Source organism: Acanthochromis polyacanthus, chromosome 12 (genome assembly GCF_021347895.1).
Source record: "Acanthochromis polyacanthus isolate Apoly-LR-REF ecotype Palm Island chromosome 12, KAUST_Apoly_ChrSc, whole genome shotgun sequence".
In the NCBI taxonomy this organism is placed as follows: Eukaryota; Metazoa; Chordata; class Actinopteri; family Pomacentridae; genus Acanthochromis; species Acanthochromis polyacanthus.
The window spans coordinates 31544730-31683833 of record NC_067124.1 but is presented as its reverse complement, the minus strand read 5'-3'; the positions used below and the strand labels follow the sequence as shown (position 1 = coordinate 31683833).

At 40.8% G+C, this 139104-nt stretch overlaps 5 protein-coding genes across 7 annotated transcripts; 3 read left to right on the top strand and 2 right to left on the bottom strand.

Moving 5' to 3' along the window:
* Positions 1–19937: 19937 nt before the first annotated feature.
* On the bottom strand, positions 19938–30467 carry paqr7b (progestin and adipoQ receptor family member VII, b). The gene is made up of 2 exons (XM_022193437.2): positions 30293–30467; positions 19938–24548 (listed from the first exon to the last, which is right to left on the bottom strand). The coding sequence occupies exon 2, from the start codon at positions 24540–24542 to the stop codon at positions 23484–23486; it is 1059 nt and encodes a 352-aa protein (XP_022049129.1). The 5' UTR covers positions 24543–24548; positions 30293–30467; the 3' UTR covers positions 19938–23483.
* A 4327-nt stretch (positions 30468–34794) lies between these two features.
* stmn1b (stathmin 1b) lies at positions 34795–38494 on the bottom strand. The gene is made up of 5 exons (XM_022193436.2): positions 38372–38494; positions 36647–36697; positions 35611–35783; positions 35302–35493; positions 34795–35210 (listed from the first exon to the last, which is right to left on the bottom strand). The coding sequence occupies exons 2-5, from the start codon at positions 36660–36662 to the stop codon at positions 35151–35153; spliced, it is 441 nt and encodes a 146-aa protein (XP_022049128.1). The 5' UTR covers positions 36663–36697; positions 38372–38494; the 3' UTR covers positions 34795–35150.
* Positions 38495–45736: 7242 nt separating this feature from the next.
* serinc2l (serine incorporator 2, like) lies at positions 45737–54468 on the top strand. Its single transcript, XM_022193435.2, has 10 exons — positions 45737–45889; positions 47218–47379; positions 47685–47872; positions 47951–48030; positions 48145–48282; positions 48580–48749; positions 49532–49622; positions 50923–51073; positions 52176–52385; positions 52750–54468. Exons 1-10 carry the CDS (start codon positions 45851–45853, stop codon positions 52886–52888), a joined length of 1368 nt encoding a protein of 455 aa, XP_022049127.1. The 5' UTR covers positions 45737–45850; the 3' UTR covers positions 52889–54468.
* A 5767-nt stretch (positions 54469–60235) lies between these two features.
* Positions 60236–114864, top strand: LOC110950691 (transcription factor HIVEP3). Of its 3 annotated transcripts, none has more exons than XM_051956533.1 (10): positions 60236–60543; positions 89085–89130; positions 97099–99445; positions 100244–100530; positions 100697–102724; positions 104511–104656; positions 108902–109077; positions 110924–111025; positions 111764–112410; positions 113221–114864. In XM_051956533.1, exons 3-10 carry the CDS (start codon positions 97450–97452, stop codon positions 113869–113871), a joined length of 6033 nt encoding a protein of 2010 aa, XP_051812493.1. In that variant the 5' UTR covers positions 60236–60543; positions 89085–89130; positions 97099–97449; the 3' UTR covers positions 113872–114864. The 3 variants fall into 3 exon arrangements, with proteins under 3 accessions (XP_051812493.1, XP_051812494.1, XP_022049126.2); XM_051956534.1 differs by lacking the exon at positions 89085–89130 and adding an exon at positions 83609–83782; XM_022193434.2 differs by lacking the exon at positions 89085–89130.
* A 6851-nt stretch (positions 114865–121715) lies between these two features.
* Positions 121716–123672, top strand: LOC110950670 (endothelin-2). The gene is made up of 4 exons (XM_022193403.2): positions 121716–121987; positions 122642–122798; positions 123021–123134; positions 123666–123672. Exons 1-4 carry the CDS (start codon positions 121900–121902, stop codon positions 123670–123672), a joined length of 366 nt encoding a protein of 121 aa, XP_022049095.2. The 5' UTR covers positions 121716–121899.
* The last annotated feature ends 15432 nt before the right edge of the window (positions 123673–139104 follow it).

Below are 139104 nucleotides of genomic sequence, written 5' to 3'. Positions count from 1 at the left end.
GGGCTTGTTATCTGAATTATGTATTGATTCTTGCTGTACGTTCGCACCTCAGCTTTGTGTTTTCTGTCGCACCTTGTGACGACTGAAAAATGATTATCGTTCGTAAAATGAAAACGGTGCCGACATGGCATTGAACAATGATTCCCATGTTAAGCATTGCAGAAGCAGATGGATTAATAATATAGACAACAGCAGTTTCCAAATCACTGTGACTATTTTTAATCATGCTTTTGCACACAGCGGCTGAGGGTTAAAGTCAAAAACAGAAAAAGAAAACGGTTGTTTTGAAGGAATGAGGAAGCGGCCATTTAGGAGGAAAACATAATACAGTCCTGTCAGTGATAAATCCCTATCAGAATATGCAGCTGCAAGTTTAGCTTTTATTTGGCATGTTGTGTGCGTTGAGATAGCTTTTTATGTTCAGCTGGCAGCCCACTGTGCCCTGTATTCTGAGACAAATGTGCCGTGTTTTTGTCTGTGATTACTGCAACCTTGTGAAAGCAGCCACTAAATAGCATTCTGCTCCAGGGTGAATAAAAGTTTTGCAGAAATCCTCCTTGACCTTTGCCATAACGCTCTAAGGTAGGCCTTTAAAAGCTTTGAAATGTTATTGTCCCAGAGATACAAACTAGTGCTTGATTAAATATTCTGTTTAAATTCCTCTGTGTTATCATGAATGAAGCCCTACTCCTTATCACCTCATGCCAGTCCCCTCTATAAATATTTACCCCAGAAAGTTGTGCCTGCAGAAGAATACCAATTCTATGTCAGCAGACCTTCATGCTGTGGGGAAGAAGTGTGTGGCATGCAGCTGAGTATTGGATTAACAGCAAGTAAATTAATACAGCAGCTGTTCTTCCACTCGTTCGCTTGGTCTAATATGTTTATATTCACTCTGTTTATGTGTTCCCACTGCATTGCCATCTGGGTCTGTATATGCTATCGTTTGAGCGTTTAGATGGAGGCCATCGGTGTGGTAGACACAAACTAAACTACACCACAATCTGAAATATTTTACAACATCCAGATTCCAGCCATAAAAATTATTATTGACCAAAGCTGTTGTTCTCATGGCTGTAGACTCCTGCGATTTGGGTTCTTTAATGAAAGCAAGCCAAAAAAAAAACAAAGCAGACTGCCAGATAGTGACTCCGAATATCTTTGAATCTGTGATTTTATTTGCTTACACGGGTTTCAGCAACAGTGTAGGGGTATTCTAACTGTTTAGTATTGCTTTTCTATACAGTTGAAGTTGTGAGGTGGTTGACAAATAAGTCTAAAATCAAAGACAAACCAGCAGTGGCTGAGAAGTCCAGCTGTTGAGTTCGTGGATGAGGTCACTTTCTCAAAACACAGGATCCTACTGAGCCCGTAATACACCTTGATAGCATGTTATGTTGGACACTCCCTACCAGATAAACACTATAAACTGTAAATAAGGATGGACAAACCCTCTGTGATGTCACCCATAGATTCCAGAACAACAGTTCCAATATCTATGGTATGGCAGAAAATGATTTACTACATCCAAGTGTATAATATATCACATGTATGATGGCAAAAATGTCAGGATGTCCTGCTACAACTGGTCACATTTTGCAGTACGTAAGCCATTCTGACCTTAGCAGAACATACACCGTAGGCTATGTCACAGTGTCAGCAGCTCATTTAAACACAACAGACTGTGATGGATATATCAGCAAGACAATCAAAGCTTAAAATGCAATATTTAGTTGTATGCATGCTGCATGTAGCGATAACTATTTTGTAAGGCTGCTTTGGTATGTACTTAGAAGAAAAAGAAAAAGTGTGTGATTTACAGTGCAAGCTCAGTGTGGTGGCTCTGGTTGCTGCTTTCTTGGCCTACCTGACTCCACTTAAATTTTGGCTAATCCACAAATGATCGTAAAGTTGAGCTGAAGGTGACCACGCAATTGTCTCTGGGGCATTAACTCTCCTTTGACAATCCGTTTGTCACTCAAAATGGCCATTTCCTTTAAATGTGGAAAAATTTCAGCTTTAATACAATTTCAACAACTGAGTTACACAGAAATTTGCCACTTGCACAGTTTTCATGAATGGGGAAATTAGCTATTGAGACCAAAACCGTTATTTTTTTCCAGGCTATAAACAGGTTTATTCCTGCTGTGAATTTTGAACATTTTAACACAGGGGTCTACTGGAATCGACTCACTTTTGAACTGAGCCTCTAGTGGCCATTTAAGGAACTGCACCAGACCATTGTTTTGTCAGTTTAGTGAGGAAACAAAATAATTGCAACTTGCTTTGTTTGATCCTCATTAAGGTGAATTTCAAACAATCGAGCCAATATAACTAATGGAGTAGTCAACATTTTATCACCCTTTAGGGTGAATTGATTGATTCATGATGTCAAGCCATGCACTGAATAACACACATTCCATCTTAAAAGCTTCCAATAGTGACACAGTGCATTAAATTGTTTTGTGTACTTACCTAACATTAACGAATAAAGAAGAAGAATCTGCACAGCAGCCTTTCATCCATTATTAACTTCCCTGATGCTTTTTTCATTTATTTGTACTGAATTTGCAAAGAGCCCATTAAACTTGGACGACGACAGAAAATGAAAGCTTGTTTGGTTGCAATTTTGTAGTTTAGCCTGTTAGATGAGGTTGACCTCTGCCTGCACTGGAATTTTACCTCAAAATGTTTCAAATACAGCTTCATTTGCTTTACAAAAGTGAGAAAATCAAACAATTCACGACACAGACTACTTGTGTTCTCTCACTGCTTCAAGCCACGCTGAATACAACCTACTGCATCCAAGGTATCCTCTAATGCCATTGGACTCGATGTTTGGCTGATAATATTCTCAGCATGACGAAACACTTCATAAAGTCAGACTAAAATCTTATCTAGTGATCAGTTAAGGAGCCACCACTTCACTGTACATGTGCGCTGCTTAAACAAATAGCACTCCACCTCAACTCACGCCTTTCAAACTCCACACCTCCAGTTTCTAATGCAGACTTTCTTTTAAAAATTGAAGTCCAAGCTGAGATAACCCTGATGCCACTGTGCCATCATCTGGGGTGTGTTTTCAAACTTTGAAGAAAAAAAAAAGCTCCCCTCAGAATCACAGCAGAGATATGACAGCTGGGACTGGGACTAACCAAGATGAGCGAGCTAATCATCATGTGCAATATCTGCGGTTTGACTCTTGAAGTTGTTGTTGGAAAACTGCTTGAAGGAGCCCCGCCACTTAACACATACTTTACACAGTGACGGTACAAGGACACCGCAGATATAACCAGGGCGTTTCATATTTCACCGCAGTTCTGCAAGATTGAGCTCACAGTGGAGCTGATATGAATGTTGAGCCGTGCCGGCATCTTTTCTTGCTACATTTCTTGTGTGTTTGCTTCACAGGACGACACAAGAATAGAAAACGAAATGTGTGATGTATAATATATGTCTCCATTTGGGAGCAATGACAGCAAACTTTTGAGGAAATATGAAGACGTTCCCTGTTTTAAACTAACATTAACTCAAACTGGTTGTTGCCAAGTTCCGATTCACAACAGTGAGTTTACTTATTTGATGCTCCATATAAGTTGTAGAGCCAGCTGTCAACAGTAGCGGAGGGAGATGACTCACGAATGCATGTGGGTGTGCGCTTTATTAAACCACAAAGAGACGCTCTTCACATAGCTTGAAATATGTTGTGGTCCTTTTCAAGGGCACATCCGTATAGAGGACTTTTAAGTTTTCCACCAAAACGCAAACCACAGTTATCCTCAGAGAGTCGATCGTTTGCCTTTCACAAAATCCGCAGCTCATTTAGTTGGACTTGAAAGTGCAGCGTTCTGTTTTTCACATCCCCTGAGAGCTATTTTGATGATTGTTTGGTACATTTTTAACTCATCTAATTAGTAATTAGAACTTTAGCAATAGGAGCTCCAGAATTTATTTGGACATGCCTATATATTAGCAAAATTCAAATGTATTGGACGTAATGTAGCCTCAAAATCCAGATTCAAACAGACCACATGAAACTACAGAACTAGTGCTCAGGTTAATAAGGATGAGAAGGAGGTTCTTCACCTCTCCACAGCATCTCTGAAAAACTCTCTCACACCAAGAGTAAAAGTATTGCACTCACACAATGGAGAGCCTGAAAGAAAACCTTAATCAGAAGCAGTGTGACAGTCCCAGAGTTTTTATCAGCTCCTGCCCCTCCTCTCCTTGATTTAGTTACTGTGCCAACGCTGTCAGGCCCAGCGCCATCTATCAGCTCGGTGTCGATTCACAGAGCTAGGTAGCACCAAACCGCTGCGATTGCCTCCAACCATCCCTTGTTTTCTCTTAGACACTTCTATTTAGATTTTGTCAAGATACACTCATCACATTATATGTATTGTTTTAGAGTGATGGGCACGGGAGTTCTCTTCTTTATATATATATATATATATATATATATATATATATATATATATATATATATATAGTCACAGTCCTTTTGTTAATACTCCCAACTCACTTCCTCACCAGATAAAGAAATGGATGTGTTACATGCACACAGGGATTTGGAGGTTTAAGGGCCAGTTAACTTAGGCAGGTCTTTCTTTTACAAGGCTTGAATTAAGATACCGAGATGGATCTGTGCACTACACCACCTGTGGCTCCCGAGTTTCCCCAGCGACCGACTGCCACAATCCTGCGTTTATCTGTTCTGCCGTGATACGAGACGTGTGGAGTTTATCACAGTGAAATACAGAAAATAGAAGGAAATAAATATGCACAAAACTCTAAACTAAATCTTTGCAATTTGCTATTTACAGGCCCTGAATTGCAGTATTGTTGACACTTAACCAGGCTGGATCACCAGGTGACCACAACAACCAATCAGAACACTGGAAATTCAGACTCATCATTCCTGCGGGAACTCTGAATTGTTTTCACTGTTCCCAGATTTTTATGTGTCATAAAAAAAAAGAAAACAGTTACATCTTAATTGCACAAAGATTCTTTCATTCCCAACAGGATTTCTGACAGAATAAAATTACGAGTCTTTGTGATGATAATTGGAATGAAAAGAAATTAAACCCTCTCATGTCTTTTACAAGTTAAAAAAAATCAACAGTTAGATATCTCCCATGACTATAAAAATAACATAACTTGATCAAGCATTAACAGCTTCTAATGTCTGATATTATTTGTAACTTGCATGTATATCTCATACTGTAATTGTTTATCATCAGACAAAATAGCACCTTCTATTTCGATGCTTAGCCTTGTTTTACAATTTGAATTCTTTTGGTTTTTTTAGTTAACCTTAACATCTCATTATGTTCAAGTTATGTGTTAACTCTTTGGAATTTCAGTTATTGCTCTTTCTAAAACAGAATGTACCAGTAGATACTATATACACTGATCAAAAAAAATTAAAGGAGCACTTTTTAATCTAAGTATTGCATCAAATCAGTGAAACATGTGGGATACCGATCTGGTCAAGTAAGTAACTGAGGGGCTTTTTAGTCAGTTTCAGCTGCTTTGGTGTTCATAAAATTAATAACAGATGCACTGGAGGGGTAACAATGAGACAACCCCCAAAACAGGAATGAGTTTACAGGTGAAGGCCACTGACATTTTTTTCCTTCCTAATGTTTACTGACTGTTTTTCACTAGTTTTGCATTTGGCTTGGGTCAGAGTCACTTCTGGTAGCATGAGGCGATACCTGGACCCTACAGAGGTTCCACAGACAGTCCAACTCCTCCAGGATGGCACATCAATGCGTGCCATTGCCAGAAGGTTTACTGTGTCTCCCAGCACATTCTCAAGCGCATGAAGGAGATTCCAGGAGACAGGCAGTTAGTCTGGGAGAGCTTGACAAGGCTGTCAAAGGTCCTCAACCCATCAGCAGGACAGGTATCTGCTCCTTTATGCAAGGAGGAACAGGATGAGCACTGCAATAGCTCTACAAAATGACCTCCAGCAGACCACTGGTGTGAATGTCTCTGAACAAACAATCAGAAAGAGATGTAATGAGTGGTCTGAGGGCCCAGCGTCCTCTAGTGCCCGCTGTGCTCGCTGACTGGCACCATGGAGCTCGGCTGGCATTTGCCATAGAACACAGGAATTTGCAAGTCCACCACTGGTGCCCTGTGCTTTTCACAGATGAGAGCAGGTTCACCCTGAGCGCATGTGACAGGCATGAAAGGGTCTGGAGAAGCCGTGGAGAATGTTATGCTGCCTGTAATATTGTTCAGCATGACCGGTTTGGTGGTGGGTCAGTGATGGTGTGGGGAGGCATATCCATGGAGGGACGCACAGACCTCTACAGGCTGGACAATGGCATTCTGACTGCCATTAGGTATCAGGATGAAATCCTTTGACCCATTGTCAGACCCTACATTGGTGCAGTGGTCCTGGATTCCTTCTGGTGCATGACAATGCCCAGCCTTATGTGGTAAGAGAACTCATGCAGTTCCTGGAGGATGAAGGAACTGATACCATTAGCTGGCCCCAATACTCACCTGACCTGAATCCAATAGAGCACCTTTGGAACATTATGTTTTGTTCCATCCGACACCATCAGGTTGCTCCTCAGACTGTCCAGGAGCTCAGAGATACCCTGGTCCAGTTCTGGGAGGAGATACCCCAGGACACCATCTGTCGTCTCATTCAGAGCTTGTCCCGACATCGTCAGTCATGCATACAAGCACATGGAGGCCATACAAACTAATTTATCAGACCGTTAAAATGATGGCATTCTGACATTCAAACCAAAAGATCTTTTCCAGTAATATTCCTCACAGCATGATTCAGACATATCCCTCCACAGTGAAGGACAGAGTTGCATGGGATATTTGTCGTTCATGTGTTTTGAGATGAAACACCAAGTAATGCATATTGTATGATAATTCACTTATAGAAGACTAAATCTGAACTAATAGCCACTTATCAAACTGCCTGGTTTACAGATGATAAAACAGAGAAACTGTAAGCTCTGGACTCAGCCTGAGGACTGACACCGATTTAACTGTCACATGTCTGAGATGAAGAAAAGTTCAGTCTGACCTGCTGTTCGATCCTGATCCATCCTGCCTCCATGCCAGGCATAAATTATAATTCTAACTAATTAATGAAATGACTCCTGTTGTTCCACGTGCACAAATGCATGCAACTCACTCTACTTACAGACTCTCGTCTGGATCCTGCTGCAGTTTGATGCTCAGAGGAAATAGTCCTAAAAACAGCTGGAAGCAACAAACTAAACTGTGATTCGGTGTGTGATAGCTCACCTGACTTGACCCTGATCCTGACCCAGAGTGTTTTGCCGTCTGTGTCGGGACCAATTTATAGTTACAAGAATTTAATGAAGTTATCAGCGCTGTTGTTCGACAGCTCTCTTGTTTTGGAGACGCTCATGTGGATCCTGATGCTATTTGATGCTGCAGGTGTTTAATAAACTCAGAAAAAAGGGTCCTAAAAACAGCTGGAAGCAACAAATTAAAATGGGTGATAGCTCACCTGACTTGCCGTCGGATTTGCTGTCCGTGTCAGGAATAATTTATAGCTGTAAGAATTTAATGAAGTTCAACCATTCTCTCGCTTTGGAGACCCTCATATGGATCCTGCTGCTGTCTGATGCTGCAGGTATTTTTAAAAACTGAGATGAAAAACCCCTTCAAGCAACTTGAGCTTCATTCATTATTGGTGAGTGTTATTAATCGGAGCTGTTAGTGTCTGGTTTTATTGCAGTAAAGTTTTATTATTATGTACTTCTGATTTTGTAGCCTGATGGATTTGTAGTTGTAGAGGTGAGTGAGTGAGAAAGGGTGTTGTGATGTTGACAGGCGAAGTGTGTCTCTTGCTCTCTGATGTTTTGGACCAGTTTTGGTGCTGAAATGTGCAAAAAAAAAAAAAAAAAAAACACTTCACACAGCTCAAAGCACCCTTGTCTTGTCTGTCCGTTAATGTGACTGAATGCAGGTCAGATTTGTGCTGTGCTGAAAGTATTATGGAAATTGTGCTGCGGTTCAACCTCCAGAGGGTTGTCTAAACTTACTCTGTGACTGTCCCACCCCGAGGCTTGACAACACGAAATGAGCCAAACTACGTTGAGTCGTCAGTGTTGATTAACTTTCAAGCTCTGCATCCTTGTTGCTCCCATTTGTCAATATAGCATCGTTTGGAGTTGGGTTTCTGGTCGCCTGATTGATGGAAGTTGAAAAATAATTCTTTTTTGGCTCACAGGGGGAAAAAAATCCTCTGTTTCCAAATGCATCAACTTCAGCCTTGGTGCTGTAATGTAGAGAGGCTTTATGAAAACTCCTCAAATCACGATCATTTTGGTGAATTTAGTTTGCAAATAATGGACCGACAAAACTGCTTTTATGTATTTTACCTTTGATAGAGCATTCCTGACTTGACAGCAGTGAGTTCTCTTTCTAAAAGAACACAGGAAAGCTGCTTAGCTTTGTTGTGCATCTGGAAATGGTTTGATTAAAGAAAAAAAGAAAGATTGTGCTGAAAGTGAGCCAAAAGTGTAAAGCTGAATGGCACAAAACCAAAACAACAGTTTAAAAAATTCAAAAACACTCCATAGCATTGCAAGCACTTTTAACATTTAACAGCTAGATTAGATGTGCATTGCAGATGTCCATAGTATGACTGTCCGAAGTAAATAAACAAACAAACAAAATAACATCTGAGATATCTACAATGTCATGCTCCCAGGACAAACAATGCCACTTTTACCATTGATGTATATGGGGTCTCTCATTACAGACATCTACAATTCTAATTTTGGAAATGTATATTGCAGATATATGCAACTGAATATGACTAGTTGTAATATCCATTTCAGATATCCACAGTTTAATTAGAACTAGTCATTATTCTATTTCAAGATGTCTTACATTCTCATCAGCTCAAGTTATCTACATTGTCCTCATTAGATTCTTAAATTAAGGTTAAACTAGTTTGAATTTAATTGTTTTTGCCTCAAACTGGAATTTTGTCCTGTCAAAATGTAATAACAGATATCTTGAATCACAGTTTTTGACGAGGTGAAATGATGCTGAACAAAAGGCAGAGGTCACATATGACACATGTAATTTTACATCTGTGTAAGGGCAGCCACAGGGACAACCAACCTACTCAGTGAAGATCTTGGTCTCCACAACCAGGCTCTTTCTATTGATCACCAATTATTATTTTGAGTCTAAACTGACTTATTGATGATATCTGTTTTTAAATCCAGTTCATCAGTCTTGCTTTCCATACCATACACCAGATGGCTACTGCATTCTGTACTAAAACTTAAAACACAAAACTACTGAAGAATCCTCCTTTAAAAGTGTTATATCTCCCTACTACTACTAAAGCAATCTGATTGTCCTATAAAGTGATATGCCCTTGAAAATAAATAGAATACAAGGGACTAGCATTGGAAAACAGTCCTTTTGCTTGAATTTAAGACTAAAACCTTAACCTGAGGATGGATGTGTGTTGCCTTACAGAGGTAAAATACAATGACTTTGCAGTTTTTCTGATGTTGGAGTTAGCCTTGAGTGCTTTTATTTCACTCTTTATAGTTTGGTGATTAGTTTCCCTATTATTCTCATACCTTTTGTGTCATTATTGCAGCCACTACACACAAGTACCAATCCTCTACTTTATAATGCTGTGACCGTTTTTCTTCTACATTTAGTACACAACCATACACAGAAAATCGGCCTTCTTTAGGATGCTCAACTGTTGCTGAATAAGCCGGTTTAGAGTGTAGAAAAAGGGATCAGAGGGGGCTGCCACTTTCAAGCGCCTCTCAGGTCTTCTGCTCTTTGAAGACGAAGAGCAAGTCTATTCAGCAACACTGAAGCAATACACCATACAGCCACATTTCTCTTTATCATCTCTGTACCTCCCCAAAATTCAATTTAGCAATTTCTCTACTAATCCGCAGTGTGGATGTAATCCCTGAAAAAAGTCACAACAATAACCGAGCCCATCCAATTGCATAATCCGAGAATTACATTCGGAGTTATAACGGAAAAACCGATAACTGCAAACATCTCAAGTATTGTTCTGTGTTGCTCGAGACTGTCATCATTCACTGCAGGAAGAAAAGGGAAAGCTTTTTTAACCAGACCGTCATGAAACTACTCCTCAACATTGATTTCCAATATAGGAGGCAGTAAAGATATTAACAGTAGGGACACTTTGAAATGGCTTCTCATTTTCTTTAGCAACAAGCGTGAAAAGCTTGTTCAAACACTTTCGTCTGAAAATTGAAACCAGCGCTGCAGGTGCATGGGTAATTGAATAGTGTGTATCAAGGAACAGAGATCAGCGGAGGAAGCATGCAGATGGGCCTCGACAAAAGGAGCCCGAGCCATCTGGAGCCTTTTGAGAAAAACTCATACTGTGGCAGGAAAAGGAGGAAGAGACTCCTCTCCAGGTGATGCACTTTCAAAATTGGAACATATAGAGTCTTTGGCGAGAGAAGGGGGGGGTGTTGGACAGGAGCTGGAATTTGGTTAGGGATTTAGCAAGCAATGCTATATTTTATTCAATGTATATATAGGCAGCAAAAAAGGGGAATCAGCTACTCAGATTCTCTTCAAAGTTAATCAATAATTAGGATACAGCAGAGGGATTGCAAAGATTACAGATGACAGAAATCCAACAGGTTTAGGTTACAGTGTAGACCCAATGCAGCAGAGGCATAAAGTATTGGCTGCCATGTCTCCACTCCACTCCGGGCAAAAGGTTATTCAAACAATAACACCCACAAAACAAGTCCATCTGCCCCCTAAGCCGCACCAGCACGAGCCTGCTGTGAGAAAAACACAATGTCCAGCCATCCTAAAGTTTCCCCACTTTCTGGTTATCTGGGTAATGTGTTGAGAGTCTGTAACCCTGCTGTATTCAGAGAGGTTAAGGGGCACGGAGATGGAATTCATTATCCTTGAGCGGCTGCAGGATTTGGCGAGAGAGAGAGAGAGAGAGAGAGAGAGAGAGAGAGAGAGAGAGAGAGAGAGAGAGAGAGACCTTCAGATAGGACATACGTGATTCTCCCCCTCCTCAACCTCTGCCAGCTCCAGTATCTCCTCAACCAGCTCATGATGAATAGGCCCGATCAGTAGGCGAGCTGATTGGTGAGGCAAGTAGCATCAAGGCAAGTGCAAAGATGAAGAGGAGGTAAGAAGTGTCTGTTTTGCAACAGACTGAATCTATTAGGTAAGTATTAAATTCTGAAGAAGCTGCACAATGAGCACTACAGCGTATGCCAAGGCCAGCAGGGACAATCCAGCTTCTTGTGAGATTGCAAAAACAGATCCTGATTTCCTCGTGCTTTTGCATATTAGCATTACACTATACAATGAGCCCGCTCCTCATTATTGTCTTTACAAAGCCAGTGACATGCCGGCTATGTAAATTTACAAGGATCATCAGCCGCACAATTGCCGCCACAGTTTGCTTCAACTACCCTGTTATCTTTATTTTATGCTTTTAAGTCTCCCAGCCTTTGTCTGTCTGCTGCAGTCTGCTTAACAATATGCAGTGTGATGACTGATGACAAACACTGCGGGGATTTGTGCAGATACCAGAATAAACACAGTACAGCATTATAGTCATTTGAGTTGCTAAATGCTACTGTGGGAAACAATGTAATTCATAAGAGTTCAGAAAGCTCAGTAATAGAGAAAAGCTAAGTGACAAGTGGGGTTTGTTCCCATTTACAGTGATATCTGGATGTTATCTGAACAAAGGGTTCATAATGCTAAAAGGCCACCATGATCAGAATGGCTTGCTTTGTGACTTAAAGTTGTAAATCTGTAAAATAACAATGGGTTTGGGGAATTTGGTGATCTATCAGTTAATGCACTTTCCACATAAATGCAATGTTCAGGGTTTGATTCTCAGTATTTTCGCTTTATGTTGCATGCCATGTTTCTCTCTCTCTCTCTCTAGACATTTTATGTTATTCAAATTTCAACTAAAACCACATAATTTCAGTACCGCTCACGTAAAACTAACTCTCCAGTTTTATTCCTATCTTTATTCTGAAAGTTTCGTCTGAGGTGTTTGTACATCATTTACAGCCTGATTTACTCCATATTTTATTCCTAAAAACATGTAGAAAATCTATATATTTTCCTCCCATCCCTCAGCTGTTGACAACATTTTCTCATTTATGGAGTGATCAAAAGAAAAACCCCTCTGTAAAAATCTTTGGCTTTAACATGTCATTGAAGTATTAAAAAAACTATTTTGGGTAAGATTTTATCAGACATTCAGATTTCTGTTCTGAAAACATATGTAAAAATCGGCATTTGAATGAACCAATACCTCATTTGCATATGTAAACATAAAATTTATGAAAAAATGTAATACTAAAAATCATTTTCTTAATGTAAGTTATCAACTGGGGAAGTTTTATGATGATATTTGTTAGTCACCTGCATTATTTTTGCATTAAAGTGCATTTCACGTTGTTGATGTATTGCATCTACTGCAGTGAACGGTTGTGCATTTTGCTCGAAACAAACAAAAAAAAATCCAATTTGACTAACATAAACCAGCTCTCCTTATGGTTTTTAATAATTTACGCATGAAAGAGCTCGAACAGTTCACACATCATTAACAATGATAAGAAAAGCAACTAATAAAAAAAGAGCCAAACTGAATTACAGTAAAAAATAAAAAGCCAGCTTTATATCACCAGCAAACTCTGTTCATTTATTTCCTCTGCATACATTATATTCATTGAATTGGTCATCCACAGTCCTGCATTGACTCCATGGTCGCTCAGTTTGACTGCCACAGCTCTGCACTGTCAGTTGTCAAATGACGGCAAAAGACATTTTAGAAAATCATTTTCTCTCTTGGTTTCTTGCTGAGCATTCAGAAGGGAGGATCAATAATGCTCTCATGTCTCCCCATTACATGCAAAGCTGCAGCCAAGAGACAGTTAGCTTATCTTGGTTTAGCACAAAGGCTGTGAACAGTCTCACTCTGTCAGACTGTAAACTAAAAATCCACCTACCAGAACCTCATATTATATCTGGATTGTTTAAAAGGTGTAAAAATGACAAGTTTCAGTCGCAGGAGGTTCCTGTGCTTCCCTTCTAGCTCCCTATAAAACCTGCCAGACTGTGAGTTTACGCTTCAGTTTTCCCCCAGATTAAATTAATAAACTATAACGCTTTAGTTGGGAGTTTTAGAGGCAGCAGTATGTGAATTATGTGATGTTCAGATGAACCAGGTTAGTTGTTTCTTTCTGGTTTATTCTAAGCTAAGCTGCCTCTTGCTGCCTCGGTTTTATATTCAGCAGACAGGCATGACAATAGCATTCATCTTTCACAGCTCACCAAACTATTAATTTAAACCTCAAAAAGAAGAATAACAGACTTTTAAAAATCCTGTTTAATATTACAAAAGTTTGGATATATAGACATGAGGGCACTAAATGTCATCTCTCCTTTGTTCACCGTGCTAATTGAACATTTTAAACCAAATAAACATTTCAAGTCTCTTTCAGAGTCATTTAAATGTACGTTTCTTACTTCAGATAGACATTATTTAGACTGCAAATGATGAAATCTCCACTAAAATGAGGTTTCAGAGTGGAAATATTTGACAGACCCGCTGTGACGCGGTGCCATTATTAGCTATGAGTACATTAGAGGGACTGGAGGACAGGTATTACATTTTCCATTCTGACTCATTTCTAATTTACACTCTGATAATGCATTCTTCCCTTCTTCATGTGATTACATCCCCTCGTAACACAGTGATTTTCCCAAAGCTTTTCTTTGAGCAACAACAAAAAGCGAGAGACTGATATGAAAATGCCACAATAACAAAAGGATGTGGGGAACAAAATACCTGGAAGCACAGAAGCGGTTCATCAAAAAAAAGAAAAAGAAAAAGAAAAAGAGAGAGATGGAAAAAGAAGTTGGCTGTCTGTCACCTGGCAGAAAGAGAAGGCGATTTAATAACTTTGAACAAAGCCGTTCCCTCTAGCAAGTCAAACCTTTAATTACAAAACACGATATGAGACCAAGGCCACCCGATATTACCTCGGTAACCTTGATACAAATCATACAAAGCAAATGAAGCGTTTTAAAAAAAAGGGAATGGAGAGCAGCGACGGCTTTGTAGCACAACTTGCAGACAAAGGGGACCAAAAGAGAGAAGTGAGAGGAGACTAGTGACGCTGCTCCAGAAGCAGCCGTATGAAAATTGATGGAGTCTGGGGAAGCAATTGATAGTTAGAGGACAGGAAGCAGGCTGTAAGGCAATTATCACTATCTCTGCCATTTGATTTAGGACCGTCTGAGTGTGTAATACTGTGAATTAATCACATCCGAGGTAGATACATCAAGGGCCCATTTCTGCCTTAAATTTCAATGATTCTTCTCCATCACCGGGAAAATGCACTTTAGTGATGTTCTAATTAGCACAGAAGATGAGTTTCCACTCAGTCAGGGTGTAAATGTGACGTATGCGTGTGCATATGCAGGCAGCTGAGAGACGGAAGGATAAGCCTGATGACACATTTACTGAACGCACGGTTTACAAGGCAGTTTAATCATCATAAAGCAAAGCTCCTGACAAATATCAACGAAAGGCGTGATGCTGCGTAAAACCCACAAAAAACTTCCAGAACGCAGAGAGGGGAAGAAAAACACAAATGCAGACATATGTAAACAAAAAACAACACCCGAGAAACCCCATCCTGACACGTATGCCACATGCATACATGTGCATATACATAAACCATATGTGCCACCCACAAATGTGCAGTGAGAGCGAAGACGGTGCTCCAACTATCGTTCCCAGATGCAAATTTGCATGGAAAAACATTAGATTTAATCATGTAACATTATTCTTAAGTTTATTTGGCTAATGTTTGCGTTGAGTAAGTTTTATTCGCTGTCACTGAATGTTTAATTCGACAAAGGAGGCAGCATAGAGCATGTTATTTAGTAATCCAGGCTGCAGATTGCCTGTAATGAATATTGTGATTTGTTACAACCGCAGGGCATCACTATCAATAAAAATGAATTTTAAAAAATTGTCTTGATTGGCCTGCAAGTTCATTTTAAACTGCTGGGATTTATCAGTGATACAGGTTTGGTTATGGGAGGGGATATATGGCTCGTTTCTGCCCCCTAATGGAAAGATTTAGTCTTGTAAATGTCGGTTTTGTGTGATAAAATAAATCTTGTGGGATTTATTGAGCTTCTCTGTCCAGGTGGATTTCAAACAATGGAATTTTTCTTCCTAGCTAGATGCTATTTAGATGGAAATAATTGTGCATATCTATAATTTGCTCATGTATCTCAACACTGCAGAGATAAAAACATGCCACAGGGGTACCAAAACAATCAAAATAATTAAAATTCAACAGGGAAAAGCAGATTATAATGTCATAATGGTTTTTTAAATCACAATTTTCATAAATAATTAAAAAACAGCTATCAATTTGAAAATTAACATCTCTTTTACCTACTGCTATTCAACAACTGATTTATTATCATTATTGAATTGTTGAACTCATTAAGCCTTTTTTCAATTGTCACCAGCTCTTCCTGTCATATCTTCTCTGTGCAGCTTCTGTATTATTAAAGGTTCTTGTAATAAACAGCATCCCTATCATCGCAAAACCACTCTGAAAACATGACATACACAACTTTTTTTCAGTTTTCACAGGATACCTTTTTACCTCAAAATACCTCCTCCAAGTCACTTTTATCCAACATGAAACAGTCTTTGCAGAGAGCTGTGCTTTTACCTTTGCTGTCACACTGCTTGTGTTACAGAACAACAAGGCTGCCCTCTGCTGGTGCTGAAATAACCACTAATAATACAACTGAGGTACAGTACGTCTGAGAGAGGACTAGATTTCAGAGCACACACGTCCATTTTTATATTCACCACCTCATAACCTGAGGGCCACGTTCATTATTCTACCAGTGCTGCAGGCTGAGAATAAAATATAACTGCCTGCTGTGCATTTTAGTGACCATATAACATTACTGATGAGGTTATGGGTTAAAACCAATCTGTACTCAGGAGAGTTATATTATCTGCAGGTTTTAGTTTCCAGTAAGACATAGATCAGTCTTGTACCTTGGCTTCTTTTGTGTGAAAAGTTAAATTAGCGATGACATGTGCTGAAAATGACTTCCTTCAGTGCACTTTTTAATGCTGCATATGCTCAATAAAAACAAAATCGAACTTACAGATGTTAACGTTCTAATCTGAGAAGCAGAGAAAAGTCTGAATGATTTTAACCTTACAAAAATGAAGCAGACACTAAACACTGCACATCATCACAAATACACCATCCCCACTGTTAAGCATGGTGGTGGCAGCATCATGACATGAAGTAAAGTACAGGGAAATCCCAAAGGACAACCTGAGGCATTCTGATTTTAGCCTGAAGTACCACTGAATTAATGGCACTGAAATGTTTTACTTTTGTCACAAGTGACACACGCAACACTTGGAAATCACTCGACTTAGCTTTTATTTGTTATTAATCCTGTTAATGACGTGAAATGAGGAATATGAATATGTAAGTAAGAATATGAATAAGTAAACAGATGAAAAGCTGCTGCTGCTGGCTTTTGTTTTACAGAGGTTGACGTCTGATCTTGGAGTTAAAGTGGGTGAAGTTTATAATGTTGTGCTGCTATGCTTCAGTGGTGTTGGCGAGAACAGCATGCATGCTGGTATCTTTATTAAAAGGAATTAGTGATGAATCACCCTCATGCATGAATCAAACATTATTAATTGCTTAATTATACGCATGATCGATGATGATGAAGAAACCGAAAGACAGAAATGCAAAAAATGGCAAAGACAGCAAAAAAGCGCATTTTCAGTATTTTAGAGTTCCCCCAACCCACAAAATGATTTTAAAAAAAACTTCATAAATCATGTTTTCATGGGAGCTTATGTATTATTAGCCCTATGAGCCAGAGGCCATTCTCAGAGTAATTTCACTGCCTTTGGTTTCAAGCTCTTATCTTGGTCATTATGAGGCTGAGCCATACAGAGTGCATCTTACTCTTTACAGGGCAATCGAGGCTATCCAGATCTTCCACCACTTCATATGATAATATCTACAGTTTTTTGTTTCATACTAGCCTCTATATCAAAGGAAAAAAACATGTTTTTACATGTACAGCCCCTGTCGAAAGTTTTGAGACACTTTCTCATTCAAATAAATTACAACCCGTCTCAAAACTTTTGACAGGCGGTGTATCTCACCATAAAATGCTGGCAGTAGATCTTTCCATATATTTATAGGGGAGACTATGATAGTGGGACGCTGTAGAACCTAGAAATATGCGATAATGTGCGACTAGTGCCTACCAGAAACAAATGTGATTATTTTATTCAATGAAGTATTCCCATACTTCAGTATTGGTAAAGGGTGTGGCGGTGGTTGAGGAGCTGTATCCACATTGGACCTACCTTTAATTTAATATAAATTCCAAACTATTTTTCTTCACCAACACTGCGTTCCACAGATGCACAACCAGGCTCAATAGAAATTGTGTGATTTCATTTTATATGTGCTATTCCTCACTAAAATGAATACTTGAAGAGCAAGTCTATCAAGAAAAAGGGATGTGAATTTGGAGTCTCTGTCATCTCTAAGGGCTAAGAGGAGCCAAGCTCTTCCTGCCTCCCCTGCAGTTGGCACATTGCATCTTTCTGAATTTATACGGTTTGAATTTCCCTCTCTGAAACTCAAATCTTGCAATATAAATAACATTCTTCCTCCTCAGTTCATAAGTTTAGGTGTGTCGAAACTCAAGTCAATCATTGGAATTTTTTGTACTAAAAGACAGAAAGTAAGCTAGTGGGCTTTAAAGGGTTTCACTGGGGCCAGTTGACTATTTTTGGTTGCCTGAGTGTGTGGATTTGTATTACTTATGTTGTGGAGAAAGAAATCGGCTTATATGGACACACTGGAAACTCACCTGCCTTATGAGGAACTCAAAGTAAGTCTACCTCACATGAATTCAGCGAATTTTAGGCAAATTCAAGGGTAATTTTAGGCTTGCGTTAACGACACGGATGGAAAAGTGGTGGATGTGGTTTATGTATGTCAGCGTGATGTCACCAGAAACTATGGAAGCATATTTGGGGGCAAACTAGTACTAAATTCAAGTTAAAATCAAATGTAAGCTTTGTCTACAGTACTAATATGGATTTTTTTGAGATAGATATGTTCACCCTCTGATTGAAATAAAAATTATGTCTAAAAATATCATTTTCAAAAAAAAAAAACTCCACACACGAGAATGCACAAACAGTCAAACACTCCAACAAGCATGCCATGCCAGTCTACATCAGCAACACATCAAATACTAGAGAAGACTGCCATTACCTTGTTTCTTCAAGCTTCCAGCTGCAGATGCTGTAGATCAAGAAATATCAGGCACCACAGAGTTCTTTCGTGCAACAATGGCAAGTTAATTTGAAAACTTGTAACTGCTAGTGCTAAACAAATGGAAAGAAACTGGTCTATACAGTGCCTATTAACAGTATTTACTCCCCTTGATTTTCAGCATTGAACGGTTGTCAGTTTAACTCGGCTTTTTGCGCAAGAAATGTACACACACAAAAAGGACACTTCAATGTGAACATAAAAATGGATTTCTATAAAGTAATATCAATTAAAACTTTAAAATAAGTGATTGGATAAGTATTTAGACTGATTAGATCAAAATGTAGCTTTTTGTCCAGTTGACTAGATGCTGTTTGACTGACACCAAACACTGCACATCATCCCCACTGAAGCATGGTGGTGGCGGCATCATGATGTGCAGCAAGGTATAGGGAAATTAAACTTGGTACACCCTGGTAGAGAACTGTGCCTTGGGAAAAGATTTGTTTTCCAAGAGGACAATGGCCTGAAGCCACAGCTTCACAGAAATGGTTTAAAGACAACAAGATGAATGTTCTGGAGTGGATGAGTCAGACTCAGACTTTAATCCAATTGAGAATTTATGGCGGGACTTGAAAAGAGCTTTTCGCTCGTTTTTCCTGCGTAACCTGACAGAGCTTGAACAGTTTTACAAAGAAGAATGGGGTTAAATTGCAATGTCCAGATGTACAAGGCTGATTGAGACTTTTCCACACAGACTCAAAGCCGTAAATGTGCCCAAAGTTGGATCCACTAAATACTGCCTTGAAGTGAGTGAGCGCTTAAGCGATCGAATTAAATCAAATTAAATTGAGCAGGGTTCTTTCAACTTTCAAGGGGTGTTAATACTAATTCTATAGGCACTGCATCTGTATATTTTTACCACACACAGCAACAATGAGGTGTGACTTTTTCCCTCAAACTCTCTGTTCTACATTTTCACACAAATACAGACAAATCAGAGTTTAAACATTTTTTTTACTTTAGGCGTTATAAAGATCTAAAATGTTTGTTTTGCAAAAATATTCATATTAATGTGGCTTTTAGCAGTTTGATTTTTAACTTTAGTTCCATCCCTTTATTCACAAATTACCACATGAATTAGACAAACTTTAAGGCAGTTTTTTTTTTAAATTTAGACATTTCAAAGATGGAATTTCAAAAACATAAATTCAAAAAGATTATTTAAAAAGCAAAATATTTCAAAGTTAACAGTTTTATTTCAGCGTCAACAAAGTTTCCAAAAAGTTGTTAAATAATCTGAACTAATACAGCTTTTCTTTGCTTCCATGCAACTCCTAACCTGTAAAAACCACAGGAGATTTTTTTCAAGTTACTGTAACACTTTATTTTCTTAAATACCACAGAATATTAGTACAGTCAATTACACATATTTTTAGAGGCAGAAAACATTCTGGTCCCTCTCACCCTGCTTTTATGAAAGGGATAAAGGGAAGCCTTGGGTGGTATCTGAGGCTACATTTGTTCACACACACGCAAACACAAACTTACACTCATTATCCAGCAACACGTAGAAGATGGCCATCATTATCCATGCTGGATTCTCCATCTTAGGTTTCACAGAGGCCCACATGACAATTCGCAGCACCAACTCAAAGAAGATGACCATCATTATCCATGTGGTGACAAACAATCTACTTAGCAAAAAAAAATACTGGTTGCATTCCAACTGCTCCCTCCCCTTTTCAACGATGCCGATTTCTCAGTAGTAATTGTTTTGGTCCTTTTGATGCTCAGGACAATAGCCTTATCTTACAAGCAGGGCTGATGAGAGGTTTAGAGACACCAATGGCCAATTGGAAATCGTTAGCCTATAATGAAGCCTTTCAGCAAAGCATTAGACCGCATGAGAGCTTCAATCTTGTCGCCCACCGATCGATAACAAAAGGGAGGTCCAGGTTTCTCTGAACTGGAGTAAAAGTTTACTCAGTTTATTCTAAATGGTTGTATTTATATAGCGCTTTTTATCCAAAGCACTTTACATGATACATCACATTCACCCATTCACACACTGATGGCAGAAGCTGCCACGCAAGGCGCTAACCACGACCCATCAGGAGCAATTAGGGGTTCGGTGTCTTGCTCAGGGACACCTTGACATGAGCACGACAGGCCGAGGATCAAACCGGCAACCTTCCAGTTACAAGACAGCCACTCTACCCACTGATCCATGTCGCCCCAGGTTATTCTGAATTATGACATTTCCAAGGATCAACACGAAACCGGAATAACCACATTAACAGCCTCCATGCATGTAAACATAGCCAGTGTTGTCAGGTACAGTATATACAGTGTTGATTCAGGCAGTGCATGATGAGACCAGGTCAGAAATGCCAAAGTCTGGAGTTAAAAGGTTCATATTTTGGGGACGTTATGGTTCATTCTCACTCGTCTGACATTCTGTCTGGCCCGGGACTTCATCTTTCAGTAGTACCGTCACTGAAGCAATAACAGTTTCATTGGCACATTAAACACCGTCATGAAAAGAGAGTGCAATCGTTGTTACTTCTGACATTTTGTGAGATAAAAATCTAAGCGGCATTATCAGTGAAGCCATGTCTTTGTGGTATTCTTTGTTTATATAAGAAAAGTCATCGACTGAAGGAAAGAGAATAAAAGATGACTCTTCAGAGTAACAGTGCAGCAGTATGAAACGATGTATTCAGTCTGATAGGCAGGAGGACACTAAACACTCTCTGAAAAGATGTAGCAAAACAGGAATGTGCTGTATTCCACCAGAAAGAAAACATGCATTCAGTTCTGAATGCTTTTAGGTGGAGACGAAATGGGATGCAAACAACTTCCCCAAAGAAACACAGCTTATTTACAGGGTAAGAAAGAAGTGCAAGGCTAAGCTTTCATAGACATTCACACACGTAATATCCACAGTATATACCAAAAAGACATGCGTAGAGGCACATACATATTCATCATACAATAACAAAAAGCAAAACACCAGTCAGACACAGCTGTTGTGACTCAAATCTGATCAACCGACAATGAAAGCGATGCGCGCAAAGCACTGACATCATGGGATGTGAAAAAGGCAAAAGCTGAAGTTCCAGCCCTTTGAATAAAAAAGATTAACATCGTCACCCACAGCAAAGAGACATCACTAATCTTCCATCCATCTCTTTACCGATACAGAGCGCCTGCCTCATCTTCAACAGAATGCTATCGCCCAAAGAAAACGGCTCCTTTTTCGTTTTTATAAAAGAGACACAATATTTGGTTTTCAAATTGGGTTCTTAACTTTCATCGATTGTGTTCAAACATTTCTGTGGCACAGTGTTAGTGCCTATAAAATGAATTCAAAAAATTAATTCCCTGCTTTGATATCTAAAGAGACAATCTCAGGGAAAGCATGTTAAATAAATGCCAGACAGGTGCATCTAGAAGAACAGTAATTTATTTAATATTGGATTGGAATTAGCATCCAATATGCAAAGTCTCCCAGGACTGTAAATTGTAAAAATAAATGACTGCATGAGTTGAAATGCTACAATTTGATTACGACAGTCAGATTATTCTAAATACAATTAAGGCATTTTGAGCCTATTCATTTTTCTGCTCACCTGAGGGGTGTACTACGAAGCAATATTAATGAGAAAGCAAAGTGTGCTGAGCTTAAAGTCGGAGTTTCTGGTGTCACAAAGGTGGTTCTTTTTTTAATTCGGCCAGATCACCATGGAAACTGATGGTGCTCAGATAGTCAGCTGATCAGTAAGTTGGAAATGCAGCTAAACGAAGCCATGCAGTCAAAGTATTGTAACCTGTATGGGTCTTTTGGCCAAAGGAAACTCAATGCATTCAGCTGGTGATGCAGAAAATGCATGAATGTGTTCTTATGCTTGCTCCTGATTTGCCGCCAAGTCCATTTTACACTGCCGGGACTGCAGCTAATAGAGAATATTGAATAACATTATTTTTAAGGTTCATTTAGCCAAAAACTACAGTGACTTCCATGCACCCTTCATTATGGATCAGTGTCAAAATATCATGTTTGAATGTATGAGGTTTAAAGCGGCCATATTATGCAAAATTCATGTTTTCATTGTTTTCGAACATGAATACATCTCCCTAGTGTGTCTGGAGATATGAGAAAAAACATCTCAGATGGATTTAAAGCTACAAAAACAGCCCATTTGGAACAGAAGGTAAAACCAGGGTTATTTTAGGAATGGTGGAGTGAATGAACTGTACTGCATATGAACTAAAATACACATTCTGGGGACATGTGAGACTTTACACCAGCTTGGGGAAAATGGTAACAATATGGCACCTTTAAAGTTTAAGCAGCCGCACTGAAAATACACCGAGTGGTCATAACTCGCACAGTTTTCTATCAGCATACCTTTCTTGCCGTATGTGCAGAAAGAGTGCTTTTTGCTGTGGTGCATTTTTTAGATTCTTCATAGCACTACTTTATAATAACCCATTCTTCTTCACTGAAGTACGCAGCATGCAATCTGTGAAATTTCTGCAGAAAAAGAGCAAAGTAACAGGTCAAAATGTCCCCATTTATGTGAGCACGATCAGAGGCTGATTGTTAAAGAAGGCTGGTAACCACTGTCATGATACCCGTTTTCTGAGATTGGGTTTTGGGGTTTTGTTCAGCCAGTTAACGCAAAGAAAGCCTGGCTAAAATCACCTTGCTTCATAACACACCCCTCAGGACGGAACCACTGTTTTTGTAAAGTGAGGTAAAACAACTTTGCAGAATAATGAAAGAGAGGAGTAAAGATGCAATGACTTGTTGCAGTGTTTGAGTACCATCTGCATTGCTACAGAAAAATAACAAGATTCCCTTTTCTGTGTTGTAAGTCACAAAAACACACCCTCAGTCACTTTTTAGTTCACTGTAGTTTGGCAGATCACAGAAAGAAGAAATAGTCATAAGTCACTGTCACAAACTGATAACTCTCATTGACAAAGACATCTGAATAATTTTTAAAACGGTCACTACAGAATAAAATAAATTAGACTTTTTTTTTTTCCTCTTTGAAAAATCGATTCTTACTCCTCCTTCTCCTGGAGAGAGGCACGTACACGATTGCGCACAATAAAAGCAGTAAGAGCACTGCAGCAGGCAGTGAAGATGAAGAGTGCAACGGCATCGTGCGCCAGATCTCCGTGGAGACGCTCGTAGAAGGGACGGCGCTCCGTGAAGTCTGTTCGCAGCGCTTCGATCTGCATCAGGGTGCATACCACCACGAACACGTGAAAGATCTGGTGGCCCTGCCCGATGAAGTCACACTTCCCAGGGAACAAACTCTCTGGGTGAGGGCAGCAAAAGAAGTAGGCGCTGATTAGGAAAAAGAGCACATGGTAGAAATGGTACGCCACAATTGGGTCAGAGCAGCCCTCCTGGTAGCACCTGTAAATGCGATGAACCACTGGGCTTATGTCTAAACAGTAAGCCAAGGCCGAGGGCACCACTTGGAAGAGCTTGATAGCTACCTTAGGCAGCTCGGGGCTGGCATATTTGCCGTAGCAGCAGCCGAAGCAAGTAAGCCAAGCCAAGAAAGCTGCAGCGGGTAAAAAGAACCCCTGCACGCTGGTGTGCAGCTCTTTCTCTATGGCATAGTAATAGTGTGCCAGAGCACTCCCGTACTGGTAGACAGCAACCCCCACATAGTCGAGGAAGTAGAAGGTGTAGTACGAGAGCTCCGACTTGGCAGAGAGGAGATGAGCGAGAGCACTGAAGGAGAGGTAGGTGAAAGCTGCCAGGAGCACAATGAAGAGGGGCTGGGCGTGAGGGTCTCGCAAAAAATCCACCGTCTCCGAGATCTCCTGCCACTTCACCAAGATGATGAGGGCGGCCAGCAGGTGGGTCCACACATTGATGGTCTCGTTGTGCCGCTGGAAGATGGTGAGGAAGTAGTAACGCCAGCTGTGGTGCGGCTGTCGGTAGCCGGTATGGATGTGACGCTCGCGGAACACCCAGGGAACGTCGGAGATCTTCACAGTGCAAGGCAGCGTCGGGAAGGCCGACTCCAGCAGCTGGGGGATCTGTCGCAGCTGCTGGGCGTTGATAAAGAGCCGACCGATCTGCTCCATCACCACCGTTGCCATGGCAAACTGGAAACAACAGAGGAGGGTGGAGAGAATGAACCAACAGTCAGTTAGTCAAGTTTCTGGCATCAAAACACACTGGTCCTCAAGTCTGTCCACATGTATAAACACATGTATAGACTACAGCTTGTGTTCCTGCAATAGGAACAACATAAAGTGAAGCAACAACTAATGGAATAATCAATTAGTTGTCACCTAATAAAGTAATGACCAACTCTTTGAATGATGGATTTTTTTGGTCCGAGTAATTCTTTCTGAAAAAATTCCAGCTTCCTTAAATTGATCTTTTTTCTGGTTTCTTTACCCTTTTTGATTGTGGACAAAACAGGACATGTCTTATCTCCGAATTTGGAGGTGTGGATCAACATCTATTCCCCATTTTCTGACAAAACAATCGATCAAATAATCAAGAAATTAGTCGACAATGAAAATAATCATTAGTTGGTTTTTCATAAAGTCAAGCAGTAGTGCAGCAGTTATTTGGTCAGTGAACAGAAAATACAAACAGAAAACCTTTGAAGTTATTTATCAAGCAAAAATATCAAATATTCTCAGGTTGTACACTTATGTTTTACAGTGCATTCACGTGGCGTCGGAGGAATATGAGTAAATGAGATCCGACTGGGGAATTTCACATGAAGAACCACACAAGTTAGAACAACAACTTATTCCTTGTTGCTCGTTTGTCTTAGCTAACAATCAATTTGTAATACGGAAATAAGTGGAAACCCTTAGTTGCTGACTGTAGAGAGTGAAATAGATTAGTTTGAAAGCTTATAAACCTGATAATGAGTTGGGTACAGTAACCTTGCACTGCCATCAGCTATTAACCTTTTTAAACCGCCAATATTGTGGTTTTTTGTTTGCCGTTTTCTGTTTCCTTCAGTGTGTTACATAGCTGTTTTTTGTGCATGCAAAAGGTCTGCAAATTTACAATTCCACACGAAGGGGAAGCTTCTGCTCGTTTGCCTTGTCTGAAGCCCTAAACCATGTTACATATTTGCATAACACCTGCACAGTAGCTGCTTTGGCAAATCCTCGACAAAGAATGAGCAGCTCCCTTGCAGTCCACAATTATTTCCTCACTAGAGCAGCTTCTAATTGAGCTACATCCCTACAATCAGAGAACAGGGGTTGTAGTATGTAACCAATAAAATGGTGGGTGGCTTAAAGCGACAGGAGCTAAACAGAGCATTTCAGACAGAGGGTGAGAAGACATGCTAGAACAATGTATATTATGAGAAAAACAAAGTGTTTTTGTCAAAATTTAAACATGTCAACATACACTACTGCTCAATAGTTTGAAGTCATTTAGAAATGTCCTTGTTTTTGAAAGAAAAGCAGTTTTTTTCAATGTAGATAACATTAAATTAATCAGAAATGCAGTTTAGACATTGTTAATGTGATAAATGACTATTCTAGCTGGAAACAGATGATTATTGATGGAATATTTATAAATGAATACAGAGGAACATTTCCAGCAACCATCACTCCTGTGTTCTAATGCTACATTGTGTTAACTTATTGTGTGGAAAGGCTAATTGATGATTAGAAAACCCTTGTACAATTACATTAGTACATGAATAAAAGTGTGAATTTTCATGGAAAACATGAAATTGCCTGGGTGACCCCAAATCTTTGAATGATAGTATATTTTAGAAGATCTGAAAAAACTAATGATAAACCTCTAAATGTGCATAAAATGGGTTCTTTAGAGTCTGAGCAATAAACTGCAATGAATCTCCTTTGCAGTGCAGATTGTTGCTTTCACATTCCAATTTAAATGCACGTGGATGCACAGGCAGAAAAAGCATTTCCACACACAGGAAGTGGAATTCCAAGGATAAGTGAATGTGCATATTATCTGTTCATAAATTAAATATCCTCTGTTGTGTGCAGTTGGTTGAACAAACAACGGATTTAACACATCATCTAGGGCACCAGGAAATTGGTCAGTCTCACCATTTTTTCACTCTTATTTGAGCATGAAAATAATTATAAGTTGCAAGTTTCAATTTGAGTAAATGAAAAAAATCTGGTTAAATGAAGTAATCAATCGGACGCTTGATCGATGACAGTTACGTTGACATGTTTTCCTTAAAGCTGCTGTAATTGAATATCTATTCTGAGCACTAGGAGCAGTGACATTTCCTGATAAAATTGACTTATTATGACCATTTTAGTTTGTTTTCAAACAGGAAATATTTTTGATTTTAGCAGCTAACAGCTCCAGTATGTCGGCTAACTTCGTTTCTGGTCTGGTGGTGTTCAGTGGGTGTATTTTTGGCCGTAAACAGCTCCATGCTCTAGCTGCAGCTGAGGGTGCAGAGCGTTATGAGCCAGAAAACAAAGCAATAACGTGTAGATTGTTATAATAAAAGGCTCCATAGACACGAACTGCAATGTTGATCTGTGTTCACAGGGAACCCATTCACGTTTTACACGGACCATTTCATCTAAAAGTAATAAACTATTGATTAGTTTAGTTTTAAGCATTTTCATTTGGAGAAGGATTCTGATGTTTCCTGATGGGTTCTGGCCATCTGATTGGTGTCACTGAATCAGGCCTTTAAACTGCTCCTCAGCATTATGCATCGCTCTGAGTGACGGTTGCTCACCACAGGACCTCAGGTGCAATAAAGCTCTGACCTTATCTGCCCTCATTTTCATAAATTCTTCCAGTGATGTCCTTGTCAGTATCAGATGTCAGAATGAGGAACTGCCTCCTGAGCTTGAAAACAGAACCTGGTGTTTTCTATATCAGAGTAAATGGTTTTTAATGCATAAGACAGCTGACCAATACCATTTAAAAAAAAAACTAAAAAAAATCAAAGGTAATAGATAAACCCTTAAATTTACATACAGTACGTGGGAACAACTTACTACATAGAGAGAACAGAAAGGAATAGGTTGCAGCGCAGAAGACAGATGACCACAGTCATTTGCACTGAAACAGTGGCCAATTGTCACAGCATTAATGGTACATGGGTACAAGACCCGTCATGTCTCTGATTCCAGTTCACTATCTACGTAAACTGCCATGAAAAACATTCTGGTAGCTTTGCGACGTGTTTCAACAGACAAGGCATTTTGGTGGCTGCTCCTTTTTTACATAAAGTTCAGGTCAAGGTTATTCTATTCAAATCACAGGTGACTAGTGCGACTCAGCACCTCCTGAAACCGTAGATGATCTGAAATGAAGAGCAACTACATGGCTTATATCTCACCTCAAACATTTTTAGAAATACTTTTTGGAAAACTATTTTCAGAACAGAAAATAATCTTATCAAATTAACCAGTGTTGCTCTGATTTGATACCTGAGAATTGCACAGTTGTAGCCTACATTAGTTTCCTGGCTGTTGGTTATCACCGGTCAGTCATTGTGGGACTGCCTGGTGGTACAGGCATCAAGCGTCCAATACTGGAAAGCAGTGCCCCATCTTAAGTCCATAAACACCTTTGTGGACATGCAGCATATTATGCATTAGGGATCATCACAATCTAGGCCAATCAAAGACTCATTAATTGTCGTTATTGGTGCAAACCTAAGCCTGATCCTTTTTTAGCATTCACAGTTTTCGTCAAGGGAAAGCCAAGTTTTTGGCGGGACACTTAGGATGCAAATTTTGAATGATTTCCTTGATAATGTGCAACAGTTTTAATCTATAACTCAATAACTGATGATTCAAATCGACTACAGTGGATAATGGTCTGTGCTGGTAATACTATTTAAGTTAACAGACACATGGTTCAAGTCAGAGAGGCAGCTTTGTTATATCTGCCACTGGACTGGCTTAATGGCTGGAGGTCATGAACCATCACAGAAGTTTTTGTCATCGTGGCATCTAACTAGCTGAACCCAAACAATGCTCTCTGCTGGCCGATATGAGCTGCCCTTAGTCTGAGTGACTGTCTAATCTGGCTGCTACTGTATTAAACAGTAAGAGGTTCCAACTAGCAGCATAACAGGTACATAAACAGTTAATAAACACCACTTTATTAGATCTGTACTGGCAAATACTAAATACTTAATGATTAAGATGAGATCAGGGCAATAAAATGTGACCGACCATCTGTACTTCACATCTCTACCTGTTTATCAAGGAGTAATCTGCTTGTTTGTTTATTCAAATCTAGCCGAAATTATTTTTGACTAAACCTCGTTGTAAATATGGCAGAGTTCCTGTTTGTTGCGAAACGAACAAATTCACTTCAATTGCCTAATCACATTACGGACACCATTCCGATTTGCTGATCTTTTGCATAAATAAGTGCATAGGCCACCCACGTGCATTTGTCCCCCAAACGAAAACATGACATAAGCAAAAGATTTTTATTTATAAAAACAAAAAAGGCTATAACATTTAGTAATGGATGCAACAATGTCTGCAACAGTGGAGCTGCAACGAATAAACGATTTGTCGTCAAATAGTACATTCATGACCAATTACTCTGATAATTTATTATTTTGTAACGGGAAAAGTCTGAATTATTATAAAATAATTGCAAAAACAAAAGGCATATTATTAAAACCATCATTAGAGGCAGTTCTACCCAACAGAGGCAGGAATCATGAAAATTTTTAACGTGAGCAGAAATCTTTTGGAAACACTTTGGAGTTTAGTTTGGTGCAGTTTTCTATACGGCCGCTTTTATCTGAATCAAGGAGTCATAATGTTCAAAAACACATAGTTATAGTCTGTGGTCAAAACACAAGTGTGTCTTCTGTGAAACTTTTGCGTTTCTCATTACATTTGATGCATTACAGGCAATACTATAGCTCTTTTTTTCAAAGGTTTGGCTACGGTGTGTAATTTAATTTTTGGACTGTAATTAACAGATAATTTCTGGATGCCTTTATATGTGAAATGAATAAATGAGCTATTAGTTCTAAAAAAAATGTAACCTCAGGAATGAAATCAGTTACTTCGGTCACAATGTTGGGGCTGTACTCACAATTTGGCAAATGTAAAACTGCATGATATGAGTTGAATAGGTCCATTTAAGCTATTTCAGCAGTTAAAAACAAAAGGATTGGCTATAACACAGTTCACACAGCAGGTTAAAGAAAAAAATATGCAAAAGCAAAAACTGTGACAAAACGATGACTGCTCCAACAAACAACAGCACAAATGTAACGTATAGAGGAGGGAGGGGCTCTTATAAGGACACCAGGATTAAAAACCACAGTGTTAACCGGTGGATCTTCCTGGGTTTTTACACTAAAGCTCCCAGGAGCAGAGGCATGGATCAGGCTAAGTGGTATGAACACGGGCCGAGGATGAGGAGGAAAAGGCGTGCGGTGATGAATGGGACATTACGTAACATAACCCCATCCGTCGTCCACACCCTCGGCTTCCAACGAGGGCTGCGAGGCTTTGAAATATTCATAGGTGCAGAAAAATGCCCCACTACAACCAAAGGAGCGTGTAAAATGTGGACCTCGGGCCTATATGGGCCTGTTGCAGCCCAATTCCCACCGGCGGATCCGCACCTGATCGGCGTGTCTGCTTCAGCTGTGACACATTTCCATCATCCACCTTCTCGACGCTAATCATGAAATTCCTCATGTGCATCAAAAACCTCTGCTGGCTGGGAAAAAAGCCCCAGAAATTCCACCGATATAACCTGACAGGCGCTCTTTTTTTCTAAGGCGCATCTATCTCACGGTATGAGACACTTGCAGCGACAAAATGCCAGAAATGTTCCGGGTTGTTTAATAACCTGCCCGTAATGAAAAGCAACGTACCTGTCGACGGTAGAATCACTCCGAGGTGTTGAATAATGAAGCGCTGGGTGGGTGAATTGGAGCCGCGCAGAATATGGATAACATTGTTTGAAGGGGCGGCAGAAGACAGAGGATGACCGTGACGGGAGCAGCAGCCTGGCGGAGCTTCACGGCGCAGCTGCCGGGAGGAAACCAGGCTTGGTGACGGGCGCAGCTCTTGGCCAATCAGCGGCCGCGGGGCTACGCCAATCACAGCAGCAAGGTGGTCAATCAGCCCCGCCCACTCTGCACACAAATTCTTCCACATTTCATCAGATAGAAGACTTTACAGCTTCCTCTGGTTGTGTCATTTTTAGCTGAGCTCTTATTTAAACAGACGGTTTACTGGTTTGGCCTAAAATACACCAAACAAATATATAAATGCAGCATGCTTGATGGAAGCTTAAACAAAAGAGAACTTCAAGAACTTTGATTTGCACTGAGGTATATATAACTCCAACCTTTTTACATGTCATTATTCCTGCTCTCATTTGCACATATCTCACCTTCATGCACCACAGTGGGTCTATCAGGCAGCTGCGGAGGAGCTGGACAACACTCCTTTGTCAGGGATCTGGCTTTCTGCACTTTAGAGTTTACAGTGGGAACTCCACTGAATCTCATTTGGTAATCAAAACAAGAAATTTCCACGCTTGGCTGCTGTGGTCGAGTCAGTTTTTATTGCCTGCATCTTTCCCTCGTTTCTCATTCTGCAACAAAGTGTTCTTTGTCAGTCTTACAGTTTCTGAAAGATCTGCATTGTTTCTTGAGTCAAAACCTCCTACTCAGTGTATACTCCCCAAAGAGGAAGGTTCAGGGAGTGACCACGATAACAATGAATGAATTTGTATTTATCTACTCAAGGATGATCTGTGTCTTACAACTTGAATGATGTCAAGGTAAGCTGGAATTCTTGTGGAACCAATAGAAAGTTATTCCAAATGTCCAGACCAGACTGAGTAAAGGTTCCTGAAGAAGAGCCAGCTGTTTGGTCAGACTGGCGAGGAGCACTGCACCGTGGGACATCGTTCAGGGACGATGAGTTCAGCAGTTTCTGCTGAACACATGATAAAGTGGGATTGTGCAGCAGCATGTGTGGGTGTGTGTGGTGATACAGACTCGAACACGCATCTGCAAACAGTGTTACACTGTGTGCGCAAAGTATTTAGTTCCCTGTAAAACAACAAGAACATGTGTGACAGGGGTTATCATATGCAGAGTTGTGCGGGATGGGTTTTATCATAGGTGTAGTTTCACAAAAAGGTAACATTTCTATTGTTGTCGTATGCTGGATTGAGTGAAAAGGTTGATGCATGAGTTGGGCTATGTGTGATTCATGCAAATTTTAGCAGTATTTTGAACTTATACTGGGTGAAATTCTTATAAATCTGAACTTACAACACTTTGAAATGTCAAATTAATGAGGTCTTTGTAAAAAAAAAAAAGAAAAATCTGTCAATAACATGCAGTTTATTTTCTAATACATGAACTAATGCATGAGCCTTTAAGAAGCAAATAGAGTCAGGTGAAACTACTGAGCCCAAGTGATTTTATAAAGCAATAAAAAGTAACGCTCAACAAGTGAAGTTATCAAACTGGTCAGGCAGCTTTGGAAAAGTCATTGAACTCGCATATTTTCTGAACGAATGCCACTTGGCGCCAAGTGACCTTGCCAGCTCAGGATACAGGTTTAGACACTGACTGCAAGTCTGTGCAAGATGCAAGCAAATGTAAATAAACACACAAATGCTGACAAGAATTCTGACTACTTACACAAAACACAAATCATGCAGGTACCACTTCCTAACTGTGTGAAGAAGCCTGTAATTGAAGGCCGTGAATTGCTTTTGGAAAGACATGTATTTTCAGTTAGAAACACCCACATGCTCATCAGAGGACATTTTAAACTCTTCTAACTCATACCTACAAGAATAGGGGACAATTTCAATGCTGTATCCAGTTAGCTACTTGTATAATTAGATATTTCTATTCGAAATTGAAAATATCACATATAAACCAACAATAAATGAAGAAACTTCTGTGTGTATGTGTCCGTTCTTCACTTTTCTCCACATTTTTTTCCCGATCTGCTTCAACCATGACAGGTCTTTTGTTGGGGCCCTGAGGAAGTGCAGTGTCCTCTTTGAAGTCATTCAGATGAAGGGTGGTGTCATTGTTGGGTTCCTTGTCAGACCTTCGGCTGCCTGTGGGCCCCCTTAGGCAGGAAACAACCACAAAGGCAAATGACACTGGAAAAGCTGCTTGTATATAAATGTGCTTTTGACCTATTATCATCAAATTTTATTAAATATTATGATCAAGTACCCAATAATAGTCATTTCTATTCTTACTTTTTCATATTTTTTTCATGATTTAAAGATACAGCTATTAAGTGATTTGTGAAAAACATCTGTAAAAATAAGCCCAATTCTAGTTTCCATAAGTTTTCCTGATTTTCTCGTGTGTCCTGGTGTTTAAAGATGAGTAGCTCATGCAATGCTATTTCAACATATGCTTTCAAAACCCACAAATAGCAATAGAAACAGCCTTCCTTTGGTTTTAAAGGGCAAGTGAAGGCCTTTTAGTCTAGTTTTTATTCCACCCATGTATTCCAAGAATGTATTTTCTCTGTACTTACTGTATTGCACATAACTGATGCAGCTCAAGCCAACAATATATATAATAGAAAAGAAAAAATCCATAGTGCTCAGAAGTTCAGACAAGTATAATACAGGGGCTCTTTAGAGGGGGACTGATGCAAGAGGTAATCGAAGATTGAAATAGGAGGTCTATGCTGCTTCACATGTAGCTTTATTCTAACAATCTTTGGCTGTGTTATTAGATTTTCATTATAAAAAAACAATTTAAATAAAGGCTTTTTAACTTTTTGCTGAAGATGGTGTCTTGAATCTTTATTTCTTTTTTTAACTCTTTTCTCCTGGCAAAGAGCACCTTCATTATGCTTCTTTAAATTTCAAGCGCTCTGGATTATCTTCTTTTGTATTAGACTTTTTGCTTGTTTGTTTGTTTGTTTGAGCTACATCACTTCAGCATGGTACATACAGGAAGAATACATAACTGGACTAAATGGATGGATCAGTTTTGACAGCAGAAGATTTGCTTAAACATTTTTTAAAAGTATTGTCACTGTAGGTACATCAATAACTGGCAGTACTATTAGTAATAGCAATGTTTATTTTATTGTTGTAAGTATAATATTGTCAGAAAATGTCTTTCTCAAACTTACAGCAGCAAGATTCAACTTTTTTTTACAGGACAAAGTATGGGTAATGACATTGTAAGGATTTATTCAGCATTTGCAAATTCATACCTTAAAAAATATAATATTTTTCTTGATAGAAACACCATTGAATAAAAGCAAATGTGCATTTTTGAAAATTATAGATTCACCGTTAACATTGACAGGAAATTGTCCAGTTTATTTACTGTTGTTACATTATTGACATACACAAAATGTCTTTGGGTTTTTTCATTGTTGTTTTTTTTAACTGTAGACAGGTAAATAACAGGAATACGACAGCTCACTCTGCAATGAAACATGTTTTTGTTTCTTTTATCTGTCTGAAACCTGGTGACCTTTCAGCTTTATCTTGTGACCCCTGAGAATCACTATAGTTGCCACTAGGTGTCAGCAGTGTCAAAGTATTACTAACAGTCAACAGCCTACAGCGAGGCCCAAAACTATTACTATCCATGCCAAATTTATAGCGACTTTTTATTTGAGCAAAAGGTTTCTTCTGGCTGGAAATGACATAAACAAGTGACAAAAGCTTTTAAGTCCTTGTGTTGGTGATGCCAATGATGAATTTTAAGTATTATTATTTATTTTTGCAGTGTAACCATGCTATGCTCAGCAGCAGATCTCTAATCAGTTACTAGTCAATTGCAAGTTATGACTAAAGCCAAAGAGCTTGGGGAGCTGCTGTTGGGCTTCATCACTGAGAGAAATATGCATTGTGGCTGCTCACAAAATGTGGAATAGATTATAAAATCATATCCAAAGTACTCGTGGCCACAGTGAAAATCAACAACATAGGGTTAAAGGACTTGAACATTGTGAACATTTTCAAAGGAAGTAGTAGGAAGTCAAGTTACCCATGAGAACTGTAGTGGAAGAGGCCAACAAGAATGCCAGAATCACCATCAAGCCCACTGATAACAGAACAATTTTGGACGTGGCATTAGTGAGAATTTCTCACTAAAATAGTTTAAAAATCCATAAGCAATATCTCTAGCACAATGTCTTACTATCTTTTGTCATTTCTTTCTGGAATTTTCAGTCAGTAGAAACCTAATGGTGAAAAGCTGGTGACTATGAAATATTTTCCACTTCCTTGTATGTCACACCAACATGTTAAAACACGATAAATTCCAATTATTACATCAAACATATATGCGACACAAATAACACTCCATCTCAGATTTCATGAGGCTGAATAAATTCAACAAGCCAGGACAGAATATATATTAAACTGCATATAAAAAACTTTATTGGAAAAACCCTGGTACTGCATCATACGATCGATTCAAGTTACAGCATGATCAACAGCTTACAACAGTATGTGATGTCATCCAGCATGAACAAGTAAGAGGAGCAACTTATTACAAGCAAATGCCTCTTAAAGAAAACACAGTGTACTGAGCTGCCAAAGAGAAACCTACAATAATAGAAAAGTTACACTACTTCTAACGGAAATCTAACAGCAGATTTGCCAGCATATCCAGAACGAATGCAATAAAGAACTGCAGAAGAAATCATTCATCAAAAATACAGCTTATCTTTGGAGATGTAACGATTGTTTTGAAGACTGTAAACAAATTAACTCTGCATTTCTTTCATCGCCTCCTTGTTCTTCCTCACTTCCTCAAGCTTCCTGTCCTGTTAGTGTACAGAAATGAAGAATCAAATCAGTAATTTTCATTTTATTCAGCATTAAACATGAGCATATGTCGGCACAAGAGGAGCTCACCTTCTCCTTGAACTTGTCGTTGAGAGCCGCCATCCGTGCAGAGTGGTTCTCTTTGTTTGCCTCCATCTTCTGATTGAGCTTCTCTTGCGCCGACTTCATGAAGCTGCAGTTCTCCTCTATGGCCTTCTGTATGACCTCCTTCTCGTGCTCTCGTTTCTCAGCAAGATGTTTCAACCTTTCAGCCTCGTGGCTCTGGCAAAAGGACAAGAGACAACTTTCACATCAAGCTAACACAACAGGAATCCTAAACCTGCGTGTTAGAGCTGTTTGTCTACATCTATCAGCTGTTTGTGGTGTGTCTGTGGGTACCTTGCGGCGTTCTTCAGCAGCCTCTAGTTTTCTTTTAATCTCATCCAGCGACATTTCCTTTTTCTTAATGGGGGACAATGGAAACTCCCCCTTAGCATCTGGGGTTGAGGGGCTCAGGATGACCTCAAACGCTTGGCCTGATGCCCGTTTGTTCAGCTCCTTGATTTGCATGTCTGTAAAACAGGACATTTGTTAGCGTTGACTGGCACAATGACAGCTTATGGCACATCTGTGATGGTGTGAGATCAACACCAGCATTATAATATTTGAACTAAACTTAAATATCAGCGCAAATATCAGCGCAATAGTTGCTGTTTGTGTGACGAATTATACTTAAGTGATTATCCAAACTGTTAGCTACTTAGTGCTATGGCTACTCTAAAGCAGTGCTTCCACTGAAATTCATTGTCTGTCTGAAGATAAAGGAGGCTAAGCCTTCGATCTTTTCAGGGGTCACTGCTTTGTCACAGAGGCCAGAAACAACCAATAACCTCTGACGGCTGTTTCTGAGAAGGGAATGAAAACATGCACCAAAAGAAAAATTGTTTTTCTAGACTGTGTAGGTGCTGCATGTGCAACTTACCACACCCCCCACATCAAAAGGTCATTAGTGGTATACGGTTAAATAACATGTAGGTTCAACTGGTTTAGCAATCATATACTGTTGCTTTCTTGTAACTGGACAGCTGTGATACTCAACATATAACCAAAGGGACAAAACAAGTCTGCAACCGGGATGCAGCGACCATTTCACTAATTCACAATAAAAATAAACCTGTTTTTATAGTAAATGTTCAATAATGTTCTTTGGCTGTTGTTTAGTTCGTAGTTTCTAAGAAAGGGGAGCTCCTAACCTTTAAATGTTGATACTTTTCATCTGACAAATATCATTGTGTCTTTATTAAATGGCTTCTGATGTTAGTAGCAGTATTTTACAAATCATTATTAACATTTTTTTTAAAGTTACAAAAGTATTGCTGCATCTCTTAAGTCTTCTTGTCTACATACAGTTAATATTTGCATCGTTTACACTTACCTCCACTGCCTGCCATTTTTGCAGAGATTTCGCAGAGTATCTTTAATATCGCTGTGACAAAAACAGAAAAAAAGCCAAATTAATATCAACTAATGTATGCCTAGTTACACAATAGAAAAATGATAATTTCACTTGAAAGGACATCCGCACACAATGGGGCTGATGTTAACAGCTCATGTTTTGACAGGTCATCGGTCATGCATGCGCGCAATCCCTCAGAAAAAACACAGCGAGGTTTTTCTCATTTTAAAGTCAGCGTGGCATGTTTTGAGAACTCAAAGAGAAGCTAATAATTGAATTCCTCCAACAAATGCACCCATGTTGATTCATTTTTCTAAAAGTTACGTGATGTGGATTCAGGCTGCACGATATTGGAAGAAAACGAACAGTGGGATATCTAGCTCTCTGCAATGGATATTACAGGACGACAAAGGTGGGTTAAATAACTTTGCATAGAAGGAATGAATCACCTTAGCATGATAGGGGTCATTTGTAGGGGTGAGTGTCTGCATCAAAAATAAATCATTTAAGCAAAGATGAAAAATGCCACCTGGAACATTTCCATATGATCTAATACTTAAAAAGGGACCCAAAATTATTATTTTGCTTTGGATGACAATCAGATCTAACTTTGCAGTCATAAAGAGCTCTGTGGTGCAGATTTATATAATCAAACAAACTGTCGCCCTGTGTGGCAGCATTGCCAACAAAATACCCATTTTTGATCATCTTTTCTGTAGCTGAAATATTACCATACAGCTGATGTTGTGTTTCTTTTGCAACCAAATCTTTGCTTTTCTCTTCTCTTCCTTGCTCATGTCAACAGAATGAATATTTCTTTATCTTAAGCATCCAAGATGACTTAAATTGGAGTGAATGAAACTATATTAGATAAACTTGTCTTTCTGTTTCAAGCAGGGGGGAAAAATTGCAGCATAGTGCAGTTGAGGTAATTCACCTCACATCACATTGCACACGCTGCACTGTCGATTCCAAGTTAACATATTGTCCTAATGTGGATGCAATAAATCACAGCAGTTACTATGACACATTCCACTGTTATAACGTTGCATAACCTGTTAAATTGCGAGTCAGAACATGACACTGTGCAAACGATGATCGCACATGGGAAGGGGTTGCAGCTTGAACACAAAGTCTAGTAAAAAAAAAAAAAAAAAAAAAAGATGCCCACAGCTGCAGGCTGCACAAACACTTCTGCAGCTTTACATTAAAAGGTGGGGGCGGGGCAACATAACTGCTGCACAAAAACCACAATATAAATGCACAAAAATGAAAATGAAGGCATTACGAAAACCCAATGAATTACATAAAAATTGTAAATGGCGGCAGGAAAGAAGTAGCAGCTAAACTAGTGGACTTTGTTAGATAAACATAACATGCTTTAATGTTACATAACACTACAAAAACTACAAATTAACAAGCAAAATGTGTGTAACTTGAGTGCATAATTTATATTGTGTGGATAGCTGTAAAAAAAGAAAGTTATAAAGATGATGAATTACAACTTTTCAAACTATCTTCAGCAGTAAAATGTGTTTTCTGAACAGCGGCCATAACAATAAAACTCAGGTAATGACTTCAATTGACTTCAATGATGCTGCGCAGTATAAGAAAAACGTCCAAAACTCGTTTAAACTCTCTGAAAACGTCGTGTGGGCGGATTAAACGGCTGAATAAACATTAGCAGGAGTCTATTGTTCTCACCGTCAAGTGCTTGAGTTGAAGAGCAGACCTCCGCCACCTTCCTCTTCTTCTCCAGTCAAACCGCCAACATCTGCACCTTCGCGCACAAACCCACCGACCCTCCTCCGTCTCCAGTGACGTTGGCGCTCATTGGTTACAAACTCACCAATCAGAGGAGGCGTTGGAAGAGCAGAAAAAGCGCCAAGAAGTGGAGGCAGAGAAAAACAGGCAACAAAGTTGGCAGCAGGCATGCTGCTGCAGGTTGTGTAACTGTCAGTGAAGTGAAGTCATCCACATTCACCAAGTAAGTGATGATAAACACACAGAACAGTGAGTGCTACACTGGGAGGGACTGGATGGTAGTTTGTAAAGCCCAACAGAGTTACATAATATTAATAAAAACAATTTGTTCTTCTCAAATTCCCTGTTTATGCTGTTATTCATCCTCATATTTATATTTTGCTATTAGTATCTTTATATTGTTATTTATCTTGCATATCTATACAGCCTTACATACTTGCAATGTATGTATTTGCATTACATTGCATATCCATCCATCCATTCTCTATACACCGCTTTATCCTCACTAGGGTCGCGGGGGGTGCTGGAGCCTATCCCAGCCTTTATATACAGTCTGTGATCCCAGCTGACTCAGGCGAAGTCAGGGGACACCCTGGACAGGTCGCCAGTCTGTCACAGGGCTACATATACAGACAAACAATCACTCTCACATTCACACCTACGGACAATTTAGAGTTACATTGCATATACTATAGCCTATGAAGTATTTACACATATATTTTGTATACTTACATTCACTGTTTATACACTTAATAATGCTCATACTGTATGTATTTGAGCACATACATACCACACTTAAAGTTATTTCACTTAGACATTTTATATTATACTTTATGCTGCTTTGCAAGTCATTGTGCACAGCTTATTTTCTATTTTGTAGACTTTTGTACATCTTTGCACACTGCATATTTTCTGTACTATATATTGTGCACATAAGAAAGATGTTACAAATAGTTTTATTACCTCCCTCTAAGTCTTGTTCACTATTATTGCATATCTATTTATCTATCTGTCTGTCTGTCTGTCTGTCTGTCTGTCTGTCTGTCTGTCTGTCTGTCTTTTACTGCTTCTTTTGCATTTCTGGTTTGATGCCCATCTGTATTTCATTGCCGTAGGACTTGTACTCTGTGTAATGACAATAGTGTTGAATCTAATCAAAGCTGACTCTAAAATACAGGGGCATAAAACCCAGCTGACAAAACACCAAATGCATTAAGGAACAAAATAGAATGATCACAATATGAGGAATAAAACAAAACAAGTGCACCAACATAGATAAAAAAAAAATGTATACAAGAACAAAATAAGACATCCATAATAAAAGCCCAATATGAGAAGGGCTTATGATAAAAGGCAGTTTCAGTAATGTTTTAACCCCCAGATTTTATTTGCACCTGTCACATTTGTCAAAGGCTCATTTTTTCTTTTAATTTGTCACCTGTGAAATTACTTATGCCTGAGCAATAAGTCACAAAATATCAACCGATTATGAGTCATTTGAGCATTTACTTTAATAGTGACACCTATTTTCCATCTCTCCAAATGGTGGCTGAAAATAAATGGGATTTTCATCGTAGCTCAAAAGAATATGAAAGTTGAAGGGTCATTAAACTGGCAATGGACTCATTTATGAATTACACCTGTCTGCAACCATTTCCGAGCTACCTCTGAGCCTGCTACAGAAGATATTTCTTCTTTTCTGTCTTTATTGCTGTCTTAAACTACATCCCTGAAGTCAACCAATGGCGAATAGAAAATACAATTGAGTTGCGATTTATTCATCCTAACACTGATAGCGTATATAGAAAATATTCAGTATATTACTTTAAGCTAAAAATGTGTTTGTAAAGTAAAGTTAGAAGAAAAATAAGGTACATATGGAAGCTCTCTTCTATCATGTTATTATTGAGACCCCATACGAGCAATTTCATTTGCAGCCAAATAGACAAATATGTAAGAAACAGCAACAACAACACATATAATGCTTTTTTAAAGTATATTCTCATGGCATTAATATCCAAATAGCATTTCAACAAAGTGCATGCACATTTTTAGAATACATTTTTGGAGAAAGTGCAGAATTAAATAGCTTCACAAATCAGTTTGCATTTCACGCTCTTGTTCCATAGTAACATCAGGCACAGAGTTTTGTTTTTATCCAAGCAGTTTGCACAGATTAGGTGTACCGGGCTGATGTAATCCCATGGTTACGCAAAACATTAGACGTATCAACTGTTCAACGCACTGATAAAATACAATTATTTAGAGATTTTGAATTACATTTCTGTATTTCCAGTTTCCTCCTGAAGCCTCTACAGCTAATCGTATTCATATATAGGATGTTACATGCTGCCCTGCGGATAAGAGATCTGCAGCAACACGAGCTGCAGCCATCACTGGCAGCTGCTCGTATATCTTTTCCTTCATGGTTTGTTAGTTCTCTCTGACCTCGGCTCAGATAACATGCCAGAATCTTACAAGGTCCTGAACACACACACACACATCTGCCAGTACAAGCATTATGTCCAGAACAGAATTGCAAAAAAAGATGCATTGGATAGATAAATCAACAGACAATCTTCGTTGTATTCATCTTGGTCCTGCAAACAACCTGCCAGTCTTCATTGATCCTAATAAAGTAAGAACACAGCTACTCTATGGAACCTACACAACCGCCGTGTTTAAGTGGGTACTCATGTAGCATATCTTTAGAAAGTTCTTGAGATTCTTGTGGTCTGATTGATGCAAACCATTTTGCAGCTGCAGCTAAATCAGCTCCTCTGTGAGAGCACCAAGAAACTAGCTACAAAACTGTGGCATCTCACCTAAGGCGCCTCATATCAGGGATGGACTGGGGCCAAATAACAGGTCTGGACTTTGTCCTGAATAGGCTGACCACAACCAGAATGCATACACATGTCAAGATGCTATCCCACACTACTACCAGTCATGGTCTCATATTCCCAGTACCAATTTATATTGCTGAATGTGTTCGATTTTTGAGATAGAAGACAAACCACTTCTCTCCAGTTAAGCTGTTTATTTTCTAAATATCAGTGTCCCAAAAGAATCTTGTACAAGAACCTTTTCTGTTTGGAACGGCCTCCCAGAAAAGGGTAAAATCAAAAATAAACACAACATTTTATTCAGTCTAGTATTATGTGATAGGTCATAGATATAAACATCTAATTCAAATATTGAAATGTGATTGGCTAAAGGTGGGGATAAACCGTGGTTTAGGCTTAGTTCTCCCATTAGTTGGTGCGCAGATATGTCCATATCTCTTGGCATACGATTCATCCCATGAGCTGCACCCTGTAAAAAGAACCCTCCTCCAAACTTTTTGCCGCTTTCTACCAGTTAGTATTATTCCATTGTTAGCTGAGATGTGATGCAGCCATTCATGGTATCTCATATGGAGGATTTTTATGGATTTCTCCCTTAAACAACCTTGAGTTAGCAGTTTCAGTGAAATGAATTGTTACATTATCAGAAAGTAGGACTGTGCTGTGTATCAAGGCCAAAAGTCTATCTTTGTTAGTGTGTGTGCATGTGGAGAAGGAGAAGCATTTGTTTTTTATAAGCGGCTGTAGCTTTCTAGCCTGACCTGTCTGTGTCCATCAGAGCTTTGAGTTAGTGCTTAGCTCCATCTCTAAAGGTCAAGCACAACTCATGGATTCATTGCACATTAAATGGTTATTATTATCAATATTATAACACTCATATGTAGTATCAGTTTCAGTGTTCAGTTATTAGTACCTTTGTGAGATAAAAAAAATCCTAACAACATCACAATATGAATGGAGGATTTGCTTAATGTTGTCAACTTTCATATAATCCACTAAAAGTATTCACCTCATGATGTACTTCTTGATTAGCTATGTTAAATAATGTGAGGCCCCGTGAGGCGCTGCGGCCCCTGCTGTGTCGCTCCACACTGACACCTGCTAGCTCTTAAAATCATTACACGTAAAATTTTAATTTCATTACATAATTTTTAAAAATTTAAAATATATAATAAAAAAGTATATATATAATCTTTGTTTGATCTTATGTATGTGGGAGTCCCCAAATGGCCTATCTGGGAAAACAGACCTTAGAAAAACCTGTGTAAAATATTGGTTTTCTGTGGTATTGTTCCCAAATTGAAACTTGAACTAGATTGCTCCAGAGCCTAGACCCTTGTGGTTTTCCATCTGTTGTCATCTGCAGGCATTTGTTGGCAAGATCATTTTTGACAGGCAAAAATAAAAGCCTTCAACTTGAGTGCATTTGGATTCTAGTACTCAATGCCAGCAACACTTGTAGTAATTCTTTTTGTTGTGGAAAGAATGCTATAATGTTATGTTTTGAGATGAAAGTCATGCCCTACGTCCGCATTTTTAAAGAACAGTTGATAGATAGATAGAAATTTTTGGCTAAATTTCCAGAAATGTTTTTTTGTAGTCATTTGATTGCTTCAAGACTGCTTCCTGTTCATGAACTCCCTCCATTTATCAATGCGTGATCATGATTGTGGTTAAAATCCATATATAATCAGATAGATTTGATTATATCATAAATGTGTGTACACAAAAAACTGTGTGAGGAAAGCGTCTTAAACCCACCCTGCTGTAAAATTATTAGTGACTGTTGATTAATCTGTTGAAATGTAGGACAGTCGATTATATGAGCTCATTAAATGAGGTGACAGTATTTTAAAATGTTGGTTAAATGCTGCAACCTAGTGTTGGATATAAGAATTAACTTTACAAAAAAATGAAAGTGTGTTATTCACATAAGCAGCAATTTAAAGCATTTAAACATTTATGTTATGATACAGTTGTATACTTTGCAGAATTTCACAAAAAAGCAGTTAATTTGATGCATGTGCATGTTACAAGCAGTAATTGCCAGCATTAAGATCTGTGCAAGGCCAAAGGATTCACATTGTGCATTGGATATTGCATTTATTAAAAATTGATATTTGCCTTGTGGGTTTATTTTCAGCCATAAACTTGATGACATATCTCTGTTATTTTTCTTTCGGTGTTTGCTGAACTGACAAAGGTCCAGATTTGTTCATTTTACTTTGTCCATCAATTCTCTAAACTCACACATGAGACTTTATTGAGTTTTTCTCATTGTTCCTTGTTCCAGGTTAGATATTAGAAGAACTATTAATAACAAAGTCACCATTGGCTCCCCACTGTGCTGGTGAACTACCAACAGCAGGGACTTTGAAGAGGCTTCTATGAGCACCTGACAGCCTCTCACTTCCTATTCATGTAGTTTTCAGCAACAGACACTGAGCTCATGAGATCCTGAGGGAGCGGACAGATGGTGGGTTTCAAAGCCCCTACATTCACTGTCTTGTTATCCATTCCACTCTGCAAACTATTTTGGATTGGCATAATTAGACAGTGCCACAATACAGCTCATTAGACACACAATGACGTGCTATTGTTCCTCTACTTGCATGAGAGCTTTAGATGCAGGAGTTGTGGTGGTGGAAAAAATGTCTATGCTAAAAGAAATCTCTGGACTAACCCAACAGGGGTGGAACCAAGATGGGACAAAGATCTAAAATCTGGCTACTCCACACCCTGCCCTACACAACCAACCTCAGAAGTAGTTAAACATACTTCCACTTAAACAAAAAAACTAAAACAGTTCTACTTCAGGAGCATTTTATATATAGGATAATGGCACTCCAACATGACTAACTGTTCATCCATCCATTCTCTATACACCGCTTTATCCTCACTAGGGTCGCGGGGGGTGCTGGAGCCTATCCCAGCTGACTGGGGCGAAGGCAGGGGACACCCAGGACATGTCGCCAGTCTGTCGCAAGGCTACATATATATGTATAGACAAACAAGCACACTCACATTCACACCTATGGACAATTTAGAATAGCCAATTAACCTCAGCATATTTTTGGACTGTGGGAGGAAGCCGGAGTGCCCAGAGAAAACCCACGCATGCTTAGGGAGAACATGCAAACTCCATGCAGAAAGATCCCTGGCCCAGGCCGGGACTTGAACCAGAGACCTTCTTGCTGCAAGGCAAAAGTGCTAACCACTACACCACTGTGCAGTCACTAACTGTTCAGTATGAGATTAATTATAAACTTTTGCTGCTTAAATGGACCGACTCCATCATTCTCTACCCAACCTGTTGTACTCTTATGTCACATGTTGTGTCTTATGCCATGAGATCAGCATTTATTAGTGGTATTTCCAAATTTCCATACACTAGTAAAGACCATGCATATCATCACAGTCTTGAGTCTCCAATGACTCCTACAACTCCCAATTATGTGATGGAATCTTTGAAACATGTGTCTTTGTAAACAAAAATGTAAAAAAAAAAAAAAAAAAAAATCATAGATTTTGGTTCTTCCATTTATTTATTAGAGATAGTTTGGAAATGTGACAAAATTTTCTGGGTCAAACATATATATACAGCAATTCTGATATTTGGCTAAATATTATGGCTAGTTTATTAAAACACGCACAACAATAAAAGGCAAAACTAAACAGTTGCGCCATCATTCAGCTTTATTTCTTTCCATTTTTCTCTCACTCGTTCAGACAAGCAGCTTTTTCTGTTTTTAAAGGCAGCACTGACTCTCTCTATCTGATCTGGCGTTCACCGGTATCAGAGTCATCATCGTGACACCTGGTTCGTGTCTACACTATAACACACACAGTACCTCCTCATGTCTGCAGTAAATAAGAAGTTACAGACTTTTGGACAGAATCCAGGCAAGCTGTCTTCCTGCCTTCCAGTCTTTATGCAAAGCTAAGTTTACAAGCTGCTGACTGTAGATTCATATTTACTGTACAGACATGAGAAAGACGTCTATCTCCACATCCTAACTCTCGGATAGATAAGTGCAAAAAGTGCAGTTATCTGAATCAGAAAACTGTTCATCCTTGTTGTGAATTTGCCATATATTTACTTAAAAATTTCTTTTAAAAATTTTTTGGGGGTAGGGGGGTTTATAGAATAGTAGAGCATATATTTTAGAGTACATACTAACCTTTAACGTTAATGTTTATCTTGTTACTGACCTTTTTGTTGTTTGTAAGCTGCTGAATACTTGAATTTCCCTCAGAATTAATAATCTATCTATCTATCTATCTATCTATCTATCTATCTATCTATCTATCTATCTATCTATCTATCTATCTATCTATCTAGATAAGGTGGCTGCTGGTGAAGGTACTCGCTGTCCATGGATTTAACTTGTCAGTGGAGTTCTACAAGTGAGCTGTTGGGAGCAGCACTACGCTCGTGCTGCTTCGAATCTGCTGCAATTTCACCAGAAGAAGAAGAAGAAGGTACAACTTCCGACTGTTTGTGTTTGGGTAGCGCTTGACGAAAGGAAAGGCGTCGGCATTCAACCATCAATTTCTTCTTTTTAATGCCAAAATGGGGGCTTGTCTGGCTTTGTGTTCTTTAGCAAGCTGTGTAAGTATCGCACACCTGTAGCGATATTATCTTTTATGTAAACGGAATATGTTTGATCATTAACGTTGGGCTAAACGAACGATTAAAGTAGGAATTGGTGTCAGTTAAGTGTTAACTACGTGACAGGTAACGTAAACCTCTGATCATAACCAGCTATTTAGTAAGTTAATATATGATTCTAGCTACACAAAGCACACATGTCGCTGTTGCTGAATTTCCAGGAAGGTAGCGTGGTAAGCTAGGTTGTCAACAGAATAAATAATGAGTGAGGAAATGTCAGAACAGAACAGGCCATTTACGCAACGTAAGAAACATGAACCCACTGCTGGCAACGTTAAAAAGCCTCGTTAAAGCTACGGAGTTGTTTTTATTCATACATATTTTGGTTAGTCTTTTTAACGCAGCAGCTGCTGGTCAGGCCAATAAAGCAGAAGTAACGTTCGTTCAAACGGTTTAAACAGAGCAGCCAAGTCATTGAGTTAAGGGGGAGTCTGTCTTTCTCTGTGTTGAGTAAATGCAGATTTCATAACAACAAGGAAGACAGTTTTTCTTTACGTTTTTGGGACAAACTGGGTTAGCCATTGCCGTGTTGGTGCATACAGTAGCTTTATGAATCTAGGTCGGAGATGTGTGTGATAACCACGCGACCTATATTGTCAACTAATTATCATGTTTAATCATTTACCAGCCCAGCATTTCCTGTGGTACAGATGGAGGGGACTTTCTCACATACACACCTGTTTCTGATTGACATTATGACTATTTCCTGAAGAATAGTCAAACAAATTGTTTGACATGGGAGTATGACCAAGGGAAATATCACAAAGGGCAAGATTGTTTATTGCATATTAATCTGCATAGTAAATATTAGAGTGTTTTGGTCCATAAAATTATAATGAAGTGTTTGTTGTTGTTTTTTGTTCACGACCGAAATATACTTAGAGATTAGATTGATAGTTTATTGTCATGAAGAAGGAAGGAATCGAGAAAATATTCACATTTAGGAAGTGGGAATAAGAAAATGTTTTTTATCCAACCAACTCATCATCTGCTGAAACTGTTGGTGATTATTGACAACTAATTGAATAACACTGAGGCTACAAATCATATTGTTCAGACATACAGTGACTGGCTTGTTTTCTTATATAGATTATATTGAAAATCATTTTTAGACTTTTTTTTTCATGGTGATTGAATTTAAACAATGACCGTTCATATTTAACATTTTTTCAACCCTAATTTTTAAAGCTCTCTTTTGCCCAAAGGTTTAATAGTTTCTGTTTTTTTTCTCCTTTCTTCTGCTTTTCCTCCCTCTTCATCACTCGCAGGCCTCTTGTCTGTGTGGCTCAGCACCATGTCTTTTGTGTGGCTGCTGTCCCTCCTCCAATAACTCCACAATCACTCGGCTGGTTTTCTCCTTCTTTTTGCTGCTGGGGACCATGGTGTCTGTCATCATGATCCTTCCGGGCATGGAAACGCACCTCCGCAAGGTGAGATCAGTTTTCTTAATGCTATCACATTACAATATGCAAGTATGACTTGCTTTTGGAAGATTAAGCAAGACTCCGTGAACAACAGTATGTCTTTGTTGTGCTGTTTTATTTTCTATTTGGATTTGTTGCACAGTTTTTAGCATGAGAAATGGCTAAAATGTGTTGCAGGATGCTTTTACTGCAGTCACTTAATTTAATATTTGTAGAGAAATATTTTCTTTGTTACATGTGTTCTGTGCTAAGTACTTAGTATGTGAGCTTAACTGTAAATTTGTTTTGTGCAACTCTCTTCTGTTTTATAGATCCCAGGATTTTGCCAGGGAGGAACTACTATACCTGGGATTGAAAACCAGTTCAACTGTGATGTCATTGTGGGCTACAAGTCAGTGTATCGTATGTGCTTTGCCATGGCCTGCTTCTTCTTCCTGTTCTCTGCCATCATGATCCGTGTCCGTAGCAGCAAAGACCCCCGTGCAGCTGTTCAAAATGGGTAAGAATTTGACTGATTTGCAAATGCTGCTTTTATCTGTCTGTACCAGTGATGGATTTGTAAATATTTGTTTTCCAGGTTCTGGTTCTTTAAATTTCTGATTCTGGTTGGGATTACAGTCGGAGCTTTTTTCATCCCCAATGGAACATTTCATACAGGTACCGTCATGTTTACAACAACAATCAACGTACTGTGTATATTGAGTCGTAACTTAGGCAGTTCTATTCCCATTCTGCGGTATCAGAAGAGTGTTTTGTCTTTGCACTTCATAGTGTGGTTTTACTTCGGAGTCGTGGGGTCCTTCATCTTCATTATAATCCAGCTTATTCTCCTCATCGACTTTGCTCACTCATGGAATAAGATCTGGGTGGAAAACGCTGAAAATACGGACAACAAATGCTGGTTTGCAGGTAAAGCAGTGACTTAAAAGCAGGTGTTTCATTTTAATCCACATATTTGATACGGGTTTGAATTTTTATAATATTAGCAGGCATGATATTGTCATAGCTAGGGATGTCAGGTGTGTGTGTTTTTGTCGTATGCTGTGTGAGCAACAATTTTTTTTTTTAGATGACAATTCACGGTGAATTTTATTCATGTGATTGATAGTGAGAATTGTCGACCAAATTTCTCGCATTCAAAAGGCTTTCTCTGCTGTCCAAGTCGGTACCTGATTTTTACAATACCTCTATTACCTGTCTTTCCAGGGCTGCTGTCTTTCACTGTCCTCCAGTACGCACTGGCGATCACTGCTGTGGTGCTTTTCTACATTCACTACACACAGCCGGACGACTGCACGGAACATAAGGTGTTCATCAGCCTCAACCTTATCTTCTGCATCATCATCTCTGTTGTCTCCATCCTACCAAAGATACAGGTAAAATGTGGGAATGTCTGGAAATGTTGGTTGATATATTTCAGCATTGGTAAGAGTTTAAGCCTGTAAAGTCCAGCGCACATTGGGATCGATCAATATCGACAAAAACGCAACGCAGGTGATGCTAATGATTTGTGTTTTTCTTCATGCTGTAATATTAGTGGGACATACAGTAACAGAAAACTATCCTTTTTATTCTGTTTTGGTCTTTCAGTGTTTATAGTGAGATTTGAGAAAACACGACAAGGGTTAAGGTTAAAAAAAGAGTAAAACCAGTTCCAACACTGTCAATATAAATAATATTAATATTTATAATATAATAATATTTGTCTGTGATCCCCGTTAAAGTTGTCTTCTTTTGCAGCGATTCAAGTGCCCAGTGCTTCTGCAATGTTTGTAAACTCCTGTTATCTAAACAAGTCAAAATGGAGACCCTAGAATTTGAATTTCTTGTAAGCCAGATCTGCATATTGGGTCGGGTGGGGAGCGACCCTGTTGTGGTCAAAAAACCAAAGCATAATCACCACACTGTGACGAAGTACACACTGCATTGGACAGCCACATGCCATTGCACCACATTCTTTACAGGAACCAACACAATTACATCTATCTTGGCCTTGACCTTATTTTGGGTAAAGTTTTATTTCCAGGCAGTGCTGTTATTTCACCCACTTGAAAACATGCTTCTCCCCTGCTTTATGAATGCTTAACATTAGTTTGGACTTTGCTGTTGTCATATTTTGGCCAATTATATTAATGCGTGTTTGTTCTGTGAATCACAGGAAGCTCAGCCTCACTCCGGTCTGCTTCAGGCTTCTCTCATCTCTCTCTACACCATGTATGTCACTTGGTCTGCAATGACCAACAATCCAAGTGAGTCTCTGGATTCCTCATTGTATGCTCTTCTATAGCCTTTGGTTGCATGTTCACTTACGATTATGCTCACTGTTACTGTGTTGTATGTACTTGGTGTTTCTGTGCTGCGGCATTTTGAGCATAGAGGTGAGTTTTTCTGGCCCGCTGTAGAAACAAGGAGCTGCTTTTTGCTAATAGGTAGCACACCTTCCTTGGTTCACCTTGAGTAATCTGCCTTTCCAGAGTAGGTGATCATATGTTTCGTTTTGTGTACGCATAGGTGTCTATGATCCATCTTCACACACACAACAGTGAAAATGTGTCTGAAATGCCCTCATAGAATTGGATTTCACTTTTCTTTGAAGAGATGCTAATCATCCTTGTCATTTCTGAGAATCAAGTTTCAGTGTTTGTGGAACGCTGCTTACACTGCAGCTGTAGTCACCAGCTGCATATTTTGGCTATGCAAAGCATACCAATACAAAAGATCAGTTAGTACACACCAGTAATATAGAATAGATGTTTTAATGTTGTTGGATGACACCCTGTTAAAGGAAACCAGAGTTTTCACATTAATTTCAATGTCAGGGAAAATGATACATATTTAATGGAAAACATTTGCATTTTGTTAGTACATTATCATTGCAAAAAACACCTTTTTACTGGCTTCTGAGGTGTTTGTGACATCATTAGTGTCATAATTTAGATTAAAAAATTCAGAATTCATATCCTTTTGGAGAGTTATGTTTATGTCAAGCGCAAATAGGCTCACTGCTTAATAATGTGTCCCCTTTAAATGGTTAATATTTTATTACGGTAAGTGTAGGGCTGGACCCGAATATCCGAATATTCGTTCGCTACGGCACTATCCGGATATTAATTTTGGTATCCGAATATTCGCGGCTCATCCTGCCGTGTTCTTTGGCTCATTTCGGCTCCTCCATTCGTGTTTGTAAACACCACCTGAATGGCCGGGTGGCTGCCGACTCTGAAGCCACGCTTCACTTCGTTGCATAAACACAAGACAAGATGTTGAAGACCGGTGTTTGGGAATTCTTCAGTTTAAGTAAAGACTAAACGAGGGCAAAATGTGGACCTGGGAGACCAGATGAACGGATCCGACTATTCGGGCCGTCTCCGCCGTCTCCGGTGCCGCGGCCGAACCCGCCCCCCGGTCGGACGATACTGGGCGGAACGAATATCCGGATATTCGTCTTTAATAGGGCCCGAATATTCGGAGGCCAGAAACCACTATTCGGGCCAGCCCTAATTAAGTGTGTGAAATTTCTAATGTTGTGTGTGTATACACTGTGTCTAGATCGTAAGTGTAACCCCAGCCTGTTGAGTCTGGTGTCAAACGTCAGCAATACTGAGCCATCTGGGGACAGCAACCCAGGACAGGTGCAGTGGTGGGACGCTCAGGGCATCGTTGGTTTGGTCATCTTCCTCTTCTGTACCCTCTATGCCAGGTAAATTTAGCCATGACAGACGCATAAAAACGTTGCGTACTCTAGGGATGCGAGCATTTTGCGAGGTGGTAGTAACAGAGCTGCATTCAATAAAACCAGTTTGATTTGGCAACTCAAAAGTAAACACTGATCAGAAAACAGAGCTTACTTTGGTGAATCAGGCAAAGACTCCTCCGAAGTAACACACACTTGGGGATATTTTAAAAGGAGAAAGAAATTTCCTTCAGACAGCAACAAGGCCAAAAAGATCACAAAGGGCAACTGAATTCATCACGCTGGATGAGCAGCCCATCCCTGTGCTACAGAAATCAGGTTTTTGCCGTCAATTGGACAAGGTTCGTACGTTTTGAAAAAACCTGGAAAAGTCATGGAATGTGAAAATGTCATTTTCCAGGCCTGGAAAAGTTTTGGAAAAGTGAATTCACCCCAAATGTTTTGGAAAAGTCATGATTTTTTTCTCACTTTATGATAACATTTAATAGTAACAGTCTGTGCTGTTGATTTTTTTAAATTGATCAATAGATATTTAATATTGAAAAGTTTATCATTATGTTAACTGGTATATCAGTGTTAGTTTAAACAAATATTTATTTTGCATTAAAACATGATTGTCATTAGATCAATTTTTTTTGACATTTCCACTGCAGTATTATTATTAATTTTTTAAAATAGTTTTATTCCAATATTTCATGCATAAATTCATGCTTTAGAGGTCAAATATTGCCATGGAAACTTGCTACCAAGTCATGGAAAAGTCATTGGAAAGTCATGGAAATTAGTTGGATAAAATGTGTATGAACCCTGATTGGAGTTTTTGTATGGAAAACAGAAAGTGCAATAATTTGCCTTTGTTTGCACAGAATTTAAGTCATAATGCCACTTTTCTCACAGTACCTTAGCTTTTTAGCAAGGTTCCTGGTAAGGGAAATTAGAAATAGCATTGTGGAACAGCTTGGATGCGCACAGTGTTTCCTGAATTCATTGAGTTTTTCAGGCATAAAGCATATGCATTGAATTGATGTTAGTGACCTAAATGTACATCGAGAACTTCCCTGTTCTGTTTTAACTTGGGTTAAGCTGACCCTTTCTGTCTCTCCTCTAGTATCCGATCATCCAGTAACACCCAGGTAAACAAGCTGATGCAGACAGAGGAGGGTGGAGGGTCGGGTGGAGAGGACGTGGTGGGAGAGGACGGCATTCGCAGAGCCGTCGACAATGAAGAGGACGGAGTCACTTACAGCTACTCCTTCTTCCACTTCCACCTCTGCTTGGCCTCCTTGTATATCATGATGACTCTTACCAACTGGTATCAGTAAGTATTTGTTGCCAGCAAATGTGGAAAAGGTTGTGAAAAAGCCATATAAACATTCACACGTTTAGGGAACGCGTGAGATCGTTACTAATTAATTCCCATCCTTTAACTTTTGAGCTATAAACCAAAAACGACAAAGAATTCAGCCGGTCTGTTTGATGCTCATGAGATGGCTAGATGTGTTGTTTTTAGTCAAGCCTCCAGTGCAGCCACCAGAGGGCACACTACTTCTACACGCTACCTCTGCTCGGACCACCACAGTGCATTTTCTAACCATTCCTGCACCTCAGCTGAAGTTTAGATGAATTTCAGTGCATGTGGTCGGTCAGCTAAATTGAACTTTTCCCTCTGTGTCCTCCCTCAGACCAGACACCACCACCCAGGCCATGCAGAGCAGCATGCCAGCTGTGTGGGTGAAGATGAGCTCCGGCTGGCTGGGCCTCGGACTCTACCTCTGGACCCTCATCGCTCCTCTTATCTTCCCTGACAGGGATTTCAATTGAGCACGCCTTGTCTTTTGTATTCGATTGTTTTCTTTTGCTCTTGCCTGGTGTATCACACAGTTTGAAGGATGCTACAAAAGACACTCGAAAGGATATTGTGAAGATATGAGTTTCTTTTTATTCCTTTCTCAAATAATTGCCTCTGTTGGTTTTGTGTTTGTGTTGTTTTCCTCCTCTCAGCTTGTTTTACTGAGTGTAACAATCAGTACAGATTTTCTTAGCCTGGCTGATGATGATTTTCGCCATAATAAGTTACTTTATTTAGCAGTGACTCACATTGATAGGTTACCTCCGACCATCTGTGGTGTGATTGTGTGAGCTTCAATATCTTTGTGCTGGATTTTAGTTCGTGCACTATCAACAAGACTCTGCAACAAGGCACTTTCTCAATACCTCAGATGCTTCACTTGCAGATTCCCTTTTGAAGGCCTCTCAGAGCAGACTTCTCTGATCGGCCAGGTCTGGAATACCCCTGATTAGCTGGACTCCTTTACTGCTGGGGGCGACGAGGAGAGCCCCACTCGGGAGCCCCAGAGCGCAGTGAGTGTGAGAGCAAGATAAGACTTAACATGTCACACCCTACAGATCTTAACAGGGCTTCCCTGTTGCTGCTAAGCTGTATGCACAACTACGTCATTGCACCTCGATTCAGAGAGTCCTAGTAGACAGCCAGTCTAATCTCAGCTCTTCCTTGTCTACTTAAACCTAAGGTAATTTAACTCTGGTGCTAAACTTATCCATGTCTGACTTTGTTTGGCCTTGGACAGCCACGGGCAACAATCTTTACCGGCATAGCAGTGTGTTTGCAGCAGGGAGACGTATTGATCCATAGCAGTCAGCATCATGCAATCTGCAGCGGTACGGTTCAAGAGTTGGCAGCATAAACTCCACACTACCTGTGTTCTTAAAAAAAATGCCATTATTTCTAGAAGGATGCAGAGTGAGAAGGAAAACAAGGGATTTTAAATGTTGCAGTGTACAAAACAATATTGCATTTCAGAAATGATAAATTGCTGTTAAATGGTATTGACTTTCATCGTGATTTAATGGTTGTAATGGTGGTACAGTACTTATGCATTATATAGTAGTTACCTCAATTTCAATATAAATGGATTAAGTTAAAGTACGATCAGTATATTTTGCACTTGTGAGAAAAATATTTTTTTGGTACAATCCTGAAAATGTTATCCTTTTTACGTTTTGTTGTTTTCAAAGTGACATGAATCAGACATCCTGTTTCTGTGGCTGGATATGAGTATTGTGAATGGAGTTTGTGATGAATTTAAATCTTCAGTTTTTTTTTTAAACATTGTCTGTACATTTTATCCCTATAACGATTATTTAGGCTAAATTGCCAGTGTTAGATCCTAACATGTCATTTCACAACACTATTAAGTGCCTTTTTGTAGTTTTGCGTTTCATGAAGAATTTAACACTAATGCTGATGTGCTTATTCTGCCTTGCCTTACATTGTGGTGAATCAGTCATTGCATGCCACAGGGCATTGGCCTATGACATAAATAAATATTGTAATTAATGTATAAACTCAGTTTTTAATAAATGATGAAAACTTTCTCTCACTTTGTCGTGATGGAGCCTCAGTGGACGTGAGAGATGCGCCTCTTTTCTTCAAGTTTGATGATGGTTGAGCATTGACATACAATAATTGGCAAGGCACTTCATTGGTGAGCATTTAGGGTGATTTACATGTCCTGTGGGTTTTTTAAATTGCACATAACATTTTCTTATCTGTAATGGGACAGGTAATGTGATAGCGCTGATTTTTATTTCTGTATATCACCTCATAGATTGAAGTCATGGATCACTCGAGCTGAGGATTGAGGAGCTAGTAGACTCATTACAGTGTGTTTCCTTCTCTTGGTAAAGCATTATTGTTGATGCATTGATTTTTCCTCCCTTCTGCTTTTTTGTGACACATACTATACCATGATTTCTTAACCTTTTGCTATCTGCTCCCTGGTTATCTTGCTGTACCAGAGGTCCAAAGCTAAACAGGAAGTGCCTGATTTGTAGTTTATACTGTAAAAGGTTATATCTCTGGCTGTGTTTTGCACCTTTTTCCTCACTGTAACTGAAGGCCATAAATGCGCGTGACCTGTCCTCTCAGCTGCTACACAGACAAAGCAGTGTGTGTGCCAGTGCTTTCAGCGTCTGCTGAGTTATTTCCTTTTTGCCTGGCTGGTAGACAGGACATGTTGGTTTTGGCTGCTAGTCACTCCATCCAGTTGGCGCTGTGTGGAAATGTTCAGGACACTCTACCTCCCGTGGACTTCTGCCCTCCCACAACACCACCCCTCGTTCAGCCTATCCATTACTACCCCGAAGTGATGGATTGTGTCATGGTTTAGTTGTGAGACTCATTTTATGTCACATCAATTCCCTTCCTCACCACTAAATAGAGACAGTTTTCATTTCTTTTCTTGGATAACTGCCTAGGTTGTCTTTAAATAGCATGGAATTATTTTATTGGTCTAAAGAAATCCAAAGATTTCATTTGAGGTAAAGCGGTGTATAGAGAATGGATGGATGGATGATGTCATATTTTGACAGTACAAGGTTTTGTGTGTTTTTTTATGTGAATATACACATGCAAACTCACAAGAGGTGGGTGGTCAATTAGTTTATACTTTTTGTACTACTTTTGTGCTACTGTATGCTAATCCCCGTGATCAGTGATTTGGAATTGTTTGAAAAATTACAACTTCTGGTAATTAATTTGTGTTTCTATTGTCAATAATCAAACTATTTGGAAAAAGTCAATCTTTATGTATGTTCTATCTAACATTTATGGTGCAGTAAGAGCAACATTACAGAATAAAGTGTGCAAGTTTGAAAAGCTACTGATTTTGTAATGATCATAGTAACCCATGTAAGATTACCCATGGGTCCCATGGTACTTCAGCTTCTTACAAAAAAGGCAGTTTGTTACAATTTGCTTAAACTCTGTATTTGTTCATATTACCATAGTTCTTGTGTACCTGTTGTTTTGATACTCAATATATATTTTAAAAGAAAACGGACATTGTTCTTAAAAAAAGGCTTTTTACTCTAAATAACAGCACATAACTGTGAAACCATAAAAACAACTATGAGAGTAAAGAAAAGCATTTGCAGAAGGTGAACCGTGTTTAAAATGCTGATTTATAAACTAAATTTAAGATGTGAGAGGCCTTTGTTCTCGTTGGGGTGCTGATGGGATGCTGCCCAACTACACACTTACCGCAGGAACAAAGAAGTTTTTATATCATGATTTATTGAGTATTGTGAGTTATAGAGAACACACAACAAACACACATTATGTTGCTGTACATCATGTGTTTGTCACATTAAGTGGACTTTAGATGTCCAGTAGGTTGACTGTACCCCAATAGGCTGGGACTCATCATATATGTGAAGTTTTGGTCACATTGAACAATGTTTATTGTACTCACAACTACTCAAGTTTTCATGGTGAAACATGAAAATTTATCTGCATGTCTACCACAACCGCGCTTAACAAAGAGTGCCAATTTTGCTAACTTTGCATGACAAAGGTTGTGAGATGATACTGACGAAATCTTAATCTACTACGATTAATCTGCAGGAAGAATTTGTTAGATTAGAACAGTTGCAAATGACTGGAAGATTGACCCAAAGTGTGGTCATCTGGACATGAAGCATGTGCCTTCAAAATTGAGTACATACATGAAAGTTAATGTTGCAGTTTTGCAGGGTGGCGCCATTGAGCCATTTTGACATATCCATACCAAGGCACCATAGACAATAAAAATGGTTAAAAAAAATAATTGGGCAAACTTTAATTCATTTTTAAGCAACTTTAGTGATTCAAAACTGTGATTCCTTTGGGATGCAAATAATAATAAGAAAAGCACTCAGAAAGTGCAGCACTCTCTGATCAGTCATTCTCTGATTTCCAACGGATAAGTACCGTTTAGTTCACACAGCTGTGGATTTATACTAGGCTCACAATCGTGTGATTGTCAGCAGACAGTTGATGTAGTACTCACTTGTTGTCATAGTTACAGTGACGCCATGCCACTATCTCACAATGATCCAAAAATCTTTAACAAAACTGTGGATCTGCAGTATACGCCGCATCACTGCCAAAATCTAATCAAGTGGTTCTTGTGTCATTTCTGACCTTCCCTGAAAATTTCATCCAAAACCATTAATCCGTTTTTGAGTAATGTTGCACACAGACAGACAAATGTACGCCGATCGTCACATAACTCCACCGCATTCTTTGGCGGAGTAACAATAATACAGATACAAAGGGCCTTTTCGTGTTCGGGCTCTAAATATGAGCAAAACAATAAAATAGCAGCATTACACAGCTGCACCAGCAAAGTCTAGATCCAGCAAGAGGCTAAACGCTGTGAAAATGATATTTTGTTTACTAAATGTTCCTGTTTTTTCAACCTCTGCATATGGTGTTGACACTGCAGTAGAATTGCACAATATATCCACATATGAGAAAAATAAACGGGGAAAATACAGCAACAATGCACCAGATACAAAGGGCATTACTGAAGGCAAGCACTAATGCAAACTGAGCAAAAAACCAGAGCAATGGATATAATATGTGTAAATGTTCATGCTTCTGCACTTGACTTGTCGTGATGCTGGAACACTGCACATTGCATGAGTGCTTTGCAGAGTAGAAGTCCTCTTTTGGCTTTTTGCAGCAGTTCACTGAACACTATCCTAACACATGATTTCACGTCACGGCTCAGACGCACGGAAGAGGGTGCCTGTCGAGTCTTGTGCAATCACCGAATGCACAGACGTTTGGAGTAAACTCACAGCCAAACTGATAGATATGATGTCACTCTTCCAACAGAACCAGACCAGCAGCATCTACCTCCTGATCTATTGTTTCCTCTTCAAAAGCCACCTCATCTATTGGAAACTTTCTCCTCTTTTAGTGACATTTACAGTATAAAAGTACCAGGCGTAGTTTTGTGAGGCTAAAGAACTCCTTGCACTACACTCTCCTTCCATTAGTCCCGTCTGAAATGTAACACAGCCAGCAGCATCGGAGAACAAATTAGCTAAGCGCCATAAATCGCACTTTTATTTCCCTCTGTTATCATCAGGTGTACAAATGTGAACCGTTTTTTCCCCCTCCTAGGATAGATTTAAGACACTCTCCGTCTTTGGCCATTGGCTCCAGTGTCATAAATCCCACCTTCATTTCCTCTGTTATCATCAGATGCAATTTGTCGCTCTAATAAGAGATCAGACGCTGTAAAGTGCTGATTATGAGCCACTTAGCGCAGCTCTGCAGCCATGCTTGGTTAGGCATCCTGGGATTTTTAATTGCAGATTGACTGAGACAATGGTTATCACTTGCAGTGTTAGCCCTGACCTTAATCTGCACTTCCATTTTCCCACATTAGCTCGGAAATGTCAGCGTTTGGCTGCATTTTGCATTCGCTTGTCAAATTCTCTGCAGAGAAGCACACAATATTTCACTTTTGCTTTAGAATACATGAAGTAGTGCACCTGCTGCTGATGCTGATGCAGATTTTGTGAGAGGACTGAGCATCCCTGACCATCTCTTTGACAGAATGACTGGAAATGCCCGTCTGAAGTGTAATTGGGTTTTAAGAGTGGAATCCAGACCCATTAAATTATATTCTGCATGCGGGGGAGCTAATTGAGTTTGGACCCTGCTGGCATACTGCATGTGCACTGGAAACATTTACCCAACATTAAGCCCCAATTAGGCTTTTCGGGATGGGAAACCTGTTGCTGGATGATGGGAAGACGCCTGACAGACTGACTGTGCAGTTTCTCTCCAGTCAGTAGATCACGAACATATCAGCTCTGATGAACTTCCTCTGGACTCTTTTTCTTGGTTTCTCTCTCTCTCTCTCTCTCTCTGGGCTGCAGTGCAAAGCAGCCGCTCCATCCTGACGCTTGGAAGTCTGAAAGTCTGAAAGTCTGGAAGTCTGAGTGTTTGTACGAGTGTGCAGAGCTCTCCTGTGCGCATGCTCTCGCTCAGCTCAGAGGAGCAGCTAATGCAGTTATATAACACTCAGTGCAGCCGGCGTCTGCTGTGAGCCAAATGCCAGGCCAGTCTGGTTACATAAGCCTGTCAGAGTCATATTGTAGCAGTACGGAGCGCTCACACCACAGCATGTCCCTGCACTTCTTTCACCATCTCCTGCTCTGTCTCTCACGTCCTCCCACTGTCCCTCTTTGCTCTTTCGATCCTCTCCTCTTTTCCTACCACCTCTCCTCTCCCCTCCCCTCCCCTCCCCTCGCACTTTTTCCTTCCCTCTCCTTCCCTTTCCTCTTTGCTGCAGCGCTCCTCTCAACAGCGAGAACAAAGAGTTTGGGAGTGCTGGATGCTGATGCACAAGCAGTTCTGAAAATATGAGGCACAAAAGAGGAAGACTCACTGTACGCTCCAGTGCAGAGACGATGAGATGCGACTTCTTCTGCATCAGTTTCTCCTCTGCTACACATCTTAATGTGGGTTTTTGTGAATCATAAAAAGCCATAATAAGATGTGCAGCAGGATGTACGGCGTCATTCCTCTGTGTGAAGCTTGTGCACCATGATGCTGAGTGAAGCTTCCAACTGTCTGCTCTGATGTCGTTGCCCTTTAGAGCACTATTTGATCTCGAGGTGCACTGTAGTGAGGTCTGCCTACCTCAGTGACCTTTATGATACCCAACTCTCACCACTGCTTAACTCAAGCACCCTTGGGAATGAGGAAATGAGGAAATTAGGGTCATCAAATCATCAAATGGTGAAAGCAATAATAACAATAAATATATTTTTAAAAATGTTGGAGAAGCTAACTGGTTTGCAGCCTCAGATTGTGGCCTCAGCACTATTTTAGGCTCTTTTAGGGTGCAGTGGTGAACAGGAAAATCAGAAACTGGACTAGGAAATTGGAAAACCAGGGTCATCAAATCATCAAGTGGTGCAAAAAGCAAAAAAACAAACCTCCTGTGACCCTTAAACAGTTCATCCAGGAGAAGCTAATTGATTTGCAGCCTCAGATTTTGTCCTCGGCACTATTTTCGGGTGCAGCAGTGGAGACAAAATAGCTGAATTAATAAGAAATGTGCATATCAGGAGTGTAGGACTCGCAACAATTACTCTCCAGAGCTCAGTCTCATTGCCTGGCTAATTAGAATTAATGGCATTAACCAGGAAACTCGCTTCTAGTCAGCCAATCAGCTCCCTCCTCCGGCTCATGATTATTCATGCAGGGGGCGCTCGGCGAGCCTGCCCACTGGTGGAGGCCGACGGGAGGGGCGGCGCCCGGCGGACCTGCCGTGCGGGGTGGTGCGGAGCCGCGGAGTGGTGTGGGCTTTTTTTTTTTTTTTCCCCTTCTTGCGTAGGGCGAGATGTTGTTTTGTTGTGACGATCAGCTGAGTGTGGCATCGCTGTCCGGTCTGACACCACGAGAAGAAGAAGAAGTGCAAGAAGAAGAAGAAGAAGAAGAAGAGGGAGGAGGAGGAGGAGAAGGAGAAGAAGAAGAAGCGCCTCTCCGGCTCCACACTAAACGCGGGGACGGAGCGCCTCTTTCCAGCGCATCACAGTCCAGGAAATGCGGACTTGTGGCCCTTTCGCTTCGGGATAAACGGCTGCAGAAATCGCACCGTGGAAAGCCGGTAAATATGAACCGATCGCCTTGTTATTCCCGCTAGTTTGCGTGTGCGGAGTGGCTGGCAGGGAGAGAGAAGTTGAGCGCAAGATCTCTTTCGGTTTGTGTTGAAGTTGCCTAGATCGAGCTTGCGTATGTGTGTGTGCTGAAATATGAATGATTTTGAAGATGTGTTGCATGTAGTGGAGCTCAGCAGCAGTCGGCTCAGCTCGGGAGGGGGGGTTAGGATCTGGGTGTTCTCCAAACTACAGTAGGTTGCAGCAGGGAAGAGCTGAAGTAGCGTCGGGGGCGCTGCATATCCAGCTGACAGCATATGCTTCATCATGCACCTTCATTCACCCCGTTTGCCCTCAACCAGAGACCAGTTGAAGAGGGAGCAACAGCGGGGACCGACGCTGCGCACCTAGAGGCTGTGTTAGATGCCCGGTGGAGCCTGTGAAGTTGTCTGTGACGGGCTACACTACACCTACACTTGGCAGGTTTTTGCAGGATGACATCATGCTTTTGTGATCTGCTGTTATATGATAGACGACCAGAGCACGTTTGTTTTGGCAAATCAAGTCCCTCTCTGCTGGTCATTATTTTAGAGAATTCCTGCCACACAGGTCATAGACAATGACATATAACCGCGAACTGAAACAATGAGTGACGGTAAGACTGTTGTTTGACTTGCTTGTTATGCAAAATAGGTCCTGTGCAAGCTTTGATGCCAGAGAGTAACTGTCATGTTGAGGGTTTAGAAGTTTTTGGTATCTATCTATCTGTCTATCTATCTGTCTATCTATCTATCTGTCTATCTGTCTGTCTATTTGTCTATCTGTCTATCTCGTCAGGGACAGAGCCAAAGTTCATCCAAGGGTGCCCACAGCCCCTAATAACATCTGGCCACCCCACAAAACAACAACAACAACAGCAATTAAACCTGTCATCCATCTCTGTTTTCTTGAAGAAAAAAAACAGAGAGAAAGAGAGAGAGACACACACATATATTTTTATGTATGCTATCGTTCAAAAGTTTCGGGTCACTTAGTAATGTCCTTATTTTTTGAAAGAAAAGCATTTTTCCAATGAAGATAAGATTAGAGTAATCAGAAATACAGTCCAGACATTGTTAATGTGCTGAATGACTATTCTATGTGGAAACAGCTGATTTTTAATGGAATATCTACATAGGGGTACAGAGGTCCATATACAGCAACCATTACTCCTGTGTTCTAATGCTGCATTGTGTTAGCTAATTGTGTTGAAAGGCTAATTGATGATTAGAAAACCCTTTTGCAATTATGTTTGCACATGAGTTTTTATAGAAAACATGAAATTGTCTGGGTGACCCTAAGCTTTTGAACAGTAATCTATCTATCTATCTATCTATCTATCTATCTATCTATCTATCTATCTATCTATCTATCTATCTATCTATCTACACACACAAGGCTTACATGGACAAATGTCACAGCTGATTAAATCATAATTAAACACCCCTTTGCTAGCCTAGCCGCGCTAGACAACCCACGGCAACGAATTTAATTCTCTGCCAGGGTGGGTCTAGTTACCCTCCATAAGGCTCGAGGCTGGATGCTCCTAAAACTGGCCGGACCAATCACCATGAAGTGTAGAGTCAGAAGGCGGGCGTAACGAAGTGACGACAGAGGCGCGACGATTCTGACAGAAACAACAGGCGCACAATAAACAGTTATCTTTCGACTCGGCTTTGGCCACAGCCCTTAAAGATTTGAAGCTAAAATTCAACTTGAAAGATAAACAAAGGACGGCACTTAAGTGTTTCATTGAGAAGAAAGACGTATTTGGACTTATGACGACGGGATATGGCAAATCCTTAATATACCAGTTGGCTCCGCGGCTCCGCTGGTTGGGAAGCTAATGGGACTTAGCCACAATCCGCCAGTGCTCTCGGAACTCCGTCAGCCTATTTGCTGCGTTGATTGGTTGTATACCTACCCAATTGCTGCAGAGGGATTTGATAGACAACCTTTTAGCCCGCCTCCCTCCCTGTCGAGCTTCCCTAGACCCTTGTGCCGTCAGAAACATGGGTGTAGCGTGGCTAGGCTACCCCTTTGCTATTATGAAGCTAAATGTATAATTCCCAAAACTCAAGAATCTTACCCCACAAATCTTTTTGATTTAGAATTTTGATTTAGAAGATGTAGAAAGGCACTAGCTAGGTACAGTTACATGATTAAAAATCACACTAATGTAGAAAAATAATGTGACACAGATTTGCAAAACCCATAATATAAAAATGCATGCACAGAAAATGATATAAAGAAAGTAGTAGGAAATAACTGTTTGAGGTAATGTAGCTTTAAATATGAGACTGAATAAACTCCAGAAATATGTTAATTATCTTCACTGTACACTTGTACCAAATGCATGATGCTAGCTATATTTTCAATGTGAATGCTTTATGTTAGACAATTATTATTATTTTACATTATACTTTTTTCTGCTGGTGAACAATTATGTGACTGTATTCGATGAGAGTTTACATAATTTATCAGAAATAATAATAATATATTCTTGTATCAGGGGAAGTATTTTCCCAAATGTCCTACTCTTACATTTTCACATATTACAGAATATGTATATTTCATTTTTTGTACTAAAAACTAATGGATAACTCTTCAGGCGACTCTTGTGTAAATGATAAAAAAAAAAAAAAGCGTGTTCATGTATAACAACACAGGGACTGTTACATCATACTGTTACTTTTCATAGAACTAGAGCTACATCCAGAAACTACTGTATTTCTTATATATATTTCAGAACTTTTTGCTGAGCCATTTCTCTATGGCTGTTGTAACCATACACCTGAATTTGAACTGATTGATTTTAGCGCATTTCAAAGATTTCGTATTATTGCCGCTTAAAATAGACACTGAAAAAGGACATTTGTTTTTTAAATCTGTCATTAAAGAATCTGTTATTTTCAAATTTTATTAATTAAAGTCGGTATGATTTAGGTTTAGCTGTGGATTTAGTTGAAGCTCCTGTACTAGTCTGACTCACCAGATGTAGACTGCAGGTATTCGTTTGCAATAGGCCGTGATTTTTGGCATCTTTCTCCTGCTCTGCCACAGTCTACATGCTACTGATTTTAAAATCCCTTTTACTCGGGGATGTTTTGCCAAAGATTTGGATTGTGCAATAAGGCAGTCCTGCCTGTTTTTCTTCTCAGTGAAACAGTCACTTTAATAACAGCGCTTGCCTCTGTGGTGGGTGCTAAACAATCCACCTGTCACTGTTTTGAGGGGACACCACTGCTGCACCCCGGGCTTGGCACCACCCAAGAAGATTGTGATTTGTTTAAAATAATGCAAACAGGTTTTTTTTAATCCCCCTGAAGCAGAATGACCATCAGATGCAGCCAGAGTGGTGTCAGTGCTGGAGAATGGTTTGACTGTGTAACTTTTGTACAGACGCTTAAAGACTGTAGGGATGGAACCTACCTGCTCTGGAAACAAGTGGTTCTAACTGTTAAAAGAAACACAGAAAAGACTGGATGGAAATAGTAGCTAGCTAGGTGGCTGTCCTTATTGAAACAAGGACACTTTTGACATAAGTGACTTTCTTTTGCTTAGCTTATGTCATTTTACTTGTAATTATCTTACAACCTTTAACAACTTTAGGGTTCCATAAAAAGCTTATCTTACAGTATATGGGTTGTCTTGTACTAGTGTGGCTGTCCTTCCTGGATACACAAATGATAAGAGTGACTGACAAAAATAAAGGGTATTTTATTTCTTTAATGAGACATTGTGCCACCTCACTGTGAGTAATGGTTTCAGTTTGACTGCTCATATAAAAAGTGTCTGGCTCCACCATTGGTCATGGCACTCTTTGCATCTTTACTGCTACTTTGTGAGGAAGTGAGGGGTTGTGAGCATCTGAAATGTGTTGCTGGATGTAGAGGAAGCCCACAGTGGTTACACAGCTGTTTGCTGTAAAGCCAGGTGTTGCTGAAAAACACTTTTTATAGCGGAGAGAGGAGGTTCAATACCTCATCGATACTCAGCTCCCCGACTCAATCCAGAGGAATGTGGATGGTAACAAAAAAGAAAAAAGAAAAGAACAAGCAGTAATGCTGCAGTGGCCTTCCCCAGTTCTGGGTCTGTACTGTAACTTGCAGCACAAAAATACAGTAAGGTGTCAGACCACGGTGGTGATGGGGGATAAATGGAGAGAGGCCAATACGCAATTATTTCTATTGAATCAGCACAAAGTGGCAGCCTTACAGCGCTCCACTCTGGCCTGGATCAAGACCACTTGTGGTGCTGGCTGAAGGAAAGGCGCTAGCTCAGCAGGCACCCAAGGAGAACGCTGCACCATTTCCTTGCACATTTCCAACATTGTTTGACATCGTGAGGCATTTGATCGCTGAATAATACCTGCGATTACTGGCATTTATGGGTTCAGCATGGATTGGGATAACAGCTACGAATTGCTTTGATGTTTTTATACCATTGTAACTTGGCTCAAGTGTTAGAAAGAGGCTTGTTAAGAATAATTACAATGTTTAAAAGCCGGCAAATGTGCTATTATCCGTAAAACTGGAGAATATGTTTTTTTATAGCACTTATCACCGCCAATTCATTACAAAAAAGCTTTGGTATTCGGCATTGTTGTGGTAGGCTTGCGCAATGGGTTTGCTCAGATACAATAAAACATAAGTCTGTCAGCACGAACACTGATTACTGAAGATCTCATCGGTTAGTCAGACAGGTTTGTGTGTGTTTGTGTGTGGCTGTGTGTCTCCTTGGCACAAGTAGTAGCACTCGGGATGGAAACGGGCCATTTTTTGCCAGTTGAACACAAACACTCAACACCTTCCACACTATATCCCTGCACACACTCACCTGGCGTACCCTCTCCACTTCCACGGCTCACACACACTGAGTCAGCCTTGCAGGTGGCGACGTGTTGATTTAAATGCATGAAATGCCATCGGCAGCGAGGGGGTCGAGTGGAGTTCCTGCTCAGACCTTCAGACACTGCACTATTACAGGGTTTGATAGCCAGGGTTACTCAGGAGCAAAGGATCAGGGGTAGGTTTTCTGTAGTAAGACTGACAGTTTAGCTTGAACCCTTGATGGTGTGATACCTTCGAAAAAAGATGTTAGTTGGCAGTCTGCTCTGCTTGTGCTTGACTGTTGGCTTTACAGATTAAACAAAGTATTAAAAGGCGTGTGCGATCATGTTTTGTTTTCTTAGAGAGTAGGTTAGTGAGAAGGATGGCGCTGTTATCATTCTGTTCTAAGAACAAAAAAACACAGTGACACACACCCAAGGCTGTAAAATCCTGGTGGCTGGTGGACACAACCTTTTCATGTCCCTGCTGCTGGTCATTAATCCTTTTCTCTGAAGCACCAGAAAAGAATAGCGGCACTGTAATGCTGGGAGACCGGAGTGAACCAGGAACAAGACCTTGGATACACAAACACACACACACACTCACAGTGCAAAATGGAGGCCAGGAGTGCCAGTCTGGCACCCTCACAACTGCCCCAGTAGCCTAATAATTCCACTTTGGGCCTTCAGTTGCGTTGTGATACATTTTGAAAAGGTTTTATTGTCTAATTTTGTGGTCTCGTGTGTGATCGTTAGTTCTGCTTTTGGATCATTTGTGCTTGTTGGGGGTATAGTTGTCAATCAGTGTCAACAGGGCCTCGGATCAGCTTCTCGCCCAGGCCAGTGTGTTGGCTGCCCCCTTCAAACGGAGATAGAGTTTCCTAGTGTTTGCCAGGCAGCTCTGTCTGTACTATGTGTGTAAGTGCGGCTGCTCGGCCCGCTCCCATGTGTGTTCACCCGGGTTATGTAATGATAAATGTGGACGGCCGGGTAAGGAAGGGGTTACTCATTCAAACACTCCCTTCATAAGAGTTAATCATTACTTACCTCGGCGCAGTTGATAGCCAAGTGGAATGTTAAGGGGTTTGCTGTTTGTAGTGGCAATCCTCCCTGAAATAGGCCACAAGTTTATTACATCACAGCAACTTTTTCTCAGGGCCATAATATGCTTGGATTTATACTTTCTATTGCTATCCTCTGTGTATGTTAAAACTTATCTGATCTCTCCTTATATCAGCACTGAGGCTGACGTTTTTGTGCTTGTGCTCACTTTCCACAGTGGCCAGCATTGTGCAATAGTTATTGTTGTAGTGTGATTGTAAGCTTCTGCGCTGCACACCACAGGTATGTCTGAAAAGGGCTCGGCCAGGATATCACTGGTGAAGGTTTGTGTAATGCTGGGGAGAGGCTTGAAGACAGTAATAACACTTTTTTTTTTTCAATCAGCGCATATTCAGATATAATGGAAGAAATGAAAGAATAACATTTCACCTTTTTTTCGGAGGTCAAACACATACAGTAAGTCTCCTTACGAGGCTCCGTGCAGCTTTGAAAGAGCAGCTATAGATGTGCGCCTGGCGTGAGTATTGATCGATGATGCAGGCGAGGTATAATATTTCATGACCAGATATCTCTACCTCTTCCAAATCTCTCGCTTTCTCCCCCCCTGGGCCTCAAGATGCCCCTCTGACCACACCCCTCAGCTCACAATGCATCTGCACAGATTAGACTCTCCACATGTCTGCTCGCCACTCTAATCTGTGTTCATTAACTAACACCTGCAGAGATAGCTGGTGTTTACCTCTGCTTTAACTCCTCCAAAATCCTGTTGCTGCATCTTACATGAGGATCTCCATCTGTGATGTCTTATGGCAGTCCCAAGACAGTGAGTAGAAATACAGAATACAACTTTTCCAACTCTATATATTTGCCCTTATAGTGGCTTAAAAAAAAGTATCTCTCTTTAAAACAGATTTCTCTTCTCTTATGGAATCCTTTGTCTCAGCGTGTAAGGCATCCCTGCAGTAACTGCCAGTAAGGTTTGGAGGGGATTTCTGCTCTGCGGGAGGGTAAGAGGGCTTTTTGGGATTTTTTGGGAAAAATCCTTCCAACCCCGCCGCGGATCTGCCGAGCAAATCAAGGCAGCAGGCGATGCTCCAGCACAATCCTTCCCAGCCATGTCACTGTCACTGAAGCGGAGAGGTTGAACTAACCTTCTCAGACCCCCCTCCTTTTGGCTGCACTCTTTAAAAAAGCCCTGTGAAATCTGTGGAGCAGCCTTCAGTAGAATCCCTGATTTGTTTTGTCTGTCTCACGGTGCTGTCAGTCTGCTGTGCACCATGTTCAGCCTTGAGGAACACTCTCTTACCTGGCGTGGCTTCATGCTATGAAGTGTGCTGGCTTGCGGGGTGCTCTGAGGCACGCTCCTTCTTTATGTATGATCCAATAAATCATTGCTGAATGCGGTGGCATGTCGAAAAAAAAAATACAGTTAAAAAAATGGCTTGTGCGTGTGCTGCTGGTTGCACACATGCGTATTTGGTATTTACCACGGTCTCTGTAGGCAAGCTGCGCCCTAACATTGTCAGGTAAGGTCATATAAAGAACACCTCATTTTAGATGCTGTTAATTATGCAGGAGTGTGGTCGACTGCCATCAGCTGGGAAGGTCACTCGCTCCTCACCCCATTAAAGGGTACAAAACTCAACAGATTTTGGTCTCTGTGTGTGTTGTGTGAGCACACAACTGTTAGTTTTTGTTGCGGTTTTGCGACCTACTGATGCTATGCTGACATCCTGTTTGAGGTTAAAACTACCTTTTAAAAGGCTTCGGGTTCTGCACTTGTCTTCCATTTGATGTCAGCTCTCACTGCAAATGAAGGCGTATTTAAACAAGATGTGTTTGTGTACACTCGCTGTATGTTTATATATATATATATATTCTGCAACTGTTTATGTGTACAATGTTTTTGCTGATGCCTCCATATTGCGGCCCCTAAGCGAGGGCGTCTGTTTCACCTAATTGAAGGTCAATATTTGCATGAGCATTCCTACAGACAACTTTCCTAGCTGGGTCTAGACAGAAAAGTGCCTGTCATATTCGAGCCTAGCACTGCCAGACCTATCTCCCTCCACTACATTTACACCATACCGAAGCAAAAGAAAGGTCTTTCATTGCTTGTAATTATTGCAAGAGATAGTGGGGGAAATAAAACCTTCCTGACTGTTGTATTCATCAAGGGAAGGTCTAAACTTCTCTTCCTAAATATTTCTGGGGAATAATTCTGAGAGACATTTTGCACTTGGCTAATTAAGTTCATGCAAACACAAGGGAATGTTCCTATATGACAGTAAATTTTCGAATTTTATTATAGAGACAGACTGAAAACAGCACATATGACTGACAGAGAGAAGAGACAAGTAGCAGGATGCAGTGATCAGACTTATTCCACTGATCCACATCTTTTAAATGAGACTACATCTGTGAGAAACTTGGGTTAAGAATCAAAACATTTTTTTCATTAAATGGAAGATAACTGGCAACTGTTCTGGTGATTGATCGATCATTTCAGTCATGCATTAAGCAAACTATTTTCCAAACTTTGTGTGTATTTTTCTTGAGTAATTATCAGTGACATTTTAAGTGTGTTCACTTCCGGTTTCACCTCCAAATTAAGCGGTGAGCTAATCTGGAACAATAGTCGACTTGTTTGTCTGACTGCTCCTGATTGTTGCTTCATTGCACTTGTTTTTAGCCGTAGACGGCCACACTGTTGCGGTTGTCTGTGGCCCTTAAAACTGTTTGCTGTGACAAAATACTGGTTGCACTCCCACTAAACTGCTTCTAATGTTAGTATAACATTGTGTTTTTCTGACTCGGGCCTCGAGGAGAAGATTGATTTGGGTGTCGGCCTGAAAAGCCTAATATTCTTTGATGAGACAAGTTCATCCAGCAGCCTCGGAATCAAACAAAAGGCATGACAGTAGCTGAATCATCTCCACAATGCACTGCAGCCTTAGTGAAGTAATCTCATGTCACATTTGTCACACTGTCATGGTGGATTACCAGTCAAAGACGAATGGTCAGGTGATGGTGCTGCTCAGCATGAATCCCTCTGTTAGGGAAGGTATCAATGGAAGCAGAGAAAACTGGTATTCTTGAGATTATGTCACACAGTAGCTCCGGCATTTCTCATTCCAGTGATCACCGGGTATCTTTCAGTAGCATTTGCACACACAACCTAGTCTCTGCCATGCTTCCTCCAGAAACTTCTTCACCCCAGGAGAGGATCCTCCCTCCCCTCCTCTCCCGCCTCTTGCCAGAGCAAAACCCCAGAGCTGCTGACACAGGCTCACCCAGCATGATTGAGAAAATAAACAGATGATGAAGAAAAAAAAGTGTGCGCCGCTCATCATAGGGCTGCATGTTTATCCTCTGCTGCAGGGTTGTCATCAACTTATGGGGAGCAAAGATGGATGAGATGGGGAGGGTTGTGGGCAAAGTTGATGAAAAAGGTGGAGTGAAGGTAAATAGTTGAGGCTAACACATGAAAATCCTGCACGTAAAATGTATCCATCTATTCATCTATGCAAGTTCCAAGTCTTATTCTTAGCGTGGAGAGGTGGACTTTTAAAATGTAATTTTCCATTTATTACACAATACATGCCAATTAAATGGAATTTGTAATTTATTCCATTAGATCAGTAATGTACTGAGTAGTATATTTCAAATACTTTGTATTTCTTCAGCATTAGTATCCCATGTGTATTTGCATGGGTGCATTATTTTTGCATTGTAGCACTTGCAGTAGAAATGCTAACAAAAGTAAACAAAATAGCGGTGCGGTGTTTTGTTTGGATTCTGTGTTGAATTTCAGTCATCCAGGTCACACTGATCCTAAACCCTTTTGTCAAAAGCTCTCTTTTTTCATTCATGCACATGTCTGGCATCTCCTCAAAAAGCTGTCCAGTTCTAGCTAACTGGTGGGGAATCCTCAGTATTTACTTTCATCCCAAATCACAGCTCTTCAGGACAAAATCCAGCAGCCCATGTGCATCTAAAAGATAAGGGACACTTCTTTGAGGACATTAATGTCCACAGTCTGGATGGGAAGTCTGAGAAAGGAGTGGAGGAAGCCATTTGTTATATGTTAAACTGGAACTGTTGTGTCCAAACAGGATGGAGTCTATAACACCATCAGGTACTTAAAATGCAGTCCTGAGGTCCCTCACCAGGCAGTTTCCCAACAGTTACCAACCCAAGATTTAGACTCCTTTAGTCTAAAGCTTGGGTTGCAACTGGGCCATGAGCCATATGATTTGGGCTGAGGATAAATGGATTGATGAAACATCTTAAAGAATCAAAAACAGAAATCCAAGCCCTTAATGAGTGAGAATCTTCACAGATATGTACGTTATTGGAGAGAAAGTACTCTGCAGAACTATAGGACATATCATGCATATTGTAAGCTGGCTAGTTTCCACGTGACTGTGCTTCTTTAACTACAAGTCCTAAGCAGTCTAGTCCGTACAATGACAATGCAAAGTGACTGATTTGCAGTCAGCTAGCAATTCATTTAAGTAGTCACTTCACCAGGTCAGCAATTTGACCAGTAAATATTAAAAAATAAAACTTAGCTGAAAGTTTCTCTTGAGGAGTCATTGGACACTGAAAACAGCTGTTTCCTAGAAAGTCCTGTCACACTGTACTGTAATACTATGATCTCCATTGCCCTCTATGAATGGAAAATGATGCTTGAATCTCCAGGACAGAAATGTATTACTGCCCTGGCTGTGATTCACCGTTGAGCTTCATTTTAAAGCAGGACCTTATGGGAAATTAATGATGCCATTAAAGCATCAAAGTTAATAACACAGACTTTAAAAATCAATGGATTGATTTTAAGAGTCTATTCTGATTACTGCCTATTTACATGTGACTGTAACTTACTTACTTATTGATATTCAAAATATGCATACATGTATTCTATCACTCCCCAACACTCCTTATCCTGTGCAAGGTTAAATGATTTGCAACATGCCCCAGCACATGTTCAGCTGGAGGCGTTTTTACAGTTGAATTAAATTAGCTGGGCACTATAAATCATAATTTAGGATTAACTGAGGACTGCGGAAGACAGATGAGCATGTTTTCGAGAAAACGGCAGAGAATGCTGTAGGAAGCTCTTCCACAGTCTGAGATGTTACAGTGCTTTTTATTATGTAACACTGCTGTCCTCAACAACCTCAAACAGTCAGCAGCGCCAGTGTTTGCACCCAGGTAGTCCCCCACCTCCTCCTTTTTCGCCCAGCTTTGCACCGTCAGCACAGTGCTAGGGAGCAACCCCAGCTATAGTCGCTGCAGACTTCGTTTCTTTCATCAACACTCTGCAACTCTAATATGCTTAATGGCACTGCTGTCGTCCTCCGAGGAGCCCCCTGACGCCCCGGTGTCAGCTGATTGGCAGGAGCCAGTGAAGGCGGATGGAGAAGGACGAGTGATAGGGCGGACACATGGTGCTCCTGATGCATCTTTGGCTCCGGGCTGGATGCCATATTTCACTCTGACACCCACGTCCATAGGGAGGGCAGAAGGTGCGTGGCTGGTAGCATGTGACCAGCTGAAGAGACAGAGGGTTCAGCTCCCCCGACGCCCTTTTCTCCTTGATCTCCAGGACCTTCTCTCTTCTCTCCGTCTCAATAGCCTCTGAGTTTTGGTACTGTGAGAGTAGTAGCTATCCGAGAGGCTGATTAAGATTCTTTGTGAGTACAGTAGCTGGAGTGGCAGGCCTGGATTCCCACTCACTGCCCCTGAGTAGGGTGTCCATTACTGTGGGAGTGCCTAAATTACACAGAAGAGGGAGATCAGGAGAACACCCTAGTGAGAGTTTCGGAGAGAGAGAGAGAGAGAGAGAGAGAGAGGAGGGTGTGGAGTAGAGAAATCAATTTTTCTCTGAGCAAAATATCATGAGACACACAAAAACACACTGTGGCAGAGGCCATATGTGAGTGCGTGATTTCAAAATTGGCTCTACGACAAGCGACGTAATAAGATGTTAACTTCTGGAGCTGGATTCCATGGTAGATTTTAGTCAGTGTGAAAGTATAATGTTTCTTTGTCAGCCTGGAGATGGATGGTCTCTCTGGTCTTGTGAGAGCGAGCTGTCCCTGTTGCTAAGCCAGCAACAGTCATTCTTTTCATTGGTCATAGTTGTGTGTTTTTGCTTGCATGATTGTTCGTGTTGTTATCGCCGTCGCGGGGACACAAGTCATAGGTTGGCTGTTTTTTGTGCTGACCAGGTTGGGAGCTTGTTTTTCCATCAGAAGCTGTAGATTCTGGTGTAGAGAGTATCAAGGGTTTCATCCCATCAATCTATGTAATGCACTGTTTATTGCTTTTCTCTGTAACTACAGTGTTATCTGATTATCCCTGGTGCAGTTTTTCATGGTGAACAGCGTGTTTGATTGTGTTCTGCCTCTCATTTGCCAAATCTTTGCTACTTTTATCTGCGTGCCATCAAGCAAGGCTGTACAAAGATGTTATCGTTGTAAAGCCAGAGTGGTACTTTAGTCTCTAGGTGATATTTATTAATGTATTTACATTTATACTCTCCTGAGTGTCTGTAAATTTTAGCCATGCTGTAGAGTGGCTCTGGGGATGACTGTGTGGTCCTCTCAGTTGCTTGCTCAGTCAGTCACTTTGGCACAGAATGAAACATCTCTATCGGAAGAATTGCCATTAAAATTTCTGCAGACATTTGTGGCCTGCCAAATGATGAATCTTACTGACATTGGCGAATCTTGTACCACCATCTGAGGTTGGCATTTTTGTTTTTGGGTAAAATATCTCAACAGTTATTGAGTGGATAACTGTAAAATTCTCTTAAATCATTCATGGTCCCTGGAGGACAGATTTGAATGCCTTGATGTTTTTTCCGGCAGTTTTACCATCAGGCTAAATATTAGTTTGTCTAATATCTTGGATTGTGTTCTAATTTGCAAAAATAATTGCATCAACCTCAGCTGTACTTTGTATTAAATAAACATGCATTCTGCTTAATGGCCAGCAGGGGGTAACTCCTGCTTGCAAAAACTAATTGACTGTATATAAGTCTATGAAAGAATTACAATATTTCTCACTTAATTTGTTTGCTCAAAAAACATTTTCTCAATGAGTTTATGGTCTCAGTAGGTAGTTTCAAGTCTCCTTCAATACAGAATGATGTTCATTTTGTAAATTATATTCCAACTATGAATAAAATAGATGATAAAGTAGAGTATCCTTTAGAGTGTGGCTACCTTGCTAAATTGTTATTTTATGGGTGTGCATAGCATAGTCTCCTTAGATTGGCCCTTCACTTAGGCTTAGGGTGGGAGTCAACCAGTCACTGAGAGTGAGCTGGTGGTACCAGATGCTCAATTAAGACATCCATGCTAACTTTTATAACCTTCACTAAATCATGAGGTTTACTATCTTTGTAAAGTAACATACTTTAAATTGTATCAGCGCTGATTTGAAAGCGTTTTTCATGTATGATATCAGCATAATTTTCTGGAGACCATCAATTTCAATCAACCTTTGTTTTACACCAACTCAATCTCTAAACACAAGAAAGGTTTATGCTGAGGTCTGAGCGAAGGCGAGGCCCGTTAATCATCCTTTGCACAGCCTCGGCGAAATGACGTCTCTTTCAACCAAACACCTACTGAGACTGGCCAGACCACAATGAGTAAAATGAAAACTGTGGGCTGGCAAGACCTGACTAATGTGATTTTGCTTGTATATGTGCCAGTTTGTGTTTTGAGTTTAGTGCATTGTGTGCATGTGAATGAATATAAGCTGTTTGTCTGCTTGCATATATGGTATATACTGTACAATCCACCTCCTATATCACAGAGCACAGTTGTGCAGCTCGTTTTTTACTTCCTTCACTTTGTTTCATTTGTTCAGATGGTACAGTTTGAATTTTTTTGTCATCATACTGCTTCAGTAATGAAAGTTATCCTACTCGCGAGTGGCCAGATTAGATTTTCTCAGTCTTTAGATTAGATTTTCACTCTCAGTTTAGCTGCTCACTGGAGGGCACGTCTTGCCATTTGTTTAAATTTTGTGGGTTCTGGCTTATGGCTTCTTCATCAGCTTTTTTACATGGTCCCTAAACAAGTTTCTTACTAGAAACTCCTGTTGTCAGTCCATCTGATGTAGCACAGACCAACGCACATTGGTCTGCTGTTTTATGTTTGGTGTGAGAGGTCTAGATATCATCAATGTCACGCTTTTGAACAGGACAATCATATTCTTCATCTAAAGTAGATCATGATCACAAAAAGCACAGCTGAAGTTTTCCTTATTGGTCACGTTTTTAGACAACAAATACCCTTTAGTGTCTTGTTCATCATACTGCATGTAGTGTGACTGTTTAATTATGAAAGGACTTTAGAGGAATTTGATGCCTGAAGAAATCAAAGCTGTATCTTCAAAAAAAAAAAAAATTCCTTGTTCTTCTACCTCTAAATATTATTAGTTGGGAAAACATAGTTCTCACGAGTTTACCGTTACATTAATAAAGCACTAAATCACGTGAAGTCACATCACACAGTAAACTTGTACAGGTTATATGACAAAAGGAAAAACTGCTTTTTCATTTTTTGCACACTACTATCAAAAACTTGGAGAACTTGTGTTGTGTTTTCTTAGACATCCGTGAAATAGATGCATTCTCCAGGCACAGCTGAATCAACTGGAGCAGGATGAACTGCAGCTCACTGACCACAGAGGCTGCGAATTCAAAACCGTAAAAACTATTGAAATTCCAGCAGCTACAGTGGAAACCTGTCTTGGGATGCATAAAAGTATGCTCTTGTACTGACTTTCTCAATGATCCTAGTGCCAGTACCCACAGAGAAATCAAAACATGTCGGTTTACTGTCAAGTGTTACATGAATAACAGATTGATGTTACATATTTGCAGGCTACTTTTCAGGTTTAGAGGAGTTTGACAGTTTGGAAAATACACTTATTCGCCTCCTGCTGGAGAGTTCAAGAGGAGAAGATTAACATCACTTTCTTTCTGTCCGTTATATAAACGGCTGTAAAATTCAGCCAGCCAGCTTAGTCTAGCACTGAGACTGGAAACATGGGGAGCAGTTTGCCTAACTCTGTGCAACACTAACAAAACTTCCCCCATTTTTAAACAAATAAGGTATAATTACTTCCAATATTTTTTAAAACATTTTTAATACTGGTGGTTGTTTTATATGTCGTACTGTGCTTTTATCTGTCTCTCAAATCCTGATTATTTTATGCTGGTATTTTTAATTTTGTTCCTTTGGTAAGCTCTATAATTTTATTTTATTTTTTTTTTAATAAAATCACAAAAAATTACATAATTTATCATCATGAGAGACTAAACGAATTGTCAGATTTTTAGCTTCCCAAGAGTCCATAAACATATTATGTGTGATGTACAATTCCATGAGGAACAATAACCAAATGTACACTAAAAGTTGTGGTATTTCATCATAATCACTTTATTCCTTATGCTTTATTCGAAAATTTTACAAAATAAGTTCTTTGCACCAGATCCTGTAACGGAAAAAAATAAAATAAAATTCTGAGCTCTGCAGTGCAACTGAGTAACCATGTTTGACTCAGCTGCCAATAGTCACGTGATACAAATTCAGTTGAACTGCAGGCTGTGTTTACACAGAGCAAAGAGGAAACAATGAAGAGAGATTAAGAGTATAGTAAAATGTACTTGATCAATACAACAAATGCAGCATGAGACAAACATCATGTACAGAGAAGCAAGTTATCAGCCAGTTGTAGAGGTTGCAAAACAGGTCGTGTCAAATAATCAAGCAATTCCATAGATTATACATTTCTACAGCCATTTATCATTAATAGCATTCTATATTTTATTCAGACATTTCTGAGTCCTCCCCTCATTTAGTCGTTATCTTTCAGTAGATGTGCAGGAGTTCTTTTCTTTAGTCAAAAATGAGCCCACAGTGAGTAAAGATGTGACAGCAGCAAAACAATGCCCAGAAACTGCTTGGGATTCACAGGGTTAATTAGTTAATTAGTGAGCTGTAGATTTGCTGAAATGCAGGTGGGATCCACTGAGCCCAGTCCTAGCAGAGCTAACTAAGCTCAGGCCTTTTATTTAATGGGGGAAGATATGAGAGTGTTAACATCTTTCCATCTAATCCTCTGCCAGGAAGGGAATAAATAAAGCTTTTAGCACATGTTCAAGCAGCAAGACTACTGTCAGCTTATTACACTGAGCTCCACCTCTCAGTTATTATCCAGTTCCTTCACTGTGTTTGTGCTTCTCTATCATCAAGTGATCATTTAAACCACCTTACACTGCTCATTACAGTGTAAGCTGCATCACGGCTTCACCTCCTCCGCCACCAGTGTCAAGGCCCTGTCCATGACACCCAGGGGGGATCTCCGATTGGTTGCTATTTATAGGGGCTCTGTCCCTGTACATCCATCTAATCTACGGGGTCAAAAAAGCTTCTGCAAGTTGTGTATTCGCCGAACGAAAAACATCATTTAAAGGATTTTGTATTTTAGTACATTTTCGTGCATGAACGTCCGTTGGTTTTTCCCAGCATCTTCCCAGAAACTCACCTTTTCCTCTGCTCCTGCACGTCATGTTGGCATGTTCAGTTTCTATCCCCCTGAGACTACCTGCATCTAAACAATTAGATGTGAGAGGCTGAGCTTTGCGTCATGCCTGATGATCTTGCTTTTCTGAAACCAGGGCAACATACTGTGTCAGGTGGCTCATTCAGTTTTGGAAAACAAAAGGCACCAGAAAGCCCAGAAATATCTACAAGAAGTGATTTTGAAACATTTTCCTCATCGTTTTTATTTATCGAAGGGTAGATAAAGCTGACATGCTGCTTGTAAGTGCCTGGACGAGGCTTGTGGCGAGTTGAGGCGATTGCTGCTTGGCAGTACTAATTTAACGTGGTTTCAAGTGTGCATTTTATTGGCTATTTTACTGCCGATTCAAACTGATATCATCAAATCAGAACTCATAGCTGGAGCTTTCTCCTCCATAATGGCTAATTAGCATCATCATGCCCCAGCTTGACACCCACTCTGCAGTCCTGAGGTGTGCAAATCACGTACCTGAGGTTACAGTGAGATTGCAATAATATTTAGTAACCTGGCAAGAGAGAAAGCTCTTACAGTAAACATTCCCGATGGGGAAGCATTCTCAGAGGTAACGTGATGATCCTTTTGTGCACACATCGATACAGAGAAGGCAGCGAAGCCCGGCTCGGAGCATGTTCAGAGACAGTGCTTCAACCTGTATTGGATGACAAATCAGCCGTACATAACCAGGCCAGAACTAACAGGAAATCAATGTATCCAGCCACCTATCCAACATCAATACACTGTCTCACTTGCTCTCCATAAGCCTGTTCATCTTCCTGTCTTTCTCTCTTCTTTCTCTGTTTTTTTTCCTCTCCCTCTCTGAGCTTCCTCGCTCTGTCTCTGCAGTGTGCTTCTTTGAAAGCACGCCACAGACAGCATCTCTATTTTAAGGACATCTTTGTTTCTCTGCTTTGTATTCAAATGATCAGGCTCACAGGCAGGAGGATGCAGCTCTGAAGACAAGTGGGATGGTGGGCGAGGAGGGGAGGGTGGGAGAGGAGAAGTGGCAACTTGGCTTTTGGAGTTGGGTTTCTCCTGAACCAGATCTTTATGTGGCGATGACAGCTGGAGGAATGCGCCGCTAATTCCCCCATCGTGGGTCACGTGACCTTCGGACTCGATTACCTTCCCGAGCAATTTGAACGGTTTGGATGGTCAGGGGAGGGAAAACTGTACATCTAAAATGAGTGTGTCAGATACACTATGGTTTTATCACGGTCGGATGCAGTCATATGGTTTTGCTACTTTACCCTGGAGCCAGACAGTGTAGTTTGCGTGTGGCCTTCCCCAGTGTCCCGACTAGACTGCACCTCCCAGCGACAATGAGTGCAGCCGGTGACACATTTCTGTCTGTCTGCTAATGTAAAATGGGCCAGTTGGTTTACAGTAGACTGGGCCATGTTTGACTTATGGCACAGGTACAGTCAAGCCCCAAATTATTCATACTCCTTCTGATGTATGGGAAATTTTTATTTTACCAAAGGGTCTGTTCTGGCTGGAAATGGCATACACAAGTGACAAAAGATGGTACGACATTGTGATGAATTTTAACAATTACTATTTGGTGCAAAGCCTTGATTTGCCACCACATCAGTCCAACTGTGTTTATGATTACTAACAAGCGCTTTGCGTGTCTCCACTGGGATTTTGTTCCTCTTTAGTGATGATCTTCAGATCTTTGAGGTTAAAGGCTTCCTCTCGATCACTCTTGGTCTTCAGTTGCTCCTCAGATTCTTGATGGATTCAGGTCTGGATTCTGACTGTGTCGCTCCAACATCTTCATATTTTTTCTGATCGTTGCCTTGTTGAAAGATCCAGTGCTGCCAAAGGACACGTTTTTCTTGCAAACTGCTGTTTTCCTCTAGAATTAATCTAATGTTTCACTTGACCAAATGTTTCAATGCATGACCATAGGGATGCCGTTCTTTGGGTTGAATGCTTCGTCTTAGATTTGCTCAACAAAAGCCACATCCCTGTTTTCAAATCCATTTTCATCCTATCACGATGACCAACAGCTTTCTTCTTTGTCCACATGAGCTTTTGCAAAGATTAGATGAGCTTTGGTGTGTATGTCTTGGAGAAGTAGAGTCCTCCTTGGTCAGCCTCCATGGAGACCAGCTTGTTTACTGTCTGACTGAGATGTTGCTACCAGAACTTTTCACGTTCATTAGGATAGTCTTGGTTGTGCATCTTGGATCATTCTTGCACGGATGCCTTTTAGGTTCCTACCTCACCCTTTGAGATTTTTCAGTGTGGAATTCCTCGTACATTTTGATACTTTGCACTGACACTTAAAAAACACTTAAATATGTTTTTATACCCTTTCCTCGTTTTGTGAGCAGCCGCAATGTGCAGCTCTCTTCAGCAGCGGCTCACTGAGCTCATTGGTTTTAGTCATGGCTTGCAGTTGACTAGTAACTGACTCGAGAACAGTTTACAATGTGTTTGAATGCTTTAGAACATGTTAGAATTTACCTGGGCTACTTGGAATGTTCCAGAAGATGCATTTTCTCCTAAATCAGCAACCATTTCAAGAGGAAGAATGACAGTTTTGGACATATTGGTTTTGGAAAAATGATTGATGATTGATTGACATTGCTCAAATTCATCAAAAGACATCTGAACACAATGTCTTCCTGTCTTTTGTTACTTATTTCATTTCATTCAGTTCCAGGCCGAGGAATCCTACTGGTCAAAATCTGGTGTGGGTGTCAAGAATTTTGGACTTAACTGCACATGTACGTCTTGGAATAAAATGTTTTTGTTTTTTAAGAAACTGGGCTGTTCTTACATCAACTCCTTTTCCTTGCAGTAAGTAGTTCCAAACTTGACTTTTGGCAAAGAAACTGGACACCAGTGAGTGTTTGCTTGTCACCACCACTGTGTAACTAGGCAGCTTGCAAGTATTGACACTGATCTTGTCACGTTAATCCTTCTCGACCTTGTATTTACAGCACCAGTAAGGCTATGTTTCTTTAGCTCTCTGCCACTGACAACTGTTATTGTAGCGATAAGATCAGCCCAGTGAAAGCAGCATGATGATTTAACATGTTTGGTTTCATTAAATCTTCAGTGGATCCATTTTCATCCATTTCACAACTAGACAGAATTCTATTTAACTTCCTGTGAAAATCAGAAGCTTTCCAAACAAATAATTATGTCAAAATAAAATAATCAGCAACACGTTTAAAATTTCCCCTTTGATTAACCGTGGCATTCTGGGTTTTAATACTCCCTCTGCTTCAATGGAGTGCTGGAGCAAACAGATGAAGATATGACGTTGACAAACAGGGCTTTATCATTGTGTATGTTAATTTGAAGCTACTTGAAAGCCTGGTTTATTGAGATCATTAAAAAAAAACACTTTGCTATCAATCAGTGCAGAAAGTTTAGATTTTATATTCCCAAGATATCTGACTGAGATTTCTACTTCCACCTTTGTCAGTGCATTTAGGTAAAATTTAGTTTGCAGTGGTGAAATCGTTAAAAACCTGCATGTTTAGAGTTGATTGTAAGATTTTTTTTTTTGCTTGTTTCTCAGGACTCCCTCTAATAAATGACTTTTTATTAATCTTGTTAATACATTTGCTCATGTGATGTTTCCATGAGCAAAGTAAGTAGTCGGTGCCATAGCTGACCATTTCCATCTTGAAAAAACACAAATTCAGTATTGAGGATTTTCTTTCATAACAAACTTAAGGAACCAACTTGCAGGGTGGTGCTTTCTATATCATTATTGTTCTTCGCATGGGGTGGAATTACTTCGTCATAATATTTGCTGTTTCATGATGTAGTTTTGCGGTGTTTGAGCAGAATTGTAGGTGAGCTGGTGTGCTGGAACTGCAGTGGCGAGGAGCACATGGAGAGAGACTTCATAGATCGGCACAATTTAGAGGAAGAAATGATCCAATTCAGATGTTATCAGCCATTAAATGACTCATTTAACTATTCACAAACATGTGGGCCAGTAGGATCCTCCTCCACCTTCTAGTAGGTGTGTTATCACGTATTCTGATCACTGATAAACAGAAAGTGACCATAAAATGTTGATGAGCTGTTGTGGTCGTGTGAAGAGATGTTGTAAAATCTCCAGTGGGGTCGTTACCCTGAACAGCACATAGATTTGTGGTAAATGTAGTGGAGGATTTTAGAAATTAACCAAGTAGTTTTGTTGCATAACCAAATGCTGACAGAACACGCAAGTAAACACTGAGTGGAAAACAGTAAAGTCACAATCAAAATGAACTTAAGTCATAAATTAGTACTTTAAGAATGGTCAGAGACGGGATTTGCACTCACTGGATTCTCACGGGTACAACCTTGCCGTCCCCTCCAGCCTCCAAATGTGGGCTTTCGTTTCTCTTTGTAAGTGCAAAATTGCATCTCTGCTGCAATTAAATGGGTTGATAACAGCCTAGAGAGCCCACTAAAAGGTGGAGGAGGTCCCTGCTGGATGTGCGCTTATTGAATGGTATGATAACGTATAAATCAAGTGAAGCAACGGTGTACAGTTACATCCAAGCCATTTAATGTTGGAAAGGATTGTTTTCACAGGAAAAAAAAAACAGCTTCTAAATATGTAACTTTAATACAGATAGTGAGTTTTAAGATGTTTAACCAATGACCTGCTGGGGACTTTAAAGCTTTGAATGGTCCTGCCTACATCTGCTAACTCCTTCTGAACCTGATCGTTGCTGGAGATCCTCTGGCGGGTGCTTACTAATGGTTTCTAATGTTTGCTGTTTGGGTCCCTTAGCTGTGGAACTACCTGATTTTAAATCTCTTAGAATTCATTTTATCATTGTCTTTTCATAACTGATGGTTAATGCTGTCATTACTTTATCTTGTTCCGTCTTGAGATCTGATTCCTGGTACTTTTCTTATATGTTTTTGTCGTAAATCATTTGGTGACTTTGACAGGTACTGTAGACATACATCTCGTTACCTTTTCTTTCTCTGAAACAATGTACATACTATTCTGATCAGTTTGTGTTCTGCACCCCCATAGTTTTGGGATGGCAGTTTGAAGCAGACATCTCACTATCTATGAAAAGCTGGATACCGTAGAGGTACGAGAGAAAATACAGTGTTGCAGTTGAACCCTGCTTTCAAGGGTGCATTCAGAGGAAATATTAGGAGCAGTAAGGTTCAGGGATGTGAGGGATTGTGCTTCGGATATGAAAAGCGCGGCAACTAAAATCAAGAACCAGATCCTCCTTATTATTGATGTCCAGAATTATTTCAGAGAAACACAAAAACTTACAGGATACACAAGCAGTAAGCAACCTTCGGTGCAGTTTATGGCTGACATGTGTCCTGCAGATTCAGCATTTACAACTCCTCACAAACACACAGATTTACTAAAGGCACTGTTTGTCTTTTTGTCTTGATTGCTGCGCGTGATTGATGAAGTGTCTTATTCAGCCCTGGAGCCACAGTCTGAAGATACAGAGGCTGAACGCCGCGCACAGCCTTTTAAAGGATGTTCTGGGATGGCAGGCAGACCATAGGCATGTCGTGAAGACATGAAGTGACCACATACAAGAACCTCCTCTCTCCACGTCCCTGCCGTTCTCCTACGCATTTGCACATGCTGTTCTTCTCCTCTGTCTTGTTATTCTCCGTCTCGCACTCTTTCCCTCTCTCTGCCTAACACATGCACTCACACACACCTCCACTTTCAGAGACACAAACACATAAACAGATGGGTTACGGCACATGGCGTTTGTGTATAAGTGCGCTGGGTTTGAAGGGCGGCTGACGAGGTGTCGATGCGTCAGGAGAGTCTCTGTTAACGGGCCGCTAATGCAGCGTGGCACCGAGCAGAATGGGCAGCAGGGGCTCGCGGCGGAGGAGGGAGAGTAAACTGTAAACCGACACTTAGGCTGAATGGAGTTGTTTGTCACTGTGGGTTGCAATTACTCGGCCCAGCTTTGGCTTTGAGTAAACTCCCTGATCAGAAGGATGCCCCCTGTGCCAAGCCGGGAAAGGAGGAAGGCAGGGACGGAGGCCGTGTTGATCCGTTCTGTGGCCTTTTCCTCGTGTTTGAACACACTCAGGCTCAGAGCTTCCACCTGTTGACTCTTCCCTCGCGTCTGTGTTTGTGCAGGCAGCAGTAAAAGTGCCAGAAAGGTCCCGCCTAACAGCTCAAATTAACATAGCAACAGGTTACTGAGATGTGCAGATAAAGCATGGCGCCGGGGCCGTGCAAGGAGCTTGCAGGGCGGCGTGCTGCAGCTTTGCACAGGATGCGGCGCAGCAGCTGCAAAAAGAGGAACTAGCATAGGCTTTCCCATCACTGGGGAGCAATCCACATGGGTGACTTCACAGAAAGCTAGATAACAAAAATAAGTGCGCCAAAATGATTACTGTCCTAACATGAAAAAAGTGACACCGTAAATACTCACTGCTGTCTTGACCAGCATGTAGTAAGTTACAGTTGGATCACCTCAAAACTTTTTAACCTATCAGATGACCAGATTTATCAGAGTATAATGAGTATTATCTAACATCTCATCATCATCTCATCACAGGTTTGCCTCCAGCCCCATTCGTTTTCTGAGTTCGCTCATGCCTGACAGAGCAGATACAAGACGGCTGACAGTCAGCGACGGCTACAGTAAGCTGCGTGGGAGAATGTGTGCTCTGATCTTGACATCCACGCTTCAGTGAAACTTGTGGGCACAGGGAGGACAGCTTTTGAAAATGTCAGTTCCTCTTTCTATATTTATCCACTCCCGCCTTCCCCCCCAATGCTTTGTCACTCTTGTGTTTCATTTGCACACCACCACTCGTGCTGCGTTTTGATGTTGAGCCGTCCAAAGGCAGATGAAGTTTCTCTGACAGACTCTTCTGTTATGTTTCGCTCCTGTTACAGTAACTCCCAGCTTCTCTGTTGATCGCTGCTGTCCATAATGTACCAGTTTCATGCTAGATGGGCCATTTTTTGCCTTTGAGGCATGAATCAAACCTGTTTCCAAAGACTTAATACTGTATAACTAATAGCTGGGTTTATAGTAGCATCACAAATTGCTAATGATACACTACCTCTGTGTTTGGTATCACTTACCAATCAGGGACTTTACCCAGAGCCAGGCCACTTTCCATAATCACTACCCACAGCAACCCTGGAGACATGATTTCCTGGTAGCCTTCCTCGTAATATAAAGTTTACTTTGCCGCATACGTAGACAGCGGTGCTTATTAATGCTTCAGCACCATGGAAAAGGAAAAGATAATGAGTGTGTTGTGTGGCTAAAATGGAGAGCTATATGGATGGGAAGAGAGTGGCTGCAAAGAGGGATTTCTGAGGAATAGACAAAAAGAGGCAGAGAACTCCCAGATCATAAAAAAGACTGGTGTGGTGAGTGAAACAGAGAGGCCGGTCTTTCAGTGTTTTACAGGATCAGATGTCGCATCTGCTGAGGGCACATATTGATTGGTATTAACAAAAGACTAGCATGCTCAACTCCATTAGCTGGCCGGTTGGTTGCATGCAGGGACTCTTCTCCACAAGCTGAATGGGTTGGGTTTTTGCTAAGACACTGCTAGGTGTGGTTATTGAAATCAGTGCTGTGATAGTATTAACAAATAAGACAAAAAATCAAAATCGCCTGTGCAGAGAGTTGGCACCAACTGTTTTATCCTTATCCTGACTTATTTTTGATTAGATACAGTATTTAGTGATTTAAACCATCATTTTGTTTGAGGCTACTTTAGTCAACACACCAGATCTCCTACTGCACTGCTGGTGGTTGAGTTGCAATCAAGCTTTGTAAAAGAAGAAGATGTCTCTGTTTCTGTTGCGTCAGCTTTGATCTACTTTTTAACTTTGTGTTCACAGTGTAACAACAGTGTTATAGGAGTATTGGTGCCAGTTTACTCCGACAGAACTATTTGTTGGATGGTCTCTGCAGCCGCCCACATCGTCGCCACGTCAGAATTGGGGCGCCGCGTCTGACAGTTTCTCTAAGTTTGAGACAGACATTCGCACAACTACGTGGCAGTGAGACCGAAGCCAAGATCAGACTTTTCGTGCCACACTTTGAATGCGCTCCAGGAGAGGCTGTGTGAAAATTCAAGCTACCATTCTCATTTGTAAACAATTCTAGAGTCTCTATCACAGCGGTGTTCTCACCTACTTTGAGCACCCCCATTCTGACGTAGTTGGACAATGCCTCAGCATGGTGACTTTTCTAAATAACAGTGACTTACTTTTCCAGACTTAAATACAGATGGGAGACAAATAAAAAGACCATCTGGACCCTTTCACCCTGACGGTGAGGGAATCTGGAGGCTCTTTTATACTGTTGGGGGCATTTTGCTGGGATAGTTTGGATCCATTTGTCCCATTACAGAAAAAGGTCACTGCAAATCCCTTTCTCCTGATGAAATATTTCTATCCTGATTGGACTTGTATCTTCCAGTTGGAGGATTCACTGAATGGTTCCATGAGGATGAAAATATCGTGTATATCATCTTATGGCCTTTACAATCGATCTCATCCCAGTTGAACACATATGGGGGTTTTGGACAGACATGTAAGACACCATCATCAAAACACCAAACAAGGGGGATATCTTTTGGAAAAATGAGGCTTCATCTCTCTAGTTGAGTTAAGAGATTGGTAGAATCCTTGCCATGGGGCACTGAAGTTGTTATAGTGGCACAAAACTTTACTTGGACACCTTATTTTGGTTTGCTAGCCATTGTGTTGTCTCTAAGCACTCAAAATGTCTTCAGTACTTTTCTAGTTTAATGTTACATTTTGCAGCTTCTTGAATGGCTGTTTGTTTAGAAATGGACGTTAACTGATACGCTTGGCTGCTTTATTGAATGAAAGGTTTTTAAATTGACCCCTAGAGCTCGGCGGTTGTACTTTACGTCAGAATTCACTTCCCTTTTCTTGATTGAATTGCTCTTGAAGTATTTGTTGCAGTGAATTGCAGCACATTTCGAAGCAAAACAGACAACTTGACCTTTGCTCCACTGGTAGTTCCTTGTCTGTGTGACAAAGTGTCATTGATAAAAAAAATGGACCTAAATTTACATCAGATTATACCTTCTGCAGATGTGACGTCTCCACACTCAGAACTCATCGTTGCTCAGATTGTAAATCACTGCGTGGAGATCATATCACAAGAAGAGCTTTGTAGTTGTGCATGTTGGGATTTGCCTGGTTTGATTCCTCTGCACGTAGGCTACTGTATGTGAACACATCAGTGAATAATAATGTTATATCTGCACTAAGCACGTATTTTTCCTAATTTAAAAGGCATAGAGGATTGAACCATCGTGGTTCTGATATTGCTAGATTCCAGTCATTGTACTCCTACACAATTACTAAAAGATATCTCTACTGTAAGCATTTTATAGTGAAATACATGTAAAAACATAGCAGTTTGATATATAGGCAAATATGAAGTCTGATTAAATGATGGAGGATCTGAAATTGTTCCGAAAAAACAAGATGTAGCATGTAAGCGCTTATAAGTAGAGGTGGTGAAATTACTCTGAAAACAGCCAAGGATTCAGAGTTAAAAGGTTTCCCAGAAAAATGTGTTTACACTAAGCAAAGGAAGGTCCTGAAAAACTTTTTAATGTGTTTAACATAACTATATATGATCTCATCTGAGAAATGTTCACTGATCTGTTCATTGATGCTGTTTTCAGTCCAGACCACAAACAGATGTTTCACTTCTCACGATCTGTTATCAGACAAAACAGCTGAGCTTAAACATTGTGTCATGCAAGTTGTATTCAAAATTTAGACCTTTTTTTTTTCTGAGGTGAAGGGTGAGAATGAAGTGATGATGCTGTCGCTTGATTTAGTGGCTCGACACCGGCATCCAGGTGTCCTTTTTGCCCCCCAAATGAACACAAACAGGTAGAGCAAACCCCGAGCCACAGTGGCTTTCATACACTAGGTCGGCTCCCTCTTTAAATGGATCTCATTTCTATCATAATACCACAGTCATAAGGACAGAGGGGGTCAGTTTACTGGAAGACCACATGTCTGAAATAATCTGCCCTCAGAACAGAGAGAACCCTCTCTGAATACTCCCATATTTGCCCACTTTACTGCCTGTGTCTGCAGTTTATGGGATAAAAGTCCAAAAATATGTCATCTGTATGGTTGTCTGTAAATGCACAAACCACTCATTTGGACTAAATTATAGTCTGTGGCTGCTCCAAAACAGCAAGGAGTTTCTTATAAAAGCAGGATGTTTGCATTTTAGGTGTTGCTTGTCTCTGCAGTATGTTATATACAGTAAGGAGGTGTGCGACCAGACCACAGGGGAGCCCTTGTTTCCATTTACTGTAAATGAGAATGACTTTGCATACTGTAGGTCTGACATGCTTTGGGCCACTGGGTCGCATATGGTTTCCATTTATTAAAGCGTACTGAAAGCTTACTGTCATACCTTCACAATTGTGGCACTTCCCATTTTGTTATGCCGTTCCCTGCAGGGTTTAGCGTTCCTTCTCTGTTGCTGCTAACCAGACTGCCTCCCCGGCCTTTGCTAATGCGTAGAGTGACTTTCCTGTCAGTCATCGCCACAGTGGCAGTTTTGTTCCCCGAGGCCTCTGCCCTCCGCCCCACACCTTCCCGTCAGAACCCCTCATTCTGAGGAACAGAGGACAAAGGGATGACGGATGGGTGAAGGTCCCTCACAGGGAAGTACAGTATAGAAGGTGCGCGCTGTTAAAGGGCCACAATGAGCACATTCAGGAGGACACAATGCAGCGCCTCGGCCTGCGAAGCCAAGCAGCCTGCGAGAGGAGCCCCAGCATCAGGCCAGCGCCGTCTTACAGCCATCGGCCACACTGAGCCATGGGTAATCACCGAGTCCCGAACAACACTGCTATTGACTGGGAGCAAATAAAACAAGAGAGGAAAAGAATGGTGTGGACGATCCAGGAAGAAAGGCACATGGGGAGGGAAGCACAAATGTGACAATAGGTGTGTGGAAAGACAAAAATAGAAATATAGGGAGCAGATAAAGGTGGAGAGAGTCGTGCTCTCCTGTTTTGACTCATCCCGTCATCTGGCTGTGAGTCCCACCAGGCCTCCACGTGTTGCCAGCCTGTATGGATCCATGCTCCCTCTGCCTGCCTTCTGATCAGCAGCCCAGCCATCCGCTCATTCTGTGTGCCGGCTCGTCGTTGTGCGAGTGTGTTTATTTTAGAGTGTGTGACTCACGCTTCCTGTGCTCTGCCAGTGAGGCAAAGCTCTATGGAACAGCAGGACCTCCGTTCATTCTCAATTCTCTCTTTCTCTTTCTGTTTCTCTCTCCCTCTCTCGTGTTGCACCGCTGATAGGCCTAGCCTGAGCTCTGCGTAATGCGGGGGCTTGCTTGAATGGATGCCACTCTGGAATTCATTTACAGATGCAGCACAGTGGCGTTCGGGAGCCGGAGCTGGGAGATTTTGACATGAAGGCAAAGAGGGGGTTTGTCACTCAGGTGCTTTTCCACTTCACCCTCCGCTACAATGCGACCACTTTTTCCTGATAAGGAGGCGATAATTGCGAGGAATCGCCTCCAGGGTTCTGTGATGCAGAGGGGAAAACCCCATGTAAGACCTGTTTGTAATCCTGTCTGTCGGCAGCGTGCCACAGCAGCTGAATGTGTTTAAAGAAACAGCAGAGCCTGTCCTGGATGTTTTGGTTTCGTCGTCCTGGTTTTTGCACTTTGGCTGCATTGGCACTAAACTGACAGTATCACTGCGGTTTTAGAGATATTTTCGCGATGCCATATGAGTGGATTTTGCTCTTCCTCCTCCTCCCTTTACAGTGGAAACATTCATTTAGTGTCTTCTTCCTCTCTCGGTCTTTCTCCATCAATCCTCTTTTTTTTTTTTACCTCACCCCCTGCCTCCCTTTTGCTCTCTCCCTCCCTCCCTCCCTCTCTCTCTCTCTCTCTCACTCTCACTCTCTCTCTCGGCAACACACCCACTCAAACAGTCATATCCGCTCTCACTCTCTGGCTCTCCCTGCTTGTCTCACAGTGCCTGTGAAGCGTCTCTGAGGGGGAAGACCAGACTGCTCTGTCAGGTAATCTAAACTCTCTCTCTTTCTCTCTCTCTCTCTGCACCCCACTCTCTCTCTCTATCTCTCTCTCTCTCTCTCTCTCTCTCTCTCTCTCTCTCTCTCTCTCTCTCTCTCGCTGTCTTATTTCAATCCATCCATCTTCCTCTCTCACCTCAGTCCTCTCTCGCCTTCTCATTCCTTTCTTATTATCACTTTTCCAGTCAGCTGCAGCGAATGAGTTGTGTAGTTATTGTTCCATCTGCCGGGAAAGTGTGTGTATACATGGAAAAGTTTGATTCATTGAGTTAAAGGATTTATGTGAATGTCAAAGACTCTCTGTCACATACCTGAGATGCTGAGCATGTCAAAGGCTGTCACTGAGCTATTCAGACTTATACAAGAATCTAATTAAGACAGTTTCCTTTTCGGAGCAAGACTCTGTGTATGCTCTATGACACCTCAAGCATATGTGTTTTCGTCAAAAGTTTAAGGAAAAAGTGTGGATTTTGTTCTTTTTCAGGCTAGGGGGTATAAAGTTAAAGCACCTCTCCAATCAGAGGTAAATTCAGTCCTTTAATTAAAACTGGGAAAGTCCGAAAAAGGATAATTTCCAAGTAAACTGACGCAAAACCTGTCAATTTAGTCCAAGTTGTGGTCAGCTTGTTTCCACGCTTGATTATGTCACTCCAAAGAGGAACTGGGATGTCATTAAAACTCCGATCTGTTGAGGTGTGCATTACCGGCTCGGCTCCCTCGAGTTTGATTTAAAGACCGGTATTGACCTGCAGTTCACCGGCTTGTGTTTAATCAAAATGAACACTGCGACGGTTGCGAGCTGCCAGTCTTATCAAAGCCCTGTGAAATCCCTCTCTACACCCTCCTCCTGCCTCGGAGGTGCAGCGATCCTGGTGCATCCCGCACAGAGAGCGAGTGAGCGAGGAACTCTGGTATGTGTTGTTTTCGTCAGGCGGCGTCCTCCTCAGACTGACAGCAGCGATATCCCTGCGTGAGTTTCACCCTCTGAGGTTTTCGGCTCAGCCCGGCATCTGTTTATTTTTTTCTTTTTCCAGTGATTTCTATCAAGCAGTCTTCCCGCGGTTCTGTGATTGGTTTGTCTAGGATTTGGGGCCTGGGGTTGATTGACAGCTCAGTTTTTTTGGGTGATTTAACTTTCCGTTTACATTACACTTTGGGAATGCTGCAGAGCCTTCCCGCACTGTACCAAATGCAGAGTTGCTTCATTGACATTTTGCCGTGATGTCGGCCCTTCAAAGCGGGTTAGATGTCAAGGGTCACGCCAGCTTGTCAATGCATGCAGAGGCCAAGCAGTTACCCTCCTCACTTCCTGCTGCCAGGGTGCGTCTGTAGTCAGAGAGGATGCTGGGAGATAAATTTAGACCTTCAGCTCCCTCTCCATCTGCCGTTGCTCAGAGTAGGCTGGTTTCCATGGGAACCTACACCAGGCTACCGCCAGTAAGGGAGAGAATGGGGAGAGAGATGTGTTTGGAGAGAGGGAGGGGGAATGACAGCAGATTTTTTAAAAAGCACTTAAGATGCTTTATCTGTTCTCAGGGCACGAGGTAATTTAATGTTTAGCCCATATTTTTATCCGTCATTACCAGCCGCACGTCGGAGTATTGATGAGGAAATCAACGCTGCCGGCGGTGCTCTCCTGTGGGAATGATAATGAAGTTTCAACTGCAAAATAAAAAAACAAAAAAGAAAAACTGCTGCAAAAGCTCCAGCAGCTGCTTACATGTTTGTTTTATAGGGTTTAGAAGCACAAGTGCTAATAGACACTGCAGAGATGATGGGAGGGAGGTGGTGTGTGACGGTGTGTGACAGCACGTGGGCGTGGGTGTGTGTGTGTGTGTGTGTGTGTGTGTGTTTGCTCTTCCGTGTGTCAGGACTCCCTCGGGTACCTGCATCAGTGCCTGTTTCTGCTGACAAAGCCCCGCTGCATGTGAACACACTCGTTCCACACACATTCCTCACTCGCTCCGCCTGCCCGTCTCTGCGGACCAGTCGTTAATCACATTTGAGGCGCAGTTTGCACAACAAATCGCTGAATACGCGATGAGACTCGTCTATGAATTATCATACAGTGATTCAGAATGGGGTAAAGATGGTGGAGGATTCGCAGTTTGTTGTGTTGCGGATAAATATTAGTCTATTGGGTAGACTGTTCAGAAATATTCTGTTAAAAAAAATGTGGCAGCAAGGTACAGAACAAATGTTAGAAAAAATGCTGGAATATTGTTGTAAAAATGTTTAAAAAAAATAAAAATATCAGCAAATATCTGTAAAGTAATTACATTTTTGCTGATATAAGTACAGCCCAATAGTGCAATTAAAAGCACACACATTTCAAAACAACAAATAAATAAAATAATTACATGTTGGTGGTTTAATACATTTTCTTTATTTTTTTCTATGAATTAGCAATATAATATGCATTATTTATTTATTTATTATTATATGTAATTTAACAAAATGACAAAAAAGTCTATAAAACAACAGTTTAAATAATTCTGCAACATTTTTAAAAATCATTTATATATATATATATATATATATATAATTATTGTTCAAAAAACAGGAAATATCTTTAAAATGAATACATAAATACTATATAATAACACAAATAGTGTCATTTTAGAGTCAAACATTTTAACAGAACAAACTATGATTTGTAAAAAAACACATTTTTGGCCTGTTTTTTGTTTGTTTGTTTTTCACTTGACATGTAAATTACCACTTTCTCATGTGATTTTACTAGATATCTGTGTGTAATTGTAACATAGCAATATTTGTTTTTCTGATTTAAATACAGTGAACCCAGTATTATACTGCAGTCAAACATTGTAAAAGAAAACAAATATCATTCGTAGCAATACAGATTTTTTGATGTGGACGTTCTTCACAATTTTGATCTGTTTTCTTTCACAGCATATCAACATGTAAATTACGTTTTTTTTCTGTGATTTTACTCTTAAGATATATCATTTCTGTACTACTTATTATCTTAACAGTAAATTAAAATATATATATATATATATAACCCTGTGTGAGCTCCTCTCAGCCTAAAAATAGAATTGCACCACCCTCTTGAGTAAAATTAGACATACATACATAGCATCTGTGTGCTTTACTGCAGGTTCTATTTAATTAATCACCTCTAAGTAGCTAGTTTGAGAGATTAAAGTGCTGTAAATGGCTCCATTGATATTAAATCAGCTTTGAGGATGATGAGAGAAGCAAACCCCTCATCAAAGCGCTGCAGGGTCACCTCAGGACACTGCAGCTGATTGGTCGGACAGATCTGTCGGAGCAGATCTGAAGCTGCTGTGTGTTGGTAGGTTCTGGTCTGGAGGGAGTCGTACTGTACGTGTGCTGTAGGCTGTGTGTGTGCGTGTGTGTGTGTGTGTGTTTGGCTTAATGTAGGCTCTACTCTGGCATTCCTTTCCCTCATCTTCTTGGCAATGCTCTGACTGTGTGTTTCCCCACTCAGAACTGGCAGTCTAGACTGCCATGAATAATGTAAGCAGCGCTGCTCCCAACCTTAAAACCTTCTAATTGCCCTGTTTAAGGGCTGCATCAACAGCTATACTTGAGATCATTAAACTTACACTCTGATAACCAACTGCATGAACAAAGACATTTATTACAGGGGAGGCTGAGGGAGGCCATTCGTCTTGCTCTTTGTGCTTTCCCTCCTGCTCAGTGCGTCTATTTTCTATGCACAGCATCATCCTTCAACAGATCCAGACTTAGCTTTATTATCCTTTTCTCTTACTCCTTTTCTTTAGCCTCTTATTTTTTATGTAGTTTTTGTTGTCATTTCCATTTTGCCAACAACGAGGCTTGCACAGTATTCAACAAAACTGACTTTGCTGTATTCAGTTTTTCTGCGATAGATATTGCAGTATAAAAAATACAGGACTTTTCACCAGATTCCTTAAATTTTGAAAGACTTACTCCTTCCAGAAGGATTGAGGTATTTTGTTAGGGAGTGCATTTGCATCAAAAATAAAGATTTTTTTTTTTTTAAATCTAAAAGCGCCATCTGGAACTTCTTTCATATGATGTAACTCTGGCAATGGCATCCAGAATACTTTTTTTGTCTTTGGATGGCAGATCTGGCTTTGCACTCGTCATACGGAGCTTTGTGGTCCTGATTCAAACGGTCAAACAAATTAGCTGACTTGTTTAGTGGCAGCAACTGCTAGAACACATGTTTCAAACTCAAGGCCCGCGGGCCATATCCGGCCCGTAATACAATTACATCTGGCCCGCGAGATCATTTGACATTGATTTATTATTATTGTTATTAATGGCCCGACGATACGAAGCGCTGATAACACACAAACTACAGATCCCATAATGCAGCGCAACAGCTGCCTTGCCAAATGATGGGTTACCTGGGAACATTTCTGCATCTTTTAAGTCAAGCGTCTGTTATTGTCTGCAACCCTATTGTAACGTCAAAGCTAGCCCTTAACAATGGCGAAAAGAAAAATTGATTCTGAAAACAGGGGCCTTTCAAAGCGACATTGCCGGCAAAGTTGACATTGCCGGTAAAGCCGTGTGTCTTATTTGTGGAGCTAATGTGGCTGTAATTAAGGAATTTAATCTAAGATGGCACTTTGAGACAAAACATCAGGACAAGCTGAAAAACCTGCATGCAGACCAGAAGCTACAGAAAATGGAAGAGTTAAAGAAGAATCTGACATCTCAGCAGACGTTTTTCACCAGAGCGAAACATTGTTGCCCTAGGAAAAAAACAGTTGCTAAATGAAAACTTGCTGTAGTAAATACTGTGAAATTCAATGTTGGTCATCAGATTCACTACAAAAGTTTTTGGGAGTAGAATATTATTTCTAATGGATGCATCCATGCTATGTATGTAGTTTTTTTATGTATATTTTACATGTACATTTTCTACATAAACAAGGCAGGTGACAACTTTACTTTCTTAACTGTCTGTATAAAATAGCTGCGACTTAAGATTTAAAGGTGTGCAGAGTTAATTTAGGTGTTCACAATTACTTTCCAGATGTCGAAAACGGACTTCAAAAAACTTCTATATCTTGATAGGTTTGATTTTTTTTAAATTCCAGGACTATGTTTTTAAGTTACACATTCCTGTGACTAAATATGTTGTGACCATTGTACAATCACTGTGATCGGTTGTAATGCACAATGCACACAAATAATTGTTAAACTGAGTCATAGTGTTGTTGAAATTGCACTTACTTTAATCTCTGGTTGTTTCTAATATAATTTTTAAAAGGACAGTTCATTACACATAAAGATTTTTCTAATATACTTGTTCTCCTTTGCGCTAAAACGTCGGAAAAACTTATTGTTACTTCTCGGTAGTTATGCTATAAGTTTAATGGTTCGGCCCCTTTGAGATCAAATTAGGCTGTATGCGGCCCCTGGACCAAAATGAGTTTGACACCACTGTGCCAGAACATGTTTTTGTTAACATCATCCATTTTTGTAGTTGAAATATCACCATAGAACTGATGTGCTTCTTTTCTGTGCCAAATCTTCCTTTTGTCTCTCCTGTTCCATGCTCATGTCAACAAATTACGTGTTGTGAATTAAGTTGTTTTAAAGTATCCAAGAACTTTTAAATTGGAGCAAACTATCTCATACAGATTGGTCATGGAAATAGAGAACCAATGTGAGTTTTCTTTTTGTATCAACTAGTGAAAAAAAAAATCTGTAGCATGTTGTGTTTGAGTTAATTTCACTTCCCCTCCCATTGCATTTTGCACACTGCATGCAACACTGATGCTTAAACAATATACTGCACAGCCCCGCTAACAGCACCCTTCAGTCAGGATCGAATGCATAACTATATTTTAAGCTGCATTTAAGCAAGTAATGGGTCTCTCTGGCTCGACATCTCAAGACAGAAACACCTAAATCTGCCACCATGTGCAAAAGTCAGAGTACCGTTGGGGAGGTGGAAGACAGGGGAATGAAGATAGAAAAGTGAATTTTAATGATGTTGTTTGGGTTTGTTTTTGCTGCATAATTGCTGAGTGTTGATGCTGAAAGTCGGCTGTAATCAAAGCGCCGGCCTGCTCACGGAAACACACGCTGGACGGATAATCGGCCCTTAGCAGATGTGGGGAAACCTGGAGATGGAGCCGAGAATCTGTCAAGTTGTTTCCAAGAGGAAGAGTGTTTCTCTCTCTCTTTTATTCTACTGTAAACCAGCTCTAATGAAGGCTGAATGCGCTGGTTATTTTTAGACATATGGAGAGAGTAAAAGTGTAGCTCATTATATATATATATTAAAAAACCCTGTCATTACTGCATTGCCACTGCTGCACCTTAAGCTGCAGTCTTCTGCTGGGTCTGTTTATTCAGCCACTGATTCAGTGTTTTCCTTCTTTACACACATATCTCTAATATTACAGAAAACCTGCACACTTTAACCTCCTTCCAATCAGTTTCTGCATTTGCCGTGTATCAGTGTGAAGCATTAGAGCGGACATGTGTCGTCTACAGCTGTGAAGTGAAGACACACGGTCTCCTCCTTCAGCTGATCTCCAGAATCTGACAGAGTTGGGGAGTATCAATGTCTTAAACGGTGAATGACTCTCTGGATGAGTCTGTGCTGGGACTGTCAGCGGTTGGGCATGGCTGCTCAGCGAAAATGTTATGATTGGCCCCATCCATCCCGAGAATGTGTTTTGATTGGCCGCCGTACAAGAATCCCATGCCTCGAGTTGAGACGGAGTGCAGGATTTGTAGTAAGTGGGGAATATTAAAGAACATACATCTTGATAAAAGATGAGATTTCATCGTGGCCTCATCTCTTTTGCGATCAGCTGCTCCCCATAAACATGGCTTTCTAGCAGTGCCTAAGTGGGAAATATTACAATAGATCCATCTTGATAAATGGGCGTACAGGACCCTGTCACAGCAGCCCCGTCAAAAACACTGCACCCTGGTGGAAGTACAGTGTGAATGCCCGAACCCCAGCTGCTCTCAAGTCCTCCTACCCACTAGAAAACAGCCCCTTCCATTTACCCCCTTCAGCTTTAGTGCCAGGTCAGATAAGCACAGGGTGTATTTCCAGCATTTGTTTTGACTCCTTGCCCTGACACTGTGGTCTCCTCTGTTGGTGCCTCTGCTGTGGATGCTGCCTGTCTGGCCCCGAGCTGGTCCGACTCCTGCAGAGCGGGTCAGATATGATACCGACATGTCTGTTTCGAGCCTCGATTTGAAGGGAATTTCAAATTTTGTTTAAGTCCTGATTAAATTCACCGCATGCGGTTTACCAGATGAACATCTCCTCAGATTGCTGTGCCTTTTGAAAATCTCACAATAGTAGAACATCTTGACCGAACATTTTGAAACAGATTTACAGTTGGTGTGCCTCCGTCTTCTGAAGCGCTGCCCGCTATCTTAATAAAAGTTGAAGCGAGGACGGATGAGAGCAATAACTTGGTGCTGATGCAATTACCTTGCAAATGGTCTCATTACAACACTGACCTCACTCAATACTACAAGAAGAAATGTAGCCCTATTTGTCATATTATGATTTGTAGAGGCAATTTTTAATATGGAGTTTTGTAATAAGACACTAATGATTTTGGCCTTCCGCTCTGCCAGTATAACTCTTCTGGCTTTTTGCGAACCCTTAGTCTGTCAAGAAGTCGTCTTCATGGGCTCCACTGTGTTTTCTGTTTCTGTGTACACTCTAATGAGCTCTGGCTTTGACTGAAGGCAGCAGAGCAGGACCTTTCTTTATTACCACTCTTTGTTTTGTTGCTTTTATTTAGAAAGCCTTCCTATTTCTGATTTTATTGCAAAGTGAAGAAGAGGAGAAAGCAGATCTAGAGGATATTTTTAAAGCATTACAAAGATAACTCTTTGTGATTAAACCTTTTTAAAGTATATAATAAATGTATTGATATGTTTCCACTTTTTTGACTCTTTGTTGTCCTTCTCTGTGTGTTTTTTTAGACCCATTCAGAAGCTGAACAGCTAACATTCTTGACAACCAACAAAGGAGATGCAGAGAAGACCTTGGGAGAGCAGCTAGGATGGCTGAGGCTAGACAGAAGCAGAGCTGCTTTGTACAGAGAGATGATCCATGTTTACCTGCATCCATACAGCTCCAGGGCACCTTTTAATGATGCCTCATTTGGTCCTCTTGAATAACTTTTGGCCCACACTGAAAAAGGTCCTCCATTTTGATTTACAACTCAGTCTGTCGATGTTCCCCTGCCTCTGACCTCTCAGCTGCCATGCGGTTAGACCAATGAGGCTCAGGGAGCCTTTCGTTACGTGTCTGTGAGGCCTCCTCTCCACTCTATGGAGGCTGAGCCCACCCGTCCGGCTGATGGGGAGCGCTCTGGAAGGCAAGAGCAGCAGCATGTGACGGCTGAAACTTCACTCGGGTCTTGTCCACCTCAGCAGCCCCAGCAGCCTCCCAATCCTCGTCCTGTGCACAGAGCCTTGGGCCGCTTGCAAAACCGCCAGCCCAGACGCACTGACCTTCTGCTTCGGTTACAGCAGCAGCAAGCAGTAGCATGGCAGCATTCAGACACCACAGGTCCCTCAGGAGGCAGCTTCCACTCTACGGCTTCACCATCAACCTCATCCCTCCCTTCTACGTCCTCCACCCGGGGTGACCATGGTCCGGGGGTCCCATCTCACGCCAGCCAAGAGGGATTAGAAGGGGTCAGTTCACCCAAAAAAGGGGAGAAGAAACCACAAAAACCAGGGAAATATGTGTGCACTTTCTGCGGCCGTGCATGTGCCAAGCCAAGTGTTCTTCAGAAACACATACGCTCCCATACAGGAGAAAGACCCTACCCTTGTGCCCCCTGCGGTTTTTCTTTTAAGACCAAGAGCAACCTGTACAAGCACCGCAAGTCTCATGCCCATCGCATTAAAGCAGGTCTGGCGTCCAGTCGTGATGAGCCCAGTTTCAGTGGTCCAGAGGGCAGTGGTGTTGGAGAAGACCCCGAGGAACACACAGAAGGAGAAAGCACTGAGTCTGAGGAGGAGACGGGCCAGCATAGAAAATCCTCCTCTAAGGAGATGCTCAGACAGCAGAGGAGAGGCGGGAAGGAGCGTCCAGGAGGCTCCGAGGAGACCCAGAGGCCTGAAGACTCCCAGGCTGTCAAGCAAAGACTGGCACTGAGACTCAGTGAAAGAAAGCGTGGACCCATGGCTTCTCCAGATGACCCTCCATCCTCCCTCTCCACCTCATCTTCCTCTCTTGGCCCCGGCAGTAAGGGGAGCACAGAGTCTGGCTACTTCTCCGGATCAGGCAGCACCGAGTTGTCTCAAGTTAGCCCCCCGAGTTCCAGTGCCAAAACCTACGCAGAAATTATTCTCGGGAAATATGGACGACTGGGAGGGCAGCAGCGCAGTCCCCACCAGCAACATCCTCATTCTTCACATTCCTCATCCTCAGGAACCGAGGAGAAGAGCATTCCTTTCGCTGTACCCAAAACCCAAGTCATCGAACACATCACCAAGCTCATCACGATCAATGAAGCAGTTGTAGACACGAGCGAGATTGACAGCGTGAAGCCGCGACGCTCTTCCCTGTCCAGGAAAAGCAGCATGGAATTGCCCAAATTTACTGCCGCTAAAGATCCATACACGTTCGACCCCAAAGGAGAAGTCGCAGGCCCCAGCGGTTTGAGGCACCTCCAAAATCCCGAAGCAGATCCTTCAGGTACACAAGAGCTGTCAGCAGTGCCTCTGCTTAGAAGCCACTCAATGCCATCGTCTACCAGCCAAGGAGAGCCCGTCACCTCTGGCACCATGTCCCCTAGAGGTTACCGCCTCTGCCAGTCGTTTGATGAGCAGCAAGCAGTGGTAGCAGAGATGAGGGTTGGCCATGCCCAGCGTATGCTCAGGCGCCAGCCTGCCATAGAAGTTCCCCTGGGAGCTGAGCTCATGTTGGAAGAGGCCAGTCCCACCTCCTCCTCCTCTTCAGCCAGAGGCACTGAACCAACCAGGCAGCCACAGCAACAACAGCAGAAGAGTCTCAGCCTGTTAGAATGTGCAGCATGTGGGGCCCGTTTCCAATACAGTGAAGGCTATGAGGCCCACAGGGGCATCTGTCAGGGACATGAACAAGAGAGTGGGGATGCAAGTAAAACATGCAGGGAGGATCGCCCCCTGATGATGCACTATAAGTTCAGAGCACTGGCCATGGCTGTGAGGAAGAGGAGGAAAGAGGAGAGTCTGGAGGAGGATCCTCCCAGCCCAGGACCTGTAGCCATGTCAGGCAGCTCTGCAGGCCTCATTCCAGTGCTAAGCGGACCAGAGCACAGCCAGGCCCTCTCAGGTTTGTTTGTATATCCCTGCAGTAGTAGATAAAATTAGACTATTATCCTGTGTAAGCAATATTGTGTCTTTTATTAGAGACTGCTTGATCTTCTTTTAACATTGAAGTTACCTGAATAGCTATATAAATATTAAAAAGAGAAAAACACACACATAACAAGCCACTTTAACCCATTGAACTCCAGGTAGTTTGTGGGCTCATTTGTCACTACATTATAAAGTCCTGTACCTCTACAGAAACAGCATAACCACTGGTAATTGATCTTTACTGCAGTATGACACAGTTAGAATACAATAAATTAAAACAGAAGAAAAAGCACAAATTTGAATTTCTCGATTTCTTATTTTACTAAAATTGAAAAGTCAACATGTACAGCATTTTTACAAATGCCCATAACTATTACCAGTACTGGAAAAAGATGACTCTATCTACTGTACATATTTTGCTACTTAGATTTTTTTTCCATGCTATTAATTTTCTGGACACAACACCATGTCACAGACAATTTGAAAAATTGAAATATTGACATTTTTTTCTGTTTTCACCATTGCTGTCTCTGATAAATGAGATAAATTCAGTTATTTTATGAGCTCATGTCCCTCTAACCTGCTGGTAGGATTTGAAATTTAGAAGGTTAAAGCACCCAAAAAAAAAGGGAAACATTACTGTGTGAAATGGCATTGCACTGTAGATAAGGAAATTAAATCCATAAACAGCTAAATGTTGTTGTTCAAAAGCGCTAAACCAATAGATTAAAATGAGAGGTAATTTGTTTTTTTTTCTCCTGTTTGTCTCTAGGTGTTTCTTTACAGACTGAGCCAAACCAACAGCAGCAGGACAGGAAGGGTGTGTCTGTCATCCAGCACACTAGCTCTTTTGAGAAGCAGGAGAGCATATCAATGGAAAGTCAGGGACCAGACCTCAGAGAGAGTCAGCAAACACAACAACCCGAGCCAAAACCATCACCCTCTACATCTCGCCTCATCCGCCAGCCAAACATCCAAGTGCCAGAGATCCTTGTTACTGTGGAGCCTGATGCTGACATGCCATCTGTGTCACCCCCAGTGACAGCATCCTCGTCCAAGGTACACGAGTATTTAAAGGACCATTTGGCTATGTGTTTTCTAACCTTTTTGTTTTAGTTCTTTTATTTGAACTTCTTTAATGCTGCAATTTTTAAGCAGGTGTGTATTCGGTGTCTGTTTATCTTGCGCTCAATCCTTTATTAATCAAAAAATGTATCTGTCCTAGGAGGCAGAGAAAGTAGAGGAGTTCCACTGGCCTCAGCGAAGCCAGACGTTGGCCCAGCTCCCTGCAGAGAAGCTGCCACCAAAGAAGAAAAGACTCCGCCTTGCAGAAGCAGCCCAGTCCTCTGGGGAGTCTAGCTTTGAATCTCTGTCTCTGCCTCGCAGCCCAAGTCAAGAGAGCAACATCTCAAGTGTCTCTGTTTCTTTTGAGGACACTGCAAGATCCGAGCCAGTCGTCTGGGCTTCCGGTAGCCAAAGCTCCCAGATGCTGATGGTGCCATCCGCTTCTCACCAACACCACCAAAGCCACAAGGAGATGAGGCGCTCGGCCTCAGAGCAGGCCCCAGCAAGCCCACAGCAATCAGAGCAAATCTCAGAGAATAGAAGTAAATCTTTTGACTATGGATCCCTGTCGCCCCAGCAGCCTGCATCCTCCTGGAAAGAAAGGAGAAAGTGTCTCCTCGTGAAGCATGCCACTTTAGGTGAACCTGAGCAGGAGGTGGGGGTCAGAGAGTCCAGAGCAGAGAGCCCAAAGCCTGGTCCTTCCCACTCTACCTATCCTCCTCCATATCCCTCTGAGGGAAGCGCCCAGTTCAGCCCGGAAGCCACAGGAAAAGCCTTGCAGCTGTTGCAGCCACAAATCTTCCCTTCCTCTCAGGATGTGCTCCCGCTGCAGCCCAGAAGCCAGCAAGTGTTCCCCCTTGCACCACTGTCTCAGCTATTCCCCGCCACCACGGCCATATCTGAAGTACTGTCCTCCCACGTCATCCATAGAGCCGTCTTACATTCACACACAGGATCTCCGCCGATACAGATACACCCGGCACAGATCCACATGACAGAACGGTTGGGAATACCACTCCATCAGCTTCCTCCTCTCATTCCTCTGCAGTTCTCTTCCAGGACTCGAGGTAGTCAGACTTTGTACTTACCTGGTCCTCCGAGACTTACAACACATATTCCTGCCCTTCACACTACAGAGAGCAGACCGTCCCTCTCTTCCATGTCCTCTCCTCATCAGTCCCTTGTAACGATCTCCTACCACCACCCACGTCCGGTCATCGCCACATGCCTGGCTCAGCTTACACCAGTAGTGTCCCTTGTAGTGCCAGTGCGTCTCCAGACACATATACCTACCTATGCCAGTGCCATGTATACCACTCTGTCGCAGATTCTGGCTTCCACCCGCTCACAGGAACCAACGTCTTGCACAGCGATGGTCATCATGGGCCAGGTGGAGCAGGACAAGCTGCGAAGGGCATACTTGACGGTCCCCTCCCCAGACATCAAAAGCCTTCTTCCCCTCACCCTGCCAACGGAGCTGGCCTCAGGCTCTGGGGAAGGATATGGTCCGCTGGGGGCCGGAGGAAGCAAACGCATGCTTTCTCCTGCAGCCAGTCTGGAGCTCAGCACAGAGGCCCAGCGTCACCAGAAAAGGGTGAAAGAGGAAGAGGAGGGGGAGCGACACAAGGCAGGAGAGGAGGAAGAGGAGGAGGAGGAGACAGAATCGAAGGTAGGACAGGAAGAAGAAGGCAAAACCGCCGGGAAAAAACTGGAAGAAGGAGACAAAAAACAACCAGATAGGGTAGAAGTGACAACTGTGAAAGTGGAAGAGAAGCAGGACCAAGTACCAAGGAAAACTAACAGAGACGCAAAGGAGGAGGAGGAGAAGGAATCAACTGAGAAGACGAGTCAAAAAAAGGAAGACGTGCCAGCTGTGACAGAACGAATTGAGAGACCAAGCACACCTTCGTACCCCAGCCTCCACACCTCCACCACAGTCAACTGGTGCTACCGGCAGTACGTCAAACCCAACCCGTCTGCCCAGAGAGACCCCCGAGCCTCAGTTTATTCTACCTGGAGCGTCAGTGCTCACAACCCCAACTTGCCAGGCGTCAGCACTAAGGTGGCCTTGTCTCTGCTGTGCTCCAAACAAAAGCACAGCGCTGAGACATACACCATGGCGATGGCCCCTTCGCCAGCAAAGGGAAAACTGGCCCCTGCGACTAGCAGGACCCCACGTGTGTCAGAGGTAAACATAAACACAATATACATATAACCCTCTACAGTCTTGTCACATTTTTGTCACTGTGGGCACATTTTTCACTACAAGATGAAGTCCTGCACCTTTACAGAAGCAGCTCAACCATGAATAGACACAAGGAGAACTCAGAAGTGTCTTTTGTGCAGTATAGCAAAGTTTTAATATTTTAAATCTTAAGAAAAGAAAGAGCAAAAGTAAAATGTCTTTATTATTTTTTTCAAAAATTGAAAAGAAAACCTAAACTCCATATCCACAACATTTTTTCCAAGTGTCTACCAGGTCTTACCAGGACTGAAAAATCACTCCATGTGCTATAGATATTTTAGTATTTACATTTTTGCCACCTCGACAAACTCTGCGTTTTTCTCACACACAACACGGAACACAAGATATTTCACCATGCTGAATGTATCTTCTATCAACTTGGCCATCTGTTTACTGTTTTTTTTTAATCATATTGTTTTGATTTTATGTTTTTATTTTGTTCCCAATCCCTTATTTATTTCCAAACATGTTTCCTCTCTGCTCTGTGTAAGTATAGCCTGAAGTTCAGACAAATTTTATATTTAAACTTAATTGAATTTTCTTATATATATACTAATACTAAGTATATACTAAGTTTAGGGTCACCCAGGACATTTTCCATGAAAACTCACATTTTATTCATGTGCTAACATAATTGCACAAGGGTTTTATTATCAATTAGCCTTTTAACACAATTAGCTAACACGATTAGAACACAGGAGTGATGGTTGCTGTAAATGTTCCTCTGTACCCCTATGCAGATATTCCATTAAAAATCAGCCGTTTCATGCTAGAATAGCCATTTACCACATTAGCAATGTTTAGATCGTATTTCTGATTAATTTAAGTGACCTCAAACTTTTGAAGGGTAGTGTATGTTCCTGTTGAATCAGACAGCAGCAACAGAAAAGCGAGAGATTTGTACACATTTACGCACATGAAACCACAGCGTTAACCTAATTGAATACTTAGAGCTATAAATAATCCCCCAAAAGAAGACAGGATGGATCAGGACACTGTGTTCTTTACTTTACCTCAGACAGGTGAGCTGTCACACAGAGTCACGCTTTATAAGCTGCAGTTGTCTTCCTCAGGCTGAGTCCTGAGCTTCATCTCAACTGTCTGGATGTTATTGTTTTACCATTAAGTGAAAGCCAAAATATTGTCATGTAAAATGTTTTATTACAGAGATAATTCCGTTCCACAGTAACACAACAGAAAATTCACAATAGTGACATTATTGTGCATACAGTTGTTTGCTTTTACTACATACAGAACTTGACTGCTCTAGTCGTTAAATAAACCAGGAAAACACTGCAACAGGTAGGCTTGTAACAATAAAAACACATTATAAGGTGCTGTCAATGCCTGTATTATTACATGTATAAAAATGCAAATAATAAATACATTTAAAAAGTGTTGTCAGCTACAAGCCGCAATTGCATCCCACCATCCCACAATTTCACAATACAGAATACACCTAAGTAAAAATCAGAAGATTTATTTTTCTCTCATCTGCAGCTATTTGAATTTTTGGTACAGAGGTAAACCAAAAGTAATGGAAACTAATCAAGTTATATTACTTTAATATTTTAATGCTTAGATTTGGTTCCTTTTTTCCAGCAGGTAATTTGTAATCATGCTGCAATTCATTTTTAAAGTAATCTTCCCAACCTGAACGCAACAGAGTTCAACAGCACAACGCTTCATTTTAAGTTGTTTTGAATTTTTCTCTGTGTCTTGAGTGTAGGTACATGCCACCCCACCCTGCACCCTCACTGAAGTAACGGATCAGCCGCAGCTTGAAAAGGAGGAAACTAAAGAGACGAGAGAAGAGGAAGGACCGTCCACCTCCAAGCAGGCCGAGCCTTCTCGCGTTCGCATCTTTGAAGGAGGGTAAGAGCTGCAAGTGTTAAAACGGGCGTCTTTTATTTCAGCATTTTTGCAAGCGCTGGCCTCGTCGCACAAGCTCTCCTGTCATAAAACCAACGCCTGACGAGAGCAAAACAGCGACGATGGAGAGCTGACAAGAGCATGCAGAGAATTACAGTAACAGATGGGAGGCCGCGGGGCCCGCAGGGACTTCATTTGTACCTGCAGCCAAGCTTTTTCCTCTCACTGCTGGCATGAGTGTCTGTGTTTTAGAAGTGTTAATTTGGAGAGAGAGCAGTGTGTGTGTGTGTGTGTGTGTGTGTGAAGGGGTAAAGGTTGTCTCCAACTTCACTTTGTGAGACTCTCAATATCTTTTTATGGTTACAGAAAGTTGCAGAGAAGACACAGAGGCACACTGTGAGGCAATCTGCAAGCAATCAGAATCACAGCCATGACTGTTGTGTTTGTGTGCATGTTTGTCTTCAGACCTGCACATATACACACACACATTCATGCTTCCCGTAAATGTCTGACTGATCTTTTCCAGTGCTGGCTGTTTTTCTTCCTCAGGTTTACGGCTAAAAAAGTTTCCCCAGCAGCTGATTCTGTGTAGATCTGGAGCAGAAATAGATGAGATTAAAAACAAGATGAGTAAAATATGGAAGTATTAAGAGCAAACATACTGGTATTCCTTTCGATCAAAATGGAAAATACTGAGAGATTAGAGATTTTGCAGGATGCTTTTTTTTGCGCATTAAGGTTTGTGTTTTGTGCTTATGTGTGCAGTGTGAAGGAGTTGTCTGCTTAACAGTAGATAAGGCACTAATTACGAGTCTTTATCATCTGCAGCCACACATTCAGGAGTGCATTTTCATCCATAAACAGCCCACAGCTTCCCTCCTCCTTCCACTTGTCAGTCTCCATTGTACCACCGTTCTCCCTCTGCTCAGGCTGCCTGTTTCGCTCTGGCAGCTCTTCCAGTTTTACTTACCTGTGTGTGTTATTTTCTTTTCATTCCCTCCCAACCTCCTCTGTGTCCTCTCTCTGTGTATTTCCACCCCTTGATGTCCTTCTGCATTTCCGCCATGCATGCAAATAAGCACAGCTACTCAGTCTGGAGCGCAGCAGAATGTTTTGCTCCCTGACTCTGTTAGGACTCATTATCCCTATCTCCCTTCTTTTGTCAAGACTTTGAAATCACAACTGTGTGCCTCTCATTTTATTCCACACAACAGTCTTTTATGAATATGCATCTTGCAGCTTTGTTTGTGTTCCGGTTGCTTGCCACATTTCGTCCATTTTCGGAGATCCCTTTAAGAAAGAGGAGCGCAGGGCTCTCTAGGGTTTAGTAGTACCACTCAGCTAAAGGAAACCCTTTCTTCTCAATAACATGTCTCAGCAATTAAGCTACAATAGCTGCTCTTTCCTGGTGGCAGCAAAAGTCCGTGGAACATCAGCTTTAATCCTTCTTAGCGAGCACAAGCTGAACCGTCTCCTTTTCGGATTCTGTGAAAACATGCAGATTGATTTTTACGGTGTAAGTGGCAGATTTGTCATGACACTTTAACCACGCTGGTGAGCTGGGTTGGGCATCCCTGAGTCACATACAGCATGTGGCTTAACACTTGAAATCTCAAGAGCCACTGGCACGTGTGAAAGCATGTTAATTTTTTGAAAAATCTTAAAAATTACACCATTAATCAGAGATATAAAATGTAAAAACAGAAAAAAGATATTGGATTTATAGCTTTCCAGTGGTCCTCAAACTACTCATCTGTGACGTGCAGTTCTGTTGTAAAAAATAAGCAAAATTTGAGCTTATAATTTGGATATTTCACTAAACTCAGTTTAGTCTACATGTCTCATTTAGAAAGTGGCCAAAACTAAATAATTCGCACTGACCAGATTCTGTGAAAAACAAACAAAAAAAATGCTCTCCTTGGTGCAATTAGAATGCCATAAATGACTCAGCTGGAAGGAACTGTCACATGACCAAAATTGAGGGACTTTTCAGCTAAACTGGGATGAACTGTTGGCTGTGTTTACACAAAGCAGATGGGAGACATGTACAGGGACAAATAAAAATGTAAATAGTAAAATATTTATAGTATGTAGGGCCACCTTTTCCCCAGTATTAGCTAGTACAAATTTATGTAAATAAATAATCAAGGAAATTCAACTTTTTTAAATGATTTATCACATTGCAAATTTGATATGCTGAAAAACCACATTTTTGAGTTAGGTCTACTTCTAGACATGGTTGTGCCATTTCCATAGAGGCGCAGGACTTCTTAAAATGTGACAACCACACAGAATGCCCACAAACTGCTTGATGTTCAGTGGGTTAATTGGTTAATTAGTGAGCTACAGAGTTGCTGGAATAAAGGTGGAATCAAACTGAGCCCAGTCCTAGCAAAGCTAACTGAGCTGTAGCCTTTCATTTAACGGGGAAGATGTACAGTATCATCTTTTCTTCTAATCCTGTGCCAGAAAGGGAATAGATAAAGCTTTAAACACATAACCGTCAGTTTATTACACTGTGAGCTCCACCTCTCAGTTACTATCCAGTTGTTTCAGATTGCAATGAGACAGTGACAGGAGCAGAAAACGGCCAGAAACTGCTCAGAGTTCAGAGGGTTAACACTCATACAGCATTTGTCAAAAATATTAGTTCAGTCCAATTCCTTTCTGGCCCAATGACAAATAAAGCTTGATTCAGTGTGTGTTGTTCAGAGCTGCTGTGCTGAAATTCACTGGACGTATCAGTCAATCACCCTCTGCTTTGTAGAGTTATTCCCTCTACTAATGTAACAAGGCGGTCGTAAAGCTACAAAACAAGACTGTCGGCTGAATCTACCGAGACGTGCTGCTGATTTAATGCTCGATGCGTGAAGTGCAACTCCTGCCTTGGTTTTTTTTTGTTTCTTTTCCTGAGGTGTGGGTGGATATTTTTAGCAGCAGCAACAAATACATGCCGGTTAAACAGTAACCAGCCCCTGAATGAATGCAGCATAATGTCACTGCTGAGACTATTTTACAGTTGTGCAACAATTTGTTATGTTTTGCCGCTGCTGGTTCTCGGTTGTACAACGGGGGCATTCACAGTCTCGTTTCTCGTAGATGTGGTGCGTATCCTGTTATTAAACGCAGTCTGCACACGTTGGATATTTACCATTCAGAGTGGATTGTGCGTCTCTTCATGAGTGCAGAGCAGTGTTTCATAGAGGACAATTCATTCAGATATAAAACATCTGCGGTCCACTTCTGTCCACAAATAGCCTCTCGGTAAACAGCAAGATTGCGCATAAACAATGTTTTTATAGTCTGGACCTAAATGTGTTGCTTGATTTTCAGATGCAGCGTCTATTTTCGGTTGGTGGCCATAGCCAGGCTTCCCTTCCCTCTCTTTAGCTGCTGCTGTTGTTGGCAGGGCCACCCGATCGCAGCAGAATAGCTGGTATTCTTTGTGCTCCCGGGGTGTAGTGGAGGGAACAGCCAAGGGACTCAGTGCTGCTGGGGTTTTGGTGGGGCTTCCCCAACCCGCCTCCATAAAGAAAGCCTTGTTTTCCGAGTTTCTTGTGTCTGTCTGTGTTTTGTGTGCAGTTTGTGCACGCACTGTGTTTCTGCTGCACACAGTCTGACATCCACATTCATCATCATTATTATTATTACAAAAGCAGCTCCAAATATGTTTTGCTTGGAACAATGAGTTAAATCACTGCAATATCAAAGGGGTCACTCGTAGCCTCTTAGCATCTCTGAGAACTTTGTTTTGGGTTTTTTGGTCTGCTAACTTCAGCCTCATCCACCTTGTTTTTAACACCTGTTTTCAGAGACTAACTGAAAACCACATCATCAGTTGGCAGAGACCAGAAAAAAGCTAAAAAGAGAGTGAATATAATGCTTATATTTACCAGATGGTCAGAAGCAGAACTATAAATCAATCCTAATGTTGCTCCACATCTACTGGATGTGGAAATAAGCGACTTGTTTGCTTAGACATTCACCAACAACGGGGTCGCACGTTAATATCTTTTCAGCTTGTTCCATTGCCCTCAAGTGAACCAAAATTGAATTAAAATCGCAGCTCAGTTTGATCAGTTAAATCAATATGTTGCTATACATGTAGCTCAGTTAAGAATCTAGTATTTAGCCTTTCTGATCCGTAAATTCCAGCACTTAGAAGTGTTCATGAAAGTCATCTTAATATGAGATTTTCTGTCGACTAAAGCTTCTGTCTTTCTGTTTTTTCTCATTTCTTTCTCTTAGATACAAGTCCAACGAAGAGTATGTTTATGTGAGAGGTCGCGGCAGGGGAAAGTACATATGTGGAGAGTGTGGCATCCGCTGCAAGAAGCCAAGCATGCTGAAAAAGCACATCAGAACACACACTGATGTCCGTCCATACATCTGTAAGCACTGCAACTTTGCCTTCAAAACCAAAGGTAAAGTGACACTTTACGGTTTACATAAAACATGAATAGCACTTAGGTTCTTTTCGTTCTACAAGGTGGGCCAAAAGCAGACTTACACTTAGTAGGTAGAATTTCAGTAAATCAGACACCAGACCTGTGCTTTCAGATTTATTTCTTGTGTGATAAATTGCCTGGCATGAAGGTGGGGGAGTGTTAAAGGCTCCTTGCCATGATGTGCGCACCTGCTCTGCATTTTCACACTTCCAACACTGCTTCAGTATCCACTTTCTTTGCTCTTGATTTAATTTGTTTGCCACTGCTCACAATCACTGTAACAAAAAAATTAAAAAGATAAAAATCGAAATCAAAATTGAAAGAAATAGCTTAATGACATTTCCGAAACGTGAATAAGGGATGAATAGTGACACAACTGTAAGCCTGCTTTTGGCCCAATGAACAATGAAAAATGAACAATGAGAAGTGTCAACATTGCACCTCTGAAAAGCAACAGCTGCACCTGATTGAAATTTGTCCAGTATCTACCTAACAGTATCCTTGTAGTGCAGCGATACACCGCTCCCTGGGCTCCTGCCACCTTTTGAAAGCTCCCAAGATCTGTAAGTGTGCCAAACACATCTGTGGCTGGAACTGAATCTCCTCCACTGTGTCAAACAGATGACCCCTCAACTTGACTTTCATTTGCGGGGGAGGAGAAATGAAATCACAGAGGGACAAATCTGGTGAGCCGATGGGTGGAGAGTGACAAAAAATACTTTTTTAGTGCTTTGGAAGGGGGTGCGTTTTGTACAATGGCATGAACCAAATTTCAGGTCCTTTTCACCAAATGTTCTCCCTCAGATGCCTCAGACATTTACAGTAGAACTGACAGTTAACAGTATGACATTCAGGGATGAATTCATTGTGTACAACGCTGTGAATGTCAAACAAAATGACAAACACGCTCCTGGTTGCCCAACCTGAACTTTCTTCAGTTCTGAGACTGTGGGCTTTTTGATGAATGAGTCTGCAGTCTCCAGGTAGGACCCAACTATTGTCACCAGTAACAGTCACCTTGGAGGTTGGGTCAGTTTGACATTGAATGTGATGTTTGTTCTCGGAACAAGTTTGGGGTCCGTTGTGAAATTGACATGAACATTGTAATGGTACATGTCCACAGAGGTGTTTTTAAGATGCAAAGAGGTGTGAAGCTTACCACCATTGGACGCTTGATGACCCTACGATTCATCAATGTCACCATAGATGACTGACAGCTACTCTTCAACAGGAATTCAACACAGACTTTGTCATCTAACAGCAGGTTGTCTGAAAACTTTCTCTATTACAGCCCACTATAATGTGATTCTAAAAACATTTAAGAAACCATGCAGCTGCTGAATCTGTCTTCATTTCAGACTGATGATGGTTAGTGTGAAAGTTTCTCAGGAGTTTCCAAAGATGGCAGATCCTGCTCAACACTCTTCATTTGTATAAAATAATCTAAAAATGAACTTTATGCAAATGAGGAATGGGAAATGCAGGAAATTTGCACTGTTACCAGAATGCATAGACAGTACCTGTATACAGTGGATGGAAAGCACTGAAGTGACGGATCCTTTGGACACATATCATAGGTGGTTAGAAGGGGACTTCCAGAGAGCATTTTGAATGTGGCAGGAACACTGGGAGCAGTGTGTCGTTGCACAAGAAATCAATTTCAAATGTGAAAGCAGGCAAATATAAATTAGATGCAGCTCTTGCTTCTTGTACATCATGTATAATCTGTTTTCTGCCCAGTGATCACATTTCACCAATGCTGAAGTATCCTCATTTTGCTTGCACTCTGTAAGTCAAGAGCAATTTTCTTGTGTCTTCCTAGGAAACCTTACAAAACACATGAAGTCGAAGGCTCATGGGAAGAAATGCCAGGCGATGGGAGTATCTGAGTCATCACTGGATGAGCCGGAGAGCGAGGAAACAGGTACTTCAGGGGATGAGGATGCATCTCACATATTTCCTTTTCCACTGTGGAGAAATATTGGTGCACAGCTGGATGAACTTCTGCCCATGAAGAATAGGAGCTGTTCAGCACTGACAGCTTATGCAACACCATCTTCTATTCTGCTCCCTCTGGCCTTGCATAAGAAATGAAAAAGTAAAAGATAAATAAGTGAAGAATGCAACTGCTTTCCTGATGCAGTTGCGCCAGTCTGGCCACTCTTACCTTGTTCCTACGGATGTGCTGCTGCCTTATAACAATACACAATAGAACGCTTATATCCGCCTCTAATCAAAGCTACTAAAGAGTCAAAGCTAGCCACCTCACGACCTCTCCTCTGACCTTCCTCTACTATCCCTCCCTCCGCTGCCTCTTTCTTGCTGACAGACCACTCTCATCACAGCCAAGGACATGCCATTTAAACCGCCTTTTCATTCACAAGGCTGTGCGGATAGTTTGTGAATAGAGGCACGATGATATTCAATTAAATTTCAGCCTTTTCAACCGAAGTCTATTTATAACATGTTTTTGATGAGTGGTGGGTGAGATTTGTCAGAAACATGCAGTACTGTCCTAACTCTTCGTGCTTCTTGCTGAAAATGTTCTGCTCTGTGTTATTATGGATGTTGGTGTTTGGTGCAACATTCAGAGCAATTTCAAAGTTTACAGTGTGGCTGTAAAGGTGATTTAAAGGATGTTTTTCTGTGTCTGCACCAACAGTAGGAAGTGATGAGCGTGCGTGCGGCTCAGAGGAGCAGGAGGAACATCAGTTTTCCGATGTGGAGGAGTCCGACGACGATGATGACGATGAGGAGGAGGAGGAGGAAGAGGAGTCTCATGAAGACCCACCGTCCTCCTGTTCATCAGACACCCACCCGTCAACTGGGGGGCGCTCCAGCGGCAGTCGGCACTCTCAGCAGGGCACTCCCGACCCCGATCCCTCGGGTCACAGCCCCAGTCAGGAGCCCTCCCCTCGGGGAGTTTGGCCCAGCAGGCGGGCGGCTTCGCCTGGCAGCCGGAGGGCGCTGTTCTCCCGGCGAGGCTGGAAAGCATCTCCAAGAGCCTTCTCACCCAGCAGCGAGAGTTGTTCGCCCAGTCGCAGCCTCTCCCCACGTCTGGAGCTGTCCTCACCCATCCACAGCCTCTCCCCGAGGACAGAGCTGTCTTCGCCCAGCCGGCATGTCTCACCCTCCCCTGAAAGAGGACCATCTCCCATCAGGCCACTTTCTCCTCTTCGTCCCATTTCACCCAGCTGCTACCGGTCACCACAAGTTCAGACGCCTCCGTCACCGCTGGGACTGCAGCACAGAAGCCCTGGATACCTACCGTGGGAGAGCCCCGGTACAACGGGACACCGTGTCAAACCGGTGGGTTGTTTTTAGTATGGTGTCGTGCATTATCATGAATTTATGCCTTGATATTCAACCCTAGAAACTCCAAAACACACTGGTAGGTTTAAAAGACGTGTTATCTTATAAAAATCACAACATTTACACCAAATATCAAAACCAGAAATTGCTAAAACAGAAAGGATTGTCAGCCACTCATCTGTGATTTCCCATTTCATCAGGAAATTAACCACATCTAAGCTAAAAGTGTTACATTTCATCAAAAACACTCATTTGAAAATGAATCATTGGCTCTAACCAGAATCTTGTCAGTGCAGACATGAGACTAAGCTGTGACCAACAGTCCCATGAAAAGAACTCTGACTTTTCTGAGCTGAGCTGTGGGATGTGTTTACACAGTGCAGATAAGAAATAAGTATGGAAAAAAATGTAAAAACGTAAGAAGTAAAAAAAAAAATCTACCCTGTAGAAATGCCATTTTTTCAGGATTGAAAAATGCTGTACATGTAGATTCTAATTTTTTCAGTTTTTGTAGAAATTCAACTGTCATTTTTCCTTTTAAATTATAAGTTATGGCAATTTTAACTTTTTTATTTTGTACTAAAGATCTGTGCAGTTTCCTGCAGGTGCAGCAAAGTGAAAAATGAGCCCACAGTGACAACAAATGTGAAAGGAGCAAATAAAAACTGGTTTTCAGAGGATTAAACAAAGATTCAATAAGCAAACAGTATATTTTTTATGCGCTTTCCTCCTCAGTGTGAAATGTTTTGTGTACTGACAGGACAGGCTCATCTATCCGCAATAATAAATCCTTTGCTCCCCCTACAGGAGAAGAGTGGAGCAGCAGGAGAGGGGTCAGAAGCCAGCTTGTTTCCACCTACTTTCCGTCTTTCAACTTGTGAAGCTTATCCTGGCCAACAAGCAGCAGACAACATCTTCAGCCATCTCCCCATGCACTCCCAACAAGCTAGGGTCCCCTATCTGATGATCCCCATCGGAGGGATCCAGATGGTGCAGGCCAGACCAAGGTCCCACCCGACCACCCCCTCGTCCCCAACATCTCCCCCCCTGGAGGGGCCGTCGCTGGCCAGGTTTGAATCATACTGGGGCGGGACCCCCAGGACTCAAGGGCTCAGGACTCCTGGAGACCGCTGGTCAGAGCACCAGGCAGCAGGAACCAGCCAGTCCGGGCGACGCAGTTTTAGCACAGCACTAACATTTTCCAAACCAGTGTCGGAGACCACAGACTCAAAGCAATATGGCAGCTCGCAAAGCTCCGTCCACGTCCACAGGTCTGCCGCTGAGACCACCGAACGCTGCGCCAGAGACAGTCGTTCCAGAGCAGCTCTCAGTCGAGCAGCGCCAGTAGCCTCGCGTGTCATTGGACAACAGCCACAGAGGGAAGAGCTACAGTCTGGTAGCGATCCAGTAGAGAGAGGAGCTAAAGGAGACTCAGCCAGAGCAGACCAGAGCACTTAACAGTGTCCACACCTTGATGCATCTTGCATCCCATTTTGCTTTATTGGTTGCTACACTAGTTTTTTTTTTTATTATTGCTTTGTTTTTATACAGTTTTCAATACTCTTGTTAACTTAAATGTCTGTTCTTTGGCAATATTCAGGTTTGTTATAAAAAAAAAGCACTTTTTTTCTTTGTGAAATAATGTTTCTGTAAATCTCTCTATATAAATTATATATATATATATATATATATATATGTATGTGTATATGTATATATATATATATATATATACACACACACACATATAAATATATCCCTCCTGTATCTATTCTGATACTGGTAATCGTAATGTCTGTTTAATTACATGTAAAAGAAATATAAATAAATTTGTAAATGACCAAAATCTTTCATCAAAAATAATTCCATTTTTGTTCGTCCAGTATTACTCAAATTGTTACTTGTGCCTTTTCTGTCCAGGTTTGTGTTTTTTGAGATGTACAGTAAAGATAGACAAAGAGAAGGCTGTGAAATTTTATAACTGCTTTTTTTGTTTTCTTCAGGAGGGTTAATATTTGGTGTTTTGGTTGTTTCTGTTCTAAAGGCCATTGCTTTAACACCAGGGTAACCGAGAGTCGCGTCGCGGAGATTCTGAAGGAGCAGCAGAAACGTGTCAAAGGAAAATGCACTGAAGTTCTATTTTTATTACAAAAGAGTTTAGATTAGAATATATGTCTGTACAGGGAAGAGCGCTCCTTATTTATTGTTATTTGATGACAATGATCATTGTTTCAAGGTTGTTGTTTCTTTTGTTGCCGTTTTTTTTACTTTTTCGTTACTGGAGAAAAAACTGACATTTTTGTTACATCTGTGTGACTTTTTCATGATGTTCTTGTAACTTGAACTGGTGACAAAGATGAGAGATTGAGTTTGGCTGGTACCAGAAGATCAAGTGCCCTGCAGATTTCACACAGCAAAATTTCTAGTCATTGAAGAAATAAAAAATGCACCAGACTTGCTTGAGGTTGCGCCTTTCTTCCATGTTACAGAAGCACAAGAGTTTGAACCTCAGTTCTGCATTAGTTTACCGCAAGAAATCAGTTCAGTTGTACAGTGGAGAAGGAAAAACACAAAAAAGAATATCATCAAAATCTACAATGTGGTAAAATTCTGGTTGCTTGCTTATCTTGTACTTTGGTGGCAGTTTGTGATGTTCAGTTGAACATTGGGGCTCCATGTGGTAATAGGTGGTGATTCTACATATGTATCCTGCCTTACGGAATTTTTTTCTTTATAAAAGAAATATTACAATATGATGAGAATACAAAAAGAATGTTTGATGGTAAGAGTTTCTCAGTAAGTTGCCAGGCCTCTACAAACGGCTAGACTCACCATGTTGTGTTTTGATGATGATGGTTGAGAGTTTTGTTAAATTTTGTCAATAATCTTCTAGGGTTGTTGACTGTTAAAGCGTTTGCATGTGATTCACATCATTTTTGAAGTTACCAAATTCATCTCTGACCTCTTATATCTGTATAAGGATTAAATAATAGACATAGTAAAGTCAAAACTGTTCATTCACATACCAAGTTTGGATTTATAGTGGATTTTTTGGAGACCAGAAGTTTTCCTTTGGCTGGAAATGACAAACGAGTGGAAGGTAAAACATTGAGTTAGAGATGCTAATGATAAATTTCTGTGTTTTTTTTTCAACACTGCCGTGTTCAAAATTGTTCATAGAGCCCAATAGATACTATGCAATAGATTTGAAACAGCTGATGTAGTAGTTCGCTGGTCAATCACTAGTCAATTGCAGGTCATAGTTGAAACCAAAGACCTCAGTGAACCTCCTGTATGGGTATATAAAGCTGTAAAGTCATATCCAAGTGCTTTCAAGTTCCAGTGGTCACAGTCAGCAAATATACAAGGAGTTCTAGACTGGAAAAGTTCAAAGGTCAAGGTAATGTCAAAGTCCATGGTAGGAAGCTAGAAGTGACCTCTGTTCTAGAAAGAATGGTAGCATGAGAAGCCAAGAAGAATCCAAGGATCACCACCAAGACTAATCTGATGAATCTGAGCAGTTCTGCTACCTAAATCTCAATTAAACACTCCAATAGACACAGAAAAAAGCCGGTCTCCATGAATGCCAAACAATGAGAATTCGACTTCTCCAAGACAAACACACAGAAGCTCACCTGGACACAAAAGAAAGCTTTTGGTCATCAACTTTGTGGTTTGATGGCACAAAAATAAACTTTTTAAAATAACAACAACATAGCTTTCATTTGGCGAAGGAATGGAAAAGTATTCGACCCCGAGAACACCGGTCATACAGGCAACAATTGGTGGGAATGTAATACTTTTTTTTTTTTGGGGGGGGGGGTTAGCTGATTGCCCTGACAACTTTGTCAAACAGCATCATAAGAAAATAGGACAACATTCTGGAGGAAAAAGTCAGGCGGTCTGCAGAGAAACTGGTTCTTGGGAACCACCAGTGGAGAAATGGTGAAGAGAAAAAGACGTGAATTCCATGGAGAATCTATAGAGGAAGTGAAGACCATAGTGAGGGTGGAGAATCTTTCAGCCTCAAAGATGTCTAGATTATCAAAAAGAAGAACAAAATCCTAGTGCAGACTGTTAATGATTACAAGAACTGTTTGCCTGATATGGAGGCAAATAAATGCTTTCCCACTGATTACTGGGGGTATGAATCATTTTTATACTAAAAATTGAGGAAACATTCAAAGTTCACGGTTGACAACTCTAACCCAGTGTCTTACTGATGTTTGTCACTTATTTATGTCGTTTCCAGCCAGAAGCACCTGAGTGATCAAATAAAAAAATAACTTTAAATCAGAATTTTGCATGGACATGAATAGTTCTAGGCTTGACTGTACAATCTGACCAAAGCTCCCAGACTTCTCTCATCAGGCAGCAGCATGACTTTAGCTCCACCACTAGATGTCACCAACTTCAGGTGTCGATCCAAATATTTTTCTCATCCAAGCGGCTCGTGCGTTAGAAATAGGTTGTCCTGAAACCTTATTGTTTTCCTCATTCCGGTTCCGTTGGTTTAGCTTTTAATTGAAGTCAACAGGCGACACACACCTTTTCAAAGAAATTCATCTTATCAGCTCTGAACCATCTTACATGATGTGTCGTAAAATCCGGGAAATACGGCTGGCTATATAGGTCAGCAGCAAGTTCCTTGTGTAACTAATTTCTCATTTTTATGGCAAGAACAGAAAGATTCATCCTGTCTAAAGATTTGGTTTGCATCCGCAAAGACATACCTCACATAATGAATGCAGTACAAGTCCTCGAGTCAAGTGCTGCTTTTAATGTACGTCAAGAGGTTTAAAACATATAAAATCATATAAAAGGTACCATTCACATTCCATTCCAGCAGTGTGTGTCATTCCCTCGTTTGCTTCTTTGTTTAACGACGCTACTAGAACAGGGGTTATGTAAAGATTACTCAGCATAAGTTTGTTGACAAGAAGCCAACAAATGATAGTCGGTGTGAATCAAATCTCCCACAAAAGATGTTACAAAATGGGCACTTTGTATTTTTAAACTCTGACAGTACATCAGTGTGAAGTGAATGATTCCTCTTCTCTCCTGTCAAACATGCTGACAAGTTACAGAGAGCTGTGCGGCGTTAGAGGGAGGTAACATTACTAATTAAAAACAAACAGCTTCCAGGACGGAACTTGAGGGGTTTAGTCGAGTACAGAGACACTTTTCCTCCTGTCCTTTCACTGGCTGTTTGCCAGAGACGAGGAGGCCTGAAGCGCCGTGTCGATCCCACATCTGTGCCCCTGAGGGAACTGAACTTACAACCTCAGCTGCAAGAATGTTAAAAATCTACACAATCACAAAGCAGAATGTATGGAAGCCACGTCACATGTCCAAACATCTTTATGTCAGAGCAGAGTCTGGCCGATTGTGGATTAGACGCTAAAGTACCTTAAACTGTTTAGAAATAGCTCTGTTCTTTTCTTCAGGAGGTGATGTCTTCATTAAAATGCAAAACAGACACTGTGTGAATGGGCTCAGAGGGTATAAAAAAAATCCACAATAAATAAATAAATAAATGCTTTCTAAAAAATCTGTAATTCAACATAATTTCCCTTTCAATTTAAATTTTTTCCCTTTATTTTTGAAATGCATAAAAACAGCAATTATTCTTTAAAAAAATCAACTGTGAATGCACATGTCTAATGCAAAATTCTAGTCTTTTTGTAACCAAATGTTTCAGTTTTCCTCATTTTATCATTTATTCAAACTTGCAGATTTTAATGGTAATATACATTTGCAAATTTACTGTAATTTCACAAATATTTGTCTTTTATTTGACAAAATAAACTACTATGTAAATGCTATAAATAGATCTCTGAAATCAACAATGATTAGTGGCATTTAGCATATCATAGGTTATTTTATTGATGTCATATATCCAAAAATCCTTCTTTTCATATTAATAATCGAATTTAATGTTTTAAAAAATGAATAAATAACAATTAAATAGCAATTATATTATCATTTCATTTCTTTTTTATTTTATAGTTTAGTTTTGCATCTCAATCATTTTAAATGAGTGAAACTAAAATTGAAAGTGAGTGTTTTACCGCTATATACAACTGCAAATTGGTGTCAAAGCGCATGTTTAAAGTGAACCACAGCTTTTGTGCAAAATTAAAGTGAACCAAGCTTAATTTAAATCAGTTTTCTCTTTTTGCAGCATATTTCCATCATCAAAGTTTTACCATGACAGCACATGGAGGAGGACTACTGTCTGCTCTCCGTTTGCTCTATATGTTCAGGTGTCAGGTTTCATGGAAAGTTATTTTCTGCCCTCATAGTACACAAACAGCTGATTCTGTTAACTGGTAGCACACCCATCTGTCAGTTTGTTTTCGTCCCCAAAACACTGAAGCTTCACAAGCTCAAAATTCCACTGGAAAATAATCTGTGGTAATAAATGACAGCATGACATACTCCAAGTTTTCTCATTCGCTGCTTCATTTCCCTATCAGAAATTGATCGTCTGTCATCTGTTGGAAATAAATCAGTGGCGACTGTATCCACACTGCTAATCTGAATGTGTATTGACTGTATCAGCATGCATGAAGGCTGCCATTTGGTTATCTGCGTGACTCTGGCATGGCTGACCTGCCTTGGCATCATGTAGGTGTGACAGGACCAGGAGTCCTGCAGTCTGTGGGCAGGAATGGGCTGCATTATCTGTGTTTGCATTTTAGGTGGAGGCGCGAATTCAGTCAAATTTCATGCTACAATACAATTCAGACACCTAAAAACACACTCAGACACTAGAATATCATCACCTTTTAAGCTGATACAGAAAACTTGTTTGGAAAAGGCTGCTTTTTGACACATCTAGCAGTTATAGAGAATGTTTCTGGCCGCCTGGTCAAATCAATAACAGAATGTCTCTATCAGGTGATAAATCTATTCAGGTTCATCTCTGTAAATTACTCCTTTCAGTTCCTTTGCAAGGACATGAAGGCCATTTAAGGGCAGTCGAAACCTTGGAGCATGTTCTCATTGTAAAAACCGGCACTATGGATCGTGTTCAGGGCCATTTTCAGGTGAGATTAAAGTACCCATGGCAGGCTACCACTTCTGAACAACCCTGAAAATCTGCTGTACGCATCTGGTTAAAATCGGGTAAGACAAAAAACAACAACATGCACTAGTTTTTCTGCTTCTCGATATTCTGGTCAAAATCCCTTCTTCATATAAGCTAACATAACAAACTTTGATTGTTCTATTGCTTGGGGCAGTTGGACATGATGTATCTTACATCACAATGGAAATAAAAAGGCTGAAAGGGTTCATTACTGGGGCCAGTTCCTGTCAGTGTTTGTGCCAAAGGAAATCCATCTACTGTCACTGTTTTAAACACTGTCATCTGGTACGTTGTTCTTGGAAAATACATGGCTGCTGTGTTTAGAAAGTCCAAACTGTGCAAACCAAATTAACCAAATTATGTCAAATATTATAGTATTACCATTGGAATTCTTGGCATTCAAGTAGAGATAACTATATTATCCCATTTTATTGGGCAGCTAGCAGTAAATACACTCATCATCAACAAACAACATGCTAGCAATTAACACAAAAATAGAATTACATCAAGCTGTTCAAATGACAAATAGCAGCAAGAACAAATGACGTCCTAAATCTATTGATATTGCATTTGGCCAGATTATATCTACAGTCAAACCTGAACTAACATCCTCATAGGTGAGTCTCATCAGTCGGCAGCCATCTTGGTAACACCTCCAAGCAGGCATGTTGGGCTAACGAGGTAAATCCCTTTCTAAATGAACAAATAGAACATATGAACTGCAAATTTAGAATCCTCAGTAAAATCTGACAAAAAAAAGGTTTAAAAAAGCTTTTAAATTTGTTAACTTTGCCTAAAATAAGCTTTAAAAAGCCTTTTTCCACCTTACTGTTATAGTTGTGTGACACAATTGCATCAGTTTCATGGCACCACAGTTGCATCAGCGGAATAACTTGATTGGCTGGATGTGTCACTCAGATTATTGGCCTTATGAGAGAGAGGTGGGACATGTGTCATACAGGCGCCATCTTTGGTATTGCGAAATTCTCCCACAGATTCCTAATGAGGATTTTTGAAGTTGTCAGTCTCTTTCTTCTAACATCTTAGCCTGAACTCACAGAACAAAGGGGCAACGTCAGCCAGCAAGGACTGGACTTGTGGCTCTGAGTTTGTATAGTTGCACCGTTTAAAACTTCTGATCTTCTGCTAAAACTAGGAGTGCTAATGGGCTTTTCAACTACACTGCAAAAAAAAGTATTTGAACTGTACTTGAACAAAATAATGTTCCCAATGAATCTCATTTGTCTTTCTGCTTATGGAGATGGACCAGATTAATGTTCTGTACACCTTGTCTTTTAAAACTGGATTCTAGTTTTGGTAAAAGTGCAAAAATTATTATTGCTGCTGCTTTAGCATTCTGACACCCATAATGTCCAAGTTCTGTTCGCTTTCGCGCAAGTCAACCACCATTTCCGCGATCCTATTCGAGAAAACAGCGGCTGAGATGCAGAAAATTGAAAGAAACTTGGACTTGTAATGAGAAAAACATGTTGTGAACTTCAGGTTTGGATAAGCGAATAGCAAATGGAAAGACTGGAAACTTGAGTGAAGTTTCCTTTAAAATGAAGTTACAGAAATGCAACTGCTGAGTGGAATCAAATGATTTCAGTACATCTAACCTGGACTAGTGGATTTAATGTTGTGTATTCTTTTACTCGGATAGATTTACTTCAACTGTGCGTTGCCAATTGTTGCTCCAACCATTCCTCTTTTTGTCAGTGTTACAGCTTCAAACACCAGTCATTCAAATAAAAATTCAGAACTGGACTGTCACTATTGTCTCTGAAATTTCGGTGCCAGTCCTTGTATCAGGAGCTTCACAAGTTTAGTTTTGGACTTTGGAAACAAAAAGTCTCTGCTGTGTGATTTGAATATCTGGATCTAATATCAGGGAATAACCTTTATTTATCATTGTTCCAGTAGAGAAACCTCCATTGCACGTCATCATATCGCTACACTTCCCTCTGGTCTCTTCCTACACGTGTTTCCATGGGTCACCATGCTCCATTGTCCTGGTCTCCCCCATATTCTCATATCAGGATGCATGTATCAGTTTAGTGGATGATTTTCTCTAATCCTTCTCCAAAACATCCATGTCTTCCTCCATCTCTTTTCTCCCACCCTGAAGCCACCATGTAAAGCTGATGAATGACATTTCTCTGTCACACAGGGAAGCGACAAAGCAGCAGATATTCGTGAATGTGTTCAGGTTCGAACACCCTGGGGTCGCCCACTGTGGCTCCACCACAACCAGAAGTGGGCGGGGCTTTTTGCATGACATCACAGGAGGAGAGGAGAGGAGCAGTATAAAAGAAGTGGCAGAGTTCAGGCACCTCCAGATAAACCACAGCAGCACAACAAACCACCTCTGCAACTGGATATACAGAAGATCCTCCATGCAGAGCTCCATCCTGCAGATATCAACCATGACTACTCAAAGCAGCATTCTTCTCCTCGTCACAATTTGGGCTTCAATGCAGGACGGTGAGTCTAATTTTAAAAAATGCATTTTAAAAAACAGTAACTCTGCTATAGTAGGATGTGCATGAGTTGAGCTGGAAGTTCATCAGCAGCCACGATCATCTGTATTTCAGCTGAAAGAGATGTTTTGTAAGGCTGCTTGTAGACTGTGACTCGAATACATACACTGGCATTAATCTCAGTCACACTGTGCACACAGAAGCACTGATCGCTGCATGCTGGTGCACACACATGTTTTGGTAAGAGCTCGTGAAACATAATAGGATCCATTTATCAACAGTAGCTCAGTTTAACTTTCAAGGGTTTTTTTAATTTTTTTTACTGTTGTGTTGACATACAGTATAACATAACATACAGGAAAATTTAAGGCAGCCATGACAGAGTGACATGTTATGCAAGTTTTGCATTAGATACATTGTGAATTTTAGCATGTCATAACCAAAGACATTCATGTTATTTTATTGTTTATTTTTTGATGCGCTCAGTTTTGTAGGGAAAAAATATTGAATTTTGTGAAGAAAATGCAAAATAATTTAGCGTAACACATCTGTCTGCGCTATTATTTTGAAAACACAAGCAGAGAGTGGTACTGACACGTGGCTGAAGCTGATGATGTGTTGTTTCGCTGTTACTGACTGACCCTTTGACTCTGACCAGGTTTGGGTCTTCCGGTGATGAAACAGCTGGAAGTGGAGTCCACTGACGGTGTCCCAGCACACAAAGTGAGGACCAAACGCTGTGCTGCAGCACCTTGCTGGACACCCGAGTGCCACTACTTCTGGCACCTGGATATCATCTGGGTCAATACACCCAGGTGAGCATGAAGGGAAACAAAGGATGTTTTGAACATGTGGAGCTGCACTGTAATCAGTTAGTGAGATTAAGTTGGATTGCAACACCGAGTGTCTCAGTATGAGGCCAGAAGCTGCAGAATGATCCCGCTATCACCGTGCAATTAAATGGGCAGTGGGCCAAGTATCAAAGAGCAAAGTCTGCAGAGTGTTTATATCATGAGTCTACCTTGCTCCCTCTGCAGCAAGACAACAGTTTACGGCCTTGGCAGCGCTTTGTCTCGACGCAGAAGGTCCACCAGCCGCTGCGCCTGTGCCAACCCCGACGATCAAACCTGCACCACCTTCTGCCATCTCAGGTGAGCATCTCCTAGATCCAAAAACAGTTAAAAGGCTCAAAAGTTCTGTTTGTAGAGGAAGGTGTTGTCTTTCTTGGAGGAGGGCAGGGAGTGGAGGAAGCCTAAATGTGTTGTTAGTGTGCCAGTGAGGTGTGATCACCAAAACAATACAGCTGAGAGCCTAGGGACTGGAAATAAATCTCAAAGTTCGGCAACAGGTTGTTTTTCATTGGCTCTGAGGAGGAGGTGGTGTAGGAGGCTGGTGGAGGGAGTGAAAAGTTAAGGAAGTAATATGTAGAACCAAAAGCAGGAGGCAACACGTGAGAACAAACATGAACTCTGCTGATGTGGTTACAACATAAAATATTTAGTGAGCCCCATAAGATAAGATTTGTTTTCTAGGTTACTGAGATTGTTAAAAAGAATTAGAGGTTGCCATGCAAGCAGCCTACAGCAGCATCAATAAAGCATTTTAAAGTAGCAAACAGGAACATTAAGTGTGTTTCAAAGTTGGGGGTCAGGTTGGTTAACTCTGATGTTTCCTTTTTGCAGCTTCTGAAGGCAATCTGTGAAGAAACAGCAGCTCCACTACTCGAATCCTGAGGTGAGCTTTGGAAAACATGCTAATAATAAAAGAATAAGCACAGTTTGACTTAAGTTTGACTTAAATTTTGGCTACATTTAGTGACTGACTTTTTGTCTCTGTGCAGAGCTGCAGTCAAGAAACTCCAGAGGCTCCTGATTCAGGCAGAGACGAGCCTCCTGCAGCTCAAAAGGAAGATCACTCGCTTAAGAGAGTGTCGAAGCAGTGAGAGTGAAAGAGAGCAGCGAGCACCTGAACAAATGACGCTCCTTTATAGAGAGGAGGGAAACAAAGGGCTGCTGAGAGACGCATCCAACGCAGGGAGGCACAGTGCCACAACGATGTCTGTTTGTACCCGCGATGACAGGAGGGTGAAAAATGCAACGGAGTCCTGCAGATGTATGATGGAAACAGATGTGAGGATGACAATTGATAGGAGCTGCTATCAAGTTCTGTTTGACTCACGGCTGTCTGGTTTTTAAGAGCGATTGTCTCTGTGATACTGTGCAGAAAAAAAATGGCCAGAAAAGCACTGAGAAAAGCCACGGAAAGGACATATATACTGTACATGCAAAGTACCGGAATTTCTGGACTACATATCATTTTTATATATATCATTTCATATTTATTGTTAATTTTTTTGTTTTTTATTTTGCATCTATCACTTGTATATTACGATCATAGAGTTATATTATATATTTACTTTTGTTTGAGATACCCAAAGGATTGTGATTAAAATACTGAAAATAATGTCTCTGTATCATGGGATTTTGTTTGCAAAAGTGAATAAATTTGAATTATAACAGTCTGTTTTTGTAGTTCTTGAATGTAATTATAAATCAAATTTCAGGTAGCCTACCTGGTAAAGCTGCACCTACATTAAGGCAAAAAAAAAAAACCCTCTAAAAATGATGTTTGTGTGGATTCTCAGTCATCCAGGTCATGGTAGTCATAGGAGCGTCAATAGAAAAAAACAGTCTCGAAGATTATGTTTTCAAGCCTGATCTTTTTGTGTCATATTTCCACATTTATAGCCTCCTCTGTTTGCTTTAGCAAAGCAAATAAAGTGAGTACTGTGAAAGAAATCATAGGGAAAGACTAATTTCAGACAAAATAAAACTCTCCCGAGCGGCATGTGTGATTCAATTGTGCGAGTAGCAAACACATTCTGACTTCTAAGAGGAGGCCTGACATGGATGAATGGTTCAGGAATCTCCGCTCACATCAATAAAGCGTTTACCTGCTTTTCAAAGGCGGTGGCAGCCTGTGTTATCATAAGGATCTGTGGAAAGAATGCAGCGTTTTGTAACTCGAGGGGTGAGAGGGGAGGTACAAAAGAGCCCCGTCACCCTTTTACAGTACATGCGATCCATGCAAACCTGAACATAAGCACTTAAAAGCGATTTGACCTGCTTTTGCTGTCCTAATTTAATAACACTGATTAACAATACCGTGCATTTAATTTTGGGAGTTTTTCTACTTGACTGAGTTGCATTTCTGCTTTTCCTGAGGAGACCCCCTGCAGCCGTCTTTCCCAAACAGGCCTGAGCAGAGCCACAGTGAGGCTTCAAGGCTGCATCATAAATAGGCTCCGGCCATCCACAGAGTTGTGCGCAACTTCCTCTGCTCTGCCATAATCAACATCCGAAACTGAACTGTTGTCTGGATCTTCCACAACAAAACTGAAAACACTCCGCTCCACAGACGAGAGAGAAGGGAATGACAGGAAGTCTTTATGCTGTCACTGCAGATTGGTGTTGTGGTGATTCATTTCAAACTGAGGCATTTCTTGTCCCAGTTGCTAAGAACAATAGTAATAAAGACAAGTATTGACTAGGCTGTAAAAGCAATAAAGATCATATAAAAGAAAACATTGAGACGCTGATTAAAGATTAACTGACATGAGGGAATGTGACTCCAGCAGCTCGGCGTGAGAAAACCTCCGGCTGACTCAGTGGAAACTCTGTCCATGGTGCTGGAACTGGAGAGACACCAGTGAACCAACTGACTGTCGCCACCACAGATGGAGGAAATTTACTGGGTTCCAGCAAAACAACTTTTTAACTGTTACCAGTTCATGAGTTGCTTTGTAAAGGCCTGGTTAAGCCTTGTCTAGATGATCAAGCCCCATATTTTTGAATATTTGCCTTTTATCTTTGTTGCACAACTGCAGCTGTCCATCAAATTGATAAAAATGTCAGTGAATTAATCAGACTTTATTTGTATAGCACTTGTCATACACGTGAAATATAGCATAAAGTGTTTTCTAGGACAAACAGGAGCAAATAGTGAAAAACAATCCCCACCCAATGCTCCTGTAAACATTAAGTTATAAATACAGCACTCAATAAACCAAGGCCTGAGGACGTACATAAGTAGGTAAATACTGTCATAAATGCAAATACATGCGGTGAGGAAACACCAGAGGCAGGGCAAGTTGAAATAAGGAAATAATAGTGACGTAAACTGTTAAAAGGCAGATAGAGCACACTAAATTGCATAAATATAGAGACAAATTTACAAAAATTCATAAATAAATATTTTTAAAAAAAATAAGATCTATTGAAAGTCATATTAAAGAGGCAACACTCTCTGCTGCCCTCAGGCCTTCAGGAAGGTTATTCCAGACACCGTAATAACAAAACGCTTCCTCATTGTGGGATTTTACCCTGCCTTTGAATTTCATTAAAAGGACACAACTAAAGCACTCTATGGTTCAAGGGATGAATGCAAATCCAATAAACAGGTAGGACAATTAAGAGTTTTATAAACCTATGAAAGGAACTTAAAATCAGTTCCAAAGCAGGCAGGCAGGCACCGCTGTCTCGTTTAAAATGGTATAATGTGTTCTCCGCCTCTGTCAACAAAAGCAGTTGTAATTGATGAGAGCTGATAGTACAGCATTACAAGCCTACAGGTAGATAAACATCGTACTTGATTGACAATGAGACGGAATGGTCGCACACAAGCCAGCGTTCTTAAATGAATGAATGCAGTTACGCTTTGAAGTGGAGGCTCAAAACATGAGATGTGAGTCAAAGATGGCGTCTTTTGTCATTTAGATTGTATGCTGAAAATTGCAATGTAAGTGTGTAAAATGTGTCCTAATTTTCTTCTAAACACCAACAAAACAACACAACATAAGTGTGAATTGCACTTGTAAATAAGTAATTTGCCAAACTCTCCCTGCTGTGGGATCAATAAAGGTTGAAATTTCTGTCTGTTGCTGTCCGTCCATCTGTCTAATTATCTGCATTCAAAAGAAGGTCTCCCAAACTTGCGAAACCGCGGTCACTTCTTGTAGATCTCTACACACCACATCAGAATAAAAACAAAAAGTCAATCCAAACATGAGGACATTATATTTTCTAAAGATATTGGTTTGGTGGATGATCTATTGTTTGGTTTTTTTAATTCTTATGTGAAACAGGCCGTTGAGAAATTAACCAGACATAACCTGAAGAAAGAATTATCACTTAAACCTGCCGCTCCCCTTTGCTTTATGGAGCTGTATAGTGATTCTCAGCTGACTGCTCAGCTCAGCTGCAGCTTTAGTGCTTTGCGTCACTCTGACCACTCTCATAACCTGAACAGGCAGCTGTTTTCAAGTGGCAACGTTTTTTCTAAAGTGTCTGTATAAAACTACCTGCACCTGGTGAACATTGGTGGAACATTTGGTAGCAAAAAAATTCTTCCACGGGAGATAGTATGGAGACAAAACACAAAACTAAAAGAGAGTGAGTACTGGATTTATGTTTGCTGTCTATAGCTAAATGCATTATTGCTGTGTGTGAGCCAAATGTGTAAAAAAAAAAAGAAAGAAAAGAAAAGAAAAAGAAGCTGGTCGATACAGTGAAGTTGTCAACACAGCAAAAAATATGTCACTGCAACCTTTGAATAAGATAGATTATTTTTTCCTGCAATGTTTGTTGAACTGATGCAGAGAGAGACATCAACTGAGAGCATAAGAACCACTGTTAGTGTTATTAGTAAACCTATTCTCTATCCCTCTGAGAACAAGTAAATAAAGTTCTTGTATTGTATTGTATTGTACTTAGTAGCATTTTAACTCTTAGAGGCTGCTGTTATATCATTCATCAATCATTATGACCAAACACATTATCAGATATTCACACAATCTAATGGTAGATAGAAAGAACCCACTTAAACACTTTATGAAATGCCATGGTCATTTGTGCATTGAGGTTAAGGATGCAATGCTACACATCTGTGAGTGGGAAAAGCACGTGAATCTCAAGGATATGAGCAGATAATTTGAAGGTGAAATTATCATCAGGTTATTTTGAATGAAAAGAGATGACAATCAGGTGAGTGGGCACCTGTTTTATTTCATGGAACTTTAATCTATCAAAGTCTCAAATGTGATTGGATTATTGATATATCCTGATTGGCCAGTTTAAACTGGAGAAGCAGCCCCTTACCATATATGTAAGAGGGTATTGGGAGTAAAGAGAGAGTACGGTTTGGTTGGAAAGACAAAGCAGCGCTCCTGACTGCTGAATCCAATTTATGGACGTTTTCATGTAAGTTTTTTTTTTATTATCATTCCTGCTGTTTGATTTTTAAAAATTTTTATTAATTAAAATGAATACAGCTTTCAATATACAGGCCGCATTTTGTTCGCTAGCATGATCTTTGTTTTCCTCATGCCTTACAAGGCAGCCTAGAGACCTCCTTGCAACATTTACAAGATTAAAAATGATCTCTCATTGATTTAAACTGGGTGGGACGGTGTTAAAGTGGTTAACACCGTCGACCTCACACCTAGACGGTCCTGGGCTCAATTCTCGGCCTTGGGTCTTTCTGTATGGAGTTAACATGTTCTCACCAGGTACTCAAAAAACATGCTGAGGTTAATTGGTGACTCTAAATTGTCTGAATGTGGGTGGGCTTGTTGTCTCTCTGTGTACCCTGTGATTGGCTGGCAACCTGTCCCAGTGCACCCTCTCTTCATCCTAAGTCATCTGGGATGTCCTCATCACCTGCATCTATCTTTATTATTACCTGTTGATTACCATGATGTATTGCAATTACAGTACTCAAAACATGAAGTCCTCTTCACTGTCCAAACAAACTTGCACCTCTTCTTTCGTTGCTATCTCTTGTGTTGTTTGGTTCTTTTATGCACTTATGTGACTGTAGTGTTGGTCTGTGAGGAGTACAGGTTAAACGTTATTGCTCTTAGTTGCCCTGTTCAAGAAAAATAGACAGATAATACGCTTGCTTTCAAAACTACAATGAAAACAGCTTCCTCCTACCTGAACTCGCTTATTCAGGTCTACACTCCCTACCGCTCACTACACTCAGGCAACAAAAGGCGCCTGATGCAGCCATCACAACAGGGCCGGTCAATAACTAGGCTCTTCTCCTCTGTGGTTCTCCTCTGTGGTAGAATGAGTAACCAAACTGTTCGATCTGCAGAGTCTCTCTCAGCCTTATTAAGAAAAGACTAAAAACCCAGCTCTTCACTAAACACCTTTGCCCTTGATTGAAAGCAAATAAATAAATAAATAAATAAAATTCCCGATTACATCCGCACTGCCTTTAGGCACCATGGTCCTGTTGTCATACTTGAACTTGTTTATGGCACTTATCCAGGTTGTTTTCTCCCGACTAGATCTTCAGCTATTATGCTCCTCACCTGTGGAACACCTGAGGTTTGCTCAAAATGTTGGACCTTTAAAATTAGGCCTGAAAACCATATTGTTTATTGCAGCTTTCTCTTAGACGCTCAATCTATTTTCTTGCCCTTTGATGCACTTTTAAGATCTTAATGTCTACTTACGTTTTATTTGTTTTTATCATTTTAATGTGCATCTACCTTTAAATCATTTTTCTGAATGTATTTCTTTTCCATTGCAAAACACCTTGAACTGCCTTTTGTATGAACAGTGCTATACAGATATAGTTGCCTTGCCTTGCTTGTGTTGTATCTACTCTCCGATGTATGACGCTTTGGTCTCCTCAGTAAAACTTTAGAATTGTTATATCAGACTCAAAAAGAGAAGAAACTGCTGGCACACACTACAGTGTGACGCTGCTGCTTTAAAATTTTAATTAAATTGAAATGATCTGCTGTAAGATAAAGATTTACTTTACAACATAGCATAAAAAGGGATCATCTAAGATATGAACATTCATATCTTTACAATCAAAAATTCTTTTTTTTACAGCTTTACTTTTCACATGATTGTTCAGGTTGACTCGGGATGATTCAGACTCTTTATGGAGTTGCTAAACATTTCATCTAGGGACAATCAATTCTGTTTAAAAAAATAGCATCACTTATGCCATGTAAGCTGTGTTTTTGGAATGTCATACTCAGGATTTATTGTACATTCTTTTCATTCATCTGGGTCACATGTGGTGAAGCTACATGCCGTGATTGCAATGTCCCCACTCCCCAGGTAACCTATGTTGAGACTTTGGTGCTTCTTTGTTTTTATTTCACAAAAGAGGCCAAATACTCTCTCTCAGCTGCTGCTTTCTGCAAAAACCATTTAACATGTGTGGATGTCTTTTCCATTTGGATAAATAACAAAAAAAGCACAAAACAAAGCTGAATTTTGTACATTGTGATTTGCAACAGTTGCATAACCAATACTGAAACTACAATTTTCCCCCGATGAATTTCCTGTCTCTCTGTAATCTTATCACATGAGATGCTGATATTGTATATATGAAACGTGAAGTCATAACTCAATATTTATTCGGAAGAAAATCTTTCCATGTCTTACTCTGCAGGTACAGTACAGTCTGTACCGGGGGAAACTGTGTGCTCTCTAAAGTCATGACTTTGGGTTTAACTTCTCTCCTGCTGCTAATATCACTGGTGCAGTTCCTAATATTAACACACTGAAGCTCTCCAAATATCACTTATGCACTGATACATTTATACACATTAAGACTGACTTCATGCATGTGTAGCATAGATGTACTGTTAAGTTATAATGTCATTTATTCATAAGGATGGAAAGCACTAAAACCCTCTAAATGAATCATTTAGTGTACCCCCAATGAGCCCAGTGGTATATTTATCTCCCAATGGTCACATCACATAACACGGAAGCCATGCCGATTCTACGCACTCTGTAAACATTCCTTAAATGCTTTAGTGCATTGCGTTCTGTTTTACTCCACAGACATTTTTTGGGTCATAGCCAACTGGCATTGATCATGATTGGAAACAGCATGTTCCCTCTCCTAAAATAGCCCTCTGTATCGTACGTCTTTTCAGCCGAGCGAACGGAGCACTGCAGTAAATCAAGAAAGTTATGCTCATATGTTAACGCTGTAAAATAATAATGTGCCTTCAAGAAGTACTCCTGCAGGTCATCATAAGTCAAATGAGGCCTGCTACTGTATTTATGAGCGTTTGTTATAGTAAAGGAGTGCAACCTATTAGGCCTCCATATACATTCATAAGCACCCCATTCATCAGCAGACATGTCAAACTAGGATCCTGGATTTGATGTTGAACAACCCTGATGTGGTCGAATATTCCACAGCTGTTCCCGGAGAGTGTACAGCGCAGCAACAGCCCAGTGTTTCACCCACATACACATACATACAGCATGCACAAACACACAACTGTTGCTGGAGACTTTACCATGGGGGTTGTTTTGCAGAAAGGCCATGCAGCGGATCTCATGGTCCAAAAACTAACCCTTACAGCAAAAAACAAGTGTGTGTTTTACCCTCCACTGTGCATTGCAATGATTCTTTACCACCAGGGCACAAGATCAAGTTTCCATGTGTGGGCTGAGACAGCTGCCCGTCCTGTTCGTGTTAACATCGGAACCGCTTAAAACATCCGGGACAGTTCCATACTGCGCTGCACTGTGTGGTACGAAGATGTTTGTCAGAGTTGACAAAGAGGAATGGTCAACAAAGTAGGACAGAGGGAGGGATGATACAATCCTTTATAGTGAAGGAGTTGTTACTAAAAACAACTATATATATATTGTGATGAATTTCTGATTTGGCAACCTGAGCACAGTTAAGAAACAAAGAAAGTTGGTAAGGAGTCCATTATCTTCAGTTCAATTGTAGATCGATTGTACACCACAAAGACTCGCAAGCGACAAACTGAGGTGGTCTCGAGGTCGGCGAAAGTTGTCACAGGAAGCACCAACTTAAATAAGCTTCTTTATGCTGCCCAAAGTGCATCATAGATCTTCCCAAAGTTTAATTATCACCTGATTCTCACCTCCTGTCACGAGCTGCATCCCCACATTGTGCCTGATCACCTCGGCAGGCATTAGTTTGCATTCAAACCCTGAAAAGTCTTTGTTCTCCTTGTATCTTGTGACCTGAAAGTCAAGGCCTCCTACCAATAATGTACCGAAGGCTCACAGAACATCCTTATCAAAGCTTCTTTTCAGACTTCACATACAGGCCATCGATTTCACAAGTCTCAAGGTCTAACCGACCCACATGGGCTTTTCTTAAATGTAAACATCATCCTTAAAGTTTATTCATGTGGCTTTCACTCTTCTTAAAAAGGACCATCATTATATTTTGGCTGCTAGAAATACATTTGATTATATTTGCTAACAGTATAAATGGTTCTTTCTGAAGCTTGAGTCCTCTACCAGCAGAGGTCTAGGAGTTTGAGCAGCTCTCTTCTGCTTAGAGACCTCAGATGTTGTATCTGAAATCTGCGTGAACTAGTCTCCCAGTCTGGCCTTGTTCCTCAAACCGCTGTGATCTTCACCTTCCACATCCATCTCAGTTGTTCCTTCAGCCACTGGTACTTTTGAGTTTTTGAGTCCACCATGCTCCTTCTTTCTCGTTTTACTCTCAGCTGCCACATTTCTTAGAACTGACCTCTTCTGCTCTTTGTCAACCACCTCTGAGTCTGGTTGGTTGGCCAACAACTGCCTGTCAATGTGGAACATGAAGTCCCACCAGATCTCAGCCCTGTTGTTCTCATGTTTTTTTCAAGACAGATAGAAATACACAACCATTAATTAAGTGTCTATGCAAGATGTTGGTCTGCAACCAGCTTTAGTGTACCTTGGCATCAATTCTTCAAACTTCTGGAGCTTTACTGTCCTGATAATATCCAATAAATATTTCTTCATTTGGTGTATTGATAATGGTGGCAAACAGCACCGGTCATTGGTTCACAATCTATCATAGCTGTTCAGTTGGGTTGAGACCGGGTTACTGCAAAGGTCAAAGCATATGATTCGTCATTTTCATCAAAGCCATTCAGTGACCCATCATGTTCTATGGATAAGTACATTGTCATCCTAGAAGAGACCACTCCCAACTTGATAGAAAGGTTTCAACATAGGATAAAGGTCATCACTCAGAAAACTACTGCATTGATTAGCAGTGACTCTTCCCTCTAACGGGACAAATGGATCCAATCCAATGGATCCATGAAAATGTCTACAACGACGTTACAGAATCACCAGATCCTCTCACTGTAGCGGTCGAACAGTCAGTGCCACTAAACTGCCACTACATTTTTTTCATGACACTCCTTGAGGCAGTGTATCAAAAGGTCTTGTTATCACTGGCGATGTCATTCCAAAGAAAGTGCTCCATTTATGACGTTATGGAAAATTTATCAGTGATATCTGTTTCACTCTGAGATACCAGCCAAATCTGTATCTGCTGTTTACGGCCTCTGGAGATAAACATACCCCTGCAAGATATTTCGCAGTGCAAAACGGTACATTAATTCAAACCTGGCAAAATGTGCCCTTTCTGTTGTAATCTGAATGTATACTTATTATCACAGATTTAGACTCTTTGTTGACTTCATTAGGTACACTTGTACAGTTCACATCAATCCAGTACTGTCAGGAAAAGTTGCATTTGTGTTTTCGACACACTTAAAGTTTTGCTGAATTAATATTTTTAACACAATTCCACTTTACACAATGAAAATACAGAAATAAACCAAATGATGCCCTTTGAGCAGGGACTGCTGACACAGTTATCAAGGTGTTCATTTAATAATATATTTTATCATTAAGATCCTAGTTAGTGGTAGCTATATTCTGTCCCGCTCATAAATTTAAACTGAAAGAAGAAATCTTGAGAAATATACATAAAAAACCACACAAACAAAATAAAATATAGTTCAGTACAAAACCACCTCAACCAACATCAGTAATATGACTGTATATTGTCATTTTTACTGTGCCAAAACCGAAATATTTTCAACTTTCTGAAACAAATTGTGTCCATTTCATTTCAGCTGAATCCAAAATTGTCCATCCATTGAACACAAACACAGTAACAAGGGACAGATAAATGGTGCATTATTCTCTGTAACATTTACAGGCTATAAAAAATAAATATTGACTTAAAAGTTCTCTGTACCTGCGGGGTCATTCTGCCTCGAGCTTCTCTTGTGCTTATCTGAGTTAATATATAATGTGATTTATCTTTTTGTGTTACCAAACAATGCTGAATGTGATTACATCACTGACATTTCATATGTAACTTTAAAAGTATAGAACAAAAGTATCATTCAAAGAAACAGTTTAATGACAGGTACCAGGAGCTTATCTGTTACTGTTTCTAATCTCAAACATTAGGGAGCTTTTGGATTATGGCCACGTGATAAACTATTGAACTGGGTAGAATTTCAGATATGGTGCTCTTATATTTGTGCCATCAAACACCTGCAAGGACATAAAACAAAAGAAGGAAAAGATTTTATTGGTTTTGGTTTTCTCTAGGATTCCAACACTTCCTTGTATTGGTGTTTTAGTAGTTATAAAAGCCATTTATTATCTTTTATTGGGTTAATATATTTTTCCCACTACCTTTACAACATAACACCAAACTTAACCTTGATATTTTGTGCTGATACATGCAAAGAAAGATCTTTAAGCTACAGTTTAACTCTGTTTATTGTTCTGGGGTAAATCTGCCAAATGAATCCAATGGAAGAGCATGTTGCCACCGCAGTTGGCCAGCAGATGGCCTCTGGCTACCATAAACTCAGACTAGAATCATTTCACTTAGACTGCAAAAAGTGTTACCTCGTTTCTCCACCACTTCAAAACGTGCTGCTCTGACTTACAATGAAATGTGAAAAGGCTGAGTATTGTTGTTTGTCAGTTCCCTTAAGCGGCTATATGTTGAAAAGAACAAATAAACATGACTCGTTTCACACAAATCTAATTGGAATCCTTCTACTTCAATTAAATTCAGTTTAATTATGACGTTATTTTATGACTTATGTTGTGACCAATTCACAACATAAGTCATCTTAAGGCACCTCAGATAGTACAATGAATACCTCATAGCATTATCTTAATGAAAGAAACCAGATAAATCCTTTTGAGTAGCATTTGTAGGAAGCAAAACTCTAAAACATGCAGCTCAGACATACATGAGGAAAGACAAAGAGCAGGTCAAACACAAACTACGGGTTAAAGAAGACAAAATTCATGACATGCAGTGGTTGTACAAATGCATGGAGAGTGAAATAGAGGAGAGTAGAAGTCATATAAATTGCTAGGCCTTAAATAACTTGTTAGGATTCATAATGCAGGTCAAGACTTGTCATTATGAATCATCAGCTGATGACAGTTACAGAGAAGATGAACTCCTCACACCTTGTTGTAACACTTAACTGAGTGACAATTGAAAATTAGTCTTATTGAAAGCCACACAGAAAGTGAGGACTAATTTCAAATATCTCAAATGGTAATAAGAAATTACAGTTAAAGCTGGAATAGGCAGTATCCTATACTAACCCACATTAACCTTTAAGCATATGAGGGATACTTCAAAAACAGAACATGTGACAGAAAATGTGACAGGACAAAGACTGTTCTTGAATTATTTTCCAGCATAGTCTCCTTTAACTTCAATGTATTTGGTCCACCGATGTTCGAGCTTTGCTATATCTTTGAAGAAGAAGATCCAAACTTGAGCCTCCAGATAAACCTCAACAGCATGAATGACTTCATCAGCGCTTTGAAATGGTGAAGGGGGATTTTAGTTTGAGAAACAGAGGTCAGGTGGTACTAGGTCAGGTGAGTCGGGTTGCTAGTGCAACAGTCCATAGCCACGTTTGGTTGCTTCTGCCACCTGTACTGTATGAATAGATGCATTGTTATGGAGCAACAACAGTCTTTCAAAGCCTTCCTCTCTTTTTTCTTTGATTGCATCAAACATTTGAGCTTTTGTGGACAGTGATATAAGTCTTTACAGTATATATTAATGCCCCCAAATGGGAGTTACACCCCTTGTTTCCTGATGAGGCTGAGAATTTTTGAGATTACCCTTGTATTGCAATTAAAGTGGTCTGAGAGGAAACTGGACTTCTGCACCTTCTCATAGCTTTGCTACGAGGCTTTAGAAAAACTTGCCTACGATGGGGGATCTTTGCCAATTACACAATTAAATGGAGGACTTTCAAATGGAAGAATGGGATTTGAACCACAGATGAAGCCACAAGTTAGCCTGACAATCTTTGCATTTGAAGCATTTGTTTGTTTGGTAGGAGGAGCTTAGAAGAGAGCAGGGCTGTATATTTCACATTCTTATATTTTTTCTTCTTTTTCCAGATTTCTCCTTAAAGCAGCTTTAAGGAGATCATTGGAAATCCAAATAAAATCTTGAAGTCGAAGAAAACTGTCAAATAAAAGTGGTGCAGCAGTGTTGATTAACCAACAACTTCTACATAGGAGAGTCATCAAAAGCAAACCTTACCTGCATCCTCATCTCGAAGCTAACATCTGAAGTATGCAAAGGAACATCTGGATAAAACAGTCATTTTGGAAACAAATTCAAACTGAGCCACAGTCACCAAATGTAAATTTGAGAAGAAAAAAGGAGCAGCATTTGATGAAAAAAACATGCTGCCAACTGATTTACATGGCGGTGGAAATATTCTGGTTTTGAGTTGTCTGGCAGCCAGTAGCACGAAAACATTATACAGACTGAAGGATGGATGGATTCCACTAAATATTCGTAAAGACTGGATGCAAATGCCCTGCAGCCAGTCAAGAAACTGAAAACAAGCTGACTTCTTCACGAGACAATGATCCAAAGTAGGCTTCAGAATTTATCATTTAAGAAACTCAAGCAGAAAACATCTGAATGACCCTCGCTGGCCGCTGAATATCTGCTGGTAGATCCTGCTGTCTGTGCAAGATGGCCTAAAAATATCTCAGAACTTGAAGTGGTCTGGAAGGAACTGTGACTGAAAAAGTAAAATCAAGAACAGGAAAACTCTCAGCTGGTTGCATCAAGCATTTAAAGCGTATGCTGCTAAGGACAGCTGTGGACGGCACAAATGTGTAGCTGTTGCTGTTATGGTGTCCATCATTTTTGTGCTTTCCATTCTTTGTCTATATAAGCAGCTATGTAATGCATTCTGGTAGCAGCTCAGTACATACCGTACTGGGTAGTGGAGCATCATGTTGACCACTCCTCATTTGCATAAGGTTGAGGTCTTGGCTACTTTATGCAAACCAGGAGCTTCCATGCACCTAACCCTAACCCTAACCCTAACCCTAACCCTTAATCAGATGCATGACTTAATTCTTACCTCCAGTATTTTTAGAAACTCTTTCTGGTGAACTATTTTAAACATAAGCCAAAGTTTCAAAATGAGCCACCATGTAGTTCAAAATCTGGGAGCAGAAAGCCGATGAGGGAAGTATTCGTCCAATCCGGTGCAGCAAGCAGTTCTAAGAGGATGTTGTCTGTATCGGTTTTCTTTTTGGAGAGTCACAAGTCGACCTCTGTCTTGACACAAGCATCCAATACTGGAAAGCAGCATGACCCATCATGTTTTAAAACACCTGAGTACACATAGCATTATGCTGCTTTTCTAGTCCGCTGATGTCCCCTGCGAGGACTCTGGTCCTGTGGTCATATCTGTGTTCCACAGATGCACACTACTGCTGAGCATGCTCACTATTGCTCTTGTAGCTTCGGTGCTGCATGGACATTAATTTTGCTGCACGTGAATGTCCGCAGATGGGTCAACATGGACTCTCGCAAACATTGGGAAATGATTCAGTTTAGGTCATGTGTACCATTCCACAAGGAAAGCATGAATTGGCCTTGATTGTACTCTGATGTGGATGCACACACAAACACCTTAAGGCACCTTTGTGAGCGCATCATTGTTGTGATCATATTACTTTTTCTAATCTATAAAAGGTCAGCTGGGAGTTTTAAGATCCAGCACTGCCAATTTGCCATTGTTGGGCCCTTGAGCAAGGCCCTTAACCTTATCTGCTCCATGGCTGATCCTGCTCTGACCCCAGCTTCCTACCAAGCTGAGATGTGCCAAACTGCATTTCATTTTACTCTGTGCTTATTTTTTAAGCTTATCTTATGTGCAGAGCCACACAGACGCTTATGGATTTGGGAAGATGATGAAATTTACATCCAGTCAAACGTTGCAGACCCCTGCTAATGTGGAAAGTATAATAACAGCCTCAAGTGTCCCCTCCAGACACCCATGGTTGCACAGTTGTTGATATAATGCACATTTTTTAATCTGCCTGATTTTTCTTGAAGGACTCCGTTCCATGTATGTCTAGTAGGACATTTCTACATATTCTGCTCATTGCACAGTACTGTTCTTGTTGCATTTTCACCGTATGGACACAAATTTTGGGTTGCACATTGACATCTATGGAGGAGGTTGTGTGGATTCTTGTGGACTTGAGAAGGTTTAAGAAATCACATCACATGCACACCTGTATATAAAAAAAGCATAACACTTGCCTTAAGCCTTGATTATACTCCACTGCACAGCACAGATGTGTAGTTGTTGTTGGAGGACTTGGTGTCATATATGCAGGTCACATTTATGTATTTCATACATACAGAAGACAACTATTGATCTGGTAATTAAATCTCCTCAAATTTAGGCTGCATGTGGACGTGTGTGGATCCTAGTGAACTCGTGATTGCACAAAGTATGACGTAGACCTTAAAGGTACCAAACCATTTTCCATGCTACAATGACTTTTTATTTTATTTCTTGTGTGCTTATGAAATAGGACACAGCAACTGAAGAACGCTTCATTTTTTATGTGTGCTTTGGGTTTTTATTAAACAATTTTCACTTTAAAATTCTACAAAATGTGGAATCCTTAAATGCTGATGATACCCAGCTCTTTCTGTTGTTCCCCTCAGGCGACCACATGGTTTCTGCCTGAATCTCATCCTGCCTTGCAGATATCTCAGCATGAATGAAAAACACCACCTTTATCTTAAGTTCTGCAAGACTGAGCTCCTTGTCATCTCAGCCAGTCCCTCTGTTCAACAAGAAATCATCATCAAGCTTGAATCAACTCAAAGCCGCATGGTGTGCCAGAAACTTGGGTGTCATGGTCGATGACCAACTGAACCTCAAGGCTCGGATGCGCTGATTCGCCCTGTACA

What these genes read in the sequence shown, in the direction of transcription:
- paqr7b (XM_022193437.2), bottom strand. Translation starts at nt 24,542, where the DNA reads ATGGCAACGGTGGTGATGGAGCAGATCGGTCGGCTCTTTATCAACGCC.
- stmn1b (XM_022193436.2), bottom strand. An exon ending in CTGCTGAAGAACGCCGCAAG is followed by an intron (nt 35,494 to 35,610) that starts GTACCCACAGAC and finishes TCCTTTTGCCAG; the next exon opens with AGCCACGAGGCTGAAAGGTT. An exon ending in ACGACAAGTTCAAGGAGAAG is followed by an intron (nt 35,211 to 35,301) that starts GTGAGCTCCTCT and finishes GTACACTAACAG; the next exon opens with GACAGGAAGCTTGAGGAAGT.
- serinc2l (XM_022193435.2), top strand. Translation starts at nt 45,851, where the DNA reads ATGGGGGCTTGTCTGGCTTTGTGTTCTTTAGCAAGCTGT. An exon ending in TGGAAACGCACCTCCGCAAG is followed by an intron (nt 47,380 to 47,684) that starts GTGAGATCAGTT and finishes TCTGTTTTATAG; the next exon opens with ATCCCAGGATTTTGCCAGGG. An exon ending in CAATGGAACATTTCATACAG is followed by an intron (nt 48,031 to 48,144) that starts GTACCGTCATGT and finishes TGCACTTCATAG; the next exon opens with TGTGGTTTTACTTCGGAGTC.
- LOC110950691 (XM_022193434.2), top strand. Translation starts at nt 97,450, where the DNA reads ATGGAGGCTGAGCCCACCCGTCCGGCTGATGGGGAGCGCTCTGGAAGG. An exon ending in GCACAGCCAGGCCCTCTCAG is followed by an intron (nt 99,446 to 100,243) that starts GTTTGTTTGTAT and finishes GTTTGTCTCTAG; the next exon opens with GTGTTTCTTTACAGACTGAG. An exon ending in CGGGACACCGTGTCAAACCG is followed by an intron (nt 112,411 to 113,220) that starts GTGGGTTGTTTT and finishes CTCCCCCTACAG; the next exon opens with GAGAAGAGTGGAGCAGCAGG.
- LOC110950670 (XM_022193403.2), top strand. Translation starts at nt 121,900, where the DNA reads ATGCAGAGCTCCATCCTGCAGATATCAACCATGACTACTCAAAGCAGC. An exon ending in TTGGGCTTCAATGCAGGACG is followed by an intron (nt 121,988 to 122,641) that starts GTGAGTCTAATT and finishes GACTCTGACCAG; the next exon opens with GTTTGGGTCTTCCGGTGATG. An exon ending in ATCTGGGTCAATACACCCAG is followed by an intron (nt 122,799 to 123,020) that starts GTGAGCATGAAG and finishes CTCCCTCTGCAG; the next exon opens with CAAGACAACAGTTTACGGCC.